The sequence below is a fragment of the Heterodontus francisci genome, chromosome 2, assembly GCF_036365525.1.
Source record: "Heterodontus francisci isolate sHetFra1 chromosome 2, sHetFra1.hap1, whole genome shotgun sequence".
NCBI lineage: Eukaryota > Metazoa > Chordata > Chondrichthyes > Heterodontiformes > Heterodontidae > Heterodontus > Heterodontus francisci.
In genome coordinates this window covers 225,242,246-225,384,609 of record NC_090372.1, presented here as the reverse complement: position 1 = coordinate 225,384,609, position 142,364 = coordinate 225,242,246, and the positions used below count along the sequence as shown (strand labels likewise).

The window sequence follows — 142,364 nt, the reverse complement described above, 5'->3', positions numbered from 1 at the left end:
CCACGTACAGACTCCGAACTCCCCACATACACAGTCCGAACTCTCCACATACAGACTCCGAACTCTCCATGTACACACTCCGAACTCTCCACATACAGACTCCGAACTCTCCACGGACAGACTCCGAACTCTCCACATACAGACTCCGAACTCTCCACATACAGACTCCGAACTCTCCACATACAGACTCCGAACTCTCCATGTACAGACTCCAAACTCTCCACATACAGACTCCGAACTCTCCACATACAGACTCCGAACTCTCCATGTACACACTCCGAACTCTCCACATACACACTCCGAATCTCCACATACAGACTCCGAACTCTCCATGTTCAGACTCCGAACTCTCCATGTACACACTCCGAACTCTCCACATACACACTCCGAATCTCCACATACAGACTCCGAACTCTCCATGTACAGACTCCGAACTCTCCATGTACAGACTCCGAACTCTCCACATGCAGACTCCGAACTCTCCATGTACAGACTCCGAACTCTCCACATACAGACTCCGAACTGTTCATGTACACACTCCGAACTCTCCACATACAGACTCCGAACTCTCCACATACACACTCAGAACTCTCCACATACAGACTCCGAACTCTCCATGTACAGACTCCAAACTCTCCACATACAGACTCCGAACTCTCCACATACAGACTCCGAACTCTCCATGTACAGACTCCGAACTCTCCACAGACACACTCCAAACTCTCCATGTACAGACTCCGAACTCTCCATGTACACACTCCGAACTCTCCACATACAGACTCCGAACTCTCCACAGACACACACCAAACTCTCCATGTACAGACTCCGAACTCTCCATGTACACACTCCGAACTCTCCATGTACACACTCCGAACTCTCCATGTACACACTCCGAACTCTCCATGTACAGACTCCGAACTCTTCACATACAGACTCCGAACTCTCCACATACAGACTCCGAACTCTCCATGTACACACTCCGAACTCTCCACATACACACTCCGAACCTCCACATACAGACTCCGAACTCTCCATGTACAGACTCCGAACTCTCCACATACAGACTCCGAACTCTCCATGTACACACTCCGAACTCTCCACATACAGACTCCGAACTCTCCACATACAGACTCCAAACTCTCCATGTACACACTCCGAACTCTCCACATACAGACTCCGAACTCTCCACATACAGACTCCAAACTCTTCACATACACACTCCGAACTCTCCACATACACACTCCGAACTCTCCACATACAGACTCCGACTCTCCACATACAGACTCCGAACTCTCCATGTACACCCTCCGAACTCTCCACATACACACTCCGAACTCTCCACATACAGACTCCGAACTCTCCACATACAGACTCCGAACTCTCCATGTACAGACTCCGAACTCTTCACATACAGACTCGGAGCTCTCCACGTACAAACTCCGAACTCTCCATGTACACAGTCCGAACTCTCCTCATACACACTCCGAACCTCCACATACAGACTCCGAACTCTCCATGTACAGACTCCGAACTCTCCACATGCAGACTCCGAACTCTCCACATACAGATTCCGAAGTCTCCACATGAAGGCTCCAAACTCTCCATGTACAGACTCCGAACTCTCCACATACACACTCCGAACCTCCACATACAGACTCCGAACTCTCCACATACAGACACCAAACTCTCCACATACAGACTCCGAAATCTCCACATGAAGGCTCCGAACTCTCCATGTACAGACTCCGAACTCTCCATGTACAGACTCCGAACTCTCCACATACACACTCCGAACCTCCACATACAGACTCCGAACTCTCCACATACAGACACCAAACTCTCCACATACAGACTCCGAAATCTCCACATGAAGGCTCCGAACTCTCCACATAAAGGCTCCGAACTCTCCATGTACACACTCCGAACTCTCCATGCACACACTCCGAATTCTCCACACACAGACTCCGAACTCTCCACGTACAGACTCCGAACTCTCCATGTACAGACTCCGAACTCTCCACATACAGACTCCGAACTCTCCACATACACACTCCGAACTCTCCATGTACACATTACGAACTCTCCACATACAGACTCCGAACTCTCCATGTACACACTCCGAACACTCCACGGACACACTCCGAACTTCCACATACAGACTCCGAACTCTCCACAAACAGACTCCAAACTCTCCACATACAGACTCCGAGCTCTCCACATACAGACTCCGAACCCTCCACATACAGACTCCGAACCCTCCACATACAGACTCCAAACTCTCCACATGCAGACTCTGAACTCTCCACATACACACTCCGAACTCTCCATGTACACACTCCGAACTCTCCATGTACAGACTCCGAAATCTCCACATATAGACACCGAACTCTCCATGTACACACTCCGAACTCTCCATGTACAGACTCCGAACTCTCCACATATAGACTCCGAACTCTTCACATACACACTCCGAACTCTCCACATACAGACTCCGAACTCTCCATGTACACACTCCGAACTCTCCACATACACACTCCGAACCTCCACATACAGACTCCGAACTCTCCATGTACAGACTCCGAACTCTCCACATACAGACTCCGAACTCTATATGGACACACTCCGAACTCTCCACATACAGACTCCGAACTCTCCACATACAGACTCCAAACTCTCCATGTACACACTCCGAAATCTCCACATACAGACTCCGAACTCTCCACATACAGACTCCAAACTCTTCACATACACACTCCGAACTCTCCACATACACACTCCGAACTCTCCACATACAGACTCCGAACTCTCCATGTACAGACTCCGAACTCTCCACATACAGACTCCGAACTCTCCATGTACACACACCGAACTCTCCACATGCAGACTCCGAACTCTCCACATACACACTCCGAACTCTCCACATACAGACTCCGAACTCTCCATGTACAGACTCCAAACTCTCCACATACAGACTCCGAACTCTCCACATACAGACTCCGAACTCTCCATGTACAGACTCCGAACTCTCCACAGACACACTCCAAACTCTCCATGTACAGACTCCGAACTCTCCATGTACACACTCCGAACTCTCCACATACAGACTCCGAACTCTCCACAGACACACTCCAAACTCTCCATGTACAGACTCCGAACTCTCCATGTACACACTCCGAACTCTCCACATACAGACTCCGAACTCTCCACATACACACTCCGAACTCTCCACATACAGACTCAGAACTCTCCATGTACAGACTCCAAACTCTCCACATACAGACTCCGAACTCTCCACATACAGACTCCGAACTCTCCATGTACAGACTCCGAACTCACCACATACAGACTCCGAACTCTCCACATACAGACTCCGAATTCTCCATGTACAGACTCCAAACTCTCCAGAGACGCACTCCAAACTCTCCATGTACAGACTCCGAACTCTCCACAGACACACTCCAAACTCTCCATGTACAGACTCCGAACTCTCCATGTGCACACTCCGAACTCTCCACATCAAGACTCCGAACTCTCCACAGACACACTCCAAACTCTCCATGTACAGACTCCGAACTCTCCTTGTACAGACTCCGAACTCTCCACATACAGACTTCGAACTCTCCATGTACAGACTCCAAACTCTCCACATACAGACTCCGAACTCTCCACATACAGACTTCGAACTCTCCAAGTACAGACTCCAAACTCTCCACATACAGACTCCGAACTCACCACATACAGACTTCGAACTCTCCATGTACAGACTCCAAACTCTCCACATAAAGACTCCGACCTCTCCACAGACACACTCCAAACTCTCCATGTGCAGACTCCGAACTCTCCTTGTACAGACTCCGAACTCTCCACATACAGACTCCGAACTCTCCACATACAGACTTCGAACTCTCCATGTACAGACTCCGAACTCTCCTTGTACAGACTCCAAACTCTCAACATACAGACTCCGAACTCTCCACATACAGACTCCGAACTCTCCATGTACACACTCCGAACTCTCCACATACAGACTCCGAACTCTCCACGGACAGACTCCGAACTCTCCACATACAGACTCCGAACTCACCACATACAGACTCCGAACTCTCCACATACAGACTCCGAACTCTCCATGTACAGACTCCAAACTCTCCACATACAGACTCCGAACTCTCCACATACAGACTCCGAACTCTCCATGTACACACTCCGAACTCTCCACATACACACTCCGAATCTCGACATACAGACTCCGAACTCTCCATGTTCAGACTCCGAACTCTCCATGTACACACTCCGAACTCTCCACATACACACTCCGAACTCTCCACATACAGATTCCGAACTCTCCATGTACAGACTCCAAACTCTCCACATACAGACTTGAACTCTCCATGTACACACACCGAACTCTCCACATGCAGACTCCGAACTCTCCACATACACACTCCGAACTCTCCACATACAGACTCCGAACTCTCCATGTACAGACTCCAAACTCTCCACATACAGACTCCGAACTCTCCACATACAGACTCCGAACTCTCCATGTACAGACTCCGAACTCTCCACAGACACACTCCAAACTCTCCATGTACAGACTCCGAACTCTCCATGTACACACTCCGAACTCTCCACATACAGACTCCGAACTCTCCACAGACACACTCCAAACTCTCCATGTACAGACTCCGAACTCTCCATGTACAGACTCCAAACTCTCCACATACAGACTCCGAACTCTCCACATACAGACTCCGAACTCTCCACATACAGACTCCGAACTCTCCATGTACAGACTCCAAACTCTCCAGAGACGCACTCCAAACTCTCCATGTACAGACTCCGAACTCTCCACAGACACACTCCAAACTCTCCATGTACAGACTCCGAACTCTCCATGTGCACACTCCGAACTCTCCACATCAAGACTCCGAACTCTCCACAGACACAATCCAAACTCTCCATGTACAGACTCCGAACTCTCCTTGTACAGACTCCGAACTCTCCTTGTACAGACTCCGAACTCTCCACATACAGACTTCGAACTCTCCATGTACAGACTCCAAACTCTCCACATACAGACTCCGAACTCTCCACATACAGACTTCGAACTCTCCATGTACAGACTCCAAACTCTCCACATACAGACTCCGAACTCACCACATACAGACTTCGAACTCTCCATGTACAGACTCCAAACTCTCCACATAAAGACTCCGACCTCTCCACAGACACACTCCAAACTCTCCATGTGCAGACTCCGAACTCTCCTTGTACAGACTCCGAACTCTCCACATACAGACTCCGAACTCTCCACATACAGACTTCGAACTCTCCATGTACAGACTCCGAACTCTCCTTGTACAGACTCCAAACTCTCAACATACAGACTCCGAACTCTCCACATATAGGCTTCGAACTCTCCATGTACATACTCCGAACTTTCCACATACAGACTCCGAACTCTCCATGTACAGACTCCGAAATCTCCACATACAGACTCCGAACTCTCCACATACAGACTCCGAACTCTCCATGTACACACTCCGAACTCTCCACATACAGACTCCGAACTCTCCATGTACACTCTCCGAACTCTCCACATACAGACTCCGAACTCTCCATGTACAGACTCCGAACTCTCCACATACATACTCCGAACTCTCCACATACAGACTCCGAACTCTCCATGTACACACTCCGAACTCTCCACATACAGACTCCGAACTCTCCTTGTACAGACTCCGAACTCTCCACATACAGACTCCGAACTCTCCATGTACACACTCCGAACTCTCCACGTACAGACTCCGAACTCTCCATGTACACACTCCGAACTCTCCACGTACAGACTCCGAACTCTCCATGTACACACTCCGAACTCTCCACATACAGACTCCGAACTCTCCACGTACAGACTCCGAACTCCCCACATACACAGTCCGAACTCTCCACATACAGACTCCGAACTCTCCATGTACACACTCCGAACTCTCCACATACAGACTCCGAACTCTCCACGGACAGACTCCGAACTCTCCACATACAGACTCCGAACTCTCCACATACAGACTCCGAACTCTCCACATACAGACTCCGAACTCTCCATGTACAGACTCCAAACTCTCCACATACAGACTCCGAACTCTCCACATACAGACTCCGAACTCTCCATGTACACACTCCGAACTCTCCACATACACACTCCGAATCTCCACATACAGACTCCGAACTCTCCATGTTCAGACTCCGAACTCTCCATGGACACACACTCCGAACTCTCCACATACACACTCCGAATCTCCACATACAGACTCCGAACTCTCCATGTACAGACTCCGAACTCTCCATGTACAGACTCCGAACTCTCCACATGCAGACTCCGAACTCTCCATGTACAGACTCCGAACTCTCCACATACAGACTCCGAACTGTTCATGTACACACTCCGAACTCTCCACATACAGACTCCGAACTCTCCACATACACACTCAGAACTCTCCACATACAGACTCCGAACTCTCCATGTACAGACTCCAAACTCTCCACATACAGACTCCGAACTCTCCACATACAGACTCCGAACTCTCCATGTACAGACTCCGAACTCTCCACAGACACACTCCAAACTCTCCATGTACAGACTCCGAACTCTCCATGTACACACTCCGAACTCTCCACATACAGACTCCGAACTCTCCACAGACACACACCAAACTCTCCATGTACAGACTCCGAACTCTCCATGTACACACTCCGAACTCTCCACATACAGACTCCGAACTCTCCACATACACACTCCGAACTCTCCACATACAGACTCCGAATTCTCCATGTACAGACTCCAAACTCTCCACATGCAGACTCCGAACTCTCCATGTACAGACTCCGAACTCTCCACATATAGACTCCGAACTCTCCAAGTACACACTCCGAACTCTCCATGTACACACTCCGAACTCTCCATGTACAGACTCCGAACTCTCCACATATAGACTCCGAACTCTCCAAGTACACACTCCGAACTCTCCATGTACACACTCCGAACTCTCCATGTACAGACTCCGAACTCTTCACATACAGACTCCGAACTCTCCACACACAGACTCCGAACTCTCCATGTACACACTCCGAACTCTCCACATACACACTCCGAACCTCCACATACAGACTCCGAACTCTCCATGTACAGACTCCGAACTCTCCACATACAGACTCCGAACTCTCCACATACAGACTCCAAACTCTCCATGTAGACACTCCGAACTCTCCACATACAGACTCCGAACTCTCCACATACAGACTCCAAACTCTTCACATACACACTCCGAACTCTCCACATACACACTCCGAACTCTCCACATACAGACTCCGAACTCTCCACATACAGACTCCGAACTCTCCATGTACAGACTCCGAACTCTTCACATACAGACTCGGAGCTCTCCACGTACAGACTCCGAACTCTCCATGTACACAGTCCGAACTCTCCTCATACACACTCCGAACCTCCACATCCAGACTCCGAACTCTCCATGTACAGACTCCGAACTCTCCACATGCAGACTCCGAACTCTCCACATACAGATTCCGAAGTCTCCACATGAAGGCTCCGAACTCTCCATGCACAGACTCCGAACTCTCCACATACACACTCCGAACCTCCACATACAGACTCCGAACTCTCCATGTACAGACTCCGAACTCTCCACATACAGACTCCGAACTCTCCATGTACACACTCCGAACTCTCCACATACAGACTCCGAACTCTCCACATACAGACTCCAAACTCTCCATGTAGACACTCCGAACTCTCCACATATAGACTCCGAACTCTCCAAGTACACACTCCGAACTCTCCATGTACACACTCCGAACTCTCCATGTACAGACTCCGAACTCTCCACATATAGACTCCGAACTCTCCAAGTACACACTCCGAACTCTCCATGTACACACTCCGAACTCTCCATGTACAGACTCCGAACTCTTCACAGACAGACTCCAAACTCTCCATGTAGACACTCCGAACTCTCCACATACAGACTCCGAACTCTCCACATACAGACTCCAAACTCTTCACATACACACTCCGAACTCTCCACATACACACTCCGAACTCTCCACATACAGACTCCGAACTCTCCACATACAGACTCCGAACTCTCCATGTACAGACTCCGAACTCTTCACATACAGACTCGGAGCTCTCCACGTACAGACTCCGAACTCTCCATGTACACAGTCCGAACTCTCCTCATACACACTCCGAACCTCCACATCCAGACTCCGAACTCTCCATGTACAGACTCCGAACTCTCCACATGCAGACTCCGAACTCTCCACATACAGATTCCGAAGTCTCCACATGAAGGCTCCAAACTCTCCATGCACAGACTCCGAACTCTCCACATACACACTCCGAACCTCCACATACAGACTCCGAACTCTCCACATACAGACACCAAACTCTCCACATACAGACTCCGAAATCTCCACATGAAGGCTCCGAACTCTCCATGTGCAGACTCCGAACTCTCCATGTACAGACTCCGAACTCTCCACATACACACTCCGAACCTCCACATACAGACTCCGAACTCTCCACATACAGACACCAAACTCTCCACATACAGACTCCGAAATCTCCACATGAAGGCTCCGAACTCTCCATGTGCACACTCCAAACTCTCCACATACACACTCCGAATTCTCCATATACAGACTCGGAACTCTCCACATACAGACTCCGAACTCTCCATGTACAGACTCCAAACTCTCCACATACAGACTCCGAACTCTCCACATACAGATTCCGAACTCTCCACATAAAGGCTCCGAACTCTCCATGTACACACTCCGAACTCTCCATGCACACACTCCGAATTCTCCACACACAGACTCCGAACGCTCCACGTACAGACTCCGAACTCGCCACATACACACTCCGAACTCTCCATGTACACATTACGAACTCTCCACATACAGACTCCGAACTCTCCATGTACACACTCCGAACACTCCACGGACACACTCCGAACTTCCACATACAGACTCCGAACTCTCCACAAACAGACTCCAAACTCTCCACATACAGACTCCGAGCTCTCCACATACAGACTCCGAACCCTCCACATACAGACTCCGAACCCTCCACATACAGACTCCAAACTCTCCACATGCAGACTCTGAACTCTCCACATACACACTCCGAACTCTCCACATGCAGACTCCGAACTCTCCATGTTCAGACTCCGAACTCTCCATGTACACACTCCGAACTCTCCACATACACACTCCGAATCTCCACATACAGACTCCGAACTCTCCATGTACAGACTCCGAACTCTCCATGTACAGACTCCGAAATCTCCACATGCAGACTCCGAACTCTCCATGTACAGACTCCGAACTCTCCACATACAGACTCCGAACTCTTCATGTACACACTCCGAACTCTCCACATACAGACTCCGAACTCTCCACATACACACTCCGAACTCTCCACATACAGACTCCGAACTCTCCATGTACAGACTCCAAACTCTCCACATACAGACTCCGAACTCTCCACATACAGACTCCGAACTCTCCATGTACAGACTCCGAACTCTCCACAGACACACTCCAAACTCTCCATGTACAGACTCCGAACTCTCCATGTACACACTCCGAACTCTCCACATACAGACTCCGAACTCTCCACAGACACACTCCCAACTCTCCATGTACAGACTCCGAACTCTCCATGTACACACTCCGAACTCTCCACATACAGACTCCGAACTCTCCACATACACACTCCGAACTCTCCACATACAGACTCCGAACTCTCCATGTACAGACTCCAAACTCTCCACATACACACTCCGAACTCTCCACATACAGACTCCGAACTCTCCATGTACAGACTCCGAACTCTCCATGTACAGACTCCGAACTCTCCACATACAGACTCCGAACTCTCCACATACAGACTCCGAACTCTCCAGAAACGCACTCCAAACTCTCCACATACAGACTCCAAACTCTCCAGAGACGCACTCCAAACTCTCCATGTACAGACTCCGAACTCTCCACAGACACACTCCAAACTCTCCATGTACAGACTCCGAACTCTCCATGTGCACACTCCGAACTCTCCACATAAAGACTCCGAACTCTCCACAGACACACTCCAAACTCTCCATGTACAGACTCCGAACTCTCCATGTGCACACTCCGAACTCTCCACATAAAGACTCCGAACTCTCCACAGACGATCTCCAAACTCTCCATGTACAGACTCCGAACTCTCCACAGACACACTCCAAACTCTTCATGTACACACTCCGAACTCTCCACATACAGACTCCGAACTCTCCACATACACACTCCGAACTCTCCACATACAGACTCCGAACTCTCCATGTACAGACTCCAAACTCTCCACATACAGACTCCGAACTCTCCACATACAGACTCCGAACTCTCCATGTACAGACTCCGAACTCTCCACAGACACACTCCAAACTCTCCATGTACAGACTCCGAACTCTCCATGTACACACTCCGAACTCTCCACATACAGACTCCGAACTCTCCACAGACACACTCCAAACTCTCCATGTACAGACTCCGAACTCTCCACACACAGACTCCGAACTCTCCTTATACACACTCCGAACTCTCCATGTACAGACTCCGAACTCTCCACAGACACACTCCGAACTCTCCATGTACAGACTCCGAACTCTCCACAGACACACTCCAAACTCTCCATGTACAGACTCCAAACTCTCCATGTACAGACTCCGAACTCTCCACACACAGACTCCGAACTCTCCACATACAGACTCCAAACTCTCCATGTACAGACTCCGAACTCTCCATGTACACACTCCGAACTCTCCACATACAGACTCCGAACTCTCCACATACACACTCCGAACTCTCCACATACAGACTCCGAACTCTCCATGTACAGACTCCAAACTCTCCACATGCAGACTCCGAACTCTGCACATACACACTCCGAACTCTCCACATACAGACTCCGAACTCTCCATGTACAGACTCCGAACTCTCCATGTACAGACTCCGAACTCTCCATGTACAGACTCCAAACTCTCCAGAGACACACTCCAAACTCTCCATGTGCAGACTCCGAACTCTCCATGTACACACTCCGAACTCTCCTTGTACAGACTCCGAACTCTCCACATACAGACTCCGAACTCTCCACATACAGACTCCGAACTCTCCACATACAGATTTCGAACTCTCCATGTACAGACTCCAAACTCTCCACATACAGACTCCGAACTCTCCACATCCAGACTTCGAACTCTCCATGTACAGACTCCAAACTCTCCACATACAGACTCCGAACTCTCCACATACAGACTTCGAACTCTCCATGTACAGACTCCAAACTCTCCATGTACACACTCCGAACTCTCCACAGACACACTCCAAACTCTCCATGTACAGACTCCGAACTCTCCTTGTACAGACTCCGAACTCTCCACATACAGACTCCGAATCTCCACATACAGAGTCCGAACTCTCCATGTTCAGACTCCGAACACTCCATGTACACACTCCGAACTCTCCACATACACACTCCGAATCTCCACATACAGACTCCGAACTCTTCATGTACAGACTCCGAACTCTCCATGTACAGACTCCGAACTCTCCACATGCAGACTCCGAACTCTCCATGTACACACTCCGAACTCTCCACATACAGACTCCGACCTCTCCACATACAGACTCCGAACTCTCCATGTACACACTCCGAACTCTCCACATACAGACTCCGAACTCTCCACATACAGACTCCGAACTCTCCGTGTACACACTCCGAACTCTCCACATACAGACTCCGAACTCTCCACATACACACTCCGAATCTCCACATACAGTCTCCGAACTCTCCATGTACAGACTCCGAACTCTCCACATGCAGACTCCGAACTCGCCATGTACACACTCCGAACTCTCCACATACAGTCTCCGAACTCTCCACATACAGACTCCGAACTCTCCATGTACAGACTCCGAACTCTCCACATACAGACACCGAACTCTCCACATACACACTCCGAATCTCCACATACAGACTCCGAACTCTCCATGTACAGACTCCGAACTCTCCACATGCAGACTCCGAACTCTCCATGTACAGACTCCGAACTCTCCACATACAGACTCCGAACTCTCCACATACACACTCCGAACTCTCCACATACAGACTCCGAACTCTCCACATACAGACTCCGAACGCTCCATGTACACACTCCGAACTCTCCACATACAGACTCCGAACTCTCCATGTAAACACTCCGAACTCTCCACATACAGACTCCGAACTCTCCATGTACAGACTCCGAACTCTCCATGTACAGACTCCGAACTCTCCTCATACAGACTCTGAACTCTCCATGTACACACTCCGAACTCTCCACGTACAGACTCCGAACTATCCATGTAGACACTCCGAACTCTCCACATACAGACTCCGACCTCTCCATGTACACACTCCGAACTCTCCACATACAGACTCCGAACTCTCCACATACAGACTTCGAACTCTCCATGTACAGACTCCAAACTCTCCACATACAGACTCCGAACTCTCCACATACAGACTTCGAACTCTCCATGTACAGACTCCAAACTCTCCACATACAGACTCCGAACTCTCCACATACAGACTTCGAACTCTCCATGTACAGACTCCGAACTCTCCATGTACACACTCCGAACTCTCCACAGACACACTCCAAACTCTCCATGTACAGACTCCGAACTCTCCTTGTACAGACTCCGAACTCTCCACATACAGACTCCGAATCTCCACATACAGAGTCCGAACTCTCCATGTTCAGACTCCGAACACTCCATGTACACACTCCGAACTCTCCACATACACACTCCGAAGCTCCACATACAGACTCCGAACTCTCCATGTACAGACTCCGAACTCTCCATGTACAGACTCCGAACTCTCCACATGCAGACTCCGAACTCTCCATGTACACACTCCGAACTCTCCACATACAGACTCCGACCTCTCCACATACAGACTCCGAACTCTCCATGTACACACTCCGAACTCTCCACATACAGACTCCGAACTCTCCACATACAGACTCCGAACTCTCCATGTACACACTCCGATCTCTCCACATACAGACTCCGAACTCTCCACATACACACTCCGAATCTCCACATACAGTCTCCGAACTCTCCATGTACAGACTCCGAACTCTCCACATGCAGACTCCGTACTCTCCATGTACACACTCCGAACTCTCCACATACAGTCTCCGAACTCTCCACATACAGACTCCGAACTCTCCATGTACAGACTCCGAACTCTCCACATACAGACACCGAACTCTCCACATACACACTCCGAATCTCCACATACAGGCTCCGAACTCTCCATGTACAGACTCCGAACTCTCCACATGCAGACTCCGAACTCTCCATGTACAGACTCCGAACTCTCCACATACAGACTCCGAACTCTCCACATACACACTCCGAACTCTCCACATACAGACTCCGAACTCTCCACATACAGACTCCGAACGCTCCATGTACACACTCCGAACTCTCCACATACAGACTCCGAACTCTCCATGTAAACACTCCGAACTCTCCACATACAGACTCCGAACTCTCCATGTACAGACTCCGAACTCTCCATGTACAGACTCCGAACTCTCCTCATACAGACTCTGAACTCTCCATGTACACACTCCGAACTCTCCACGTACAGACTCCGAACTATCCATGTAGACACTCCGAACTCTCCACATACAGACTCCGACCTCTCCATGTACACACTCCGAACTCTCCACATACAGACTCCGAACTCTCCATGTGCAGACTCCAAACTCTCCACATACAGACTCCGAAGTCTCCACATACAGACTCCGACCTCTCCATGTACACACTCCGAACTCTCCACATGCAGACTCCGAACTCTCCATGTACAGACTCCGAACTCTCCACATACACACTCCGAACTCTCCACATCCAGACTCCGACCTCTCCATGTACACACTCCGAACCTTCCACATACAGACTCCGAACTCTCCATGTACAGACTCCGAAATCTCCACATACAGACTCCGAACTCTCCACATACAGACTCCGAACTCTCCATGTACACACTCCGAACTCTCCACATATAGACTCCGAACTCTCCATGTACACACTCCGAACTCTCCACATACAGACGCCGAACGCTCCATGTACACTCTCCGAACTCTCCACATACAGACTCCGAACTCTCCATGTACAGACTCCGAACTCTCCACATACACACTCCGAACTCTCCACAGACAGACTCCGAACTCTCCATGTACACACTCCGAACTCTCCACATACAGACTCCGAACTCTCCATGTACAGACTCCGAACTCTCCACATACAGACTCCGAACTCTCCATGTACACACTCCGAACTCTCCACATACAGACTCCGAACTCTCCATGTACAGACTCCGAACTCTCCACATACAGACTCCGAACTCTCCATGTACAGACTCCGAACTCTCCACATGCAGACTCCGAACTCTCCATGTACAGACTCCGAACTCTCCACATACAGACTCCGAACTCTCCACATACAGACTCCAAACTCTCCATGTACACACTCCGAACTCTCCACATACAGACTCCGAACTCTCCACATACAGACTCCGAACGCTCCATGTACACACTCCGAACTCTCCACATACAGACACCGAACTCTCCACATACACACTCCGAATCTCCACATACAGACTCCGAACTCTCCATGTACAGACTCCGAACTCTCCACATGCAGACTCCGAACTCTCCATGTACAGACTCCGAACTCTCCACATACAGACTCCGAACTCTCCACATACACACTCCGAACTCTCCACATACAGACTCCGAACTCTCCACATACAGACTCCGAACGCTCCATGTACACACTCCGAACTCTCCACATACAGACTCCGAACTCTCCATGTAAACACTCCGAACTCTCCACATACAGACTCCGAACTCTCCATGTACAGACTCCGAACTCTCCATGTACAGACTCCGACCTCTCCTCATACAGACTCTGAACTCTCCATGTACGCACTCCGAACTCTCCACGTACAGACTCCGAACTATCCATGTCGACACTCCGAACTCTCCACATACAGACTCCGACCTCTCCATGTACACACTCCGAACTCTCCACATACAGACTCCGAACTCTCCATGTGCAGACTCCAGACTCTCCACATACAGACTCCGAAGTCTCCACATACAGACTCCGACCTCTCCATGTACACACTCCGAACTCTCCACATGCAGACTCCGAACTCTCCATGTACAGACTCCGAACTCTCCACATACACACTCCGAACTCTCCACATCCAGACTCCGACCTCTCCATGTACACACTCCGAACCTTCCACATACAGACTCCGAACTCTCCATGTACAGACTCCGAAATCTCCACATACAGACTCCGAACTCTCCACATACAGACTCCGAACTCTCCATGTACACACTCCGAACTCTCCACATATAGACTCCGAACTCTCCATGTACACACTCCGAACTCTCCACATACAGACGCCGAACGCTCCATGTACACTCTCCGAACTCTCCACATACAGACTCCGAACTCTCCATGTACAGACTCCGAACTCTCCACATACACACTCCGAACTCTCCACATACAGACTCCGAACTCTCCATGTACACACTCCGAACTCTCCACATACAGACTCCGAACTCTCCATGTACAGACTCCGAACTCTCCACATACAGACTCCGAACTCTCCATGTACACACTCCGAACTCTCCACATACAGACTCCGAACTCTCCACGTACAGACTCCGAACTCTCCACATACAGACTCCGAACTCTCCATGTACAGACTCCGAACTCTCCACATGCAGACTCCGAACTCTCCATGTACAGACTCCGAACTCTCCACATACAGACTCCGAACTCTCCACATACAGACTCCGAACTCTCCACATACAGACTCCAAACTCTCCATGTACACACTCCGAACTCTCCACATACAGACTCCGAACTCTCCACATACAGACTCCGAACGCTCCATGTACACACTCCGAACTCTCCACATACAGACTCCGAACTCTCCATGTAAACACTCCAAACTCTCCACATACAGACTCCGAACTCTCCATGTACAGACTCCGAACTCTCCATGTACAGACTCCGAACTCTCCACATACAGACTCTGAACTCTCCATGTATACACTCCGAACTCTCCACGTACAGACTCCGAACTCTCCATGTACACACTCCGAACTCTCCACATACAGACTCCGTCCTCTCCATGTACACACTCCGAACTCTCCACATACAGACTCCGAACTCTCCATGTGCAGACTCCAAACTCTCCACATACAGACTCCGAACTCTCCACATACAGACTCCGACCTCTCCATGTACACACTCCGAACTCTCCACATGCAGACTCCGAACTCTCCATGTACAGACTCCGAACTCTCCACATACACACTCCGAACTCTCCACATACAGACTCCGACCTCTCCATGTACACACTCCGAACTCTCCACATACACACTCCGAACTCTCCATGTACACACTCCGAACTCTCCACATACAGACTCCGAACTCTCCATGTACACACTCCGAACTCTCCACATACAGACTCCGAACTCTCCATGTACAGACTCCGAATTCTCCTCATACAGACTCTGAACTCTTCATGTACAGACTCCGACCTCTCCACATACAGACTCCGAACTCTCCACATACAGACTCGGAACTCTCCATGTACACACTCCGAACTCTCCATGTACAGACTCCAAACTCTCCACATACAGACTCCGAACTCTCCTCATACAGATTCCGAAGTCTCCACATAAAGGCTCCGAACTCTCCATGCACACACTCCGAACTCTCCACGTACAGACTCCGAACTCTCCATGTACAGACTCCAAACTCTCCACATACAGACTCCGAACTCTCCATGTACAGAATCCAAACTCTCCATGTACAGACTCCGAACTCTCCATGTACACACTCCGAACTCTCCACGTACAGACTCCGAACTCTCCATGTACACACTCCGAACTCTCCACATACAGACTCCGAACTCTCCATGTACACACTCCGAACTCTCCACATACAGATTCCGAACTCTCCACATACAGACTCCGAACTCTCCACATACAGATTCCGAAGTCTCCACATAAAGGCTCCGAACTCTCGATGTACACACTCCGAACTCTCCATGCACACACTCCGAATTCTCCACATGCAGACTCGGAACTCTCCACATACAGACTCCGAACTCTCCACATACAGACTCCGAACTCTCCATGTACAGACTCCGAACTCTCCACATACAGACTCCGAACTCTCCATGTACAGTCTCCGAACTCTCCACATACAGACTCCGAACTCTCCATGTACAGACTCCAAACTCTCCACATGCAGACTCCGAACTCTCCACATACAGACTCCGAACTCTCCACATACAGATTCCGAACTCTCCACATGCAGACTCGGAACTCTCCATGTACAGACTCCGAACTCTCCATGTACAGACTCCGAACTCTCCACATACAGACTCCGAACTCTCCATGTACACACTCCGAATTCTCCACATGCAGACTCGGAACTCTCCACATACAGACTCCGAACTCTCCACATACAGACTCCGAACTCTCCATGTACAGACTCCGAACTCTCCACATACAGACTCCGAACTCTCCATGTACAGACTCCGAACTTTCCACATACAGACTCCGAACTCTCCATGTACAGACTCCAAACTCTCCACATGCAGACTCCGAACTCTCCACATACAGACTCCGAACTCTCCACATACAGATTCCGAACTCTCCACATACAGACTCCGAACTCTCCATGCACACACTCCGAATTCTCCACATACAGACTCCGAACTCTCCATGTACACACTCCGAACTCTCCACATACAGACTCCGAACTCTCCACATACAGATTCCGAACTCTCCACATACACACTCCGAACTCTCCATGTACAGACTCCAAACTCTCCACATGCAGACTCCGAACTCTCCATGTACAGACTCCGAATTCACCTCATGCAGACTCGGAACTCTCCACATACAGACTCCGAACTCTCCATGCACACACTCCGAATTCTCCACATGCAGACTCCGAACTCTCCATGTACAGACTCTGAACTCTCCACATACAGACTCCGAACTCTCCATGTACACACTCCGAATTCTCCACATGCAGACTCGAAACTCTCCACATACAGACTCCGAACTCTCCACATACAGACTCCGAACTCTCCATGTACAGACTCCGAACTCTCCACATACAGACTCCGAACTCTCCATGTACAGACTCCGAACTCTCCACATACAGACTCCGAACTCTCCACATACAGATTCCGAACTCTCCACATACACACTCCGAACTCTCCACATACAGACTCCAAACTCTCCACATACAGACTCCGAACTCTCCATGTACAGACTCCAAACTCTCCACATGCAGACTCCGAACTCTCCACATACAGACTCCGAACTCTCCACATACAGATTCCGAACTCTCCACATACAGACTCCGAACTCTCCATGCACACACTCCGAATTCTCCACATACAGACTCCGAACTCTCCATGTACACACTCCGAACTCTCCACATACAGACTCCGAACTCTCCACATACAGATTCCGAACTCTCCACATACACACTCCGAACTCTCCATGTACAGACTCCAAACTCTCCACATGCAGACTCCGAACTCTCCATGTACAGACTCCGAATTCTCCTCATGCAGACTCGGAACTCTCCACATACAGACTCCGAACTCTCCATGCACACACTCCGAATTCTCCACATGCAGACTCCGAACTCTCCATGTACAGACTCTGAACTCTCCACATACAGACTCCGAACTCTCCATGTACACACTCCGAATTCTCCACATGCAGACTCGGAACTCTCCACATACAGACTCCGAACTCTCCACATACAGACTCCGAACTCTCCATGTACAGACTCCGAACTCTCCACATACAGACTCCGAACTCTCCAAGTACAGACTCCGAACTCTCCACATACAGACTCCAAACTCTCCACATACAGACTCCGAACTCTCCACATACAGATTCCGAACTCTCCATGTACACACTCCGAACTCTCCACATACAGACTCCGAACTCTCCACATACAGACTCCGAACTCTCCACATACAGATTCCGAACTCTCCACATACACACTCCGAACTCTCCACATACAGACTCCGAACTCTCCACATACAGACTCCGAACTCTCCACATACAGACTCCAAACTCTCCACATACAGACTCCGAACTCTCCACATACAGATTCCGAACTCTCCACATACAGACTCCGAACTCTCCACATACACACTCCGAACTCTCCACATACAGACTCCGAACTCTCCACATACAGACTCCAAACTCTCCACATACAGACTCCGAACTCTCCACATACAGATTCCGAACTCTCCACATACAGATTCCGAACTCTCCACATACAGATTCCGAACTCTCCACATACAGATTCCGAACTCTCCACATACAGATTCCGAACTCTCCACATACAGATTCCGAACTCTCCACATACAGATTCCGAACTCTCCACATACAGACTCCGAACTCTCCACATACACACTCCGAACTCTCCACATACAGACTCCGAACTCTCCACATACAGACTCCAAACTCTCCACATACAGACTCCGAACTCTCCACATACAGACTCCGAGATCTCCACTTGAAGAGGTTTCTCCAACTTCTTCTTCCAAATCTCTGACATTTAATTTTGTATCAATGGCCCTCATTCTTGATCCTTTCACCATTGTAACTCATCGGCTTCTTCCTGCTCTGTCCCATCCTTCCATCATTGTCAACCCTTCTATTATATTACTCTTTAATCCGTATTCTTCAAACCAAAACCAGCGATACTGTAGCCTCATAGAACAGCACCAATCACAGCCAGTACTACAGATGCTACAGCCTTATGTACAGCATGCGGCACAGCAAGATCCCACCACAGCATAGAGATAAATGAACAAATAATGTTTTGTAGTGATGTTAACTGAGTCAAGCTGACAAAAGGAGACTTGTGTCTGAATGCTGCCCAATAGCAGAGTGAAGCTGAATGAATGGGGATTCGTGGTAATGTCAGAAAGTGTGTGAATGACTCAGAGAAGTAAAATGGCAGGGACAGAGCCCAGAGGAGGAGCGGAAGAGTCTGGGGGAGGGACAGGGCTCTGGGGAAAGGGGCAGATTCAGTGAGAGGGATAGAACCTGGGCAAGTGGCAGAGCCTGTGGGAGAGGGAGAGAGCCAGGGGTGGGGGGAGAGAGGGAGGGACAGGGTGAAGGGGAGGGACAGAGCTCGGGGTGGAGTGAGGGAGGGACAGGGTGAAGGGGAGGGACAGAGCTCGGGGTGGAGTGAGGGAGGGACAGGGTGAAGGGGAGGGACAGAGCTCAGGGTGGAGTGAGGGAGGGACAGGGTGAAGGGGAGGGACAGAACTCGGGGAGTGGGGAGGGAGGAACAGGGTCAAGGGGAGGGACAGAGCTCTGGGTGGGGTGAGGGAGGGACAGGGTGAAGGGGAGGGACAGAGCTCTGGGTGGGGTGAGGGAGGGACAGGGTGAAGGGGAGGGACAAAGCTCGGGGTGGAGTGAGGGGGGGACAGGGTGAAGGGAAGGGACAGAGCTCGGGGTGGAGTGAGGGAGGGACAGGGTGAAGGGGAGGGACAGAGCTCGGGGTGGAGTGAGGGAGGGACAGGGTGAAGGGGAGGGACAGAGCTTGGGGTGGAGTGAGGGAGGGACAGGGTGAAGGGAAGGGACAGAGCTCGGGCTGGAGTGAGGGAGGGACAGGGTGAAGGGGAGTGACAGAGCTCGGGGTGGAGTGAGGGAGGGACAGGGTGAAGGGGAGGGACAGAGCTCGGGGTGGAGTGAGGGAGGGACAGGGTGTAGGGGAGTGACAGAGCTCGGGGTGGAGTGAGGGAGGGACAGGGTGAAGGGGAGGGACAGAGCTCGGGGTGGAGTGAGGGAGGGACAGGGTGAAGGGGAGTGACAGAGCTCGGGGTGGAGTGAGGGAGGGACAGGGTGAAGGGGAGGGACAGAGCTCGGGGTGGGTTGTGGGAGGGACAGGGTGAAGGGGAGGGACAGAGCTCGGGGTGGAGTGAAGGAGGGACAGGGTGAAGGGGAGGGACAGAGCTCGGGGTGGAGTGAGGGAGGGACAGGGTGAAGGGGAGGGACAGAGCTCGGGGTGGAGTGAGGGAGGGACAGGGTGAAGGGGAGGGACAGAGCCTGGGGTGGAGTGAGGGAGGGACAGGGTGAAGGGGAGGGACAGAGCTCGGGGTGGAGTGAGGGAGGGACAGGGTGTAGGGGAGGGACAGAGCTCGGGGTGGAGTGAGGGAGGGACAGGGTGAAGGGGAGGGACAGAGCCTGGGGTGGAGTGAGGGAGGGACAGGGTGAAGGGGAGGGACAGAGCTCGGGGTGGAGTGAAGGAGGGACAGGGTGAAGGGGAGGGACAGAGCCTGGGGTGGAGTGAGGGAGGGACAGGGTGAAGGGGAGGGACAGAGCTCGGGGTGGAGTGAGGGAGGGACAGGGTGAAGGGGAGGGACAGAGCTCGGGGTAGAGTGAGGGAGGGACAGGGTGAAGGGGAGTGACAGAGCTCGGGGTGGAGTGAGGGAGGGACAGGGTGAAGGGGAGGGACAGAGCTCGGGGTGGGTTGTGGGAGGGACAGGGTGAAGGGGAGGGACAGAGCTCGGGGTGGAGTGAAGGAGGGACAGGGTGAAGGGGAGGGACAGAGCTTGGGGTGGAGTGAGGGAGGGACAGGGTGAAGGGGAGGGACAGAGCTCGGGGTGGAGTGAGGGAGGGACAGGGTGAAGGGGAGGGACAGAGCCTGGGGTGGAGTGAGGGAGGGACAGGGTGAAGGGGAGGGACAGAGCTCGGGGTGGAGTGAGGGAGGGACAGGGTGTAGGGGAGGGACAGAGCTCGGGGTGGAGTGAGGGAGGGACAGGGTGAAGGGGATGGACAGAGCCTGGGGTGGAGTGAGGGAGGGACAGGGTGAAGGGGAGGGACAGAGCTCGGGGTGGAGTGAAGGAGGGACAGGGTGAAGGGGAGGGACAGAGCTCGGGGTGGAGTGAGGGAGGGACAGGGTGAAGGGGAGGGACAGAGCTCGGGGTGGAGTGAGGGAGGGACAGGGTGAAGGGGAGGGACAGAGCCTGGGGTGGAGTGAGGGAGGGACAGGGTGAAGGGGAGGGACAGAGCCTGGGCAGGGAGGTTTCTCTGTACAATGGGGAAACGGGAATGTGAAAAGGTGAACAATATTCCTCCTCGGGCAGTGAGTTTGCAGCAGTAAATAAAGGAGTGAGATTGTATGGAATGAGGTTCTGAGTGTACACTGGGTGACAGTATTAGTGAACAGAACAGACACAGCAACAAGGATGTGCAGTCAGCAATTTTATTGATGATTTTCAAACAGAAATGTCAGAAAGATTACAGATGTGGGCGGCACAGTGGCGCAGTGGTTAGCACCGCAGCCTCACAGCTCCAGGGACCCGGGTTCAATTCTGGGTACTGCCTGTGTGGAGTTTGCAAGTTCTCCCTGTGTCTGCGTGGGTTTCCTCCGGGTGCTCCGGTTTCCTCCCACATGCCAAAGACTTGCAGGTTGATAGGTAAATTGGCCATTGTAAATTGCCCCTAGTATAGGTAGGTGGCAGGGAAAATATAGGGACAGGTGGGGATGTGGTCGGAATATGGAATTAGTGTAGGATTAGTATAAATGGGTGGTTGATGGTCGGCACAGACTCGGTGGGCTGAAGGGCCTGTTTCAGTGCTGTATCTCTAAACTAAACTAAACTAAAAACATCCTCACAGAACAGTAACTAACTAATGCAGACAGTGAATGGTGAGTCAGTACATGGTCCTTATCAGACTGTTACTGACTGGGATAAACTTCACTGACTCCAGGATTTATCCGGCTCTCTTCAGAGCTGCTGATGTTAAACCAGAGCAGGAATTCCCGTTGATAGTCAGTGGGACAGGGATGGGACTGATCTGTCAGTGGGACAGGGATGGGACTGATCCAACATTGGGACTGGGATGGGACTGATCTGTCAGTGGGACAGGGATGGGACTGATCTATTGGTGGGACAGGGATGGGACTGATCTGACATTGGGACAGGGATGGGACTGATCTGTCAGTGGGACAGGGATGGGACTGATCTGTTGGTGGGACAGGGATGGGACTGATCCAACATTGGGACTGGGATGGGACTGATCTGTTGGTGGGACAGGGATGGGACTGATCTGTTGGTGGGACAGGGATGGGACTGATCCATCAGTGGGACAGGGATGGGACTGATCCATCAGTGGGACAGGGATGGGACTGATCTGTCAGTGGGACAGCGATGGGACTGATCTGACATTGGGACAGGGATGGGACTGATCTATCGGTGGGACAGAGTTGGGACTGATCTGTCGGTGGGACAGGGATGGGACTAATCCAACATTGGGACAGGGATGGGACTGATCCAACATTGGGACAGGGATGGGACTGATCTGTCAGTGGGACAGGGATGGGACTGATCCATCAGTGGGACAGGGATGGGACTGATCTGTCAGTGGGACAGGGATGGGACTGATCTGTCACTCTGTATTCCTGTATCCCAGACACAGTGTATTCCAGACTCTTTCCCTGGTCACTGCTTCTCTTTCACTGATTACTGTCACATTGCCTCTGATTTCTACATGAATGCTGTTTTACTCAGAGCTCCATCAACTGTTTGTTCTCCGATATTTTGCAGAAATGCTTAAAAGCAGACTCATTGTGTAAAATCATTGCTTAAAGCTGATTGGTGGGAGCTGGGCCCAGGATAAGAAGCTGTTAATGATCTGGATAATGATTGGTTGCAGAAGCTCGAAGCAGAAAGTGGATATTTCCAAACCAGCAGCAAGTTCAGTTTGGATTGTTCTGGAAAAACAAAATCACAATGTCAGTGAAAAAGCTTTTTATTTTCTCATTCACAAGACATGGGCATCGCTGGCAAAGTCAACATTTACTGCCCATCGCTAAGTTACCCTGAGAAGGGGCAGCTGAGCTGCCTTTTAAACCACTGGCTGGGATTTGGTACAACCTGTCTTGTTGGGTCACTTCAGAGGGCAGTTCAGAGTTTACCACATTACAGTGGGACTGGAGTCACATACAGAGCCCAGGCTGGGTAAGGAGGGCAGATTTCCTTACTTAAAGAACAAGAGAAAATTGGATATTCCCATTTTCATTCTGGGAATCATTTCATCAGGACCACCTGGAGCTCAGTCTGGGGGGATTGTACTGAGTGAATAGAGTCAGGTATTTTGAAATTGACTGATACTGCAATACATGGGGAAACACAGAGAGCTGCTCATTGTCAAGGGTATAAAGCAGCTTCATATCAATTCAGCATTGTTCAGGACCTTGGTCACAAGGGAAGGTGACCCCTGATTGTTGGAGGCCCATCCATAAACTGGTTGAAAGGTCATTGCGAGTCCGTGCTGACAGTGTGAACCTCGGTCAGTTCCAATGTGAGTTAGTGATTTGACCGCTCGAGGAAGACAGACTCGGATAATAATCCCCTGACTGTCAGTCTAGCTCATTCAGTGGGACACACTCCTCAGAGGGCAGTGGGATTAACCTCCACTGCTGGGCAGGAGCACAGAATCGATGTTGGCACTCGACTGCAGGGATTGTTACCCTGTAATATAGTCAATGTGATTGACAGTGTGAGGAGCTTGGACACTTTTCATTGTGATGAACTGCAATATATCAGTGTCAGGAGCAGGTCCTGTGAACTGTTTCATAATGTTCAACCCTATTCGGCCTAAGAGGCCTCTCCCTCTTTCATCAAAACATGGAAAAATTTATGTTATGAAGAGGGCCATTCAGCCCATCGTGTCTGTACCAGCCTAAGAAGAGCTATACAGTCTAATGCCACCTTCCAGCTCTTGGTCTGTAGCCCTGTAGGTTACAGCACCTCAAGTACCTATCCCAGTGTTTATCAATGTGATGATTGTTTCTGTCTCGACCACTCTTTCAGGCAGTGAGTTCCAGATTCCCAGCACCCTCTGGGTGAAAAACCTTCTCCTCAACTCCCCTCTAATCCTTCTACTAATTACTTTAAATCTCTGTCTCCTAGTTACTGACCTCTCTGCTAAGGGGAATAGGTCCTTCCTATCCACTCTATCTAGGCCTCTCAAAATGTTATACACCTCAATTAAATCTCCTCTCAGCCTTCTGTGTTCCAAAGAAAACAACCCCAGCCTATCCAGTCTTTCTTCATTGTTACAATTCTTCATTCTTGACAGAATCCTCGTAAATCTCTTCTGAATTGTCTCTCGTTTGATCACATCTTTCCTGTAATGTGGTGATCAGAACTGTGCGCAGTAGTCTAGCTGCCGTCTAATTAGTGCTTTGTACAGTTCTAGCAAAACCTTCTCTGCTCGTATACTCTATGCCTCAGCTAATGAAGGGAAGTATCCTGTTTGCGTTCTTAACCACCTTATCTACCTGTCCTGTTAACTTCAGGGATCTATGGACATGCTCTCCAAGGTCCTTCTATTCTTTACTTCCCTTCTCCCCCTATCTCAGTATTAATACCATCGCTCCCCAGACCTGCTGATATATAGAAAATCTCATCAATAAACTTTGTAATCTCACAATTCCAGGGAGAGTGTGAAGATGAACAGCTCTCAGCCACTTGCCCTCAGTCCCCTGAGCACTGACCTTTGACCCCTGAACTCTAAGTGGACGCTCAGGAGCTGGGAGAGTGAATGGATTGAGATAATGGTTTAGCTGCTTCCAGGGACAGAGCCTCAGGATTCATACTCACAGCCAGGAAGGAGAATTTAATGAGGATCGTATGTTCCAAACGCTTCCACCTCACACAGTTCCAGGGCCACTGTCCTGCCGGGAACGATGATGTTCAGAAAACGACCGTGCACTCCCCCTGGAGCACAGTTAAATACTGCAGTATTTCCCCGTGTTATGTTTTCGATTCTTGCACAGCTGAAAGAGACAGAGTGAGAATAGGGGGATTTGTACCTTACAGGGGATCTTTTCGTTACAGGGGCTTTGTGTGTCACAGAGGGTTTGTTCGTTACAGGGGGTTTGTTCGTTACAGGGGATTTGTACATTACAGGGGGTTTGTACGTTACAGGGGGTTTGTAGCGTGCAGGGGGTTTGTACGTTACAGAGGGTTTGTACATTATGGGGGGGGGGGGTTTGTACATTACAGGGGGTTTGTGCGTTACAGGGGGTTTGTACGTTACAAGGGGTTTGTACATTACAGGGGGTTTGTACATTACAGGGGGTTTGTACGTTACAAGGGGTTTGTACGTTACAGAGGGTTTGTACATTATGGGGGGGGGTTTGTACATTACAGGGGGTTTGTGCGTTACAGGAGGATTGTACATTACAAGGGGTTTGTACGTTGCAGGGGGTTTGTACCTTCTCGGGGGTTTGAATGTTATTGAGGTTTTGTACATTATGGGGTATGAAGTTACAGGGGTTTGTACGTTTCAGGGGGTTTGTACGTTGTACGGGGTTTGTACCAACTTGGGGGGTTGTACCTTCTCGGGGGTTTGTACATTACAGGGGGTTTGTATGTTCCAGGGGGTTTGTACGTTACAAGGGGTTTGTACGTTACAGAGGGTTTGTACATTATGGGGGGGGGTTTGTACATTACAGGGGGTTTGTGCGTTACAGGGGGTTTGTACATTACAGGGGGTTTGTACGTTACAAGGGGTTTGTACGTTACAAGGGGGTTTGTACCGTACAGGGGGTTTGTGCGTTACAGGAGGATTGTACATTACAAGGGGTTTGTACGTTGCAGGGGGTTTGTACATTATGTGGGGGGGGTTTGTACGTTACAGGTGGTTTGTGCGTTCCAGGGGGTTTGTACCGTACAGGGGGTTTGTGCGTTACAGGAGGATTGTACATTACAAGGGGTTTGTACGTTACAGGTGGTTTGTGCGTTACAGGGGGTTTGTACCGTACAGGGGGTTTGTGCGTTACAGGAGGATTGTACATTACAAGGGGTTTGTACGTTACAGGGGGTTTGTACATTATGGGGGGGGTTTGTACATTACAGGTGGTTTGTGCGTTACAGGGAGTTTGTAGCGTACAGGGGGTTTGTACATTACAGGAGGATTGTACATTCCAAGGGGTTTGTATGTTACAGGGAGTTTGTACATTATGGGGGGGGGGGGGTTTGTACATTACAGGTGGTTTGTGCGTTACAGGGGGTTTGTAGCGTACAGGGGGTTTGTACGTTACAGGGGGTTTGTACATTATGGGGGGGGGGGTTTGTACATTACAGGTGGTTTGTGCATTACAGGGGGTTTGTACATTACAGGGGGTTTGTACGTTACAGGTGGTTTGTGTGTTACAGGGGGTTTGTGCGTTACAGGGGGTTTGTTCGTTATGGGGGGTTTGTTCGTTATGGGGGGTTTGTTCGTTACAGGGGGTTTGTGCATTACAGGGGGTTTGCACCGTACAGGGTTTTATACGTTACAGGGGATTTGCACTTTGCAGGGGGTTTGTACGTTACAGGGGATTTGTACCGTACAGGGGGTTTGTACATTACAGGGGGTTTGTACGTTATGGGGGATTTTTTCGTTATGGGGGATTTGTTCGTTACAGGGGGTTTGTGCATTACAGGGGGTTTGCACTGTACAGGGTTTTATACGTTACAGGGGATTTGCACTTTGCAGGGGGTTTGTACGTTACATGCGCTTTGTACGTTACAGGGTTTTGTACATAACAGGGGTTTTGTACAGTATGGGTGTGTTAAGTTACAGGGGTTTGTACATTACAGGGTTTTTTTACGTTAAAGGGGTTTGTACATTTCTGGTGATTTGTACATTTCAGGGGGTTTTTATGTTACAGGGGCTTTTCAGGTTACAGGGGCTTTGTACGTTACACGGGTTTGTACGTTACACGGGTTTGTATGTTACACAGGGTTTGTACGTTACACAGGGGTTTGTACGTTACAGGAGGTTTGTACCTTCTCGGGGGTTTGAATGTTATTGAGGTTTTGTACATTATGGGGTATGAAGTTACAGGGGTTTGTACGTTTCAGGGGGTTTGTACGTTGTACGGGGTTTGTACCAACTTGGGGGGTTGTACCTTCTCGGGGGTTTGTACATTACAGGGGGTTTGTATGTTCCAGGGGGTTTGTACGTTACAAGGGGTTTGTACGTTACAGAGGGTTTGTACATTATGGGGGGGGGGTTTGTACATTACAGGGGGTTTGTGCGTTACAGGGGGTTTGTACATTACAGGGGGTTTGTACGTTACAAGGGGTTTGTACGTTACAAGGGGGTTTGTACCGTACAGGGGGTTTGTGCGTTACAGGAGGATTGTACATTACAAGGGGTTTGTACGTTACAGGGGGTTTGTACATTATGGGGGGGTTTGTACATTACAGGTGGTTTGTGCGTTACAGGGGGTTTGTAGCGTACAGGGGGTTTGTACATTACAGGAGGATTGTACATTCCAAGGGGTTTGTATGTTACAGGGAGTTTGTACATTATGGGGGGGGGGGTTTGTACATTACAGGTGGTTTGTGCGTTACAGGGGGTTTGTAGCGTACAGGGGGTTTGTACGTTACAGGGGGTTTGTACATTATGGGGGGGGTTTGTACATTACAGGTGGTTTGTGCATTACAGGGGATTTGTACATTACAGGGGGTTTGTACGTTACAGGTGGTTTGTGTGTTACAGGGGGTTTGTGCGTTACAGGGGGTTTGTTCGTTATGGGGGGTTTGTTCGTTACGGGGGGTTTGTACGTTATGGGGGGTTTGTTCGTTACAGGGGGTTTGTACATTACAGGGGGTTTGTACGTTACAGGTGGTTTGTGTGTTACAGGGGGTTTGTGCGTTACAGGGGGTTTGTTCGTTATGGGGGGTTTGTGCGTTACAGGGGGTTTGTTCGTTATGGGGGATTTGTTCGTTATGGGGGGTTTGTGCGTTACAGGGGGTTTGTTCGTTATGGGGGATTTGTTCGTTATGGGGGGTTTGTTCGTTACAGGGGGTTTGTGCATTACAGGGGGTTTGCACCGTACAGGGTTTTATACGTTACAGGGGATTTGCACTTTGCAGGGGGTTTGTACATTACAGGGGATTTGTACCGTACAGGGAGTTTGTACATTACAGGGGGTTTGTACATTACAGGGGGTTTGTACATTACAGGGGGTTTGTGCATTACAGGGGGTTTGTACCGTACAGGGGGTTTGTACATTACAGGGGATTTGTTCGTTATGGGGGATTTGTTCGTTATGGGGGATTTGTTCGTTACAGGGGGTTTGTGCATTACAGGGGGTTTGCACTGTACAGGGTTTTATACGTTACAGGGGATTTGCACTTTGCAGGGGGTTTGTACGTTACATGCGCTTTGTACGTTACAGGGTTTTGTACATAACAGGGGTTTTGTACAGTATGGGTGTGTGAAGTTACAGGGGTTTGTACATTACAGGGTTTTTTTACGTTAAAGGGGTTTGTACATTTCTGGTGATTTGTACATTTCAGGGGGTTTTTATGTTACAGGGGCTTTTCAGGTTACAGGGGCTTTGTACGTTACACGGGTTTGTATGTTACACAGGGTTTGTACGTTACAGGAGGTTTGTACCTTCTCGGGGGTTTGAATGTTATTGAGGTTTTGTACATTATGGGGTATGAAGTTACAGGGGTTTGTACATTACAGGGGGTTTGTACGTTGTACGGGGTTTGTACCAACTTGGGGGGTTGTACCTTCTCGGGGGTTTGTACATTACAGGGGGTTTGTACGTTGTACGGGGTTTGTACCAACTTGGGGGGTTGTACCTTCTCGGGGGTTTGTACATTACAGGGGGTTTGTACGTTGTACGGGGTTTGTACCAACTTGGGGGGTTGTACCTTCTCGGGGGTTTGTACATTACAGGGGGTTTGTACGTTGTACGGGGTTTGTACCAACTTGGGGGGTTGTACCTTCTCGGGGGTTTGTACATTACAGGGGGTTTGTACGTTGTACGGGGTTTGTACCAACTTGGGGGGTTGTACCTTCTCGGGGGTTTGTACATTACAGGGGGTTTGTACGTTGTACGGGGTTTGTACCAACTTGGGGGGTTGTACCTTCTCGGGGGTTTGTACCTTACAGGGGGTTTGTACGTGACAAGGGATTTGCACTTTGCAGGGGGTTTGTACATTACAGGGTTTGTACATTACACGGGGTTTGTACATGATGGGTGTATGAAGTTACAGTAGGTTTGTACGTTTCAGGGGATTTGTACGTTACAGAGTGTTTGCACGTTACAGGAGGTTTGTACCTTTTCGGGGGTTTGTACCTTCTAGAGAGTTTGTAACTTACGGGGGTTTGTATGTTACAGGGGCTTTGAACATTTTTAAGGTTTTGTACATTATGGGGGTATGACGTTACATGAGGTGAGCACGTTACAGGAGGTTTGTGCATTACAGAGTATTTGCACTTTGCAGGGGGTTTGTACATTACAGGGGTCTGAACGTTATAGAGGTTTTGCACATTATGCAGGTGTGTAGTTACGGGGGTTTGTACGTTGTAGGGGGTTTGTGCGTTACAGGGGGTTTGTGCATTACAGGGGGTTTGTGCGTTACAGGGGGTTTGTGCGTTACAGGGGGTTTGTGTGTTACAGAGGGTTTGTGCATTACAGGGGGTTTGTGCGTTACAGGGGGTTTGTGCATTACAGAGGGTTTGTGCGTTACAGAGGGTTTGTGCCTTACAGGGGGTTTGTGCATTACAGGGGGTTTATGCATTACAGGGGGTTTGTACCGTACAGAGTTTTGTACATTACAAGGGATTTGCACTTTGCAGGGGGTTTGTACTTTGCAGGGGGTTTGTACTTTACATGCGCTTTGTACGTTACAGGGTTTTGTACATTACAGGGTTTTGTACATCACACGGGGTTTGTACATAATGAGTGTATGGCGTTACAGGGGTTTGTACGTTACACTGGGTTTTGTACGTTTCGGAGGATATGTACGTTACACTGGGGTTTGTACGTTTCGGAGGATATGTACGTTACACTGGGGTTTGTACGTTACACTGGGGTTTGTACGTTACAGGGGGTTTGAACATTTTAGAGGTTTTGTACATTATGGGGGTATGTAGTTACAGGAGGTTTGTCCCTTTTCGGGGTTTGTACCTTCTAGGGAATTTGTAACTTACGGGGGTTTGTACGTTACAGGGGGTTTGTACATTACAGAGGTTTTGTACTTTACAGGGGATTTGTACATGAGTGGTTTGTACATTACACGGGGTTTGTACGTTACGGGGGATTTGTACATTACAGAGGTTTTGTACTTTACAGGGGATTTGTACATGAGTGGTTTGTACATTACAGGGTTTTTTTTACGTTACAGGGGATTGTGCATTTCAGGTGATTTGTACGTTACAGGGGGTTTGAACATTTTAGAGGTTTTGTACATTATGGGGGTATGAAGTTACAGGAGGTTTGTGCATTACAGGGTATTTGCACTTTGCAGGGGGTTTGTACGTTCTAGGGGTCTGAACGTTATAGAGGTTTTGCACATTATGCAGGTATGTAGTTACGGGGGTTTGTACGTTGTAGGGGGTTTGTGTATTACAGGAGGTTTGTACGTTACACGGGTATTTGTACGTTACACGGGGTTTTTGTGTTATAGGGGGTTTGTGCGTTACAGGGGGTTTGTACGTTACAGGGGGTTTGTGCGTTACAGGGGGTTTGTACGTTACAGGGGGTTTGTGCATTGCAGGAGATTTGTACGTTACACGGGGTTTGTGCGATACAGGGGGTTTGTGCGTTACAGGGGGTTTGTGCGTTACACGGGGTTTGTGCGATACAGGGGGTTTGTGCGTTACAGGGGGTTTGTGCGTTACAGGGGGTTTGTGCGTTACAGGGGGTTTTTGTGTTATAGGGGGTTTGTACGTTACAGGGGGTTTGTACGTTACAGGGGGTTTGTGCGATACAGGGGGTTTGTGCGTTACAGGGGGTTTGTGCGTTACAGGGGGTTTGTGCGTTACAGGGGGTATGTACCGTACAAAGTTTTGTACGTTACAAGGGATTTGCACTTTGCAGGGGCTTTGTACGTTACATGTGCTTTGTACGTTACAGGGTTTTGTACGTTACAGGGTTTTGTACGTTCCAGAGTTTTGTACGTTAAAAGGTTTTGTACGTTACATAGGGTTTGTACATGATGAGTGCATGGCGTTACAGGGGTTTGTACGTAACAGGACGTTTGTACCTTACGGGAGTTTGTACGTTTCAGGGGGTTTGTATGTTTTGGGGGATTTGTACGTTACGGGGGTTTGAACATTTTAGAGGTTTTGTACATTATGGGGGTATGTAGTTACAGGAGGTTTGTACGTTACACGGGGTTTGTATGTTACAGAGGTTTTGTCCTTTACAGGGGATTTGTACATTACAGGGTTTTTTTTACGTTACAGGGGATTGTGCATTTCAGGTGATTTGTACATTACAGGGGGCTTGTACATTCTAGGGGTCTGAACGTTATAGAGGTTTTGCACATTATGGGGGTATGTAGTTACAGGGGGTTTGTACGTTGTAGGGGGTTTGTACCGTACAGGGTTTTGTACGTTACAAGGGATTTGCACTTTGCAGGGGGTTTGTACGTTACATGCGCTTTGTACGTTAAAGGGTTTTGTACGTTACACGGGGTATGTACATGATGACTGTATGACATTACAGGGGTTTGTACATTACACGGGGTTTGTACGTAACAGGAGGTTTGTACGTTTCAGGGAGTTTGTACGTTTAGGGGGATTTGTACGTTACAGGGGGTTTGAACATTTTAGAAGTTTTGTACATGATGGTGGTATGTAGTTACAGGAAGTTTGTACGTTCTAGGGGTTTGTACGTTCTAGGGGGTTTATTCGTTACAGGAGGTTTGTGCGTTACAGGGCGTTTGTACGTTACACGGGGTTTGTATGTTACAGGTGATTTGTACGTTACAGGAGGTTTGTACGTTACAGGGCATTTGTACGTTACACGGGGTTTGTACGTTACAGGAGGTTTGTACATTACGGGGGTTTGTACGTTACGGGGGTTTGTACGTTACATGCGCTTTGTACGTTACACGGGGTTTGTACGTTACATGCGCTTTGTACGCTACAGGGTTTAGTACGTTAAAGGGTTTTGTATGTTACACGGGGTTTGTACATGATGGGTGTATGAAGTTACAGGGGTTTGTACGTAACAGGAGGTTTGTACATTCTAGGGGGTTTGTGCGTTACACGGGGTTTGTACGTTACACGGTGTTTGTACGTTTCAGGAGATTTGTACGTGACAAAGCGTTTGCACGTTTCAGGGGGTTTATACGTTTCAGTGGGTTTGCACGTAACACAGGGATTTGTATGTTACACGGGTTTGTGCGTTACAGGGGGTTTGTACCGTACAGGGTTTTGTACCGTACAGGGTTTTGTACGTTTTCAAGGGATTTGCACTTTGCAGGGGTTTTGTACATTACATGTGCTTTGTACGTTCTAGGGGTCTGAACGTTATAGAGGTTTTGCACATTATGGGGGTATGTAGTTACAGGGGGTTTGTACGTTACAGGGGGTTTGTGCATTGCAGGAGATTTGTACGTTACAGGAGATTTGTACGTTACAGGGGGTTTGTACCGTACAGGGTTTTGAACGTTACAAGGAATTTGCACTTTGCAGGGGGTTTGTACGTTACATGCGCTTTGTACGTTACAGGGTTTTGTACGTTACAGGGTTTTGTACGTTACACGGAGTTTGTACATGATGACTATATGACGTTACAGGGATTTGTACGTTACACGGGGGTTTGTACGTTACAGGGGGTTTGTACCTTACAAGGGGATTTGTACCTTACAGGGGATATTTTCGTTACAGGGAGTTTGTGTGTCACAGGGGGTTTGTTCGTTACAGATGGTTTGTTCGTTACAGAGGGTTTGTTCGTTACAGAGGGTTTGTTCGTTACAGGAGGTTTGTGCGTTACAGGGGATTTGTATGTTACGGGGATTTGTACGTTTCAGGAGGTTTGTGCGTTACAGGAGGTTTGTGCGTTACGGGGGACTTGTACCGTACCGGGGGTTTGTACCGTACAGGGGGTTTGTACGTTACAGGGGATTTGCACTTTGCAGGGGGTTTGTACGTTACATGCGCTTTGTACGCTACAGGGTTTTGTATGTTACAGGGTTTTGTATGTTGCAGGGTTTTGTACCTTCTAGGGGGTTTGAACCTTCGAGGCGGTTTGTACGTTACGGTGGGTTTGTACGTTATGGGGGTTTGTACGTTACATGGGGGTTTGTACGTTACACGGGCTTTGTCCGTAACAGGGGGTTGTACGTTACAGGAGGTTTGTACGTTACAGGGGGTTAGTAGGTTTCAGGGGGTTTATACGTTTCAGTGGGTTTGCACGTTACACAGGGATTTGTATGTTACACGGGTTTGAACATTTTGGAGGTTTTTTACATTATGGGGGCATGTAGTTACAGGAGGTTTGTGCGTTACAGGAGGTTTTGTACTTTACAGGGGATTTGTACATGAGAGGTTTGTACTTTACAGGGTTTTTTTACGTTACAGGGGATTGTGCATTTCAGGTGATTTGTACGATACAGGGGTTTGCACGTTACAGGGGGTTTGTACGTAACAGGGGGTTTGTACGTTACAGGGGGTTTGTACGTAACAGGGGGTTTGTACGTTACAGGGGGTTTGTACGTAACAGGGGGTTTGTACGTTACAGGGGTTTGCACGTTACAGGGGTTTGCACGTTACAGGGGGTTTGTACGTTTCAGGGGGTTTGTACATTACAGGGGTTTGCACGTTACAGGGGGTTTGTACGTTACAAAGCGTTTGCATGTTACAGGGGTTTGTACGTTACAGAGCGTTTGCACGTTACGGGGGTTTGTACGTTTCAGGGGGTTTGTATGTTACAGGGGTTTGCACGTTACGGGGGTTTGCACGTTACAGGGGGTTTGTACGTTTCAGGGGGTTTGTATGTTACAGGGGGTTTGTACGTTACAGAGCGTTTGCACGTTACAGGGGTTTGCACGTTACAGGGGGTTTGTACGTTACAAAGCGTTTGCACGTTACGGGGTTTTGTACGTTACAGAGCGTTTGCACGTTACGGGGGTTTGTACGTTACAGAGCGTTTGCACGTTACAGGGGGTTTGTACGTTACAGAGCGTTTGCACGTTACAGGGGGTTTGTACGTTACAGGGGTTTGCACGTTACAGGGGGTTTGTACGTTTCAGGGGGTTTGTACGTTACAGGGGTTTGCACGTTACGGGGGGTTTGTACGTTTCAGGGGGTTTGCACGTTATAGGGGTTTGTACGTTACAGGGGTTTTTACGTTACAGGGGTTTGTACATTGCAGGGGTTTGCATGTTACAGGCATTTGCACGTTACAGGGGTTTGCACGTTACAGGGGTTTGTACGTTACAGAGCGTTTGTACGTTACAGGGGTTTGCACGTTACAGGGGTTTGCATGTTACAGGGGTTTGCACGTTACAGAGCGTTTGCACGTTACAGGGGTTTGTACGTTACAGGGGTTTGTACGTTACAGAGCGTTTGCACGTTACAGGGGTTTGCACGTTACAGGGGATTTGTACGTTACAAAGCGTTTGCATGTTACAGGGGTTTGTACGTTACAGACCGTTTGCACGTTACAGGGGTTTGCACGTTACAGAGCGTTTGCACGTTACAGGGGTTTGTACGTTTCAGGGGGTTTTTACGTTACAGGGGTTTGTACATTACAGGGGTTTGTACATTACAGGGTTTTGCACGTTACAGGGGGTTTGTACGTTACAGAGTGTTTGCACGTTACAGGGGGTTTTCACGTTACAGGGGGTTTGCACGTTACAGGGGGTTTGTACGTTACAGAGCGTTTGCACATTACAGCGGTTTGCACGTTACAGGGGTTTGTACGATACAAAGCGTTTGCATGTTATAGGGGTTTATACATTTCAGTGGGTTTGCACATTACAGGGGGTGTACGTTACAGGGGGTTGTACGTTACAGGGTTTTTTTCGTTCCACGGAGTTTGTACCTTCTAGGGGGTTTGAACCTTCTTGGGGGTTTGTACATTACGGGGGGTTTGTACGTTACACGGGGGTTTGAACATTATAGATGTTTTGTACATTATGGGGGTATGTAGTTTCAGGGGGTTTGTATGTTACAGGGGGTTTGTACATTACAGGGGTTTGTACATTACAGCGGTTTGCACGTTACAGGGGGTTTGTACGTTACAGGGGTTTGTACATTACAGGGGTTTGTACGTTACAGGGGGTTTGTACGTTACAGGGGGTTTGTACATTACAGGGGTTTGCACGTTACAGGGGGTTTGTCCGTTACAGGGGTTTGTACATTACAGGGGTTTGTACGTTACAGGGGTTTGTACATTACAGGGGTTTGAACGTTACAGGGGATTTGTACGTTACAGGGGATTTGTACGTTACAGGGGGTTTGTACGTTACAGGGGGTTTGTACGTTACAGCGGTTTGCACGTTACAGGGGGTTTGTACGTTACAGGGGTTTGTACATTACAGGGGTTTGTACGTTACAGGGGATTTGTACATTCCAGGGGGTTTGTACGTTACAGCGGTTTGCACGTTACAGGGGATTTGTACGTTACAGGGGGTTTGTACGTTACAGGGGGTTTGTACGTTACAGCGGTTTGCACGTTACAGGGGGTTTGTACGTTACAGGGGTTTGTACATTACAGGGGTTTGTACGTTACAGGGGGTTTGTACGTTACAGGGGGTTTGTACATTACAGGGGTTTGCACGTTACAGGGGGTTTGCACGTTACAGGGGGTTTGTCCGTTACAGGGGTTTGTACATTACAGGGGTTTGTACGTTACAGGGGTTTGTACATTACAGGGGTTTGAACGTTACAGGGGATTTGTACATTACAGGGGATTTGTACGTTACAGGGGGTTTGTACGTTACAGGGGGTTTGTACGTTACAGCGGTTTGCACGTTACAGGGGGTTTGTACGTTACAGGGGTTTGTACATTACAGGGGTTTGTACGTTACAGGGGATTTGTACATTCCAGGGGGTTTGTATGTTACAGCGGTTTGCACGTTACAGGGGATTTGTACGTTACAGGGGGTTTGTACGTTACAGGGGGTTTGTACGTTACAGCGGTTTGCACGTTACAGGGGGTTTGTACGTTACAGGGGTTTGTACATTACAGGGGTTTGTACGTTACAGGGGATTTGTACGTTACAGGGGGTTTGTACGTTACAGCGGTTTGCACGTTACAGGGGGTTTGTACGTTACAGGGGTTTGTACATTACAGGGGTTTGTACGTTACAGGGGATTTGTACGTTACAGGGGGTTTGTACGTTACAGCGGTTTGCACGTTACAGGGGGTTTGTACGTTACAGGGGTTTGTACATTGCAGGGGTTTGTACATTACAGGGGTTTGTACGTTTCAGGGGGTTTATACATTTTAGTGGGTTTGCACGTTTCAGGGGATTTGTAAATTACAGACGTTTTGTACTTTGCAGGGGATTTGTCCATGAGAGGTTTGTACTTTACAGGTAGTTTTGTACATTACAGCGTTTTTTTTACGTATCAGGGGATTGTGCATTTCAGGTGATTTGTACGTTTCAGGGGGTTTGTACTTTACAGGGGGTTTGCACGTTACAGGGGGTTAGTACGTTACAGGGGGTTTGCATGTTACAGGGGGTTTGTAAATTACAGAGGTTTTGTACTTTACAGGGGATTTGTACATGAGTGGTTTGTACTTTACAGGTGGTTTTGTATATTACAGCGTTTTTTTACATTACAGGGGGTTTGCACATTACAGGGGATTTGTACGTTACAGGGGGTTAGTACGTTACAGGGGGTTTGCACATTACAGGGGGTCTGTACGTTACAGGGGGTTTGTACGCTACAGGGGTTTTGTACGTTACAAAGCATTTGCATGTTACAGTGGTTTGTACATTACAAGGGGTTTGCACGTTACAGGGGGTTTGAACGTTTCACAGGGTTTGTACATTACAAAGCATTTGCATGTTACAGGGGTTTGTACGTTACAGAGGTTTATATGTTTCAGTGGGATTGCACGTTACAGGGGGTTTGTACGTTACAAAGCGTTTGCACGTTACAGGGGGTTTGTACGTTCCACGGGGTTTGTACGTGACAAAGCATTTGCATGTTACAGGGGTTTGTACGTTACAGGGGTTTATACGTTACACGGGGGTTTGTACGTTTTCGGGGTTTGTATGTTCTCGGGTTCTGAATGTTATAGAGGTTTCGCACATTATGGGGGTAGGTAGTTACAGGGTGTTTGTATGTTGTAGGGGGTTTGTGCGTTACACGGGGTTTGTACGTTACACGGGCTTTGTGCGTTACAGGGGGTTTGTGCGTTACAGGGGGTTTGTGCGTTACAGGGGGTTTGTGCGTTACACAGGGGTTTGTACGTTACACAGGGGTTTGTACCTTACGGGGGTTTGTACCTTACAGGAGGTATGCACGGTACAGGAGGTTTGTACGTTACACGGGGTTTGTACGTTACAGGGGGTTTGTACATTAAAGGGTGTTTGTGTGTTACAGGGGGTTTGTACATTACAGGGGGTATGCACGTTACAGGGGGTTTGCGTGTTACAGGGGGTTTGCGTGTTACAGGGGGTTTGTACGTTACAGGGGGTTTGTACGTTACAGGGGGTATGCATGATATAGGAGGTTTGCGCGTTACAGGGGGTTTGTACGTTACAGGGGGTTTGTACGTTACACGGGGTTTGAACCTTCTAGGCGGTTTGTACATTACGGGGGGTTTGTATGTTACAGGGGTTTGAACATTATAGAGGTTTTGTACATTATGGGGGTATGTAGTTTCAGGGGGTTTGTACGTTACAGGGTTTTGTTCGTTACGTGGGGTTTGTACATTACACGGGGGTTTGTACGTTACACGGGGGTTTGTACGTTTCAGGGGGTTTGAACATTATTGAGGTTTTGTACATTATGGGGGTCTGAAGTTACAGGGGTTTGTGCGTTACAGGACGTTTGTACGCTACACGCGGGTTTGTACATTACACGGGGGTTTGTACGTAACAGGAGGTTTGTATCTTACGGGGGTTTGTACGTTTCAGGGGGTTTGTACGTTCCAGGAGGTTTGTACATTACGGGGGTTTGAACATTATGGGAGTATGTAGTTTCAGGGGGTTTTTACCTTTCAGGGGTTTGTACGTTTCAGGGGGTTTGAACATTATGGGAGTATGTAGTTACAGGGGGTTTGTACGTTACAGGGTTTTTTTTACGTTGCAGGGGTTTGTGCATTTCAGGTGATTTGTACGTTTCAGGGGGTTTGTACGTTACAGGGGGCTTTTATTTTACATTTAGTTTGTACGTTACGGGGGTTTGAACATTATGGGAGTATGTAGTTTCAGGGGGTTTTTACCTTTCAGGGGGTTTGTACATTACGGGGGTTTGAACATTATGGGAGTATGTAGTTTCAGGGGGTTTTTACCTTTCAGGGATTTGTACATTACGGGGGTTTGAACATTATGGGAGTATGTAGTTTCAGGGGGTTTTTACCTTTCAGGGGTTTGTACGTTTCAGGGGGTTTGAACATTATGGGAGTATGTAGTCTGAGGGGGTTTGTACGTTATAGGAGTTTTGACGTTACAGGAGGTTTGTATGTTACATGGGGTTTTCACCTAAAAGGGGGTTTGAACATTATTGAGGTTTTGTATATTACGGGAGTATGTAGTTACAGGAGGTTTCTGCATTACAGGAGATTTGCACTTTGCAGGGGGTTTGTACATTACATGCGCTTTGTACGTTACAGGGTTTTGTACGTTACAGGGTTTTGTACGTTTCACGGGGTTTGTACATTATGGGCGTATGAAGTTACAGGGGTTTGTACGTTACAAGGCTTTTGTACATTAAAGGGGGCTTGCACGTTACAGGGGGTTTGCACATTACAGGGGGCTTTTATTTTACAGGCGGTTTATACGTTACAGGGAGTGTGGACATTACATGGGTTTGTAAGTTACAGGAGTTTGTACATTACGGGAGTTTGTACGTTACGGGGGTTTGTACATTCCGGGGAGTTTGTACATTACAAGGGTTTGCACATTACAGGAGGTTTGTAAGTTACAGGAGTTTGTACATTCCGGGGAGTTTGTACATTACGGGGGGTTTGTACGTGAAAGGAGGTTTTGTACATTTGAGGGGGTTTGTCCCTAGCAGGGGTTTGTGTGTGAAAGGAGGTATGTATGTTGTAGGGGTTGTATGTTACAGGAGGTTTGTACGTTACATGGGTTTGTACATTACAGGCGGCTTGTACGTTACAGGAGGTTTGTACGTTACATGGGTTTGTACATTACAGGAGGTTTGTACGTTACAGGAGGTTTGTACGTTACAGGAGGTTTGTACGTTACATTGGATTGTCGTTGCTATTGTTGGTCTCTGAATCTCCAATGCGGATTTCTGCATTTTTCAAGCAACCTCCAGCGCTGCTGATGGTGATTCGTACAGTATAGACTTTATAATGGTAGAACAGGTCAACTTTGAACCAAGGGGAATTTTCCACTTTTGTGCGGCTGCATGATCCCACATTGCGATCCGTGTTGTTATTCCCATCAATGGCATTGGCAGCATCTCCGAGAAAATCACTGAGACTGGACTGGGTAGCGCGAATGGTCGCAGCCAGATTTCCTGAAATCAGCAAAGTTATTTAAAACTTTACTTTCTACTGAACTTTGACAAAAGCTTTCCTGTCTAACATTGAAGGTAATTGACTAAAGAACCAGAGACTAAATGAGGAAATCTGTTTTTACACAGTGAGTTGTTGTGATCTGGAACGTGCTGCCTGAAAGGGCAGTGGAAGCAGATTCAATAATAACTTTCAAAAGGGAATTGGATAAATACTGGAAAAGGAAACATTTTGAGATCAATGGGGAAAGAGCGGGGGGGTGGGGGGGGGGGGGTCATGTGACTAATTGCATAGCTCTTTCAAAGAACCAGCATTGTGATGATGGGCCAAATGGCCTCCTGCTGCACTGTATCATGATTCTATGAACATCAGTGGTGGGTAAGGTTTCGCAAAGAACAATCAGAGAAAAAAATGAAGAGACACTTGGAGAGATTTGAGTTAATTAAGGAGAGCCAGCAGGGATTTGTAAAAGGCAGATCATACTTGACTAATTGAATTGAAATCTTTGATGAAGTAACAGAGAAGGTTGATGAAGGGAATGCAGTGGATGTTGTTTATATGGATTTTCAGAAAGCATTTGAAAAGTAACACATAGAAGGCTGATAACAAAATAGAGGTCCATGGAATAGGAAGGTCTGTGTTAGAGCGAAGCTACCCACCCAGAACCCAACTGGACCCGATGACATGTATCGGGTTCGGGTCGGATCGCTCTTCCGGGTCCAGCATTTGGGCTCGGGTCAGTTTGGGACGGGTCGGACACACTCTATCACCACCTCCGGTAGTTGGCTCCAATGTTAACTTACTTTTTGGACTTGAAAGGTTCTTTTGTTACAATTCTTTTAAGCTTCTGCAGATAAGCAAAGAAGTGAAAAACAGAAGCGAGGTTAACTGATGGTTGGTCGGGCATGGGAAAAAGTGAAAGGAATCTGTCCGGATTGGGCTCAGGTCGGATGATGTTCTGTTGGGCTCGGGTTGGGTTTCATTTGCAGACCTGAGCCAGCCTTTAGTCAGGGTCCAATTAGAAAAACAATTGGCTTAAGGATAGAAAACATTCAGTCATGGTAAATGGTTACTTTTCAGACTGGAAGATGGTAGACAGTGGTGATCCCCAAGGGTCGGTGCTGGGACCACTGCTTTTTTTGCTAAATATAAATGATTTGGATCTTGGGATACAGAGTAGAATCTCAAAGTTTGCCAATGACAACAAACTTGGAGGTGTGGCAAATAGTGAGGATAATATAAACCTCCTGTAACAGGATAGGCTAACAGAATGGGCAGAGAGGTAGCAGATGGAATTTAATACTGACAAGTGTGAGGTGATGCATCTTGGTAGAAGGAATAGGGAGAGGCAATATATAATTAATGGCACAGTTGTAAAGAGTGTGGAGGAACAGAGGGATCTGGGGGTGCATGTGCATCGATCTTTGAAGGTGGCAGGACAAATTCAGAGAGTTTTTTTTATTCATTCACAGGGTGTGGGCATCGCTGGCCAGACCAGCATTTATTGCCCATCCCTAATTGCCCTTGAGAAGGTGGTGGTGAGCTGCCTTCTTGAACCGCTGCAATCCATGTGGGGTAGGTACACCCACAGTGCTGTTAGGAAGGGGGTTCCAGGATTTTGACCCAGCGACAGTGAAGGAACGGTGATATAGTTCCAAGTCAGGATGGTGTGTGACTTGGAGGGGAACTTGCAGGTGGTGGTGTTCCCATGTATCTGCTGCCCTTGTCCTTCTAGTTGGTAGAGGTCGCGGGTTTGGAAGGTGCTGTCTAAGGAGTCTTGGTGCATTGCTGCAGTGCATCTTGTAGATGGTACACACTGCTGCCACTGTGCGTCGGTGGTGGAGGGAGTTTGTAGATGGGGAGCCAATCAAGGCTGCTTTGTTCTGGATGGTGTTGAGCTTCTTGAGTGTTGTTGGAGCTGCACCCATCCAGGCAAGTAGAGAGTATTCCATCACACCCCTGACTTGTGCCTTATAGATGGTGGACAGGCTTTGGGGAGTCAGGTAGTGAGTTACTCACCTCAGGATTCCTAGCCTCTGACCTGCTCTTGTAGCCACGGTATTTATATGGCTACTCCAGTTCAATTTCTGGTCAATGGTAACCCCCAGAATGTTGATAGTGGGGGATTCAGCGATGGTAATGCCATTGAATGTCAAGGGGAGATGGTTAGATTCTCTCTTGTTGGAGACGGTCATTTCTTGGCACTTGTGTGGCATGAATCTTACTTGCCACATATCGTAAGGGGTGCAGATAGGTGTTTCTGTGGCCACAAACGAGACTCCAGGATGGTATGTTGCCTCCCTGGTGCTAGGGTCAAGGATGTCTCTGAGCGGCTGCAGGACATTCTGAAAGGGGAGGGTGAGCAGCCAGAGGTCGTGGTCCATATTGGTACTAACGGCATAGGCAGGAAGAGAGAGGAGGTCCAGCAAAGTGAATATAGGGAGTTAGGCAGAAGGTTAAAAAGCAGGACCTCCAGGGTTGTAATCTCAGGATTACTCCCTGTGCCATGTGCTAGTGGGGGTAGGAATAAGAGGATAAGGCAAATGAATGCGTGGCTGAAGAGCTGGTGTAGGGGGGAGGGCTTCAGCTATTTGGATCATTGGGATCTCTTCTGGTGCAGAGGTGACCTGTACAAGAAGGACGGGTTGCATCTAAACTGGAAGGGAACCAATATCCTTGCGGGGAGGTTTGCTAGTACTACTCGGGAGGGTTTAAACTAGTCTGGCAGGGGGGTGGGACCCAAAGTAGTAGTCTCTCCGATGAGATAGTTGAGGCAAATGTAGAGGTTAAAGCAAGCAAGTCCAGTAGGCAGGCCGTGCAGGGGCAGGACAGGGAGCGTGGAAGGTATGGTAGGCTAAACTGCATTGACTTTAATGCAAGAAGCCTTACAGGTAAGGCAGATGAACTCAGAGCATGGATCGATGCATGGGATTGTGATATTATAGCTATTACGGAAACGTGGTTGAGGGATGGGCAGGACTGGCAGCTCAATGTTCCGGGGTATCAATCCTTCCAGCGTGACAGAGGTGGAGGTAAGAGAGGAGGGGGAGTTGCACTATTGATTAGGGAGGACATCACAGCAGTACTTAGAGAGGATATCCCGGGGGGAATGTCCAGCGAGGCCATATGGGTAGAACTTAGAAATAAGAAAGGGGTGATCACTTTGATGGGATTATACTATAGGCCCCCCAATAGTCAGAGAGAAGTGGAGGAGCATATAGGTAGGGAAATCACAGATAGGTGTAGGAATTATAGGGTTGTAATAGTAGGTGATTTTAACTTCCCTAATATTGACTGGGACTGCCTTAGTGCTAAGGGATCAGATGGGGAAGAATTTGTTAAGTGTGTCCAGTGTAGTTTTCTGAAGCAGTATGCGGATGGCCCTACTAGAAAAGGGGCTACACTCGACCTCCTCTTAGGAAATGAGGCTGGGCAGGTGGTTGATGTTTCAGTGGGGGAGCACTTTGGGACCAGTAACCATAACTCTATTAGCTTCAAGATAGTTATGGAAAAGAATAGGACTGGTCTTCAGGTTGAAGTCCTAAATTGGGGGAAGGCTAATTTCGATGGCATCAGACAGGAACTCTCAAAAGTTGAATGGAAGAGGCTGTTTACAGGTAAAGGGACGTCTGGCAAGTGGGAGGCTTTTAAAAGTGAGATAGGAAGAGTTCGGGGCCGGCATGTTCCTGTTAGATGGAAGGGCAAGGCTGGCAAGTTTAGGGAACCTTGGTTGACGAGGGATATTGAGGGTCTGGTCAGGACAAAGAAGGAAGCATATGTCAGGTATAGGCAGCTGGGATCGAACGAGTCCCTCGAGGAGTATAGGGGATGTAGGAGTACACTTAAGAAGGAAATTAGGAGGGCGAAAAGGGGCCATGAGATTTCCCTGGCAGATAAGATAAAGGAGAATCCTAAAAGATTCTATAAGTATATTAAGAGTAAAAGGGTAGCTAAGGAGAGAGTAGGTCCCCTTAAGGATCAGCGTGGTAATCTATGTGTGGAGCCACGGGAAATGGGCGAGGTCTTAAATGAATACTTCTCGTCTGTATTTACCGTGGAGAAGGTCATGGAAGCTAGTGAGTTCAAGGGAGGGAACAGCGATATCCTGGAGCATATCAACATTACAAAGGAGGAGGTGTTGGAGGTTTTGAAGCGCATTAAGGTGAATAAATCCCCAGGGCCTGACCAGGTGTATCCTAGGATGCTATGGGAAGCAAGGGAGGAGATTGCTGGGGCCCTGGCAGAGATTGTTGCATCATTGTTAGCCACGGGTGAGGTACCGGAAGACTGGAGGATAGCTAATGTTGTGCCTTTATTTAAGAAGGGCAGCAGGGATAAGCCAGGGAACTACAGGCCGGTGAGCCTTACATCAGTGGTGGGAAAGTTATTGGAAGGGATTCTGAGAGACAGGATTTATATGCATTTGGAAAGGCAAGGTCTGATTAGGGATAGTCAGCATGGCTTTGTGCGTGGGAAATCATGTGTCACGAATTTGATTGAGTTTTTTGAGGAGGTGACCAAGAGGATTGACGAGGGCAGGGCGATGGACGTTGTCTGCATGGACTTTAGCAAGACCTTTGACAAGGTCCCGCATGGTAGGCTGGTCCAGAAGGTTCGAACACATGGGATCCAGGGTGAGCTGGCAAATTGGATACAAAATTGGCTTGGTGATAGGAGGCAGAGGGTGGTCGTGGAGGGTTGTTTTTCAGATCGGAGGCCAGTGACCAGTGGGCCCTCTGTTGTTTGTCATATATATTAATAACTTGGATGTGAATGTAAGGGGCATGATTACTAAGTTTGCAGATGACACCAAAATTGGTGGTATAGTGGACAGTGAAGAAGGTTGTCTAAGGTTACAACAGGATATAGATCAACTGGGAAAGTGGGCAAGGGAGTGACAAATGGAATTTAACGCAAACAAGTGTGAAGTGATGCATTTTGGGAAGCTAAACCAGGGCAGGACATATACAGTGAATGGCAGGGCCCTGGGGAGTGTTGTTGAGCAGAGAGACCTTGGGGTGCAAGTACATAGTTCCCTGAAAGTGGCAACACAGGTAGACAGGGTGGTGAAGAAGGCGTATGGCATGCTTGCCTTCATCAGCCGAGGCATTGAGTACAAGAGTTGGGACGTCATGTTGCAGTTATACATAACGTTGGTTAGGTCGCATTTGGAGTACTGTGTGCAGTTCTGGTCGCTGCACTACAGGAAAGATGTGATTAAGCGAGGGAGGGTGCAGAAAAGATTCACAAGGATGTTGCCTGGTTTGGAGGGCTTGAGTTATAAAGAGAGATTGGATAGGCTGGGTCTGTTTTCCCTGGTGCGAAGGAGGCTGAGAGGGGACATGATAAAGGTATATAAAATTATGAGGCATAGATAGGGTAGACAGCCAGAGTCTGTTTCCCATGGTCGGGGTGACTAAAACTAGAGGGCATTGATTTAAGGTGAGAGGGAGGAGGTTTAAAGGGGATCAAAGGGGTAAATTTTTCACACAAAGGATAGTGGGTATCTGGAATGAGCTGCCTGAGGAGGTGGTGGAGGCAGGAACAGTAGCGACATTTAAGAGGCATCTGGACAGGTACTTGAATGAGCAAGGCATAGAGGGATATGGAATTAATGCAGGCAGGTGGGTTTAGTATAGATAGGCATTATGGTCGGCATGGACGCGGTGGGCCAAAGGGCCTGTTTCTATGCTGTACAACTCTATGACTGTATATCAACCCAAGCCTGGATATTGTCTAGGTCTTGCTGCATTTCTACACGGACTGCTTCAGTATCTGAGGAGTCACAAATGGTAGTGAATCTTGTGCAATCATCAGTGAACATCCCCATTTCTGACCTTATGATTGAAGGAAGGCCATTGATGAATCAGCTGAAGATGGCTGGGCCTAGGACACTACCCTGAGGAACTCCTGCAGTGATGTCCTGGATCTCAGGGGATTGATCTCCAACGACCACAACCACCTTCCTTTGCGCTAAGTATGACTGCAATCACCAGAGAGTTTTCCCCCTGATTCCCATTGACCTCAGTTTTGCTGGGGCTCCTTGACGCCATATTCGGTCAAATGCTGCCTTGATGTCAAGGGCAGTAACTCTCACCTCACCTCTTGAGTTCAGCACTTCTGTCCATATTTGAACCAAGGCTGTAATGAGGTCAGGAGCTGAGTGGCCCTGGCGGAACCCAAACTGAACATCACTGAGCAGGTTATTGCTCAGCAAGTGCCGCTTGATGGCACTGTTGATGACACATTCCATCACTTTACTGATGATTGAGAGGAGACTGATGGGGTGGTAATTGGGCGGGTTGGACTTGTCCTGCTTTTTGTGTACAGGACATACCTGGGCAATTTTCCACATTGCAGGGTAGATGCCAGTGTTGTAGCTGTACTGGAACAGCTTGACTAGGGACGCAGCTAGTTCTGGAGCACAGGTCTTCAGTACTATTTGTTCATAAAATGTATGTTGTCTTTGGCTTTATAAATAGAGGCATTGAATACAAAAGCAGGGAGGTTATGCTGAACCTTTATAAAGCTCTGGTTAGGCCCCAACTGGAGTATTGTGTCCCGTTCTGGTCACCACATTCAGGAAGGATGTGAGGGTGCTTGAGAGAATACAGAGGAGATTTACCAGAATGGTTCAGGGATGAGGGATTTTCGTTCCAAGGTTAGGTTGGAAAAGCTTGGGTTGTTCTGCTCAGAGCAAAAGAGACTGAAGGGAAATTTACTCGAAGTATACAAGATTATGACAGGCTTAGATAAGTTAGAGAAGGAAAAACAGTTCCCATTAACACATGGTACAAGGACTAGGCAGCACAGATAGAAAGTTCTGGGCAAGAGATGCAGAAGGAATATGAGGAAGCACTTTTTACACAGTGGGTGGTAATGATCTGGAACAGACTGCCCACGAGGATGGTGGAAGTGGAGACGATCAATGACTTCAAGAGGATGTTGGATGGTCACCTGAGAGAAATCGTGTCTTTAATGCATCGGTGCAGACTCGATGGGCCGAAGGGCCTCTTCTGCACAGTATTATTCCGTGATTCTGAAATTGACTTCCAGAACTATTGGAATTGAACCAGGGAGTGACAGCATAGCTCTGCAGAGAGCTGGCATGCACTTGATGGGCCGAAAAGCCATTTTCTGTGCCTGAAATGACTAAGAATTTATGATTCCGAATTTTTGCCAACACCCCGATGTCAGGTTTCGTGGGGTGGTGGTGGTTGCTGTGGAGAGAACCACAACTCACCGTGACCCTGGGAGGGCCCGACCTGTTAGTACCAGTAGTGGCGAGGACTCATGGTTGCCCCCTGCTGCTCGGTGATGGGACCACAATTTAAATACCAAAATAAATTAAAATGTGAATGAATTAAGATAACATTGCCTCCTGATGTCATTCCACAATCTCCAGCCTCGCCTTCGGATCACCATCAGGGAAATGTATCGGCACACTTGTGAGCGGGAGAGGTAAGATTATGAGTGTGGGAGTGGGGAGGAATGGGGTCAGTGCGGGAGTGGGGGGAATGGGGTTAGAGAGGGGGAGGTAAGATTATGAGTGTGGGAGTGGGGGGAATGGGGTTAGAGAGGGGGAGGTAAGATTGTCAGTATGGGAGTGGGGGGAATGGGGTTAGAGAGGGGGAGGTAAGATTGTCAGTATGGGAGTGGGGGGAATGGGGTTAGAGAGGGGGAGGTAAGATTGTCAGTATGGGAGTGGGGGGAATGGGGTTAGAGAGGGGGAGGTAAGATTGTCAGTATGGGAGTGGGGGGAATGGGGTTAGAGAGGGGGAGGTAAGATTGTCAGTATGGGAGTGGGGGGAATGGGTTTAGAGAGGGGAAGGTAAGATTATCAGTGTGGGAGTGGGGGGGATGCGGTCGGTGCGGCAGTAGGGAGAATGGGGTTAGAGAGGGGCAGGTAAGATTATCAGTATGGGAGTGGGGGGAATGGGGTCAGTGCGGGGGAGGTAAGATTATCAGTGTGGGAGTGGGAGGAATGGGGTCAGAGCGTGAGTGTGTGGAATGGGGTCAGTGCGGGAGTGGGGGGCATGGGGTTAGAGCGGGGCAGGTAAGATTATCAGTGTGGGAGTGGGGGGAATGGGGTTAGAGAGGGGGAGATAAGATTATCAGTGTGGGAGTGGGGGGCATAGTGGGAGTGGGGGAAATGGGGTCAGTGCGGGGGAGGTAAGATTATCAGTGTGGGAGTGGGGGGAATGGGGTTAGAGAGGGGGAAGTACGATTATCAGTGTGGGAGTGGGGGAAATGGGGTCAGTGCGGGGGAGGTAGGATTATCAGTGTGGGAGTGGGGGGAATGGGGTTAGAGAGGGGGAGGTAAGATTATCAGTGTGGGAGTGGGGGGAATGGGGTTAGAGAGGGGGAGGTAAGATTATCAGTGTGGGAGTGGGGGGGGAATGGGGTTAGAGAGGGGGAGGTAAGATTATCAGTGTGGGAGTGGGGGGAATGGGGTTAGAGAGGGGGAGGTAAGATTATCAGTGTGGGAGTGGGGGGAATGGGGTTAGAGAGGGGGAGGTAAGATTATGAGTGTGGGAGTGGGGAGGAATGGGGTTAGAGAGGGGGAGGTAAGATTGTCAGTATGGGAGTGGGGGGAATGGGGTTAGAGAGGGGGAGGTAAGATTGTCAGTATGGGAGTGGGGGGAATGGGGTTAGAGAGGGGGAGGTAAGATTGTCAGTATGGGAGTGGGGGGAATGGGGTTAGAGAGGGGGAGGTAAGATTGTCAGTATGGGAGTGGGGGGAATGGGGTTAGAGAGGGGGAGGTAAGATTGTCAGTATGGGAGTGGGGGGAATGGGTTTAGAGAGGGGAAGGTAAGATTATCAGTGTGGGAGTGGGGGGGATGCGGTCGGTGCGGCAGTAGGGAGAATGGGGTTAGAGAGGGGCAGGTAAGATTATCAGTATGGGAGTGGGGGGAATGGGGTCAGTGCGGGGGAGGTAAGATTATCAGTGTGGGAGTGGGAGGAATGGGGTCAGAGCGTGAGTGTGTGGAATGGGGTCAGTGCGGGAGTGGGGGGCATGGGGTTAGAGCGGGGCAGGTAAGATTATCAGTGTGGGAGTGGGGGGAATGGGGTTAGAGAGGGGGAGATAAGATTATCAGTGTGGGAGTGGGGGGCATAGTGGGAGTGGGGGAAATGGGGTCAGTGCGGGGGAGGTAAGATTATCAGTGTGGGAGTGGGGGGAATGGGGTTAGAGAGGGGGAAGTACGATTATCAGTGTGGGAGTGGGGGAAATGGGGTCAGTGCGGGGGAGGTAGGATTATCAGTGTGGGAGTGGGGGGAATGGGGTTAGAGAGGGGGAGGTAAGATTATCAGTGTGGGAGTGGGGGGAATGGGGTTAGAGAGGGGGAGGTAAGATTATCAGTGTGGGAGTGGGGGGGGAATGGGGTTAGAGAGGGGGAGGTAAGATTATCAGTGTGGGAGTGGGGGGAATGGGGTTAGAGAGGGGGAGGTAAGATTATCAGTGTGGGAGTGGGGGGAATGGGGTTAGAGAGGGGGAGGTAGGATTATCAGTGCGGCAGTGGGGGGAATGGGGTAAGAGCTGGGGAGGTGAGATTATCAGTGTGGGAGTGGGGGGAATGGTGGGAGTGGGGGAAATGGGGTCAGTGCGGGGGAGGTAAGATTATCAGTGTGGGAGTGGGGGGAATGGGGTTAGAGAGGGGGAGGTAAGATTATCAGTGTGGGAGTGGGGCGAATGGGGTCAGTGCGGGGGAAGTAAGATTATCAGTGTGGGAGTGGGGGGAATGGGGTTAGAGAGGGGGAGGTAAGATTATCAGTGTGGGAGTGGGGGGAATGGGGTCAGTGCGGGAGTGGGGGGAATGGGGTCAGTGCGGGAGTGGGGGGAATGGGGTCAGTGCGGGAGTGGGGGGAATGGGGTTACAGAGGGGCAGGTAAGATTATCAGTGTGGGAGTGGGGGAAATGGGGTCAGTGCGGCAGTGGGGGGAATGGGGTTAGAGAGGGGCAGGTAAGATTATCAGTGTGGGAGTGGGGGGAATGGGGTCAGTGCGGGGGAGGTAAGATTATCAGTGTGGGAGTGGGGGGAATAGGGTTAGAGAGGGGGAGGTAAGATTATCAATGTGGGAGTAGGGGGAATGGGGTTAGAGAGGGGGAGCTAAGCTTATCAGTATGGGAGTGGGGGGAATGGGGTAAGAGAGGGGGAGGTAAGATTATCAGTGTGGGAGTGGGGGGAATGGGGTTAGACAGGGGGAGGTAAGATTATCAGTGTGGGAGTGGGGGGAATGGGGTTAGAAAGGGGGAGGGAGGCTTATCTGTATGGGAGTGGGGGGATTGGGGTTAGAGAGGGGGAGGTAAGATTGTCAGTATGGGAGTGGGGGGAATGGGGTTAGAGAGGGGGAGGTAAGATTGTCAGTATGGGAGTGGGGAGAATGGGGTCTGTGCGGGGGAGGTAAGATTATCTGTTTGGGCGTGGGGGGAATGGGGATAGAGAGGGGGAGGTAAGATTGTCAGTGTGGGAGTGGGGGGAATGGGGTTAAAGAGGGGGAGGTAAGATTGTTAGTATGGGAGCGGGGGGAATGGGGTTAGAGAGGGGGAGGTAAGATTATCAGTATGGCGGTGGGGGGAATGGGGTCTGTGCGGGGGAGGTAAGATTATCAGTGTGGGAGTGGGGGAATGGGGTTAGAGAGGGGGAGGTAAGATTGTCAGTGCGGGAGTGGGGGGAATGGGGTCAGTGCGGGAGTGGGGGGAATGGGGTTAGAGAGGGGGAGGTCAGAGTATGAGTGTGGGAGTGGGGAGGAATGGGGTTAGAGAGGGGGAGGTAAGATTGTCAGTATGGGAGTGGGGGGAATGGGGTTAGAGAGGGGGAGGTAAGATTGTCAGTATGGGAGTGGGGGGAATGGGGTTAGAGAGGGGGAGGTAAGATTATCAGTATGGGAGTGGGGGGAATGAGGTCAGTGCGGGGGAGGTAAGATTATCAGTGTGGGAGTGGGGGGAATGGGGTCAGAGCGTGAGTGTGTGGAATGGGGTCAGTGCGGGAGTGGGGGGAATGGGTTTAGAGAGGGGAAGGTAAGATTATCAGTGTGGGAGTGGGGGGGATGCGGTCTGTGCGGCAGTAGGGAGAATGGGGTTAGAGAGGGGGAGGTAAGATTATCAGTGCGGGAGTGGGGGGAATGGGGTTAGAGCGGGGGAGGTAAGATTATCAGTGTGGGAGTGGGGGGAATGGGGTTAGAGCGGGGCAGGTAAGATTATCAGTGTGGGAGTGGGGGGAATGGGGTTAGAGAGGGGGAGATAAGATTATCAGTGTGGGAGTGGGGGGCATAGTGGGAGTGGGGGAAATGGGGTCAGTGCGGGGGAGGTAAGATTATCAGTGTGGGAGTGGGGGGAATGGGGTTAGAGAGGGGGAAGTACGATTATCAGTGTGGGAGTGGGGGAAATGGGGTCAGTGCGGGGGAGGTAGGATTATCAGTGTGGGAGTGGGGGGAATGGGGTTAGAGAGGGGGAGGTAAGATTATCAGTGTGGGAGTGGGGGGAATGGGGTTAGAGAGGGGGAGGTAAGATTATCAGTGTGGGAGTGGGGGGGGAATGGGGTTAGAGAGGGGGAGGTAAGATTATCAGTGTGGGAGTGGGGGGAATGGGGTTAGAGAGGGGGAGGTAAGATTATCAGTGTGGGAGTGGGGGGAATGGGGTTAGAGAGGGGGAGGTAGGATTATCAGTGCGGCAGTGGGGGGAATGGGGTAAGAGCTGGGGAGGTGAGATTATCAGTGTGGGAGTGGGGGGAATGGTGGGAGTGGGGGGAAATGGGGTCAGTGCGGGGGAGGTAAGATTATCAGTGTGGGAGTGGGGGGAATGGGGTTAGAGAGGGGGAGGTAAGATTATCAGTGTGGGAGTGGGGCGAATGGGGTCAGTGCGGGGGAAGTAAGATTATCAGTGTGGGAGTGGGGGGAATGGGGTTAGAGAGGGGGAGGTAAGATTATCAGTGTGGGAGTGGGGGGAATGGGGTCAGTGCGGGAGTGGGGGGAATGGGGTCAGTGCGGGAGTGGGGGGAATGGGGTCAGTGCGGGAGTGGGGGGAATGGGGTTACAGAGGGGCAGGTCAGATTATCAGTGTGGGAGTGGGGGTAATGGGGTCAGTGCGGCAGTGGGGGGAATGGGGTTAGAGAGGGGCAGGTAAGATTATCAGTGTGGGAGTGGGGGGAATGGGGTCAGTGCGGGGGAGGTAAGATTATCAGTGTGGGAGTGGGGGGAATAGGGTTAGAGAGGGGGAGGTAAGATTATCAATGTGGGAGTAGGGGGAATGGGGTTAGAGAGGGGGAGCTAAGCTTATCAGTATGGGAGTGGGGGGAATGGGGTAAGAGAGGGGGAGGTAAGATTATCAGTGTGGGAGTGGGGGGAATGGGGTTAGACAGGGGGAGGTAAGATTATCAGTGTGGGACTGGGGGGAATGGGGTTAGAAAGGGGGAGGTAGGCTTATCTGTATGGGAGTGGGGGGATTGGGGTTAGAGAGGGGGAGGTAAGATTGTCAGTATGGGAGTGGGGGGAATGGGGTTAGAGAGGGGGAGGTAAGATTGTCAGTATGGGAGTGGGGAGAATGGGGTCTGTGCGGGGGAGGTAAGATTATCTGTTTGGGCGTGGGGGGAATGGGGATAGAGAGGGGGAGGTAAGATTGTCAGTGTGGGAGTGGGGGGAATGGGGTTAAAGAGGGGGAGGTAAGATTGTTAGTATGGGAGCGGGGGGAATGCGGTTAGAGAGGGGGAGGTAAGATTATCAGTATGGGAGTGGGGGGAATGGGGTCTGTGCGGGGGAGGTAAGATTATCAGTGTGGGAGTGGGGGAATGGGGTTAGAGAGGGGGAGGTAAGATTGTCAGTGCGGGTGTGGGGGGAATGGGGTCAGTGCGGGAGTGGGGGGAATGGGGTTAGAGAGGGGGAGGTAAGATTATGAGTGTGGGAGTGGGGAGGAATGGGGTTAGAGAGGGGGAGGTAAGATTGTCAGTATGGGAGTGGGGGGAATGGGGTTAGAGAGGGGGAGGTAAGATTGTCAGTATGGGAGTGGGGGGAATGGGGTTAGAGAGGGGGAGGTAAGATTATCAGTATGGGAGTGGGGGGAATGAGGTCAGTGCGGGGGAGGTAAGATTATCAGTGTGGGAGTGGGGGGAATGGGGTCAGAGCGTGAGTGTGTGGAATGGGGTCAGTGCGGGAGTGGGGGGAATGGGTTTAGAGAGGGGAAGGTAAGATTATCAGTGTGGGAGTGGGGGGGATGCGGTCTGTGCGGCAGTAGGGAGAATGGGGTTAGAGAGGGGGAGGTAAGATTATCAGTGCGGGAGTGGGGGGAATGGGGTTAGAGCGGGGGAGGTAAGATTATCAGTGTGGGAGTGGGGGGAATGGGGTTAGAGAGGGGGAGGTAAGATTATCAGTGTGGGAGTGGGGGGAATGGTGGGAGTGGGGGAAATGGGGTCAGTGCGGGGGAGGTAAGATTATCAGTGTGGGAGTGGGGGGAATGGGGTTAGAGAGGGGGAAGTACGATTATCAGTGTGGGAGTGGGGGAAATGGGGTCAGTGCGGGGGAGGTAGGATTATCAGTGTGGGAGTGGGGGGAATGGGGTTAGAGAGGGGGAGGTAAGATTATCAGTGTGGATGTGGGGGGAATGGGGTTAGAGAGGGGGAGGTAAGATTATCAGTGTGGGAGTGGGGGGAATGCGGTCAGTGCGGAAGTGGGGAAAATGGGGTTAGAGAGGGGCAGGTAAGATTATCAGTGTGGGAGTGGGGGGAATGGGTTAGAGCTGGGGAGGTAAGATTATCAGTGTGGGAGTGGGGGGAATGGTGGGAGTGGGGGAAATGGGGTCAGTGCGGGGGAGCTAAGATTATCAGTGTGGGAGTGGGGGGAATGGGGTTAGAGAGGGGGAGGTAGGATTATCAGTGCGGCAGTGGGGGGAATGGGTTAGAGCTGGGGAGCTAAGATTATCAGTGTGGGAGTGGGGGGAATGGTGGGAGTGGGGGAAATGGGGTCAGTGCGGGGGAGCTAAGATTATCAGTGTGGGAGTGGGGGGAATGGGGTTAGAGAGGAGGAGGTAAGATTATCAGTGTGGGAGTGGGGGGAATGGGGTCAGTGCGGGGGAAGTAAGATTATCAGTGTGGGAGTGGGGGGAATGGGGTCAGTGCGGGGGAACTAAGATTATCAGTGTGGGAGTGGGGGGAATAGGGTAAAAGAGGGGGAGGTAAGATTGTTAGTATGGGAGCGGGGGGAATGGGGTTAGAGAGGGGGAGGTAAGATTATCAGTATGGGAGTGGGGGGAATGGGGTCTGTGCGGGGGAGGTAAGATTATCAGTGTGGGAGTGGGGGAATGGGGTTAGAGAGGGGGAGGTAAGATTGTCAGTCTGGGAGTGGGGGGAATGGGGTTAGAGAGGGGGAGGTAAGATTATCAGTGTGAGAGTGGCGGGTATGGGGTTAGAAAAGGGGAGGTAGGCTTATCAGTATGGCAGTGGGGGGATTGGGGTTAGAGAGGGGGAGGTAAGATTATCAGTATGGGAGTGGGGGGAATGGGGTTCGAGAGGGGGAGGTAAGATTATCAGTGTGGGAGTGGGGGGAATGGGGTTCGAGAGGGGGAGGTAAGATTGTCAGTGCGGGAGTGGGGGGAATGGGGTGAGTGTGGGAGTGGGGAGGAATGGGGTTAGAGAGGGGGAGGTAAGATTGTCAGTATGGGAGTGGGGGGAATGGGGTTAGAGAGGGGGAGGTAAGATTGTCAGTTTGGGAGTGGGGGGAATGGGGTTAGAGAGGGGGAGGTAAGATTATCAGTATGGGAGTGGGGGGAATGCGGTCAGTGCGGGGGAGGTAAGATTATCAGTGTGGGAGTGGGGGGAATGGGGTCAGAGCGTGAGTGTGTGGAATGGGGTCAGTGCGGGAGTGGGGGGAATGGGTTTAGAGAGGGGAAGGTAAGATTATCAGTGTGGGAGTGGGGGGGATGCGGTCTGTGCGGCAGTAGGGAGAATGGGGTTAGAGAGGGGGAGGTAAGATTATCAGTGCGGGAGTGGGGGGAATGGGGTTAGAGCGGGGGAGGTAAGATTATCAGTGTGGGAGTGGGGGGAATGGGGTTAGAGAGGGGGAGGTAAGATTATCAGTGTGGGAGTGGGGGGCATGGTGGGAGTGGGGGAAATGGGGTCAGTGCTGGGGAGGTAAGATTATCAGTGTTGGAGTGGGGGGAATGGGGTTAGAGAGGGGGAAGTACGATTATCAGTGTGGGAGTGGGGGAAATGGGGTCAGTGCGGGGGAGGTAGGATTATCAGTGTGGGAGTGGGGGGAATGGGGTTAGAGAGGGGGAGGTAAGATTATCAGTGTGGGAGTGGGGGGAATGGGGTTAGAGAGGGGGAGGTAAGATTATCAGTGTGGGAGTGGGGGGAATGGGGTTAGAGAGGGGGAGGTAAGATTATCAGTGTGGGAGTGGGGGAATGCGGTCAGTGCGGAAGTGGGGAAAATGGGGTTAGAGAGGGGCAGGTAAGATTATCAGTGTGGGAGTGGGGGGAATGGTGGGAGTGGGGGAAATGGGGTCAGTGCGGGGGAGCTAAGATTATCAGTGTGGGAGTGGGGGGAATGGGGTTAGAGAGGGGGAGGTAGGATTATCAGTGCGGTAGTGGGGGGAATGGGTTAGAGCTGGGGAGGTAAGATTATCAGTGTGGGAGTTTGGGGAATGGTGGGAGTGGGGGGAATGGGGTTAGAGAGGGGGAGGTAAGATTGTCAGTGTGGGAGTGGGGGGAATGGGGTTAAAGAGGGGGAGGTAAGATTGTTAGTATGGGAGCGGGGGGAATGGGGTTAGAGAGGGGGAGGTAAGATTATCAGTATGGGAGTGGGGGGAATGGGGTCTGTGCGGGGGAGGTAAGATTGTCAGTCTGGGAGTGGGGGGAATGGGGTTAGAGAGGGGGAGGTAAGTTTATGAGTGTGAGAGTGGCGGGTATGTGGTTAGAAAAGGGGAGGTAGGCTTATCAGTATGGGAGTGGGGGGATTGGGGTTAGAGAGGGGGAGGTAAGATTATCAGTATGGGAGTGGGGGGAATGGGGTTAGAGAGGGGGAGGTAAGATTATCAGTGTGGGAGTGGGGGGAATGGGGTTCGAGAGGGGGAGGTACGATTGTCAGTGCGGGAGTGGGGGGAATGGGGTCAGTGCGGGAGTGGGGGGAATGGGGTTAGAGAGGGGGAGGTAAGATTATGAGTGTGGGAGTGGGGAGGAATGGGGTTAGAGAGGGGGAGGTAAGATTGTCAGTATGGGAGTGGGGGGAATGGGGTTAGAGAGGGGGAGGTAAGATTGTCAGTATGGGAGTGGGGGGAATGGGGTTAGAGAGGGGGCGGTAAGATTATCAGTATGGGAGTGGGGGGAATGAGGTCACTGCGGGGGAGGTAAGATTATCAGTGTGGGAGTGGGGGGAATGGGGTCAGAGCGTGAGTGTGTGGAATGGGGTCAGTGCGGGAGTGGGGGGAATGGGTTTAGAGAGGGGAAGGTAAGATTATCAGTGTGGGAGTGGGGGGGATGCGGTCTGTGCGGCAGTAGGGAGAATGGGGTTAGAGAGGGGGAGGTAAGATTATCAGTGCGGGAGTGGGGGGAATGGGGTTAGAGCGGGGGAGGTAAGATTATCAGTGTGGGAGTGGGGGGAATGGGGTTAGAGAGGGGGAGGTAAGATTATCAGTGTGGGAGTGGGGGGAATGGTGGGAGTGGGGGAAATGGGGTCAGTGCGGGGGAGGTACGATTATCAGAGTGGGAGTGGGGGGAATGGGGTTAGAGAGGGGGAAGTACGATTATCAGTGTGGGAGTGGGGGAAATGGGGTCAGTGCGGGGGAGGTAGGATTATCAGTGTGGGAGTGGGGGGAATGGGGTTAGAGAGGGGGAGGTAAGATTATCAGTGTGGGAGTGGGGGGAATGGGGTTAGAGAGGGGGAGGTAAGATTATCAGTGTGGGAGTGGGGGGAATGGGGTTAGAGAGGAGGACGTAAGATTATCAGTGTGGGAGTGGGGCGAATGGGGTCAGTGCGGGGGGAGGTAAGATTATCAGTGTGGGAGTGGGGGGAATGGTGGGAGTGGGGGAAATGGGGTCAGTGCGGGGGAGGTAAGATTATCAGTGTGGGAGTGGGGGGAATGGGGTTAGAGAGGGGGAGGTAAGATTATCAGTGTGGGAGTGGGGGGAATGGGGTTAGAGAGGGGGAGGTAAGATTGTCAGCATGGGAGTGGGGAGAATGGGGTCTGTGCGGGGGAGGTAAGATTATCTGTTTGGGCGTGGGGGGAATGGGGATCGAGAGGGGGAGGTAAGATTGTCAGTGTGGGAGTGGGGGGAATGGGGTTAGAAAGGGGGTGGTCAGATTGTCAGCATGGGAGTGGGGGGAATGGGGTTACAGAGGGGGAGGTAAGATTGTCAGTGTGGGCGTGGGGGGAATGGGGTTAAAGAGGGGGAGGTAAGATTGTTAGTATGGGAGCGGGGGGAATGGGGTTAGAGAGGGGGAGGTAAGATTATCAGTATGGGAGTGGGGGGAATGGGGTCTGTGCGGGGGAGGTAAGATTATCAGTGTGGGAGTGGGGGAATGGGGTTAGAGAGGGGGAGGTAAGATTGTCAGTCTGGGAGTGGGGGGAATGGGGTTAGAGAGGGGGATGTAAGATTGTCAGTGTGGGAGTGGGGGGAATGGGGTTAAAGAGGGGGAGGTAAGATTGTTAGTATGGGAGCGGGGGGAATGGGGTTAGAGAGGGGGAGGAAAGATTATCAGTATGGGAGTGGGGGGAATGGGGTCTGTGCGGAGGAGGTAAGATTATCAGTGTGGGAGTGGGGGGAATGGGGTCAGAAAAGGAGTGGGGGGAATGGGGTCAGTGCGGGAGTGGGGGGAATGGGGTCAGTGCCGGAGTGGGGGGAATGGGGTTGCAGAGGGGCAGGTAAGATTATCAGTGTGGGAGTGGGGGAAATGGGGTCAGTGCGGCAGTGGGGGGAATGGGGTTAGAGAGGGGCAGGTAAGATTATCAGTGTGGGAGTGGGGGGAATGGGGTCAGTGCGGGGGAGGTAAGATTATCAGTGTGGGAGTGGGGGGAATAGGGTTAGAGAGGGGGAGGTAAGATTATCAATGTGGGAGTAGGGGGAATGGGGTTAGAGAGGGGGAGCTAAGTTTATCAGTATGGGAGTGGGGGGAATGGGGTAAGAGAGGGGTAGATAAGATTATCAGTGTGGGAGTGGGGGGAATGGGGTTAGACAGGGGGAGGTAAGATTATCAGTGTGGGAGTGGGGGGAATGGGGTTAGAGAGGGGGAGGTAAGATTGTCAGTATGGGAGTGGGGGGAATGGGGTCAGAGAGGGGGAGGTAAGATTATCAGTGTGGGAGTGGGGGGAATGGGGTTAGAGAGGGGGAGGTAAGATTGTCAGTATGGGAGTGGGGAGAATGGGGTCTGTGCGGGGGAGGTAAGATTATCTGTTTGGGCGTGGGGGGAATGGGGATCGAGAGGGGGAGGTAAGATTGTCAGTGTGGGAGTGGGGGGAATGGGGTTAGAAAGGGGGTGGTCAGATTGTCAGCATGGGAGTGGGGGGAATGGGGTTACAGAGGGGGTGGTAAGATTGTCAGTGTGGGAGTGGGGGGAATGGGGTTAAAGAGGGGGAGGTAAGATTGTTAGTATGGGAGCGGGGGGAATGGGGTTAGAGAGGGGGAGGTAAGATTATCAGTATGGGAGTGGGGGGAATGGGGTCTGTGCGGGGGAGGTAAGATTATCAGTGTGGGAGTGGGGGAATGGGGTTAGAGAGGGGGAGGTAAGATTGTCAGTCTGGGAGTGGGGGGAATGGGGTTAGAGAGGGGGAGGTAAGTTTATCAGTGTGAGAGTGGCGGGTATGGGGTTAGAAAAGGGGAGGTAGGCTTATCAGTATGGGAGTGGGGGGATTGGGGTTAGAGAGGGGGAGGTAAGATTATCAGTATGGGAGTGGGGGGAATGGGGTTAGAGAGGGGGAGGTAAGATTATCAGTGTGGGAGTGGGGGGAATGGGGTTAGAGAGGGGGAGGTAAGATTGTCAGTGCGGGAGTGGGGGGAATGGGGTCAGTGCGGGAGTGGGGGGAATGGGGTTAGAGAGGGGGAGGTAAGATTGTCAGTATGGGAGTGGGGGGAATGGGGTTAGAGTGGGGGAGGTAAGATTATCAGTGTGGGAGTGGGGGGAATGGGGTTAGACAGGGGGAGGTAAGATTATCAGTGTGGGAGTGGGGGGAATGGGGTTAGAAAGGGGGAGGTAGGCTTATCTGTATGGGAGTGGGGGGATTGGGGTTAGAGAGGGGGAGGTAAGATTGTCAGTATGGGAGTGGGGGGAATGGGGTTAGAGAGGGGGAGGTAAGATTATCAGTGTGGGAGTGGGGGGAATGGGGTTAGAGAGGGGGAGGTAAGATTGTCAGTATGGGAGTGGGGAGAATGGGGTCTGTGCGGGGGAGGTAAGATTATCTGTTTGGGCGTGGGGGGAATGGGGATAGAGAGGGGGAGGTAAGATTGTTAGTGTGGGAGTGGGGGGAATGGGGTTAGAAAGGGGGTGGTCAGATTGTCAGCATGGGAGTGGGGGGAATGGGGTTAGAGAAGGGGAGGTAAGATTGTCAGTGTGGGAGTGGGGGAATGGGGTTAAAGAGGGGGAGGTAAGATTGTTAGTATGGGAGCGGGGGGAATGGGGTTAGAGAGGGGGAGGAAAGATTATCAGTATGGGAGTGGGGGGAATGGGGTCTGTGCGGAGGAGGTAAGATTATCAGTGTGGGAGTGGGGGGAATGGGGTCAGAAAAGGAGTGGGGGGAATGGGGTCAGTGCGGGAGTGGGGGGAATGGGGTCAGTGCCGGAGTGCGGGGAATGGGGTTAGAGAGGGGGAGGTAGGATTATCAGTGCGGTAGTGGGGGGAATGGGTTAGAGCTGGGGAGGTAAGATTATCAGTGTGGGAGTTTGGGGAATGGTGGGAGTGGGGGGAATGGGGTTAGAGAGGGGGAGGTAAGATTGTCAGTGTGGGAGTGGGGGGAATGGGGTTAAAGAGGGGGAGGTAAGATTGTTAGTATGGGAGCGGGGGGAATGGGGTTAGAGAGGGGGAGGTAAGATTATCAGTATGGGAGTGGGGGGAATGGGGTCTGTGCGGGGGAGGTAAGATTGTCAGTCTGGGAGTGGGGGGAATGGGGTTAGAGAGGGGGAGGTAAGTTTATGAGTGTGAGAGTGGCGGGTATGTGGTTAGAAAAGGGGAGGTAGGCTTATCAGTATGGGAGTGGGGGGATTGGGGTTAGAGAGGGGGAGGTAAGATTATCAGTATGGGAGTGGGGGGAATGGGGTTAGAGAGGGGGAGGTAAGATTATCAGTGTGGGAGTGGGGGGAATGGGGTTCGAGAGGGGGAGGTACGATTGTCAGTGCGGGAGTGGGGGGAATGGGGTCAGTGCGGGAGTGGGGGGAATGGGGTTAGAGAGGGGGAGGTAAGATTATGAGTGTGGGAGTGGGGAGGAATGGGGTTAGAGAGGGGGAGGTAAGATTGTCAGTATGGGAGTGGGGGGAATGGGGTTAGAGAGGGGGAGGTAAGATTGTCAGTATGGGAGTGGGGGGAATGGGGTTAGAGAGGGGGCGGTAAGATTATCAGTATGGGAGTGGGGGGAATGAGGTCACTGCGGGGGAGGTAAGATTATCAGTGTGGGAGTGGGGGGAATGGGGTCAGAGCGTGAGTGTGTGGAATGGGGTCAGTGCGGGAGTGGGGGGAATGGGTTTAGAGAGGGGAAGGTAAGATTATCAGTGTGGGAGTGGGGGGGATGCGGTCTGTGCGGCAGTAGGGAGAATGGGGTTAGAGAGGGGGAGGTAAGATTATCAGTGCGGGAGTGGGGGGAATGGGGTTAGAGCGGGGGAGGTAAGATTATCAGTGTGGGAGTGGGGGGAATGGGGTTAGAGAGGGGGAGGTAAGATTATCAGTGTGGGAGTGGGGGGAATGGTGGGAGTGGGGGAAATGGGGTCAGTGCGGGGGAGGTACGATTATCAGAGTGGGAGTGGGGGGAATGGGGTTAGAGAGGGGGAAGTACGATTATCAGTGTGGGAGTGGGGGAAATGGGGTCAGTGCGGGGGAGGTAGGATTATCAGTGTGGGAGTGGGGGGAATGGGGTTAGAGAGGGGGAGGTAAGATTATCAGTGTGGGAGTGGGGGGAATGGGGTTAGAGAGGGGGAGGTAAGATTATCAGTGTGGGAGTGGGGGGAATGGGGTTAGAGAGGAGGACGTAAGATTATCAGTGTGGGAGTGGGGCGAATGGGGTCAGTGCGGGGGGAGGTAAGATTATCAGTGTGGGAGTGGGGGGAATGGTGGGAGTGGGGGAAATGGGGTCAGTGCGGGGGAGGTAAGATTATCAGTGTGGGAGTGGGGGGAATGGGGTTAGAGAGGGGGAGGTAAGATTATCAGTGTGGGAGTGGGGGGAATGGGGTTAGAGAGGGGGAGGTAAGATTGTCAGCATGGGAGTGGGGAGAATGGGGTCTGTGCGGGGGAGGTAAGATTATCTGTTTGGGCGTGGGGGGAATGGGGATCGAGAGGGGGAGGTAAGATTGTCAGTGTGGGAGTGGGGGGAATGGGGTTAGAAAGGGGGTGGTCAGATTGTCAGCATGGGAGTGGGGGGAATGGGGTTACAGAGGGGGAGGTAAGATTGTCAGTGTGGGCGTGGGGGGAATGGGGTTAAAGAGGGGGAGGTAAGATTGTTAGTATGGGAGCGGGGGGAATGGGGTTAGAGAGGGGGAGGTAAGATTATCAGTATGGGAGTGGGGGGAATGGGGTCTGTGCGGGGGAGGTAAGATTATCAGTGTGGGAGTGGGGGAATGGGGTTAGAGAGGGGGAGGTAAGATTGTCAGTCTGGGAGTGGGGGGAATGGGGTTAGAGAGGGGGATGTAAGATTGTCAGTGTGGGAGTGGGGGGAATGGGGTTAAAGAGGGGGAGGTAAGATTGTTAGTATGGGAGCGGGGGGAATGGGGTTAGAGAGGGGGAGGAAAGATTATCAGTATGGGAGTGGGGGGAATGGGGTCTGTGCGGAGGAGGTAAGATTATCAGTGTGGGAGTGGGGGGAATGGGGTCAGAAAAGGAGTGGGGGGAATGGGGTCAGTGCGGGAGTGGGGGGAATGGGGTCAGTGCCGGAGTGGGGGGAATGGGGTTGCAGAGGGGCAGGTAAGATTATCAGTGTGGGAGTGGGGGAAATGGGGTCAGTGCGGCAGTGGGGGGAATGGGGTTAGAGAGGGGCAGGTAAGATTATCAGTGTGGGAGTGGGGGGAATGGGGTCAGTGCGGGGGAGGTAAGATTATCAGTGTGGGAGTGGGGGGAATAGGGTTAGAGAGGGGGAGGTAAGATTATCAATGTGGGAGTAGGGGGAATGGGGTTAGAGAGGGGGAGCTAAGTTTATCAGTATGGGAGTGGGGGGAATGGGGTAAGAGAGGGGTAGATAAGATTATCAGTGTGGGAGTGGGGGGAATGGGGTTAGACAGGGGGAGGTAAGATTATCAGTGTGGGAGTGGGGGGAATGGGGTTAGAGAGGGGGAGGTAAGATTGTCAGTATGGGAGTGGGGGGAATGGGGTCAGAGAGGGGGAGGTAAGATTATCAGTGTGGGAGTGGGGGGAATGGGGTTAGAGAGGGGGAGGTAAGATTGTCAGTATGGGAGTGGGGAGAATGGGGTCTGTGCGGGGGAGGTAAGATTATCTGTTTGGGCGTGGGGGGAATGGGGATCGAGAGGGGGAGGTAAGATTGTCAGTGTGGGAGTGGGGGGAATGGGGTTAGAAAGGGGGTGGTCAGATTGTCAGCATGGGAGTGGGGGGAATGGGGTTACAGAGGGGGTGGTAAGATTGTCAGTGTGGGAGTGGGGGGAATGGGGTTAAAGAGGGGGAGGTAAGATTGTTAGTATGGGAGCGGGGGGAATGGGGTTAGAGAGGGGGAGGTAAGATTATCAGTATGGGAGTGGGGGGAATGGGGTCTGTGCGGGGGAGGTAAGATTATCAGTGTGGGAGTGGGGGAATGGGGTTAGAGAGGGGGAGGTAAGATTGTCAGTCTGGGAGTGGGGGGAATGGGGTTAGAGAGGGGGAGGTAAGTTTATCAGTGTGAGAGTGGCGGGTATGGGGTTAGAAAAGGGGAGGTAGGCTTATCAGTATGGGAGTGGGGGGATTGGGGTTAGAGAGGGGGAGGTAAGATTATCAGTATGGGAGTGGGGGGAATGGGGTTAGAGAGGGGGAGGTAAGATTATCAGTGTGGGAGTGGGGGGAATGGGGTTAGAGAGGGGGAGGTAAGATTGTCAGTGCGGGAGTGGGGGGAATGGGGTCAGTGCGGGAGTGGGGGGAATGGGGTTAGAGAGGGGGAGGTAAGATTGTCAGTATGGGAGTGGGGGGAATGGGGTTAGAGTGGGGGAGGTAAGATTATCAGTGTGGGAGTGGGGGGAATGGGGTTAGACAGGGGGAGGTAAGATTATCAGTGTGGGAGTGGGGGGAATGGGGTTAGAAAGGGGGAGGTAGGCTTATCTGTATGGGAGTGGGGGGATTGGGGTTAGAGAGGGGGAGGTAAGATTGTCAGTATGGGAGTGGGGGGAATGGGGTTAGAGAGGGGGAGGTAAGATTATCAGTGTGGGAGTGGGGGGAATGGGGTTAGAGAGGGGGAGGTAAGATTGTCAGTATGGGAGTGGGGAGAATGGGGTCTGTGCGGGGGAGGTAAGATTATCTGTTTGGGCGTGGGGGGAATGGGGATAGAGAGGGGGAGGTAAGATTGTTAGTGTGGGAGTGGGGGGAATGGGGTTAGAAAGGGGGTGGTCAGATTGTCAGCATGGGAGTGGGGGGAATGGGGTTAGAGAAGGGGAGGTAAGATTGTCAGTGTGGGAGTGGGGGGAATGGGGTTAAAGAGGGGGAGGTAAGATTGTTAGTATGGGAGCGGGGGGAATGGGGTTAGAGAGGGGGAGGAAAGATTATCAGTATGGGAGTGGGGGGAATGGGGTCTGTGCGGAGGAGGTAAGATTATCAGTGTGGGAGTGGGGGGAATGGGGTCAGAAAAGGAGTGGGGGGAATGGGGTCAGTGCGGGAGTGGGGGGAATGGGGTCAGTGCCGGAGTGCGGGGAATGGGGTTACAGAGGGGCAGGTAAGATTATCAGTGTGGGAGTGGGGGAAATGGGGTCAGTGCGGCAGTGGGGGGAATGGGGTTAGAGAGGGGCAGGTAAGATTATCAGTGTGGGAGTGGGGGGAATGGGGTCAGTGCGGGGGAGGTAAGATTATCAGTGTGGGAGTGGGGGGAATAGGGTTAGAGAGGGGGAGGGAAGATTATCAATGTGGGAGTAGGGGGAATGGGGTTAGAGAGGGGGAGCTAAGTTTATCAGTATGGGAGTGGGGGGAATGGGGTAAGAGAGGGGGAGATAAGATTATCAGTGTGGGAGTGGGGGGAATGGGGTTAGACAGGGGGAGGTAAGATTATCAGTGTGGGAGTGGGGGGAATGGGGTTAGAAAGGGGGAGGTAGGCTTATCTGTATGGGAGTGGGGGGATTGGGGTTAGAGTGGGGGAGGTAAGATTGTCAGTATGGGAGTGGGGGGAATGGGGTCAGAGAGGGGGAGGTAAGATTATCAGTGTGGGAGTGGGGGGAATGGGGTTAGAGAGGGGGAGGTAAGATTGTCAGTATGGGAGTGGGGAGAATGGGGTCTGTGCGGGGGAGGTAAGATTATCTGTTTGGGCGTGGGGGGAATGGGGATAGAGAGGGGGAGGTAAGATTGTCAGTGTGGGAGTGGGGGGAATGGGGTTAGAAAGGGGGTGGTCAGATTGTCAGCATGGGAGTGGGGGGAATGGGGTTAGAGAGGGGGAGGTAAGATTGTCAGTGTGGGAGTGGGGGGAATGGGGTTAAAGAGGGGGAGGTAAGATTGTTAGTATGGGAGCGGGGGGGCATGGGGTTAGAGAGGGGGAGGTAAGATTATCAGTATGGGAGTGGGGGGAATGGGGTCTGTGCGGGGGAGGTAAGATTATCAGTGTGGGAGTGGGGGAATGGGGTTAGAGAGGGGGAGGTAAGATTGTCAGTCTGGGAGTGGGGGGAATGGGGTTAGAGAGGGGGAGGTAAGTTTATCAGTGTGAGAGTGGCGGGTATGGGGTTAGAAAAGGGGAGGTAGGCTTATCAGTATGGGAGTGGGGGGATTGGGGTTAGAGAGGGGGAGGTAAGATTATCAGTATGGGAGTGGGGGGAATGGGGTTAGAGAGGGGGAGGTAAGATTATCAGTGTGGGAGTGGGGGGAAAGGGGTTCGAGAGGGGGAGGTAAGATTGTCAGTGCGGGAGTGGGGGGAATGGGGTCAGTGCGGGAGTGGGGGGAATGGGGTTAGAGAGGGGGAGGTAAGATTATGAGTGTGGGAGTGGGGAGGAATGGGGTTAGAGAGGGGGAGGTAAGATTGTCAGTATGGGAGTGGGGGGAATGGGGTTAGAGAGGGGGAAGTAAGATTGTCAGTATGGGAGTGGGGGGAATGGGGTTAGAGAGGGGGAGGTAAGATTATCAGTATGGGAGTGGGGGGAATGAGGTCAGTGCGGGGGAGGTAAGATTATCAGTGTGGGAGTCGGGGGAATGGGGTCAGAGCGTGAGTGTGTGGAATGGGGTCAGTGCGGGTGTGGGGGGCATGGGTTTAGAGAGGGGAAGGTAAGATTATCAGTGTGGGAGTGGGGGGGATGCGGTCTGTGCGGCAGTAGGGAGAATGGGGTTAGAGAGGGGGAGGTAAGATTATCAGTGCGGGAGTGGGGGGAATGGGGTTAGAGCGGGGGAGGTAAGATTATCAGTGTGGGAGTGGGGGGAATGGGGTTAGAGAGGGGAGGTAAGATTATCAGTGTGGGAGTGGGGGGAATGGTGGGAGTGGGGGAAATGGGGTCAGTGCGGGCGAGGTAAGATTATCAGTGTGGGAGTGGGGGGAATGGGGTTAGAGAGGGGGAAGTACGATTATCAGTGTGCGAGTGGGGGAAATGGGGTCAGTGCGGATGAGGTATGATTATCAGTGTGGGAGTGGGGGGAATGGGGTTAGAGAGGGGGAGGTAAGATTATCAGTGTGGGAGTGGGGGGAATGGGGTTAGAGAGGGGGAGGTAAGATTATCAGTGTGGGAGTGAGGGGAATGGTGTTAGAGAGGGGGATGTAAGATTATCAGTGTGGGAGTGGGGGGAATTGGGTTAGAGAGGGGGAGGTAAGATTATCAGTGTGGGAGTGGGGGGAATGCGGTCAGTGCGGAAGTGGGGAAAATGGGGTTAGAGAGGGGCAGGTAAGATTATCAGTGTGGGAGTGGGGGGAATGGGGTTCGAGAGGGGGAGGTAGGATTATCGGTGCGGCAGTAGGGGGAATGGGGTTAGAGCTGGGGAGGTAAGATTATCAGTGTGGGAGTGGGGGGAATGGTGGGAGTGGGGGAAATGGGGTCAGTGCGGGGGAGTTAAGATTATCAGTGTGGGAGTGGGGGGAATAGGGGTTAGAGAGGGGGAGGTAAGATTATCAGTGTGGGAGTGGGGCGAATGGGGTCAGTGCGGGGGAAGTAAGATTATCAGTGTGGGAGTGGTGGGAATGGGGTCAGAAAAGGAGTGGGGGGAATGGGGTTAGAGAGGGGCAGGTAAGATTATCAGTGTGGGAGTGGGGGGAAAGGGGTTAGAGAGGGGGAGGTAAGATTGTCAGTATGGGAGTGGGGAGAATGGGGTCTGTGCGGGGGAGGTAAGATTATCTGTTTGGGCGCGGGGGGAATGGGGATAGAGAGGGGGAGGTAAGATTGTCAGTGTGGGAGTGGGGGTAATAGGGTTAAAGAGGGGGAGGTAAGATTGTTAGTATGGGAGCGGGGGGAATGGGGTTAGAGAGGGGGAGGTAAGATTATCAGTATGGGAGTGGGGGGAATGGGGTCTGTGCAGGGGAAGTAAGATTATCAGTGTGGGAGTGGGGGAATGGGGTTCGAGAGGGGGAGGTAAGATTTTCAGTCTGGGAGTGGGGGGAATGGGGTTCGAGAGGGGGAGGTAAGATTATCAGTGTGAGAGCGGCGGGTATGGGGTTAGAAAAGGGGAGGTAGGCTTATCAGTATGGCAGTGGGGGGATTGGGGTTAGAGAGGGGGAGGTAAGATTATCAGTATGGGAGTTGGGGGAATGGGGTTAGAGAGGGGGAGGTAAGATTATCAGTGTGGGAGTGGGGGGAATGGGGTTCGAGAGGGGGAGGTAAGATTGTCAGTGCGGGAGTGGGGGGAATGGGGTCAGTGCGGGAGTGGGGGGAACGGGGTTAGAGAGGGGGAGGTAAGATTATGAGTGTGGGAGTGGGGAGGAATGGGGTTAGAGAGGGGGAGGTAAGATTGTCAGTATGGGAGTGGGGGGAATGGGGTTCGAGAGGAGGAGTTAAGATTATCAGTGTGGGAGTGGGGGGAATGGGGTCAGAGCGTGAGTGTGTGGAATGGGGTCAGTGCGGGAGTGGGGGGAATGGGTTTAGAAAGCGGAAGGTAAGATTATCAGTGTGGGAGTGGGGGGGATGCGGTCTGTGCGGCAGTAGGGAGAATGGGGTTAGAGAGGGGGAGGTAAGATTATCAGTGCGGGAGGGGGTGGGAATGGGGTTAGAGCGGGGGAGGTAAGATTATCAGTGTGGGAGTGGGGGGAATGGGGTTAGAGAGGGGGGAGGTAAGATTATCAGTGTGGGAGTGGGGGGAATGGTGGGAGTGGGGGAAATGGGGTCAGTGCGGGGGAGGCAAGATTATCAGTGTGGGAGTGGGGGGAATGGGGTTAGAGAGGGGGATGTACGATTATCAGTGTGGGAGTGGGGGAAATGGGGTCAGTGCGGGGGAGGTAGGATTATCAGTGTGGGAGTGGGGGGAATGGGGTTCGAGAGGGGGAGGTAAGATTATCAGTGTGGGAGTGGGGGGAATGGGGTTAGAGAGGGGGAGGTAAGATTATCAGTGTGGGAGTGGGGGGAATGCGGTCAGTGCGGAAGTGGGGAAAATGGGGTGAGAGAGGGGCAGGTAAGATTATCAGTGTGGGAGTGGGGGGAATGGGGTTAGAGAGGGGAGGTAGGATTATCAGTGCGGCAGTGGGGGGAATGGGGTTAGAGCTGGGGAGGTACGATTATCAGTGTGGGAGTGGGGGGAATGATGGGAGTGGGGGAAATGGGGTCAGTGCGGGGGAGTTAAGATTATCAGTGTGGGAGTGGGGGGAATGGGGTTAGAGAGGGGGAGGTAAGATTATCAGTGTGGGAGTGGGGCGAATGGGGTCAGTGCGGGGGAAGTAAGATTATCAGTGTGGGAGTGGGGGGAATGGGGTCAGCGCGGGGGAGGTAAGATTATCAGTGTGGGAGTGGGGGGAATGGGGTCAGAAAAGGAGTGGGGGGAATGGGGTCAGTGCGGGAGTGGGGGCAATGGGGTTAGAGAGGGGCAGGTAAGATTATCAGTGTGGGAGTGGGGGGAATGGGGTCAGAAAAGGAGTGGGGGGAATGGGGTCAGTGCGGGAGTGGGGGGAATGGGGTCAGTGCGGGAGTGGGGGGAATGGGGTTAGAGAGGGGCAGGTAAGATTATCAGTGTGGGAGTGGGGGAAATGGGGTCACTGCGGCAGTGGGGGGGAATGGGGTTAGAGAGGGGCAGGTAAGATTATCAGTGTGGTAGTGGGGGGAATGGGGTTAAAGAGGGTGAGGTAAGATTGTCAGTTTGGGAGTGGGGGGAATGGGGTTAGAGAGGGGGAGGTAAGATTATCAGTATGGGAGTGGGGGGAATGCGGTCAGTGCGGGGGAGGTAAGATTATCAGTGTGGGAGTGGGGGGAATGGGGTTAAAGAGGGTGAGGTAAGATTGTCAGTTTGGGAGTGGGGGGAATGGGGTTAGAGAGGGGGAGGTAAGATTATCAGTATGGGAGTGGGGGGAATGCGGTCAGTGCGGGGGAGGTAAGATTATCAGTGTGGGAGTGGGGGGAATGGGGTCAGAGCGTGAGTGTGTGGAATGGGGTCAGTGCGGGAGTGGGGGGAATGGGTTTAGAAAGCGGAAGGTAAGATTATCAGTGTGGGAGTGGGGGGGATGCGGTCTGTGCGGCAGTAGGGAGAATGGGGTTAGAGAGGGGGAGGTAAGATTATCAGTGCGGGAGGGGGTGGGAATGGGGTTAGAGCGGGGGAGGTAAGATTATCAGTGTGGGAGTGGGGGGAATGGGGTTAGAGAGGGGGAGGTAAGATTATCAGTGTGGGAGTGGGGGGAATGGTGGGAGTGGGGGAAATGGGGTCAGTGCGGGGGAGGCAAGATTATCAGTGTGGGAGTGGGGGGAATGGGGTTAGAGAGGGGGATGTACGATTATCAGTGTGGGAGTGGGGGGAATGCGGTCAGTGCGGAAGTGGGGAAAATGGGGTCAGTGCGGGGGAGGTAGGATTATCAGTGTGGGAGTGGGGGGAATGGGGTTCGAGAGGGGGAGGTAAGATTATCAGTGTGGGAGTGGGGGGAATGGGGTTAGAGAGGGGGAGGTAAGATTATCAGTGTGGGAGTGGGGGGAATGCGGTCAGTGCGGAAGTGGGGAAAATGGGGTGAGAGAGGGGCAGGTAAGATTATCAGTGTGGGAGTGGGGGGAATGGGGTTAGAGAGGGGAGGTAGGATTATCAGTGCGGCAGTGGGGGGAATGGGGTTAGAGCTGGGGAGGTACGATTATCAGTGTGGGAGTGGGGGGAATGATGGGAGTGGGGGAAATGGGGTCAGTGCGGGGGAGTTAAGATTATCAGTGTGGGAGTGGGGGGAATGGGGTTAGAGAGGGGCAGGTAAGATTATCAGTGTGGGAGTGGGGGAAATGGGGTCACTGCGGCAGTGGGGGGGAATGGGGTTAGAGAGGGGCAGGTAAGATTATCAGTGTGGGAGTGGGGGGAATGGGGTTAAAGAGGGTGAGGTAAGATTGTCAGTTTGGGAGTGGGGGGAATGGGGTTAGAGAGGGGGAGGTAAGATTATCAGTATGGGAGTGGGGGGAATGCGGTCAGTGCGGGGGAGGTAAGATTATCAGTGTGGGAGTGGGGGGAATGGGGTCAGAGCGTGAGTGTGTGGAATGGGGTCAGTGCGGGAGTGGGGGGAATGGGTTTAGAAAGCGGAAGGTAAGATTATCAGTGTGGGAGTGGGGGGGATGCGGTCTGTGCGGCAGTAGGGAGAATGGGGTTAGAGAGGGGGAGGTAAGATTATCAGTGCGGGAGGGGGTGGGAATGGGGTTAGAGCGGGGGAGGTAAGATTATCAGTGTGGGAGTGGGGGGAATGGGGTTAGAGAGGGGGAGGTAAGATTATCAGTGTGGGAGTGGGGGGAATGGTGGGAGTGGGGGAAATGGGGTCAGTGCGGGGGAGGCAAGATTATCAGTGTGGGAGTGGGGGGAATGGGGTTAGAGAGGGGGATGTACGATTATCAGTGTGGGAGTGGGGGGAATGCGGTCAGTGCGGAAGTGGGGAAAATGGGGTCAGTGCGGGGGAGGTAGGATTATCAGTGTGGGAGTGGGGGGAATGGGGTTCGAGAGGGGGAGGTAAGATTATCAGTGTGGGAGTGGGGGGAATGGGGTTAGAGAGGGGGAGGTAAGATTATCAGTGTGGGAGTGGGGGGAATGCGGTCAGTGCGGAAGTGGGGAAAATGGGGTGAGAGAGGGGCAGGTAAGATTATCAGTGTGGGAGTGGGGGGAATGGGGTTAGAGAGGGGAGGTAGGATTATCAGTGCGGCAGTGGGGGGAATGGGGTTAGAGCTGGGGAGGTACGATTATCAGTGTGGGAGTGGGGGGAATGATGGGAGTGGGGGAAATGGGGTCAGTGCGGGGGAGTTAAGATTATCAGTGTGGGAGTGGGGGGAATGGGGTTAGAGAGGGGGAGGTAAGATTATCAGTGTGGGAGTGGGGCGAATGGGGTCAGTGCGGGGGAAGTAAGATTATCAGTGTGGGAGTGGGGGGAATGGGGTCAGCGCGGGGGAGGTAAGATTATCAGTGTGGGAGTGGGGGGAATGGGGTCAGAAAAGGAGTGGGGGGAATGGCGTCAGTGCGGGTGTGGGGGCAATGGGGTTAGAGAGGGGCAGGTAAGATTATCAGTGTGGGAGTGGGGGGAATGGGGTCAGAAAAGGAGTGGGGGGAATGGGGTCAGTGCGGGAGTGGGGGGAATGGGGTCAGTGCGGGAGTGGGGGGAATGGGGTTAGAGAGGGGCAGGTAAGATTATCAGTGTGGGAGTGGGGGGAATGAGGTCTGTGCGGGGGAGGTAAGATTATCAATGTGGGAGTAGGGGGAATGGGGTTAGAGAGGGGGAGCTAAGCTTATCAGTATGGGAGTGGGGGGAATGGGGTAAGAGAGGGGGAGGTAAGATTATCAGTGTGGGAGTGGGGGGAATGGGGTTAGACAGGGGGAGGTAAGATTATCAGTGTGGGAGTGGGGGGAATGGGGTTAGAAGGGGGGAGGTAGGCTTATCTGTATGGGAGTGGGGGGATTGGGGTTAGAGAGGGGGAGGTAAGATTGTCAGTATGGGAGTGGGGGGAATGGGGTTAGAGAGGGGGAGGTAAGATTATCTGTATGGGAGTGGGGGGAATGGGGTTAGAGAGGGGGAGGTAAGATTGTCAGTGTGGGAGTGGGGGGAATGGGGTTAGAAAGGGGGTGGTCAGATTGTCAGCATGGGAGTGGGGGGTATGGGGTTAGAGAGGGGGAGGTAAGATTGTCAGTGTGGGAGTGGGGGGAATGGGCATAGAGAGGGGGAGGTAAGATTGTTAGTATGGGAGCGGGGGGAATGGGGTTAGAGAGGGGGAGGTAAGATTATCAGTATGGGAGTGGGGGGAATGGGGTCTGTGCGGGGGAGGTAAGATTATCAGTTTGGGAGTGGGGGAATGGGGTTAGAGAGGGGGAGGTAAGATTGTCATTCTGGGAGTGGGGGGAATGGGGTTTGAGAGGGGGAGGTAAGATTATCAGTATGGGAGTGGGAGGATTGGGGTTAGAGAGGGGGAGGTAAGATTATCAGTATGGGAGTGGGGAGAATTGGGTCTGTGCGGGGAGGTAAGATTATCAGTATGGGAGTGGCAGGATTGGGGTGAGAGAGGGGGAGGTAAGATTATCAGGATGGGAGTGGGGAGAATGGGGTCTGTGCGGGGGAGGTAAGATTATCAGTGTGGGAGTGGGAGGATTGGGGTTAGAGAGGGGGAGGTAAGATTGTCAGTATGGGAGTGGGGGGAATGGGGTTATTGCGGGGGAGGTAAGATTATCAGTGTGGGAGTGGGGGGAATGGGGTCAGTGCGGGGGAGGTAAGATTGTTAGTATGGAAGCGGGGGGAATGGGGTTAGAGAGGGGGAGGTAAGATTATCAGTGTGAGAGTGGGGGGTATGGGGTTAGAGAGGGGGAGGTAAGCTTATCAGTATGGGAGTGGGGGGTATGGGGTTAGAGAGGGGGAGGTAAGATTATCAGTGTGGGAGTTGGGGGTATGGGGTTAGAAAAGGGGAGGTAGGCATATCAGTATGGGAGAGGGGGGAATGGGGTTAGAGAGGGGGAGGTAAGATTGTCAGTATGGGAGTGAGGGGAATGGGGTTAGAGAGGGGGAGGTAAGATTATCAGTATGTGAGTGGGGAGAATTGGGTCTGTGCGGGGGAGGTAAGATTATCAGTGTGGGAGTGGAGGGAATGGGGTTAGAGAGGGGGAGGTAAGATTATCAATGTGGGAGAGGGGGGAATGGGGTTCGAGAGGGGGAGGTAAGATTATCAGTATGGGAGTGGGGGGAATGGGGTTAGAGAGGGGGAGGTAAGATTATCAATGTGGGAGTGGGGGGAATGGGGTTAGAGAGGGGCAGGTAAGATTGTCAGTATGGGAGTGAGGGGATTGGGGTCAGTGCGGGGGAGGTAAGATTATCAGTATGGGAGTGGGGGGAATGGGGTTAGAGAGGGGGAGGTAAGATTGTCAGTGTGGGAGTGGGGGGAATGGGGTTAGAGAGGGGGAGGTAAGATTGTCAGTATGGGAGTGGGGAGAATGGGGTCTGTGCGGGGGAGGTAAGATTATCTGTTTGGGCGCGGGGGGAATGGGGATAGAGAGGGGGAGGTAAGATTGTCAGTGTGGGAGTGGGGGTAATAGGGTTAAAGAGGGGGAGGTAAGATTGTTAGTATGGGAGCGGGGGGAATGGGGTTAGAGAGGGGGAGGTAAGATTATCAGTATGGGAGTGGGGGGAATGGGGTCTGTGCAGGGGAAGTAAGATTATCAGTGTGGGAGTGGGGGAATGGGGTTAGAGAGGGGGAGGTAAGATTTTCAGTCTGGGAGTGGGGGGAATGGGGTTCGAGAGGGGGAGGTAAGATTATCAGTGTGAGAGCGGAGGGTATGGGGTTAGAAAAGGGGAGGTAGGCTTATCAGTATGGCAGTGGGGGGATTGGGGTTAGAGAGGGGGAGGTAAGATTATCAGTATGGGAGTTGGGGGAATGGGGTTAGAGAGGGGGAGGTAAGATTATCAGTGTGGGAGTGGGGGGAATGGGGTTCGAGAGGGGGAGGTAAGATTGTCAGTGCGGGAGTGGGGGGAATGGGGTCAGTGCGGGAGTGGGGGGTATGGGGTTAGAGAGGGGGAGGTAAGATTATGAGTGTGGGAGTGGGGAGGAATGGGGTTAGAGAGGGGGAGGTAAGATTGTCAGTATGGGAGTGGGGGGAATGGGGTTAAAGAGGGGGAGGTAAGATTGTCAGTTTGGGAGTGGGGGGAATGGGGTTAGAGAGGGGGAGGTAAGATTATCAGTATGGGAGTGGGGGGAATGCGGTCAGTGCGGGGGAGGTATGATTATCAGTGTGGGAGTGGGGGGAATGGGGTCAGAGCGTGAGTGTGTGGAATGGGGTCAGTGCGGGAGTGGGGGGAATGGGTTTAGAAAGCGGAAGGTAAGATTATCAGTGTGGGAGTGGGGGGGATGCGGTCTGTGCGGCAGTAGGGAGAATGGGGTTAGAGAGGGGGAGGTAAGATTATCAGTGCGGGAGTGGGGGGAATGGGGTTAGAGCGGGGGAGGTAAGATTATCAGTGTGGGAGTGGGGGGAATGGGGTTAGAGAGGGGGAGGTAAGATTATCAGTGTGGGAGTGGGGGGAATGGTGGGAGTGGGGGAAATGGGGTCAGTGCGGGGGAGGTAGGATTATCAGTGTGGGAGTGGGGGGAATGGGGTTCGAGAGGGGGAGGTAAGATTATCAGTGTGGGAGTGGGGGGAATGGGGTTAGAGAAGGGGAGGTAAGATTATCAGTGTGGGAGTGGGGGGAATGCGGTCAGTGCGGAAGTGGGGAAAATGGGGTGAGAGAGGGGCAGGTAAGATTATCAGTGTGGGAGTGGAGGGAATGGGGTTAGAGAGGGGGAGGTAAGATTATCAATGTGGGAGAGGGGGGAATGGGGTTCGAGAGGGGGAGGTAAGATTGTCAGTATGGGAGTGGGGGGAATGGGGTTAGAGAGGGGGAGGTAAGATTATCAATATGGGAGTGGGGGGAATGGGGTTAGAGAGGGGCAGGTAAGATTGTCAGTATGGGAGTGAGGGGATTGGGGTCAGTGCGGGGGAGGTAAGATTATCAGTATGGGAGTGGGGGGAATGGGGTTAGAGAGGGGGAGGTAAGATTATCAGTGTGGGAGTGGGGGGAATGGGGTCAGTGCGGGAGTGGGGGGAATGGGGTCAGTGCGGGAGTGGGGGGAATGGGGTTAGAGAGGGGCAGGTAAGATTATCAGTGTGGGAGTGGGGGAAATGGGGTCAGTGCGGCAGTGGGGGGGAATGGGGTTAGAGAGGGGCAGGTAAGATTATCAGTGTGGTAGTGGGGGGAATGGGGTCTGTGCGGGGGTGGTAAGATTATCAGTGTGGGAGTGGGGGGAATGGGGTTAGAGAGGGGGAGGTAAGATTATCAATGTGGGAGTAGGGGGAATGGGGTTAGAGAGGGGGAGCTAAGCTTATCAGTATGGGAGTGGGGGGAATGGGGTAAGAGAGGGGGAGTTAAGATTATCAGTGTGGGAGTGGGGGGAATGGGGTTCGACAGGGGGAGGTAAGATTATCAGTGTGGGAGTGGGGGGAATGGGGTTAGAAAGGGGGAGGTAGGCTTATCTGTATGGGAGTGGGGGGATTGGGGTTAGAGAGGGGGAGGTAAGATTGTCAGTATGGGAGTGGGGGGAATGGGGTTAGAGAGGGGGAGGTAAGATTATCAGTATGGGAGTGGGGGGAATGGGGTTAGAGAGGGGGAGGTAAGATTATCAGTGTGGGAGTTGGGGGAATGGGGTTAGAGAGGGGGAGGTAAGATTGTCAGTATGGGAGTGGGGAGAATGGGGTCTGTGCGGGGGAGGTAAGATTATCTGTTTGGGCGTGGGGGGAATGGGGATAGAGAGGGGGAGGTAAGATTGTCAGCATGGGAGTGGGGGGAATGGGGTTAGAGAGGGGGAGGTAAGATTGTCAGTGTGGGAGTGGGGGGAATGGGCATAGAGAGGTGGAGGTAAGATTGTTAGTATGGGAGCGGGGGGAATGGGGTTAGAGAGGGGGAGGTAAGATTATCAGTATGTGAGTGGGGGGAATGGGGTCTGTGCGGGGGATGTAAGATTATCAGTTTGGGAGTGGGGGAATGGGGTTAGAGAGGGGGAGGTAAGATTGTCATTCTGGGAGTGGGGGGAATGGGGTTAGAGAGGGGGAGGTAAGATTATTAGTATGGGAGTGGGGAGAATTGGGTCTGTGCGGGGAGGTAAGATTATCAGTATGGGAGTGGCAGGATTGGGGTGAGAGAGGGGGAGGTAAGATTATCAGTATGGGAGTGGGGAGAATTGGGTCTGTGCGGGGAGGTAAGATTATCAGTATGGGAGTTCCAGGATTGGGGTGAGAGAGGGGGAGGTAAGATTATCAGTATGGGAGTGGGGAGAATGGGGTCTGTGCGGGGGAGGTAAGATTATCAGTGTGGGAGTGGGGGGAATGGGGTCAGTGCGGGGAGGTAAGATTGTTAGTATGGAAGCGGGGGGAATGGGGTTTGAGAGGGGGAGGTAAGATTATCAGTATGGGAGTGGGGGGAATGGGGTCTGTGCGGGGGAGGTAAGATTATGAGGATGGGAGTGGGCGGAACGGGGTTAGAGAGCGGGAGGTAAGATTATCAGTGTGGGAGTGGGGGGAATGGGGTTAGAGAGGGGGAGGTAAGACTGTCAGTCTGGGAGTGGGGGGAATGGGGTTAGAGAGGGGGAGGTAAGATTATCAGTGTGAGAGTGGCGGGAATCGGGTTAGAGAGGGGGAGGTAAGCTTATCAGTATGGGAGTGGGGGGTATGGGGTTAGAGAGGGGGAGGTAAGATTATCAGTGTGGGAGTTGGGGGTATGGGGTTAGAAAAGGGGAGGTAGGCATATCAGTTTGGGAGTGGGGGGAATGGGGTTAGAGAGGGGGAGGTAAGATTGTCAGTATGGGAGTGAGGGGAATGGGGTTAGAGAGGGGGAGGTAAGATTATCAGTATGGGAGTGGGGAGAATTGGGTCTGTGCGGGGGAGGTAAGATTATCAGTGTGGGAGTGGGGGGAATGGGGTTAGAGAGGGGGAGGTAAGATTATCAATGTGGGAGAGGGGGGAATGGGGTTCGAGAGGGGGAGGTAAGATTATCAGTATGGGAGTGGGGGGAATGGGGTTAGAGAGGGGGAGGTAAGATTATCAATGTGGGAGTGGGGGGAACGGGGTTAGAGAGGGGGAGGTAAGATTGTCAGTATGGGAGTGAGGGGATTGGGGTCAGTGCGGGGGAGGTAAGATTATCAGTATGGGAGTGGGGGGAATGGTGTCAGTGCGGGGGAGGTAAGATTATCAGTGTGGGAGTGGGGGGAATGGGGTTAGAGAGGGGGAGGTAAGATTATCAGTGTGGGAGTGGGGGGAATGGGGTTAGAGAGGGGGAGGTAAGCTTATCAGTATGGGAGTGGGGGGTATGGGGTTAGAGAGGGGGAGGTAAGATTATCAGTGTGGGAGTTGGGGGTATGGGGTTAGAAAAGGGGAGGTAGGCATATCAGTATGGGAGAGGGGGGAATGGGGTTAGAGAGGGGGAGGTAAGATTGTCAGTATGGGAGTGAGGGGAATGGGGTTAGAGAGGGGGAGGTAAGATTATCAGTATGTGAGTGGGGAGAATTGGGTCTGTGCGGGGGAGGTAAGATTATCAGTGTGGGAGTGGAGGGAATGGGGTTAGAGAGGGGGAGGTAAGATTATCAATGTGGGAGAGGGGGGAATGGGGTTCGAGAGGGGGAGGTAAGATTATCAGTATGGGAGTGGGGGGAATGGGGTTAGAGAGGGGGAGGTAAGATTATCAATGTGGGAGTGGGGGGAATGGGGTTAGAGAGGGGCAGGTAAGATTGTCAGTATGGGAGTGAGGGGATTGGGGTCAGTGCGGGGGAGGTAAGATTATCAGTATGGGAGTGGGGGGAATGGGGTTAGAGAGGGGGAGGTAAGATTGTCAGTGTGGGAGTGGGGGGAATGGGGTTAGAGAGGGGGAGGTAAGATTGTCAGTATGGGAGTGGGGAGAATGGGGTCTGTGCGGGGGAGGTAAGATTATCTGTTTGGGCGCGGGGGGAATGGGGATAGAGAGGGGGAGGTAAGATTGTCAGTGTGGGAGTGGGGGTAATAGGGTTAAAGAGGGGGAGGTAAGATTGTTAGTATGGGAGCGGGGGGAATGGGGTTAGAGAGGGGGAGGTAAGATTATCAGTATGGGAGTGGGGGGAATGGGGTCTGTGCAGGGGAAGTAAGATTATCAGTGTGGGAGTGGGGGAATGGGGTTAGAGAGGGGGAGGTAAGATTTTCAGTCTGGGAGTGGGGGGAATGGGGTTCGAGAGGGGGAGGTAAGATTATCAGTGTGAGAGCGGAGGGTATGGGGTTAGAAAAGGGGAGGTAGGCTTATCAGTATGGCAGTGGGGGGATTGGGGTTAGAGAGGGGGAGGTAAGATTATCAGTATGGGAGTTGGGGGAATGGGGTTAGAGAGGGGGAGGTAAGATTATCAGTGTGGGAGTGGGGGGAATGGGGTTCGAGAGGGGGAGGTAAGATTGTCAGTGCGGGAGTGGGGGGAATGGGGTCAGTGCGGGAGTGGGGGGTATGGGGTTAGAGAGGGGGAGGTAAGATTATGAGTGTGGGAGTGGGGAGGAATGGGGTTAGAGAGGGGGAGGTAAGATTGTCAGTATGGGAGTGGGGGGAATGGGGTTAAAGAGGGGGAGGTAAGATTGTCAGTTTGGGAGTGGGGGGAATGGGGTTAGAGAGGGGGAGGTAAGATTATCAGTATGGGAGTGGGGGGAATGCGGTCAGTGCGGGGGAGGTATGATTATCAGTGTGGGAGTGGGGGGAATGGGGTCAGAGCGTGAGTGTGTGGAATGGGGTCAGTGCGGGAGTGGGGGGAATGGGTTTAGAAAGCGGAAGGTAAGATTATCAGTGTGGGAGTGGGGGGGATGCGGTCTGTGCGGCAGTAGGGAGAATGGGGTTAGAGAGGGGGAGGTAAGATTATCAGTGCGGGAGTGGGGGGAATGGGGTTAGAGCGGGGGAGGTAAGATTATCAGTGTGGGAGTGGGGGGAATGGGGTTAGAGAGGGGGAGGTAAGATTATCAGTGTGGGAGTGGGGGGAATGGTGGGAGTGGGGGAAATGGGGTCAGTGCGGGGGAGGTAGGATTATCAGTGTGGGAGTGGGGGGAATGGGGTTCGAGAGGGGGAGGTAAGATTATCAGTGTGGGAGTGGGGGGAATGGGGTTAGAGAAGGGGAGGTAAGATTATCAGTGTGGGAGTGGGGGGAATGCGGTCAGTGCGGAAGTGGGGAAAATGGGGTGAGAGAGGGGCAGGTAAGATTATCAGTGTGGGAGTGGAGGGAATGGGGTTAGAGAGGGGGAGGTAAGATTATCAATGTGGGAGAGGGGGGAATGGGGTTCGAGAGGGGGAGGTAAGATTGTCAGTATGGGAGTGGGGGGAATGGGGTTAGAGAGGGGGAGGTAAGATTATCAATGTGGGAGTGGGGGGAATGGGGTTAGAGAGGGGCAGGTAAGATTGTCAGTATGGGAGTGAGGGGATTGGGGTCAGTGCGGGGGAGGTAAGATTATCAGTATGGGAGTGGGGGGAATGGGGTTAGAGAGGGGGAGGTAAGATTATCAGTGTGGGAGTGGGGGGAATGGGGTCAGTGCGGGAGTGGGGGGAATGGGGTCAGTGCGGGAGTGGGGGGAATGGGGTTAGAGAGGGGCAGGTAAGATTATCAGTGTGGGAGTGGGGGAAATGGGGTCAGTGCGGCAGTGGGGGGGAATGGGGTTAGAGAGGGGCAGGTAAGATTATCAGTGTGGTAGTGGGGGGAATGGGGTCTGTGCGGGGGTGGTAAGATTATCAGTGTGGGAGTGGGGGGAATGGGGTTAGAGAGGGGGAGGTAAGATTATCAATGTGGGAGTAGGGGGAATGGGGTTAGAGAGGGGGAGCTAAGCTTATCAGTATGGGAGTGGGGGGAATGGGGTAAGAGAGGGGGAGTTAAGATTATCAGTGTGGGAGTGGGGGGAATGGGGTTCGACAGGGGGAGGTAAGATTATCAGTGTGGGAGTGGGGGGAATGGGGTTAGAAAGGGGGAGGTAGGCTTATCTGTATGGGAGTGGGGGGATTGGGGTTAGAGAGGGGGAGGTAAGATTGTCAGTATGGGAGTGGGGGGAATGGGGTTAGAGAGGGGGAGGTAAGATTATCAGTATGGGAGTGGGGGGAATGGGGTTAGAGAGGGGGAGGTAAGATTATCAGTGTGGGAGTTGGGGGAATGGGGTTAGAGAGGGGGAGGTAAGATTGTCAGTATGGGAGTGGGGAGAATGGGGTCTGTGCGGGGGAGGTAAGATTATCTGTTTGGGCGTGGGGGGAATGGGGATAGAGAGGGGGAGGTAAGATTGTCAGCATGGGAGTGGGGGGAATGGGGTTAGAGAGGGGGAGGTAAGATTGTCAGTGTGGGAGTGGGGGGAATGGGCATAGAGAGGTGGAGGTAAGATTGTTAGTATGGGAGCGGGGGGAATGGGGTTAGAGAGGGGGAGGTAAGATTATCAGTATGTGAGTGGGGGGAATGGGGTCTGTGCGGGGGATGTAAGATTATCAGTTTGGGAGTGGGGGAATGGGGTTAGAGAGGGGGAGGTAAGATTGTCATTCTGGGAGTGGGGGGAATGGGGTTAGAGAGGGGGAGGTAAGATTATTAGTATGGGAGTGGGGAGAATTGGGTCTGTGCGGGGAGGTAAGATTATCAGTATGGGAGTGGCAGGATTGGGGTGAGAGAGGGGGAGGTAAGATTATCAGTATGGGAGTGGGGAGAATTGGGTCTGTGCGGGGAGGTAAGATTATCAGTATGGGAGTTCCAGGATTGGGGTGAGAGAGGGGGAGGTAAGATTATCAGTATGGGAGTGGGGAGAATGGGGTCTGTGCGGGGGAGGTAAGATTATCAGTGTGGGAGTGGGGGGAATGGGGTCAGTGCGGGGAGGTAAGATTGTTAGTATGGAAGCGGGGGGAATGGGGTTTGAGAGGGGGAGGTAAGATTATCAGTATGGGAGTGGGGGGAATGGGGTCTGTGCGGGGGAGGTAAGATTATGAGGATGGGAGTGGGCGGAACGGGGTTAGAGAGCGGGAGGTAAGATTATCAGTGTGGGAGTGGGGGGAATGGGGTTAGAGAGGGGGAGGTAAGACTGTCAGTCTGGGAGTGGGGGGAATGGGGTTAGAGAGGGGGAGGTAAGATTATCAGTGTGAGAGTGGCGGGAATCGGGTTAGAGAGGGGGAGGTAAGCTTATCAGTATGGGAGTGGGGGGTATGGGGTTAGAGAGGGGGAGGTAAGATTATCAGTGTGGGAGTTGGGGGTATGGGGTTAGAAAAGGGGAGGTAGGCATATCAGTTTGGGAGTGGGGGGAATGGGGTTAGAGAGGGGGAGGTAAGATTGTCAGTATGGGAGTGAGGGGAATGGGGTTAGAGAGGGGGAGGTAAGATTATCAGTATGGGAGTGGGGAGAATTGGGTCTGTGCGGGGGAGGTAAGATTATCAGTGTGGGAGTGGGGGGAATGGGGTTAGAGAGGGGGAGGTAAGATTATCAATGTGGGAGAGGGGGGAATGGGGTTCGAGAGGGGGAGGTAAGATTATCAGTATGGGAGTGGGGGGAATGGGGTTAGAGAGGGGGAGGTAAGATTATCAATGTGGGAGTGGGGGGAACGGGGTTAGAGAGGGGGAGGTAAGATTGTCAGTATGGGAGTGAGGGGATTGGGGTCAGTGCGGGGGAGGTAAGATTATCAGTATGGGAGTGGGGGGAATGGTGTCAGTGCGGGGGAGGTAAGATTATCAGTGTGGGAGTGGGGGGAATGGGGTTAGAGAGGGGGAGGTAAGATTATCAGTGTGGGAGTGGGGGGAATGGGGTTAGAGAGGGGGAGGTAAGATTGTCAGTGTGGGAGTGGGGGGAATGGGGTCAGTGCGGGGGAGGTAAGATTCTCAGTATGGGAGTGGGGGGCATGGGGTTCGAGAGGGGGAGGTAAGATTGTCAGTGTGGGAGTGGGGGGAATGGGGTTAGAGAGGGGGAGGTAAGATTATCAGTGTGGGAGTGGGGGGAATGGGGTGAGAGAGGGGGAGGTAAGATTGTCAGTGTGGGAGTGGGGGGAATGGGGTCAGTGCGGGGGAGGTAAGATTCTCAGTATGGGAGTGGGGGGCATGGGGTTCGAGAGGGGGAGGTAAGATTGTCAGTGTGGGAGTGGGCCAAATGGGGTCATTGCGGGGGAGGTAAGATTCTTAGTATGGGAGTGGGGGGAATGGGGTTCGAGAGGGGGAGGTAAGATTATCAGTATGGGAGTTGGGGGAATGGGGTCTGTGCGGGGGAGGTAAGATTATCAGTATGGGAGTGGGGGGAATGGGGTTCGCGAGGGGGAGGTAAAATTGTCAGTGTGGGAGTGGGGGGAATGGGGTCATTGCGGGGGAGGCAAGATTATCAGTATGGGAGTGGGGGGAGTGGGGTTCGAGAGGGGGAGGTAAGATTGTCAGTGTGGGAGTGGGGGGAATGGGGTGAGAGAGGGGGAGGTAAGATTGTCAGTATGGGAGTGGGGAGAATGGGGTTAGAGAGGGGGAGGTAAGATTATCTGTTTGGGCGTGGGGGGAATGGGGATAGAGAGGGGGAGGTAAGATTGTCAGTGCGGGAGTGCAGGGAATGGGGTTAGAAAGTGGGTGGTCAGATTGTCAGCATGGGAGTGGGGGGAATGGGGTTAGAGAGGGGGAGGTAAGATTGTCAGTGTGGGAGTGGGGGGAATGGGGTTAGAGAGGGGGAGGTAAGATTGTTAGTATGGAAGAGGGGGGAATGGGGTTAGAGAGGGGGAGGTAAGGTTATCAGTGTGGGAGTGGGGGGAATGGGGTTCGAGAGGGGGAGGTAAGATTGTCAGTGCGGGAGTGGGGGGAATGGGGTTAGAGAGGGGGAGGTAAGATTATCAGTATGGGAGTGGGGGGATTGAGGTTAGAGAGGGGGATTTAAGATTATCAGTGTGGGAGTGGGGGGAATGGGGTTAGAGAGGGGGAGGTAAGATTATCAGTATGGGAGTGGGGGGAATGGTGTCAGTGCGGGGGAGGTAAGATTATCAGTGTGGGAGTGGGGGGAATGGGGTTAGAGAGGGGGAGGTAAGACTTTCAGTGTGGGAGTGGGGGGAATGGGCTTTGAGAGGGGGAGGTAAGATTGTCAGTATGGGAGTGGGGGGAATGGGGTTAGAGAGGGGGAGGTATGATTGTCAGTGTGGGAGTGGGGGGAATGGGGTCAGTGCGGGGGAGGTAAGATTCTCAGTATGGGAGTGGGGGGAATGGGGTTCGAGAGGGGGAGGTAAGATTGTCAGTGTGGGAGTGGGGGGAATGGGGTCATTGCGGGGGAGGTATGATTCTCAGTATGGGAGTGGGGGGAATGGGGTTCGAGAGGGGGAGGTAAGATTATCAGTATGGGAGTTGGGGGAATGGGGTCTGTGCGGGGGAGGTAAGATTATCAGTATGGGAGTGGGGGGAATGGGGTTCGAGAGGGGGAGGTAAAATTGTCAGTGTGGGAGTGGGGGGAATGGGGTCATTGCGGGGGAGGTAAGATTATCAGTATGGGAGTGGGGGGAATGGGTTTCGAGAGGGGGAGGTAAGATTGTCAGTGTGGGAGTGGGGGGAATGGGGTTAGAGAGGGGGAGGTAAGATTGTCAGTGTGGGAGTGGGGGGAATGGGGTTAGAAAGGAGGTGGTCAGATTGTCAGCATGGGAGTGGGTAGAATGGGGTTAGAGAGGGGGAGGTAAGATTGTCAGTGTGGGAGTGGGGGGAATGGGGTTAGAGAGGGGGAGGTAAGATTGTTAGTATGGGATCGGGGGGAATGGGGTTAGAGAGGGGGAGGTAAGATTATCAGTGTGGGAGTGGGGGGAATGGGGTTCGAGAGGGGGAGGTAAGATTGTCAGTGCGGGAGTGGGGGGAATGGGGTTAGAGAGGGGGAGGTAAGATTATCAGTATGGGAGTGGGGGGATTGAGGTTAGAGAGGGGGAGGTAAGATTATCAGTGTGGGAGTGGGGGGAATGGGGTTCGAGAGGGGGAGGTAAGATTATCAGTATGGGAGTGGGGAGAATGGGGTCTGTGCGGGGGAGGTAAGATTATCAGTATGGGAGTGGGAGGATTGGGGTTAGAGAAGGGGAGGTAAGATTATCAGTGTGGGAGTGGGCAGAATGGTGTTACAGAGGGGGAGGTAAGATTATCAGTATGGGAGTGGGGGGAATGGGGTCATTGCGGGGGAGGTAAGATTATCAGTGTGGGAGTGGGGGGAATGGTGTTACAGAGGGGGAGGTAAGATTATCAGTATGGGAGTGGGGGGAATGGGGTCAGTGCGGGGGAGGTAAGATTGTTAGTATGGGGGCGGGGGGAATGGGGTTTGAGAGGGGGAGGTAAGATCATCAGTATGGGAGTGGGGGGAATGGGGTCTGTGCGGGGGAGGTAAGATTATGAGTATGGGAGTGGGGGGAACGGGGTTCGAGAGCGGGAGGTAAGATTATCAGTGTGGGAGTGGGGGGAATCGGGTTAGAGAGGGGGAGGTAAGCTTATCAGTATGGGATTGGGGGGATTGAGGTTCGAGACGGGGAGGTAAGATTATCAGTATGGGAGTGGGGGGAATGCGGTTAGAGAGGGGGAGGTAAGATTGTCAGTCTGGGCGTGGGGGGAATGGGGTTAGAGAGGGGGAGGTAAGATTATCAGTGTGAGAGTGGCGGGAATCGGGTTAGAGAGGGGGAGGTAAGCTTATCAGTATGGGAGTGGGGGGATTGAGGTTAGAGAGGGGGAGGTAAGATTATCAGTATGGGAGTGGGGGGAATGGGGTAAGAGAGGGGGAGGTAAGATTATCAGAGTGGGAGTGGGGGGAATGGGGTCTGTGCGGGGGAGGTAAGATTATGAGTATGGGAGTGGGGGGAACGGGGTTAGAGAGCGAGAGGTAAGATTATCAGTGTGGGAGTGGGGGGAATGGGGTTAGAGAGGGGGAGGTAAGATTGTCAGTGTGGGAGTGGAGGGAATGGGGTTAGAGAGGGGGAGGTAAGATTATCAGTGTGAGAGTGGGGGGAATGGGGTTAGAGAGGGGGAGGTAAGCTTGTCAGTTTGGGAGTGGGGGGTATGGGGTTAGAGAGGGGGAGGTAAGATTATCAGTGTGGGAGTGGGGGGTATGGGGTTAGAGAGGGGGAGGTAAGATTGTCAGTGTGGGAGTGGGGGGAATGGGGTCAGTGCGGGGGAGGTAAGATTCTCAGTATGGGAGTGGGGGGCATGGGGTTCGAGAGGGGGAGGTAAGATTGTCAGTGTGGGAGTGGGCCAAATGGGGTCATTGCGGGGGAGGTAAGATTCTTAGTATGGGAGTGGGGGGAATGGGGTTCGAGAGGGGGAGGTAAGATTATCAGTATGGGAGTTGGGGGAATGGGGTCTGTGCGGGGGAGGTAAGATTATCAGTATGGGAGTGGGGGGAATGGGGTTCGCGAGGGGGAGGTAAAATTGTCAGTGTGGGAGTGGGGGGAATGGGGTCATTGCGGGGGAGGCAAGATTATCAGTATGGGAGTGGGGGGAGTGGGGTTCGAGAGGGGGAGGTAAGATTGTCAGTGTGGGAGTGGGGGGAATGGGGTGAGAGAGGGGGAGGTAAGATTGTCAGTATGGGAGTGGGGAGAATGGGGTTAGAGAGGGGGAGGTAAGATTATCTGTTTGGGCGTGGGGGGAATGGGGATAGAGAGGGGGAGGTAAGATTGTCAGTGCGGGAGTGCAGGGAATGGGGTTAGAAAGTGGGTGGTCAGATTGTCAGCATGGGAGTGGGGGGAATGGGGTTAGAGAGGGGGAGGTAAGATTGTTAGTATGGAAGAGGGGGGAATGGGGTTAGAGAGGGGGAGGTAAGATTATCAGTGTGGGGGTGGGGGGAATGGGGTTCGAGAGGGGGAGGTAAGATTGTCAGTGTGGGAGTGGGGGGAATGGGGTGAGAGAGGGGGAGGTAAGATTGTCAGTATGGGAGTGGGGAGAATGGGGTTAGAGAGGGGGAGGTAAGATTATCTGTTTGGGCGTGGGGGGAATGGGGATAGAGAGGGGGAGGTAAGATTGTCAGTGCGGGAGTGCAGGGAATGGGGTTAGAAAGTGGGTGGTCAGATTGTCAGCATGGGAGTGGGGGGAATGGGGTTAGAGAGGGGGAGGTAAGATTGTTAGTATGGAAGAGGGGGGAATGGGGTTAGAGAGGGGGAGGTAAGATTATCAGTGTGGGAGTGGGGGGAATGGGGTTCGAGAGGGGGAGGTAAGATTGTCAGTGCGGGAGTGGGGGGAATGGGGTTAGAGAGGGGGAGGTAAGATTATCAGTATGGGAGTGGGGGGATTGAGGTTAGAGAGGGGGATTTAAGATTATCAGTGTGGGAGTGGGGGGAATGGGGTTAGAGAGGGGGAGGTAAGATTATCAGTATGGGAGTGGGGGGAATGGTGTCAGTGCGGGGGAGGTAAGATTATCAGTGTGGGAGTGGGGGGAATGGGGTTAGAGAGGGGGAGGTAAGACTTTCAGTGTGGGAGTGGGGGGAATGGGCTTTGAGAGGGGGAGGTAAGATTGTCAGTATGGGAGTGGGGGGAATGGGGTTAGAGAGGGGGAGGTATGATTGTCAGTGTGGGAGTGGGGGGAATGGGGTCAGTGCGGGGGAGGTAAGATTCTCAGTATGGGAGTGGGGGGAATGGGGTTCGAGAGGGGGAGGTAAGATTGTCAGTGTGGGAGTGGGGGGAATGGGGTCATTGCGGGGGAGGTATGATTCTCAGTATGGGAGTGGGGGGAATGGGGTTCGAGAGGGGGAGGTAAGATTATCAGTATGGAAGTTGGGGGAATGGGGTCTGTGCGGGGGAGGTAAGATTATCAGTATGGGAGTGGGGGGAATGGGGTTCGAGAGGGGGAGGTAAAATTGTCAGTGTGGGAGTGGGGGGAATGGGGTCATTGCGGGGGAGGTAAGATTATCAGTATGGGAGTGGGGGGAATGGGTTTCGAGAGGGGGAGGTAAGATTGTCAGTGTGGGAGTGGGGGGAATGGGGTTAGAGAGGGGGAGGTAAGATTGTCAGTGTGGGAGTGGGGGGAATGGGGTTAGAAAGGAGGTGGTCAGATTGTCAGCATGGGAGTGGGTAGAATGGGGTTAGAGAGGGGGAGGTAAGATTGTCAGTGTGGGAGTGGGGGGAATGGGGTTAGAGAGGGGGAGGTAAGATTGTTAGTATGGGATCGGGGGGAATGGGGTTAGAGAGGGGGAGGTAAGATTATCAGTGTGGGAGTGGGGGGAATGGGGTTCGAGAGGGGGAGGTAAGATTGTCAGTGCGGGAGTGGGGGGAATGGGGTTAGAGAGGGGGAGGTATGATTATCAGTATGGGAGTGGGGGGATTGAGGTTAGAGAGGGGGAGGTAAGATTATCAGTGTGGGAGTGGGGGGAATGGGGTTCGAGAGGGGGAGGTAAGATTATCAGTATGGGAGTGGGGAGAATGGGGTCTGTGCGGGGGAGGTAAGATTATCAGTATGGGAGTGGGAGGATTGGGGTTAGAGAAGGGGAGGTAAGATTATCAGTGTGGGAGTGGGGGGAATGGTGTTACAGAGGGGGAGGTAAGATTATCAGTATGGGAGTGGGGGGAATGGGGTCATTGCGGGGGAGGTAAGATTATCAGTGTGGGAGTGGGGGGAATGGTGTTACAGAGGGGGAGGTAAGATTATCAGTATGGGAGTGGGGGGAATGGGGTCAGTGCGGGGGAGGTAAGATTGTTAGTATGGGGGCGGGGGGAATGGGGTTTGAGAGGGGGAGGTAAGATCATCAGTATGGGAGTGGGGGGAATGGGGTCTGTGCGGGGGAGGTAAGATTATGAGTATGGGAGTGGGGGGAACGGGGTTCGAGAGCGGGAGGTAAGATTATCAGTGTGGGAGTGGGGGGAATCGGGTTAGAGAGGGGGAGGTAAGCTTATCAGTATGGGATTGGGGGGATTGAGGTTCGAGACGGGGAGGTAAGATTATCAGTATGGGAGTGGGGGGAATGCGGTTAGAGAGGGGGAGGTAAGATTGTCAGTCTGGGCGTGGGGGGAATGGGGTTAGAGAGGGGGAGGTAAGATTATCAGTGTGAGAGTGGCGGGAATCGGGTTAGAGAGGGGGAGGTAAGCTTATCAGTATGGGAGTGGGGGGATTGAGGTTAGAGAGGGGGAGGTAAGATTATCAGTATGGGAGTGGGGGGAATGGGGTAAGAGAGGGGGAGGTAAGATTATCAGTGTGGGAGTGGGGGGAATGGGGTCTGTGCGGGGGAGGTAAGATTATGAGTATGGGAGTGGGGGGAACGGGGTTAGAGAGCGAGAGGTAAGATTATCAGTGTGGGAGTGGGGGGAATGGGGTTAGAGAGGGGGAGGTAAGATTGTCAGTGTGGGAGTGGAGGGAATGGGGTTAGAGAGGGGGAGGTAAGATTATCAGTGTGAGAGTGGGGGGAATGGGGTTAGAGAGGGGGAGGTAAGCTTGTCAGTTTGGGAGTGGGGGGTATGGGGTTAGAGAGGGGGAGGTAAGATTATCAGTGTGGGAGTGGGGGGTATGGGGTTAGAGAGGGGGAGGTAAGATTATCAGTGTGGGAGTTGGGGGTATGGGGTTAGAAAAGGGGAGGAAGGCATATCAGTATGGGAGTGGTGGGAATGGGGTTAGAGAGGGGGAGGTAAGATTATCAGTATGGGAGTGGGGGGAAAGGGGTTAGAGAGGGGGAGGTAAGATTGTCAGTGTGGGAGTGAGGGGAATGGGGTTAGAGAGGGGGAGGTAAGATTATCAGAATGGGAGTGAGGAGAATGGGGTCTGTGCGGGGGAGGAAAGATTATCAGTGTGGGAGTGGGGGAAATGGGGTTAGAGAGGGGGAGGTAAGATTATCAATGTGGGAGTGGTGGGAATGGGGTTCGAGAGGGGGAGGTAAGATTATCAGTATGGGAGTGGGGAGAATGGGGTCTGTGCGGGGGAGGTAAGATTATCAGTGTGGGAGTGGGAGGATTGGGGTTAGAGAGGGGGAGGTAAGATTGTCAGTTTGGGAGCGGGGGGAATGGGGTTTGTGCGGGGGAGGTAAGATTGTTATTATCGAGCAGGGGGAATGGGGTTTGAGAGGGGGAGGTAAGATTATCAGTATGGGAGTGGGGGGAATGGGGTCTGTGCGGGGGAGGTAAGATTATGAGTATGGGAGTGGGGGGAACGGGGTTAGAGAGCGGGAGGTAAGATTATCAGTGCGGGAGTGGGGGGAATGGGGTTAGAGAGGGGGAGGTAAGTTTATCAGTGTGAGAGTGGGGGGAATGGGGTTAGAGAGGGGGAGGTAACCTTATCAGTATGGGAGTGGGGGGTATGGGGTTAGAGAGGGGGAGGTAAGATTATCAGTGTGGGAGTGGGGGGTATGGGGTCAGAGAGGGGGAGGTAAGATTATCAGTGTCGGAGTTGGGGGTATGGGGTTAGAAAAGGGGAGGAAGGCATATCAGTATGGGAGTGGGGGGAATGGGGTTAGAGAGCGGGAGGTAAGATTATCAGTATGGGAGTGGGGGGAAAGGGGTTAGAGAGGGGGAGGTAAGATTGTCAGTGTGGGAGTGAGGGGAATGGGGTTAGAGAGGGGGAGGTAAGATTATCAGTATGGGAGTGAGGAGAATGGGGTCTCTGCGGGGGAGGTAAGATTATCAGTGTGGGAGTGGGGGGAATGGGGTTAGAGAGGGGGAGGTAAGATTATCAATGTGGGAGTGGTTGGAATGGGGTTCGAGAGGGGGAGGTAAGATTATCAGTATGGGAGTGGGGAGAATGGGGTCTGTGCTGGGGAGGTAAGATTATCAGTGTGGGAGTGGGGGGAATGGGGTTAGAGAGGGGGAGGTAAGATTCTCAGTGTGGGAGTGGGGGGAATGGGGTTCGAGAGGGGGAGGTAAGATTATCAGTGCGGAAGTGGGGGGAATGGGGTTCGAGAGGGGGAGGTAAGATTATCAGTATGGGAGTGGGGGGAATGGGGTTCGAGAGGGGGAGGTAAGATTATCAGTGTGGGAGTGGGGGGAATGGGGTTAGAGAGGGGGAGGTAAGATTATCATTATGGGAGTGAGGGGATTGGGGTCAGTGCGGGGGAGGTAAGATTATCAGTGTGGGAGTGCGGGGAATGGGTTTTTAGAGGGGGAGGTAAGATTGTCAGTATGGGAGTGGGGGGAATGGGGTTCGAGAGGGGGAGGTAAGATTATCAGTGTGGGAGTGGGGGGAATGGGGTTAGAGAGGGGGTGGTAAGATTATCAGTATGGGAGTGAGGGGATTGGGGTCAGTGCGGGGGAGGTAAGATTATCAGTATGGGAGTGGGGGGAATGGTGTCAGTGCGGGGGAGGTAAGATTATCAGTGTGGGAGTGGGGGGAATGGGGTTAGAGAGGGGGATGTAAGATTATCAGTGTGGGAGTGGGGGGAATGGGTTTTGAGAGGGGGAGGTAAGTTTGTTAGTGTGGGAGTGGGGGGAATGGGGTCAGTGCGGGGGAGGTTAGATTCTCAGTACGGGAGTGGGGGCAATGGGGTTCGAGAGGGGGAGGTAAGATTGTCAGTGTGGGAGTGGGGGGAATGGAGTCATTGCGGGGGAGGTAGGATTCTCAGTATGGGAGTGGGGGGAATGTGGTTCGAGAGGGGGAGGTAAGATTATCAGTATGGGAGTTGGGGGAATGGGGTCTCTGCGGGGGAGGTAAGAATATCAGTATGGGAGTGGGGGGAATGGGGTTCGAGAGGGGGAGGTAAAATTGTCAGTGTGGGAGTGGTGAGAATGGGGTCTGTGCGGGGGAGGTAAGATTATCAGTATGGGAGTGGGGGGAATGGGGTTCGAGAGGGGGAGGGAAGATTGTCAGTGTGGGAGTGGGGGAAAGGGGTTAGAGAGGGGGATGTAAGATTACCATTGTGGGAGTTGAGGGAATGGGATCATTGCGGGGGAGGTAAGATTATCAGTATGGGAGTGGGGGGAATGGGGTTCGAGATGGGGAGGTAAGAATACCATTGTGGGAGTGGGGGGAATGGGGTCATTGCGGGGGAGGTATGATTATCAGTATGGGAGTGGGGGGAATGGGGTTCGAGAGGGGGAGGTAAGATTATCAGTATGGGAGTGGGGGGAATGGGGTTCGAGAGGGGGAGGTAAAATTGTCAGTGTGGGAGTGGGGGGAATGGGGTTAGAGAGGGGGAGAGGTAAGATTATCAGTATGGGATTGGGGGGAATGGGGTTGGAGAGGGGGAGGTAAGATTATCAGTGTGGGTGTGGGGGGAATGGGGTTAGAGAGGGGGAGGTACGATTATCAGTATGGGAGTGGGGGGAAAGGGGTTAGAGAGGGGGAGGTACGATTATCAGTGTGGGAGTGAGGGGAATGGGGTTAGAGAGGGGGAGGTAAGATTATCAGTATGGGAGTGAGGAGAATGGGGTCTGTGCGAGGGAGGTAAGATTGTCAGTGTGGGAGTGGGGGGAATGGGGTTAGAGAGGGGGAGGTAAGATTATCAATGTGGGAGTGGTGGGAATGCGGTTCGAGAGGGGGAGGTAAGATTATCAGTATGGGAGTGGGGAGAATGGGGTCTGTGCGGGGGAGGTAAGATTATCAGTGTGGGAGTGGGGGGAATGGGGTTCGAGAGGGGGAGGTAAGATTATCAGTGCGGGAGTGGGGGGAATGGGGTTAGAGAGGGGGAGGTAAGATTATCAGTATGGGAGTGGGGGGAATGGGGTTCGAGAGGGGGAGGTAAGATTATCAGTGTGGGAGTGGGAGGAATGGGGTTAGAGAGGGGGAGGTAAGATTATCAGTGTCGGAGTGGGGGGAATGGGGTTAGAGAGGGGGAGGTAAGATTATCATTATGGGAGTGAGGGGATTGGGGTCAGTGCGGGGGAGGTAAGATTATCAGTGTGGGAGTGGGGGGAATGGGTTTTTAGAGGGGGAGGTAAGATTGTCAGTATGGGAGTGGGGGGAATGGGGTTCGAGAGGGGGAGGTAAGATTATCAGTGTGGGAGTGGGGGGAATGGGGTTAGAGAGGGGGTGGTAAGATTATCAGTATGGGAGTGAGGGGATTGGGGTCAGTGCGGGGGAGGTAAGATTATCAGTATGGGAGTGGGGGGAATGGTGTCAGTGCGGGGGAGGTAAGATTATCAGTGTGGGAGTGGGGGGAATGGGGTTAGAGAGGGGGAGGTAAGATTATCAGTGTGGGAGTGGGGGGAAAGGGTTTTGAGAGGGGGAGGTAAGATTGTTAGTGTGGGAGTGGGGGGAATGGGGTTAGAGAGGGGGAGGTAAGATTATCAGTGTGAGAGTGGGGGGAATGGGGTTAGAGAGGGGGAGGTAAGCTTATCAGTGTGGGAGTGGGGGGTATGGGGTTAGAGAGGGGGAGGTAAGATTATCAGTGTCGGAGATGGGGGTATGGGGTTAGAAAAGGGGAGGAAGGCATATCAGTATGGGAGTGGGGGGAATGGGGTTAGAGAGCGGGAGGTAAGATTATCAGTATGGGAGTGGGGGGAAAGGGGTTAGAGAGGGGGAGGTAAGATTGTCAGTGTGGGAGTGAGGGGAATGGGGTTAGAGAGGGGGAGGTAAGATTATCAGTATGGGAGTGAGGAGAATGGGGTCTCTGCGGGGGAGGTAAGATTATCAGTGTGGGAGTGGGGGGAATGGGGTTAGAGAGGGGGAGGTAAGATTATCAATGTGAGAGTGGTTGGAATGGGGTTCGAGAGGGGGAGGTAAGATTATCAGTATGGGAGTGGGGAGAATGGGGTCTGTGCGGGGGAGGTAAGATTATCAGTGTGGGAGTGGGGGGAATGGGGTTAGAGAGGGGGAGGTAAGATTATCAGTGTGGGAGTGGGGGGAATGGGGTAAGAGAGGGGGAGGTAAGATTATCAGTGTGGGAGTGGGGGGAATGGGGTCTGTGCGGGGGAGGTAAGATTATGAGTATGGGAGTGGGGGGAACGGGGTTAGAGGGCGGGAGGTAAGATTATCAGTGTGGGAGTGGGGGGATTGGGGTTAGAGAGGGGGAGGTAAGATTGTCAGTGTGGGAGTGGAGGGAATGGGGTTAGAGAGGGGGAGGTAAGATTATCAGTGTGAGAGTGGGGGGAATGGGGTTAGAGAGGGGGAGGTAAGCTTATCAGTTTGGGAGTGGGGGGTATGGGGTTAGAAAAGGGGAGGAAGGCATATCAGTATGGGAGTGGGGGGAAAGGGGTTAGAGAGGGGGAGGTAAGATTGTCAGTGTGGGAGTGAGGGGAATGGGGTTAGAGAGGGGGAGGTAAGATTATCAGTATGGGAGTGGGGAGAATTGGGTCTGTGCGGGGGAGGTAAGATTATCAGTGTGGGAGTGGGGGAAATGGGGTTAGAGAGGGGGAGGTAAGATTATCAGTATGGGAGTGGGGAGAATGGGGTCTGTGCGGGGGAGGTAAGATTATCAGTGTGGGAGTGGGGGAAATGGGGTTAGAGAGGGGGAGGTAAGATTATCAATGTGGGAGTGGTGGGAATGGGGTTCGAGAGGGGGAGGTAAGATTATCAGTATGGGAGTGGGGGGAATGGGGTCTGTGCGGGGGAGGTAAGATTATCAGTGTGGGAGTGGGAGGATTGGGGTTAGAGAGGGGGAGGTAAGATTGTCAGTTTGGGAGCGGGGGGAATGGCGTTTGTGCGGGGGAGGTAAGATTGTTATTATCGAGCAGGGGGAATGGGATTTGAGAGGGGGAGGTAAGATTATCAGTATGGGCGTGGGGGGAATGGGGTCTGTGCGGGGGAGGTAAGATTATGAGTATGGGAGTGGGGGGAACGGGGTTAGAGAGCGGGAGGTAAGATTATCAGAGCGGGAGTGGGGGGAATGGGGTTAGAGAGGGGGAGGTAAGATTATCAGTGTGAGAGTGGGGGGAATAGGGTTAGAGAGGGGGAGGTAAGCTTATCAGTATGGGAGTGGGGGGTATGGGGTTAGAGAGGGGGAGGTAAGATTATCAGTGTGGGAGTGGGGGGTATGGGGTTAGAGAGGGGGAGGTAAGATTATCAGTGTCGGAGTTGGGGGTATGGGGTTAGAAAAGGGGAGGAAGGCATATCAGTATGGGAGTGGGGGGAATGGGGTTAGAGAGGGGGAGGTAAGATTATCAGTGTCGGAGTTGGGGGTATGGGGTTAGAAAAGGGGAGGAAGGCATATCAGTATGGGAGTGGGGGGAATGGGGTTAGAGAGCGGGAGGTAAGATTATCAGTATGGGAGTGGGGGGAAAGGGGTTAGAGAGGGGGAGGTAAGATTGTCAGTGTGGGAGTGAGGGGAATGGGGTTAGAGAGGGGGAGGTAAGATTATCAGTATGGGAGTGAGGAGAATGGGGTCTCTGCGGGGGAGGTAAGATTATCAGTGTGGGAGTGGGGGGAATGGGGTTAGAGAGGGGGAGGTAGGATTATCAATGTGGGAGTGGTTGGAATGGGGTTCGAGAGGGGGAGGTAAGATTATCAGTATGGGAGTGGGGAGAATGGGGTCTGTGCGGGGCAGGTAAGATTATCAGTGTGGGAGTGGGGGGAATGGGGTTAGAGAGGGGGAGGTAAGATTATCAGTGTGGGAGTGGGGGGAATGGGGTTCGAGAGGGGGAGGTAAGATTATCAGTGCGGAGGTGGGGGGAATGGGGTTAGAGAGGGGGAGGTAAGATTATCAGTATGGGAGTGGGGGGAATGGGGTTCGAGAGGGGGAGGTAAGATTATCAGTGTGGGAGTGGGGGGAATGGGGTTAGAGAGGGGGAGGTAAGATTATCATTATGGGAGTGAGGGGATTGGGGTCAGTGCGGGGGAGGTAAGATTATCAGTGTGGGAGTGGGGGGAATGGGTTTTTAGAGGGGGAGGTAAGATTGTCAGTATGGGAGTGGGGGGAATGGGGTTCGAGAGGGGGAGGTAAGATTATCAGTGTGGGAGTGGGGGGAATGGGGTTAGAGAGGGGGTGGTAAGATTATCAGTATGGGAGTGAGGGGATTGGGGTCAGTGCGGGGGAGGTAAGATTATCAGTATGGGAGTGGGGGGAATGGTGTCAGTGCGGGGGAGGTAAGATTATCAGTGTGGGAGTGGGGGGAATTGGGTTAGAGAGGGGGAGGTAAGATTATCAGTGTGGGAGTGGGGGGAATGGGTTTTGAGAGGGGAGGTAAGTTTGTTAGTGTGGGAGTGGGGGGAATGGGGTCAGTGCGGGGGAGGTTAGATTCTCAGTACGGGAGTGGGGGCAATGGGGTTCGAGAGGGGGAGGTAAGATTGTCAGTGTGGGAGTGGGGGGAATGGGGTCATTGCGGGGGAGGTAGGATTCTCAGTATGGGAGTGGGGGGAATGTGGTTCGAGAGGGGGAGGTAAGATTATCAGTATGGGAGTTGGGGGAATGGGGTCTGTGCGGGGGAGGTAAGAATATCAGTATGGGAGTGGGGGGAATGGGGTTCGAGAGGGGGAGGTAAAATTGTCAGTGTGGGAGTGGTGAGAATGGGGTCTGTGCGGGGGAGGTAAGATTATCAGTATGGGAGTGGGGGGAATGGGGTTCGAGAGGGGGAGGGAAGATTGTCAGTGTGGGAGTGGGGGAAAGGGGTTAGAGAGGGGGATGTAAGATTACCATTGTGGGAGTGGAGGGAATGGGATCATTGCGGGGGAGGTAAGATTATCAGTATGGGAGTGGGGGGAATGGGGTTCGAGAGGGGGAGGTAAGAATACCATTGTGGGAGTGGGGGGAATGGGGTCATTGCGGGGGAGGTATGATTATCAGTATGGGAGTGGGGGGAATGGGGTTCGAGAGGGGGAGGTAAGATTATCAGTATGGGAGTGGGGGGAATGGGGTTCGAGAGGGGGAGGTAAAATTGTCAGTGTGGGAGTGGGGGGAATGGGGTTCGAGAGGGGGAGCTAAGATTATCAGTGTGGGAGTGGGGGGAATGGGGTTAGAGAGGGGGAGGTAAGATTATCAGTGTGGGTGTGGGGGGAATGGGGTTAGAGAGGGGGAGGTACGATTATCAGTATGGGAGTGGGGGGAAAGGGGTTAGAGAGGGGGAGGTAAGATTGTCAGTGTGGGAGTGAGGGGAATGGGGTTAGAGAGGGGGAGGTAAGATTATCAGTATGGGAGTGAGGAGAATGGGGTCTGTGCGAGGGAGGTAAGATTGTCAGTGTGGGAGTGGGGGGAATGGGGTTAGAGAGGGGGAGGTAAGATTATCAATGTGGGAGTGGTGGGAATGCGGTTCGAGAGGGGGAGGTAAGATTATCAGTATGGGAGTGGGGAGAATGGGGTCTGTGCGGGGGAGGTAAGATTATCAGTGTGGGAGTGGGGGGAATGGGGTTCGAGAGGGGGAGGTAAGATTATCAGTGCGGGAGTGGGGGGAATGGGGTTAGAGAGGGGGAGGTAAGATTATCAGTATGGGAGTGGGGGGAATGGAGTTCGAGAGGGGGAGGTAAGATTATCAGTGTGGGAGTGGGGGGAATGGGGTTAGAGAGGGGGAGGTAAGATTATCAGTGTGGGAGTGGGGGGAATGGGGTTAGAGAGGGGGAGGTAAGATTATCATTATGGGAGTGAGGGGATTGGGGTCAGTGCGGGGGAGGTAAGATTATCAGTGTGGGAGTGGGGTGAATGGGTTTTTAGAGGGGGAGGTAAGATTGTCAGTATGGGAGTGGGGGGAATGGGGTTCGAGAGGGGGAGGTAGGATTATCAGTGTGGGAGTGGGGGGAATGGGGTTAGAGAGTGGGTGGTAAGATTATCAGTATGGGAGTGAGGGGATTGGGGTCAGTGCGGGGGAGGTAAGATTATCAGTATGGGAGTGGGGGGAATGGTGTCAGTGCGGGGGAGGTAAGATTATCAGTGTGGGAGTGGGGGGAATGGGGTTAGAGAGGGGGAGGTAAGATTATCAGTGTGGGTGTGGGGGGAATGGGGTTCGAGAGGGGGAGGTAAGATTATCAGTATGGGAGTGGGGGGAATGGGGTTAGAGAGGGGGAGGTAAGATTATCAGTGTGGGTGTGGGGGGAATGGGGTTAGAGAGGGGGAGGTACGATTATCAGTATGGGAGTGGGGGGAAAGGGGTTAGAGAGGGGGAGGTAAGATTGTCAGTGTGGGAGTGGGGGGAATGGGGTTCGAGAGGGGGAGGTAAAATTGTCAGTGTGGGAGTGGGGGGAATGGGGTTCGAGAGGGGGAGGTAAGATTATCAGTGTGGGAGTGGGGGGAATGGGGTTAGAGAGGGGGAGGTAAGATTATCAGTGTGGGTGTGGGGGGAATGGGGTTAGAGAGGGGGAGGTACGATTGTCAGTGTGGGAGTCAGGGGAATGGGGTTAGAGAGGGGGAGGTAAGATTATCAGTATGGGAGTGAGGAGAATGGGGTCTGTGCGAGGGAGGTAAGATTGTCAGTGTGGGAGTGGGGGGAATGGGGTTAGAGAGGGGGAGGTAAGATTATCAATGTGGGAGTGGTGGGAATGCGGTTCGAGAGGGGGAGGTAAGATTATCAGTATGGGAGTGGGGAGAATGGGGTCTGTGCGGGGGAGGTAAGATTATCAGTGTGGGAGTGGGGGGAATGGGGTTCGAGAGGGGGAGGTAAGATTATCAGTGCGGGAGTGGGGGGAATGGGGTTAGAGAGGGGGAGGTAAGATTATCAGTATGGGAGTGGGGGGAATGGGGTTCGAGAGGGGGAGGTAAGATTATCAGTGTGGGAGTGGGGGGAATGGGGTTAGAGAGGGGGAGGTAAGATTATCAGTGTGGGAGTGGGGGGAATGGGGTTAGAGAGGGGGAGGTAAGATTATCATTATGGGAGTGAGGGGATTGGGGTCAGTGCGGGGGAGGTAAGATTATCAGTGTGGGAGTGGGGTGAATGGGTTTTTAGAGGGGGAGGTAAGATTGTCAGTATGGGAGTGGGTGGAATGGGGTTCGAGAGGGGGAGGTAAGATTATCAGTGTGGGAGTGGGGGGAATGGGGTTAGAGAGGGGGTGGTAAGATTATCAGTATGGGAGTGAGGGGATTGGGGTCAGTGCGGGGGAGGTAAGATTATCAGTATGGGAGTGGGGGGAATGGTGTCAGTGCGGGGGAGGTAAGATTATCAGTGTGGGAGTGGGGGGAATGGGGTTCGAGAGGGGGAGGTAAGATTATCAGTATGGGAGTGGGGGGAATGGGGTTCGAGAGGGGGAGGTAAAATTGTCAGTGTGGGAGTGGGGGGAATGGGGTTCGAGAGGGGGAGGTAAGATTATCAGTGTGGGTGTGGGGGGAATGGGGTTAGAGAGGGGGAGGTACGATTATCAGTATGGGAGTGGGGGGAATGGGGTTAGAGAGGGGGAGGTAAGATTATCAATGTGGGAGTGGTGGGAATGCGGTTCGAGAGGGGGAGGTAAGATTATCAGTATGGGAGTGGGGAGAATGGGGTCTGTGCGGGGGAGGTAAGATTATCAGTGTGGGAGTGGGGGGAATGGGGTTCGAGAGGGGGAGGTAAGATTATCAGTGCGGGAGTGGGGGGAATGGTGTTAGAGAGGGGGAGGTAAGATTATCAGTATGGGAGTGGGGGGAATGGTGTCAGTGCGGGGGAGGTAAGATTATCAGTGTGGGAGTGGGGGGAATGGGGTTAGAGAGGGGGAGGTAAGATTATCAGTGTGGGAGTGGGGGGAATGGGTTTTGAGAGGGGGAGGTAAGTTTGTTAGTGTGGGAGTGGGGGGAATGGGGTCAGTGCGGGGGAGGTTAGATTCTCAGTACGGGAGTGGGGGCAATGGGGTTCGAGAGGGGGAGGTAAGATTGTCAGTGTGGGAGTGGGGGGAATGGGGTCATTGCGGGGGAGGTAGGATTCTCAGTATGGGAGTGGGGGGAATGTGGTTCGAGAGGGGGAGGTAAGATTATCAGTATGGGAGTTGGGGGAATGGGGTCTGTGCGGGGTAGGTAAGAATATCAGTATGGGAGTGGGGGGAATGGGGTTCGAGAGGGGGAGGTAAAATTGTCAGTGTGGGAGTGGTGAGAATGGGGTCTGTGCGGGGGAGGTAAGATTATCAGTATGGGAGTGGGGGGAATGGGGTTCGAGAGGGGGAGGGAAGATTGTCAGTGTGGGAGTGGGGGAAAGGGGTTAGAGAGGGGGATGTAAGATTACCATTGTGGGAGTGGAGGGAATGGGATCATTGCGGGGGAGGTAAGATTATCAGTATGGGAGTGGGGGGAATGGGGTTCGAGAGGGGGAGGTAAGAATACCATTGTGGGAGTGGGGGGAATGGGGTCATTGCGGGGGAGGTATGATTATCAGTATGGGAGTGGGGGGAATGGGGTTCGAGAGGGGGAGGTAAGATTATCAGTATGGGAGTGGGGGGAATGGGGTTCGAGAGGGGGAGGTAAAATTGTCAGTGTGGGAGTGGGGGGAATGGGGTTCGAGAGGGGGAGGTAAGATTATCAGTGTGGGAGTGGGGGGAATGGGGTTCGAGAGGGGGAGGTAAGATTATCAGTGTGGGAGTGGGGGGAATGGGGTTAGAGAGGGGGAGGTAAGATTATCAGTGTGGGTGTGGGGGGAATGGGGTTAGAGAGGGGGAGGTACGATTATCAGTATGGGAGTGGGGGGAAAGGGGTTAGAGAGGGGGAGGTAAGATTGTCAGTGTGGGAGTGAGGGGAATGGGGTTAGAGAGGGGGAGGTAAGATTATCAGTATGGGAGTGAGGAGAATGGGGTCTGTGCGAGGGAGGTAAGATTGTCAGTGTGGGAGTGGGGGGAATGGGGTTCGAGAGGGGGAGGTAAGATTATCAGTATGGGAGTGGGGGGAATGGGGTTCGAGAGGGGGAGGCAAGATTATCAGTGTGGGAGTGGGGGGAATGGGGTTAGAGAGGGGGAGGTAAGATTATCAGTGTGGGAGTGGGGCGAATGGGGTTAGAGAGGGGGAGGTAAGATTATCAGTGTGGGAGTGGGGTGAATGGGTTTTTAGAGGGGGAGGTAAGATTGTCTGTATGGGAGTGGGGGGAATGGGGTTCGAGAGGGGGAGGTAAGATTATCAGTGTGGGAGTGGGGGGAATGGGGTTAGAGAGGGTTGGTAAAATTATCAGTATGGGAGTGAGGGGATTGGGGTCAGTGCGGGGGAGGTAAGATTATCAGTATGGGAGTGGGGGGAATGGTGTCAGTGCGGGGGAGGTAAGATTATGAGTGTGGGAGTGGGGGGAATGGGGTTCGAGAGGGGGAGGTAAGATTATCAGTGTGGGAGTGGGGGGAATGGGGTTCGAGAGGGGGAGGTAAAATTATCAGTGTGGGAGTGGGGGGAATGGGGTTCGAGAGGGGGAGGTAAAATTGTCAGTGTGGGAGTGGGGGGAATGGTGTTCGAGAGGGGGAGGTAAGATTATCAGTGTGGGAGTGGGGGGAATGGGGTTAGAGAGGGGGAGGTAAGATTATCAGTGTGGGAGTGGGGCGAATGGGGTTAGAGAGGTGGAGGTACGATTATCAGTATGGGAGTGGGGGGAAAGGGTTTAGAGAGGGGGAGGTAAGATTGTCAGTGTGGGAGTGAGGGGAATGGGGTTAGAGAGGGGGAGGTAAGATTATCAGTATGGGAGTGAGGAGAATGGGGTCTGTGCGAGGGAGGTAAGATTGTCAGTGTGGGAGTGGGGGGAATGGGGTTAGAGAGGGGGAGGTAAGATTATCAATGTGGGAGTGGTGGGAATGCGGTTCGAGAGGGGGAGGTAAGATTATCAGTATGGGAGTGGGGAGAATGGGGTCTGTGCGGGGGAGGTAAGATTATCAGTGTGGGAGTGGGGGGAATGGGGTTCGAGAGGGGGAGGTAAGATTATCAGTGCGGGAGTGGGGGGAATGGGGTTAGAGAGGGGGAGGTAAGATTATCAGTATGGGAGTGGGGGGAATGGGGTTCGAGAGGGGGAGGTAAGATTATCAGTGTGGGAGTGGGGGGAATGGGGTTAGAGAGGGGGAGGTAAGATTATCAGTGTGGGAGTGGGGGGAATGGGGTTAGAGAGGGGGAGGTAAGATTATCATTATGGGAGTGAGGGGATTGGGGTCAGTGCGGGGGAGGTAAGATTATCAGTGTGGGAGTGGGGTGAATGGGTTTTTAGAGGGGGAGGTAAGATTGTCAGTATGGGAGTGGGGGGAATGGGGTTCGAGAGGGGGAGGTAAGATTATCAGTGTGGGAGTGGGGGGAATGGGGTTAGAGAGGGGGTGGTAAGATTATCAGTATGGGAGTGAGGGGATTGGGGTCAGTGCGGGGGAGGTAAGATTATCAGTATGGGAGTGGGGGGAATGATGTCAGTGCGGGGGAGGTAAGATTATCAGTGTGGGAGTGGGGGGAATGGGGTTAGAGAGGGGGAGGTAAGATTATCAGTGTGGGAGTGGGGGGAATGGGTTTTGAGAGGGGGAGGTAAGATTGTTAGTGTGGGAGTGGGGGGAATGGGGTTAGAGAGGGGGAGGTAAGATTATCAGTGTGAGAGTGGGGGGAATGGGGTTAGAGAGGGGGAGGTAAGCTTATCAGTATGGGAGCGGGGGGTATGGGGTTAGAGAGGGGGAGGTAAGATTATCAGTGTGGGAGTGGGGGGTATGGGGTTAGAGAGGGGGAGGTAAGATTATCAGTGTCGGAGTTGGGGGTATGGGGTTAGAAAAGGGGAGGAAGGCATATCAGTATGGGAGTGGGGGGAATGGGGTTAGAGAGCGGGAGGTAAGATTATCAGTATGGGAGTGGGGGGAAAGGGGTTAGAGAGGGGGAGGTAAGATTGTCAGTGTGGGAGTGAGGGGAATGGGGTTCGAGAGGGGGAGCTAAGATTATCAGTATGGGAGTGAGGAGAATGGGGTCTCTGCGGGGGAGGTAAGATTATCAGTGTGGGAGTGGGGGGAATGGGGTTAGAGAGGGGGAGGTAAGATTATCAATGTGGGAGTGGTTTGAATGGGGTTCGAGAGGGGGAGGTAAGATTATCAGTATGGGAGTGGGGAGAATGGGGTCTGTGCGGGGGAGGTAAGATTATCAGTGTGGGAGTGGGGGGAATGGGGTTAGAGAGGGGGAGGTAAGATTATCAGTGTGGGAGTGGGGGGAATGGGGTTCGAGAGGGGGAGGTAAGATTATCAGTGCGGGAGTGGGGGGAATGGGGTTAGAGAGGGGGAGGTAAGAATATCAGTATGGGAGTGGGGGGAATGGGGTTCGAGAGGGGGAGGTAAGATTATCAGTGTGGGAGTGGGGGGAATGGGGTTAGAGAGGGGGAGGTAAGATTATCAGTGTGGGAGTGGGGGGAATGGGGTTAGAGAGGGGGAGGTAAGATTATCATTATGTGAGTGAGGGGATTGGGGTCAGTGCGGGGGAGGTAAGATTATCAGTGTGGGAGTGGGGGGAATGGGTTTTTAGAGGGGGAGGTAAGATTGTCAGTATGGGAGTGGGGGGAATGGGGTTCGAGAGGGGGAGGTAAGATTATCAGTGTGGGAGTGGGGGGAATGGGGTTAGAGAGGGGGTGGTAAGATTATCAGTATGGGAGTGAGGGGATTGGGGTCAGTGCGGGGGAGGTAAGATTATCAGTATGGGAGTGGGGGGAATGGTGTCAGTGCGGGGGAGGTAAGATTATCAGTGTGGGAGTGGGGGGAATGGGGTTAGAGAGGGGGAGGTAAGATTATCAGTGTGGGAGTGGGGGGAATGGGTTTTGAGAGGGGGAGGTAAGTTTGTTAGTGTGGGAGTGGGGGGAATGGGGTCAGTGCGGGGGAGGTTAGATTCTCAGTACGGGAGTGGGGGCAATGGGGTTCGAGAGGGGGAGGTAAGATTGTCAGTGTGGGAGTGGGGGGAATGGGGTCATTGCGGGGGAGGTAGGATTCTCAGTATGGGAGTGGGGGGAATGTGGTTCGAGAGGGGGAGGTAAGATTATCAGTATGGGAGTTGGGGGAATGGGGTCTGTGCGGGGGAGGTAAGAATATCAGTATGGGAGTGGGGGGAATGGGGTTCGAGAGGGGGAGGTAAAATTGTCAGTGTGGGAGTGGTGAGAATGGGGTCTGTGCGGGGGAGGTAAGATTATCAGTATGGGAGTGGGGGGAATGGGGTTCGAGAGGTGGAGGGAAGATTGTCAGTGTGGGAGTGGGGGAAAGGGGTTAGAGAGGGGGATGTAAGATTACCATTGTGGGAGTGGAGGGAATGGGATCATTGCGGGGGAGGTAAGATTATCAGTATGGGAGTGGGGGGAATGGGGTTCGAGAGGGGGAGGTAAGAATACCATTGTGGGAGTGGGGGGAATGGGGTCATTGCGGGGGAGGTATGATTATCAGTATGGGAGTGGGGGGAATGGGGTTCGAGAGGGGGAGGTAAGATTATCAGTATGGGAGTGGGGGGAATAGGGTTCGAGAGGGGGAGGTAAAATTCTCAGTGTGGGAGTGGGGGGAATGGGGTTAGAGAGGGGGAGAGGTAAGATTATCAGTATGGGATTGGGGGGAATGGGGTTGGAGAGGGGGAGGTAAGATTATCAGTGTGGGTGTGGGGGGAATGGGGTTAGAGAGGGGGAGGTACGATTGTCAGTGTGGGAGTGAGGGGAATGGGGTCTGTGCGAGGGAGGTAAGATTGTCAGTGTGGGAGTGGGGGGAATGGGGTTAGAGAGGGGGAGGTAAGATTATCAGTATGGGAGTGAGGAGAATGGGGTCTGTGCGAGGGAGGTAAGATTGTCAGTGTGGGAGTGGGGGGAATGGGGTTAGAGAGGGGGAGGTAAGATTATCAATGTGGGAGTGGTGGGAATGCGGTTCGAGAGGGGGAGGTAAGATTATCAGTATGGGAGTGGGGAGAATGGGGTCTGTGCGGGGGAGGTAAGATTATCAGTGTGGGAGTGGGGGGAATGGTGTTCGAGAGGGGGAGGTAAGATTATCAGTGCGGGAGTGGGGGGAATGGGGTTAGAGAGGGGGAGGTAAGATTATCAGTATGGGAGTGGGGGGAATGGGGTTCGAGAGGGGGAGGTAAGATTATCAGTGTGGGAGTGGGGGGAATGGGGTTAGAGAGGGGGAGGTAAGATTATCAGTGTGGGAGTGGGGGGAATGGGGTTAGAGAGGGGGAGGTAAGATTATCATTATGGGAGTGAGGGGATTGGGGTCAGTGCGGGGGAGGTAAGATTATCAGTGTGGGAGTGGGATGAATGGGTTTTTAGAGGGGGAGGTAAGATTGTCAGTATGGGAGTGGGTGGAATGGGGTTCGAGAGGGGGAGGTAAGATTATCAGTGTGGGAGTGGGGGGAATGGGGTTAGAGAGGGGGTGGTAAGATTATCAGTATGGGAGTGAGGGGATTGGGGTCAGTGCGGGGGAGGTAAGATTATCAGTATGGGAGTGGGGGGAATGGTGTCAGTGCGGGGGAGGTAAGATTATCAGTGTGGGAGTGGGGGGAATGGGGTTCGAGAGGGGGAGGTAAGATTATCAGTATGGGAGTGGGGGGAATGGGGTTCGAGAGGGGGAGGTAAAATTGTCAGTGTGGGAGTGGGGGGAATGGGGTTCGAGAGGGGGAGGTAAGATTATCAGTATGGGAGTGGGGGGAATGGGGTTAGAGAGGGGGAGGTAAGATTATCAGTGTGGGTGTGGGGGGAATGGGGTTAGAGAGGGGGAGGTAAGATTGTCAGTGTGGGAGTGAGGGGAATGGGGTTAGAGAGGGGGAGGTAAGATTATCAGTATGGGAGTGAGGAGAATGGGGTCTGTGCGAGGGAGGTAAGATTGTCAGTGTGGGAGTGGGGGGAATGGGGTTAGAGAGGGGGAGGTAAGATTATCAATGTGGGAGTGGTGGGAATGCGGTTCGAGAGGGGGAGGTAAGATTATCAGTATGGGAGTGGGGAGAATGGGGTCTGTGCGGGGGAGGTAAGATTATCAGTGTGGGAGTGGGGGGAATGGGGTTCGAGAGGGGGAGGTAAGATTATCAGTGCGGGAGTGGGGGGAATGGGGTTAGAGAGGGGGAGGTAAGATTATCAGTATGGGAGTGGGGGGAATGGTGTCAGTGCGGGGGAGGTAAGATTATCAGTGTGGGAGTGGGGGGAATGGGGTTAGAGAGGGGGAGGTAAGATTATCAGTGTGGGAGTGGGGGGAATGGGTTTTGAGAGGGGGAGGTAAGTTTGTTAGTGTGGGAGTGGGGGGAATGGGGTCAGTGCGGGGGAGGTTAGATTCTCAGTACGGGAGTGGGGGCAATGGGGTTCGAGAGGGGGAGGTAAGATTGTCAGTGTGGGAGTGGGGGGAATGGGGTCATTGCGGGGGAGGTAGGATTCTCAGTATGGGAGTGGGGGGAATGTGGTTCGAGAGGGGGAGGTAAGATTATCAGTATGGGAGTTGGGGGAATGGGGTCTGTGCGGGGTAGGTAAGAATATCAGTATGGGAGTGGGGGGAATGGGGTTCGAGAGGGGGAGGTAAAATTGTCAGTGTGGGAGTGGTGAGAATGGGGTCTGTGCGGGGGAGGTAAGATTATCAGTATGGGAGTGGGGGGAATGGGGTTCGAGAGGGGGAGGGAAGATTGTCAGTGTGGGAGTGGGGGAAAGGGGTTAGAGAGGGGGATGTAAGATTACCATTGTGGGAGTGGAGGGAATGGGATCATTGCGGGGGAGGTAAGATTATCAGTATGGGAGTGGGGGGAATGGGGTTCGAGAGGGGGAGGTAAGAATACCATTGTGGGAGTGGGGGGAATGGGGTCATTGCGGGGGAGGTATGATTATCAGTATGGGAGTGGGGGGAATGGGGTTCGAGAGGGGGAGGTAAGATTATCAGTATGGGAGTGGGGGGAATGGGGTTCGAGAGGGGGAGGTAAAATTGTCAGTGTGGGAGTGGGGGGAATGGGGTTCGAGAGGGGGAGGTAAGATTATCAGTGTGGGAGTGGGGGGAATGGGGTTCGAGAGGGGGAGGTAAGATTATCAGTGTGGGAGTGGGGGGAATGGGGTTAGAGAGGGGGAGGTAAGATTATCAGTGTGGGTGTGGGGGGAATGGGGTTAGAGAGGGGGAGGTACGATTATCAGTATGGGAGTGGGGGGAAAGGGGTTAGAGAGGGGGAGGTAAGATTGTCAGTGTGGGAGTGAGGGGAATGGGGTTAGAGAGGGGGAGGTAAGATTATCAGTATGGGAGTGAGGAGAATGGGGTCTGTGCGAGGGAGGTAAGATTGTCAGTGTGGGAGTGGGGGGAATGGGGTTCGAGAGGGGGAGGTAAGATTATCAGTATGGGAGTGGGGGGAATGGGGTTCGAGAGGGGGAGGCAAGATTATCAGTGTGGGAGTGGGGGGAATGGGGTTAGAGAGGGGGAGGTAAGATTATCAGTGTGGGAGTGGGGCGAATGGGGTTAGAGAGGGGGAGGTAAGATTATCATTATGGGAGTGAGGGGATTGGGGTCAGTGCGGGGGAGGTAAGATTATCAGTGTGGGAGTGGGGGGAATGGGGTTCGAGAGGGGGAGGTAAGATTATCAGTGTGGGAGTGGGGGGAATGGGGTTAGAGAGGGTTGGTAAGATTATCAGTATGGGAGTGAGGGGATTGGGGTCAGTGCGGGGGAGGTAAGATTATCAGTATGGGAGTGGGGGGAATGGTGTCAGTGCGGGGGAGGTAAGATTATGAGTGTGGGAGTGGGGGGAATGGGGTTCGAGAGGGGGAGGTAAGATTGTCAGTATGGGAGTGGGGGGAATGGGGTTCGAGAGGGGGAGGTAAGATTATCAGTGTGGGAGTGGGGGGAATGGGGTTAGAGAGGGTTGGTAAGATTATCAGTATGGGAGTGAGGGGATTGGGGTCAGTGCGGGGGAGGTAAGATTATCAGTATGGGAGTGGGGGGAATGGTGTCAGTGCGGGGGAGGTAAGATTATGAGTGTGGGAGTGGGGGGAATGGGGTTTGAGAGGGGGAGGTAAGATTATCAGTGTGGGAGTGGGGGGAATGGGGTTCGAGAGGGGGAGGTAAAATTATCAGTGTGGGAGTGGGGGGAATGGGGTTCGAGAGGGGGAGGTAAAATTGTCAGTGTGGGAGTGGGGGGAATGGTGTTCGAGAGGGGGAGGTAAGATTATCAGTGTGGGAGTGGGGGGAATGGGGTTAGAGAGGTGGAGGTACGATTATCAGTATGGGAGTGGGGGGAAAGGGGTTAGAGAGGGGGAGGTAAGATTGTCAGTGTGGGAGTGAGGGGAATGGGGTTAGAGAGGGGGAGGTAAGATTATCAGTATGGGAGTGAGGAGAATGGGGTCTGTGCGAGGGAGGTAAGATTGTCAGTGTGGGAGTGGGGGGAATGGGGTTCGAGAGGGGGAGGTAAGATTATCAGTATGGGAGTGGGGGGAATGGGGTTCGAGAGGGGGAGGCAAGATTATCAGTGTGGGAGTGGGGGGAATGGGGTTAGAGAGGGGGAGGTAAGATTATCAGTGTGGGAGTGGGGCGAATGGGGTTAGAGAGGGGGAGGTAAGATTATCATTATGGGAGTGAGGGGATTGGGGTCAGTGCGGGGGAGGTAAGATTATCAGTGTGGGAGTGGGGGGAATGGGGTTCGAGAGGGGGAGGTAAGATTATCAGTGTGGGAGTGGGGGGAATGGGGTTAGAGAGGGTTGGTAAGATTATCAGTATGGGAGTGAGGGGATTGGGGTCAGTGCGGGGGAGGTAAGATTATCAGTATGGGAGTGGGGGGAATGGTGTCAGTGCGGGGGAGGTAAGATTATGAGTGTGGGAGTGGGGGGAATGGGGTTCGAGAGGGGGAGGTAAGATTGTCAGTATGGGAGTGGGGGGAATGGGGTTCGAGAGGGGGAGGTAAGATTATCAGTGTGGGAGTGGGGGGAATGGGGTTAGAGAGGGTTGGTAAGATTATCAGTATGGGAGTGAGGGGATTGGGGTCAGTGCGGGGGAGGTAAGATTATCAGTATGGGAGTGGGGGGAATGGTGTCAGTGCGGGGGAGGTAAGATTATGAGTGTGGGAGTGGGGGGAATGGGGTTTGAGAGGGGGAGGTAAGATTATCAGTGTGGGAGTGGGGGGAATGGGGTTCGAGAGGGGGAGGTAAAATTATCAGTGTGGGAGTGGGGGGAATGGGGTTCGAGAGGGGGAGGTAAAATTGTCAGTGTGGGAGTGGGGGGAATGGTGTTCGAGAGGGGGAGGTAAGATTATCAGTGTGGGAGTGGGGGGAATGGGGTTAGAGAGGTGGAGGTACGATTATCAGTATGGGAGTGGGGGGAAAGGGGTTAGAGAGGGGGAGGTAAGATTGTCAGTGTGGGAGTGAGGGGAATGGGGTTAGAGAGGGGGAGGTAAGATTATCAGTATGGGAGTGAGGAGAATGGGGTCTGTGCGAGGGAGGTAAGATTGTCAGTGTGGGAGTGGGGGGAATGGGGTTAGAGAGGGGGAGGTAAGATTATCAATGTGGGAGTGGTGGGAATGCGGTTCGAGAGGGGGAGGTAAGATTATCAGTATGGGAGTGGGGAGAATGGGGTCTGTGCGGGGGAGGTAAGATTATCAGTGTGGGAGTGGGGGGAATGGGGTTCGAGAGGGGGAGGTAAGATTATCAGTGCGGGAGTGGGGGGAATGGGGTTAGAGAGGGGGAGGTAAGATTATCAGTATGGGAGTGGGGGGAATGGGGTTCGAGAGGGGGAGGTAAGATTATCAGTGTGGGAGTGGGGGGAATGGGGTTAGAGAGGGGGAGGTAAGATTATCAGTGTGGGAGTGGGGGGAATGGGGTTAGAGAGGGGGAGGTAAGATTATCATTATGGGAGTGAGGGGATTGGGGTCAGTGCGGGGGAGGTAAGATTATCAGTGTGGGAGTGGGGTGAATGGGTTTTTAGAGGGGGAGGTAAGATTGTCAGTATGGGAGTGGGGGGAATGGGGTTCGAGAGGGGGAGGTAAGATTATCAGTGTGGGAGTGGGGGGAATGGGGTTAGAGAGGGGGTGGTAAGATTATCAGTATGGGAGTGAGGGGATTGGGGTCAGTGCGGGGGAGGTAAGATTATCAGTATGGGAGTGGGGGGAATGATGTCAGTGCGGGGGAGGTAAGATTATCAGTGTGGGAGTGGGGGGAATGGGGTTAGAGAGGGGGAGGTAAGATTATCAGTGTGGGAGTGGGGGGAATGGGTTTTGAGAGGGGGAGGTAAGATTGTTAGTGTGGGAGTGGGGGGAATGGGGTTAGAGAAGGGGAGGTAAGATTATCAGTGTGAGAGTGGGGGGAATGGGGTTAGAGAGGGGGAGGTAAGCTTATCAGTATGGGAGCGGGGGGTATGGGGTTAGAGAGGGGGAGGTAAGATTATCAGTGTGGGAGTGGGGGGTATGGGGTTAGAGAGGGGGAGGTAAGATTATCAGTGTCGGAGTTGGGGGTATGGGGTTAGAAAAGGGGAGGAAGGCATATCAGTATGGGAGTGGGGGGAATGGGGTTAGAGAGCGGGAGGTAAGATTATCAGTATGGGAGTGGGGGGAAAGGGGTTAGAGAGGGGGAGGTAAGATTGTCAGTGTGGGAGTGAGGGGAATGGGGTTCGAGAGGGGGAGCTAAGATTATCAGTATGGGAGTGAGGAGAATGGGGTCTCTGCGGGGGAGGTAAGATTATCAGTGTGGGAGTGGGGGGAATGGGGTTAGAGAGGGGGAGGTAAGATTATCAATGTGGGAGTGGTTTGAATGGGGTTCGAGAGGGGGAGGTAAGATTATCAGTATGGGAGTGGGGAGAATGGGGTCTGTGCGGGGGAGGTAAGATTATCAGTGTGGGAGTGGGGGGAATGGGGTTAGAGAGGGGGAGGTAAGATTATCAGTGTGGGAGTGGGGGGAATGGGGTTCGAGAGGGGGAGGTAAGATTATCAGTGCGGGAGTGGGGGGAATGGGGTTAGAGAGGGGGAGGTAAGAATATCAGTATGGGAGTGGGGGGAATGGGGTTCGAGAGGGGGAGGTAAGATTATCAGTGTGGGAGTGGGGGGAATGGGGTTAGAGAGGGGGAGGTAAGATTATCAGTGTGGGAGTGGGGGGAATGGGGTTAGAGAGGGGGAGGTAAGATTATCATTATGTGAGTGAGGGGATTGGGGTCAGTGCGGGGGAGGTAAGATTATCAGTGTGGGAGTGGGGGGAATGGGTTTTTAGAGGGGGAGGTAAGATTGTCAGTATGGGAGTGGGGGGAATGGGGTTCGAGAGGGGGAGGTAAGATTATCAGTGTGGGAGTGGGGGGAATGGGGTTAGAGAGGGGGTGGTAAGATTATCAGTATGGGAGTGAGGGGATTGGGGTCAGTGCGGGGGAGGTAAGATTATCAGTATGGGAGTGGGGGGAATGGTGTCAGTGCGGGGGAGGTAAGATTATCAGTGTGGGAGTGGGGGGAATGGGGTTAGAGAGGGGGAGGTAAGATTATCAGTGTGGGAGTGGGGGGAATGGGTTTTGAGAGGGGGAGGTAAGTTTGTTAGTGTGGGAGTGGGGGGAATGGGGTCAGTGCGGGGGAGGTTAGATTCTCAGTACGGGAGTGGGGGCAATGGGGTTCGAGAGGGGGAGGTAAGATTGTCAGTGTGGGAGTGGGGGGAATGGGGTCATTGCGGGGGAGGTAGGATTCTCAGTATGGGAGTGGGGGGAATGTGGTTCGAGAGGGGGAGGTAAGATTATCAGTATGGGAGTTGGGGGAATGGGGTCTGTGCGAGGGAGGTAAGAATATCAGTATGGGAGTGGGGGGAATGGGGTTCGAGAGGGGGAGGTAAAATTGTCAGTGTGGGAGTGGTGAGAATGGGGTCTGTGCGGGGGAGGTAAGATTATCAGTATGGGAGTGGGGGGAATGGGGTTCGAGAGGTGGAGGGAAGATTGTCAGTGTGGGAGTGGGGGAAAGGGGTTAGAGAGGGGGATGTAAGATTACCATTGTGGGAGTGGAGGGAATGGGATCATTGCGGGGGAGGTAAGATTATCAGTATGGGAGTGGGGGGAATGGGGTTCGAGAGGGGGAGGTAAGAATACCATTGTGGGAGTGGGGGGAATGGGGTCATTGCGGGGGAGGTATGATTATCAGTATGGGAGTGGGGGGAATGGGGTTCGAGAGGGGGAGGTAAGATTATCAGTATGGGAGTGGGGGGAATGGGGTTCGAGAGGGGGAGGTAAAATTCTCAGTGTGGGAGTGGGGGGAATGGGGTTAGAGAGGGGGAGAGGTAAGATTATCAGTATGGGATTGGGGGGAATGGGGTTGGAGAGGGGGAGGTAAGATTATCAGTATGGGAGTGGGGGGAAAGGGGTTAGAGAGGGGGAGGTAAGATTGTCAGTGTGGGAGTGAGGGGAATGGGGTTAGAGAGGGGGAGGTAAGATTATCAGTATGGGAGTGAGGAGAATGGGGTCTGTGCGAGGGAGGTAAGATTGTCAGTGTGGGAGTGGGGGGAATGGGGTTAGAGAGGGGGAGGTAAGATTATCAATGTGGGAGTGGTGGGAATGCGGTTCGAGAGGGGGAGGTAAGATTATCAGTATGGGAGTGGGGAGAATGGGGTCTGTGCGGGGGAGGTAAGATTATCAGTGTGGGAGTGGGGGGAATGGGGTTCGAGAGGGGGAGGTAAGATTATCAGTGCGGGAGTGGGGGGAATGGGGTTAGAGAGGGGGAGGTAAGATTATCAGTATGGGAGTGGGGGGAATGGGGTTCGAGAGGGGGAGGTAAGATTATCAGTGTGGGAGTGGGGGGAATGGGTTTTTAGAGGGGGAGGTAAGATTGTCAGTATGGGAGTGGGGGGAATGGGGTTCGAGAGGGGGAGGTAAGATTATCAGTGTGGGAGTGGGGGGAATGGGGTTAGAGAGGGGGTGGTAAGATTATCAGTATGGGAGTGAGGGGATTGGGGTCAGTGCGGGGGAGGTAAGATTATCAGTATGGGAGTGGGGGGAATGGTGTCAGTGCGAGGGAGGTAAGATTATCAGTGTGGGAGTGGGGGGAATGGGGTTAGAGAGGGGGAGGTAAAATTATCAGTGTGGGAGTGGGGGGAATGGGTTTTGAGAGGGGGAGGTAAGATTGTTAGTGTGGGAGTGGGGGGAATGGGGTCAGTGCGGGGGAGGTTAGATTCTCAGTACGGGAGTGGGGGGAATGGGGTTCGAGAGGGGTAGGTAAGATTGACAGTGTGGGAGATGGGGGAATGGGGTCATTGCGGGGGAGGTAAGATTCTCAGTATGGGAGTGGGGGGAATGGGGTTCGAGAGGGGGAGGTAAGATTATCAGTATGGGAGTTGGGGGAATGGGGTCTGTGCGGGGGAGGTAAGAATATCAGTATGGGAGTGGGGGGAATGGGGTTCGAGAGGGGGAGGTAAAATTGTCAGTGTGGGAGTGGTGAGAATGGGGTCTGTGCGGGGGAGGTAAGATTATCAGTATGGGAGTGGGGGGAATGGGGTTCGAGAGGGGGAGGGAAGATTGTCAGTGTGGGAGTGGGGGGAATGGGGTTAGAGAGGGGGAGGTAAGATTACCATTGTGGGAGTGGGAGGAATGGGATCATTGCGGGGGCGGTAAGATTATCAGTATGGGATTGGGGGGAATGGGGTTCGAGAGGGGGAGGTAAGATTACCATTGTGGGAGTGGGGGGAATGGGGTCATTGCGGGGGAGGTATGATTATCAGTATGGGAGTGGGGGGAATGGGGTTCGAGTGGGGGAGGTAAGATTATCAGTATGGGAGTGGGGGGAATGGGGTTTGAGAGGGGGAGGTAAAATTGTCAGTGTGGGAGTGGGGGGAATGGGGTTAGAGAGGGGGAGAGGTAAGATTTTCAGTATGGGAGTGGGGGGAATGGGGTTGGAGAGGGGGAGGTAAGATTATCAGTGTGGGTGTGGGGGGAATGGGGTTAGAGAGGGGGAGGTACGATTATCAGTATGGGAGTGGGGGGAATTTGGTTAGAGAGGGGGAGGTAAGATTATCAGTATGGGAGTGGGGGGAATGGGGTCAGAGAGGGGGAGGTAAGATTATCAGTGTGGGAGTGGGGGGATTAGAGTGAGAGAGGGGGCGGGAAGATTATCAGTATGGGAGTGGGGGTAATGGGGTTAGAGAGGGGGACGTAAGATTGTCAGTGTGGGAGTTGGGGGAATGGGGTCAGTGCGGGGGAGGTAAGATTATCAGTGTGGGAGTGGGGGGATTGGGGTGGGAGAGGGGGAGGTAAAATTATCAGTGTGGGAGTGGGGGGAATGGGGTCAGTGCGGGGGAGGTAAGATTATCAGTGTGGGAGTGGGGGGATTGGGGTCAGAGAGGGGGAGGTAAGATTGTCAGTGTGGGAGTGGGGGGAATGGGGTTAGAGAGGGGCAGGTAAGATTGTCAGTATGGGAGTGGGGAGAATGGGGTCTGTGCGGGGGAGGTAAGATTATCTGTTTGGGCGTGGGGGGAATGGGGATAGAGAGGCGGAGGTACGATTGTCAGTGTGGGAGTGGGGGGAATGTGGTTAGAAAGGGGTGGTCAGATTGTCAGCATGGGTGTGGGGGGAATGGGGTTAGAGAGGGGGAGGTAAGATTGTCAGTGTGGGAGTGGGGGGAATGGGGTTACAGAGGGGGAGGTAAGATTGTTAGTATGGGAGCGGGGGGAATGGGGTTAGAGAGGGGGAGGTAAGATTATCAGTGTGGGAGTGGGGGGAATGGGGTTCGAGAGGGGGAGGTAAGATTGTCAGTGCGCGAGTGGGGGGAATGGGGTTAGAGAGGGGGAGTTAAGATTATCAGTATGGGAGTGGGGGGATTGAGGTTAGAGAGGGGGAGGTAAGATTATCAATGTGGGAGTGGGGGGAATGGGGTTCGAGAGGGGGAGGTAAGATTCTCATTGCGGGAGTGGGGGGAATGGGGTTAGAGAGGGGGAGGTAAGATTATCAGTATGGGAGTGGGGAGAATGGGGTCTGTGCGGGGGAGGTAAGATTATCAGTATGGGAGTGGGAGGATTGGGGTTAGAGAGGGGGATGTAAGATTGACAGTATGGGAGTGGGGGGAATGGGGTCATTGCGGGGGAGGTAAGATTATCAGTCTGTGAGTGGGGGGAATGGTGTTACAGAGGGGGAGGTAAGATTATCAGTATGGGAGTGGGGGGAATGGGGTCAGTGCGGGGGAGGTAAGATTGTTAGTATGGGAGCGGGGGGAATGGGGTTTGAGAGGGGGAGGTTAGATTATCAGTATGGGAGTGGGGGGAATGGGGTCTGTGCGGGGGAGGTAAGATTATGAGTATGGGAGTGGTGGGAACGGGGTTAGAGAGCGGGAGTTATGATTATCAGTGTGGGAGTGGGGGGAATCGGGTTAGAGAGGGGGTGGTAAGCTTATCAGTATGGGAGTGGGGGGATTGAGGTTAGAGAGGGGGAGGTAAGCTTATCAGTATGGGAGTGGGGGGAATGGGGTTCGAGAGGGGGAGGTAAGAATACCATTGTGGGAGTGGGGGGAATGGGGTCATTGCGGGGGAGGTATGATTATCAGTATGGGAGTGGGGGGAATGGGGTTCGAGAGGGGGAGGTAAGATTATCAGTATGGGAGTGGGGGGAATGGGGTTCGAGAGGGGGAGGTAAAATTCTCAGTGTGGGAGTGGGGGGAATGGGGTTAGAGAGGGGGAGAGGTAAGATTATCAGTATGGGATTGGGGGGAATGGGGTTGGAGAGGGGGAGGTAAGATTATCAGTATGGGAGTGGGGGGAAAGGGGTTAGAGAGGGGGAGGTAAGATTGTCAGTGTGGGAGTGAGGGGAATGGGGTTAGAGAGGGGGAGGTAAGATTATCAGTATGGGAGTGAGGAGAATGGGGTCTGTGCGAGGGAGGTAAGATTGTCAGTGTGGGAGTGGGGGGAATGGGGTTAGAGAGGGGGAGGTAAGATTATCAATGTGGGAGTGGTGGGAATGCGGTTCGAGAGGGGGAGGTAAGATTATCAGTATGGGAGTGGGGAGAATGGGGTCTGTGCGGGGGAGGTAAGATTATCAGTGTGGGAGTGGGGGGAATGGGGTTCGAGAGGGGGAGGTAAGATTATCAGTGCGGGAGTGGGGGGAATGGGGTTAGAGAGGGGGAGGTAAGATTATCAGTATGGGAGTGGGGGGAATGGGGTTCGAGAGGGGGAGGTAAGATTATCAGTGTGGGAGTGGGGGGAATGGGTTTTTAGAGGGGGAGGTAAGATTGTCAGTATGGGAGTGGGGGGAATGGGGTTCGAGAGGGGGAGGTAAGATTATCAGTGTGGGAGTGGGGGGAATGGGGTTAGAGAGGGGGTGGTAAGATTATCAGTATGGGAGTGAGGGGATTGGGGTCAGTGCGGGGGAGGTAAGATTATCAGTATGGGAGTGGGGGGAATGGTGTCAGTGCGAGGGAGGTAAGATTATCAGTGTGGGAGTGGGGGGAATGGGGTTAGAGAGGGGGAGGTAAAATTATCAGTGTGGGAGTGGGGGGAATGGGTTTTGAGAGGGGGAGGTAAGATTGTTAGTGTGGGAGTGGGGGGAATGGGGTCAGTGCGGGGGAGGTTAGATTCTCAGTACGGGAGTGGGGGGAATGGGGTTCGAGAGGGGTAGGTAAGATTGACAGTGTGGGAGATGGGGGAATGGGGTCATTGCGGGGGAGGTAAGATTCTCAGTATGGGAGTGGGGGGAATGGGGTTCGAGAGGGGGAGGTAAGATTATCAGTATGGGAGTTGGGGGAATGGGGTCTGTGCGGGGGAGGTAAGAATATCAGTATGGGAGTGGGGGGAATGGGGTTCGAGAGGGGGAGGTAAAATTGTCAGTGTGGGAGTGGTGAGAATGGGGTCTGTGCGGGGGAGGTAAGATTATCAGTATGGGAGTGGGGGGAATGGGGTTCGAGAGGGGGAGGGAAGATTGTCAGTGTGGGAGTGGGGGGAATGGGGTTAGAGAGGGGGAGGTAAGATTACCATTGTGGGAGTGGGAGGAATGGGATCATTGCGGGGGCGGTAAGATTATCAGTATGGGATTGGGGGGAATGGGGTTCGAGAGGGGGAGGTAAGATTACCATTGTGGGAGTGGGGGGAATGGGGTCATTGCGGGGGAGGTATGATTATCAGTATGGGAGTGGGGGGAATGGGGTTCGAGTGGGGGAGGTAAGATTATCAGTATGGGAGTGGGGGGAATGGGGTTTGAGAGGGGGAGGTAAAATTGTCAGTGTGGGAGTGGGGGGAATGGGGTTAGAGAGGGGGAGAGGTAAGATTTTCAGTATGGGAGTGGGGGGAATGGGGTTGGAGAGGGGGAGGTAAGATTATCAGTGTGGGTGTGGGGGGAATGGGGTTAGAGAGGGGGAGGTACGATTATCAGTATGGGAGTGGGGGGAATTTGGTTAGAGAGGGGGAGGTAAGATTATCAGTATGGGAGTGGGGGGAATGGGGTCAGAGAGGGGGAGGTAAGATTATCAGTGTGGGAGTGGGGGGATTAGAGTGAGAGAGGGGGCGGGAAGATTATCAGTATGGGAGTGGGGGTAATGGGGTTAGAGAGGGGGACGTAAGATTGTCAGTGTGGGAGTTGGGGGAATGGGGTCAGTGCGGGGGAGGTAAGATTATCAGTGTGGGAGTGGGGGGATTGGGGTGGGAGAGGGGGAGGTAAAATTATCAGTGTGGGAGTGGGGGGAATGGGGTCAGTGCGGGGGAGGTAAGATTAACAGTGTGGGAGTGGGGGGATTGGGGTCAGAGAGGGGGAGGTAAGATTGTCAGTGTGGGAGTGGGGGGAATGGGGTTAGAGAGGGGCAGGTAAGATTGTCAGTATGGGAGTGGGGAGAATGGGGTCTGTGCGGGGGAGGTAAGATTATCTGTTTGGGCGTGGGGGGAATGGGGATAGAGAGGCGGAGGTACGATTGTCAGTGTGGGAGTGGGGGGAATGTGGTTAGAAAGGGGTGGTCAGATTGTCAGCATGGGTGTGGGGGGAATGGGGTTAGAGAGGGGGAGGTAAGATTGTCAGTGTGGGAGTGGGGGGAATGGGGTTACAGAGGGGGAGGTAAGATTGTTAGTATGGGAGCGGGGGGAATGGGGTTAGAGAGGGGGAGGTAAGATTATCAGTGTGGGAGTGGGGGGAATGGGGTTCGAGAGGGGGAGGTAAGATTGTCAGTGCGCGAGTGGGGGGAATGGGGTTAGAGAGGGGGAGTTAAGATTATCAGTATGGGAGTGGGGGGATTGAGGTTAGAGAGGGGGAGGTAAGATTATCAATGTGGGAGTGGGGGGAATGGGGTTCGAGAGGGGGAGGTAAGATTCTCATTGCGGGAGTGGGGGGAATGGGGTTAGAGAGGGGGAGGTAAGATTATCAGTATGGGAGTGGGGAGAATGGGGTCTGTGCGGGGGAGGTAAGATTATCAGTATGGGAGTGGGAGGATTGGGGTTAGAGAGGGGGATGTAAGATTGACAGTATGGGAGTGGGGGGAATGGGGTCATTGCGGGGGAGGTAAGATTATCAGTCTGTGAGTGGGGGGAATGGTGTTACAGAGGGGGAGGTAAGATTATCAGTATGGGAGTGGGGGGAATGGGGTCAGTGCGGGGGAGGTAAGATTGTTAGTATGGGAGCGGGGGGAATGGGGTTTGAGAGGGGGAGGTTAGATTATCAGTATGGGAGTGGGGGGAATGGGGTCTGTGCGGGGGAGGTAAGATTATGAGTATGGGAGTGGTGGGAACGGGGTTAGAGAGCGGGAGTTATGATTATCAGTGTGGGAGTGGGGGGAATCGGGTTAGAGAGGGGGTGGTAAGCTTATCAGTATGGGAGTGGGGGGATTGAGGTTAGAGAGGGGGAGGTAAGCTTATCAGTATGGGAGTGGGGGGAATCGGGTTAGAGAGGGGGAGGTAAGATTATCAGTATGGGAGTGGGGGGAATGTTGTTAGAGAGGGGGAGGTAAGCTTATCAGTATGGGAGTGGGGGGATTGAGGTTAGAGACTGGGAGGTAAGATTATCAGTATGGGAGTGGGGGGAATGGGGTTAGAGAGGGGGAGGTAAGATTGTCAGTCTGGGCGTGGGGGGAATGGGGTTAGAGAGGGGGAGGTAAGATTATCAGTGTGAGAGTGGCGGAACTCGGGTTAGAGAGGGGGAGGTAAGCTTATCAGTATGGGAGTGGGTGGATTGAGGTTAGAGAGGGGGAGGTAAGATTATCAGTATGGGAGTGGGGGGAATGGTGTTCGAGAGGGGGAGGTAAGATTGTCAGTGCGGGAGTGGGGGGAATGGGGTTAGAGAGGGGGAGGTAAGATTATCAGTATGGGAGTGGGGAGAATGGGGTATGTGCGGGGGAGGTAAGATTATCAGTATGGGAGTGGGAGGATTGGGGTTAGAGAGGGGGAGGTAAGATTGTCAGTAAGGGAGTGGGGGGAATGGGGTCATTGCGGGGGAGGTAAGATTATCAGTGTGGGAGTGGGGGGAATGGTGTTACAGAGGGGGAGGTAGGATTATCAGTATGGGAGTGGGGGGAATGGGGTCAGTGCGGGGGAGGTAAGATTGTTAGTATGGGAGCGGGGGGAATGGGGTTTGAGAGGGGGAGGTAAGATTATCAGTGTGGGAGTGGGGGGAATGGAGTCTGTGCGGGGGAGGTAAGATTATGAGTATGGGAGTGGGGGGAACGGGGTTAGAGAGCGGGAGGTAAGATTGTCAGTCTGGGAGTGGGGGGAATGGGGTTAGAGAGGGGGAGGTAAGATTATCAGTGTGAGAGTGGCGGGAATCGGGTTAGAGAGGGGGTGGTAAGCTTATCAGTATGGGAGTGGGGGGTATGGGGTTAGAGAGGGGGAGGTAAGATTATCAGTGTGGGAGTTGGGGGTATGGGGTTAGAAAAGGGGAGGTAGGCATATCAGTATGGGAGTGGGGGGAATGGGGTTAGAGAGGGGGAGGTAAGATTATCAGTATGGGAGTGGGGGGAATGGGGTTAGAGAGGGGGAGGTAAGATTGTCAGTATGGGAGTGAGGAGAATGGGGTCTGTGCGGGGGAGGTAAGATTATCAGTGTGGGAGTGGGGGGAATGGGGTTAGAGATGGGGAGGTAAGATTATCAGTATGGGAGTGAGGAGAATGGGGTCTGTGCGGGGGAGGTAAGATTATCAGTGTGGGAGTGGGGGGAATGGGGTTAGAGAGGGGGAGGTAAGATTATCAATGTGGGAGCGGGGGGAATGGGGTTCGAGAGGGGGAGGTAAGATTATCAGTATGGGAGTGGGGAGAATGGGGTCTGAGCGGGGGGGGGAAGATTATCAGTGCGGGAGTGGGGGGAATGGGGTTAGAGAGGGGGAGGTAAGATTATCAGTATGGGAGTGGGGGGAATGGGGTTCGAGAGGGGGAGGTAAGATTATCAGTGTGGGAGTGGGGGGAATGGGGTTAGAGAGGGGGAGGTAAGATTATCAGTGTGGGAGTGGCGGGAATGGGGTTAGAGAGGGGGATGTAAGATTATCAGTATGGGAGTGGGGGGAATGGGGTTCGAGAGGGGGAGGTAAGATTATCAGTGTGGGAGTGGGGGGAATGGGGTTAGAGAGGGGGAGGTAAGATTATCAGTGTGGGAGTGGGGGGAATGGAGTTAGAGAGGGGGAGGTAAGATTATCAGTATGGGAGTGAGGGGATTGGGGTCAGTGCTGGGGAGGTAAGATTATCAGTGTGGGAGTGGGGGGAATGGGGTTAGAGAGGGGGAGGTAAGATTGTTAGTGTGGGAGTGGGGGGAATGGGGTTCGAGAGGGGGAGGCAAGATTGTCAGTCTGGGAGTGGGGGGAATGGGGTCATTGCGGGGGAGGTAAGATTCTCAGTATGGGAGTGGGGGGAATGGGGTTCGAGAGGGGGAGGTAAGATTATCAGTATGGGAGTTGGGGGAATGGGGTCTGTGTGGGGGAGGTAAGATTATCAGTATGGGAGTGGGGGGAATGGGGTTCGAGAGGGAGAGGTAAGATTACCATTGTGGGAGTGGGGGTAATGGGATCATTGCGGGGGAGGTAAGATTATCAGTATGGGAGTGGGGGGAATGGGGTTCGAGAGGGGGAGGTAAGATTACCATTGTGGGAGTGGGGGGAATGGGGTCATTGCGGCGGAGGTAAGATTATCAGTATGGTAGTGGGGGGAATGGGGTTCGAGAGGGGGAGGTAAGATTATTAGTATGGGAGTGGGGGGAATGGGGTTCGAGAGGGGGAGGTAAAATTGTCAGTGTGTGAGTGGGGGGAATGGGGTTAGAGAGGGGGAGAGGTAAGATTATCAGTATGGGATTGGGGGGAATGGGGTTGGAGAGGGGGAGGTAAGATTATTAGTGTGGGTGTGGGGGGAATGGGGTTAGAGAGGGGGAGATAAGATTATCAGTATGGGAGTGGGGGGAATTTGGTTAGAGAGGGGGAGGTAAGATTATCAGTATGGGAGTGGGGGGAATTTGGTTAGAGAGGGGGAGGTAAGATTATCAGTTTGGGAGTGGGGGGAATTTGGTTAGAGAGGGGGAGGTAAGATTATCAGTATGGGAGTGGGGGGAATGGGGTTAGAGAGGGGGAGGTAAGATTATCAGTGTGGGAGTGGGGGATTAGAGTGAGAGAGGGGGCGGTAAGATTATCAGTATGGGAGTGGGGGGAATGGGGTTAGAGAGGGGGAGGTAAGATTGTCAGTGTGGGAGTGGGGGGATTGGGGTGGGAGAGGGGGAGGTAAAATTATCAGTGTGGGAGTGGGGGGAATGGGGTCAGTGCGGGGGAGGTAAGATTATCAGTGTGGGAGTGGGGGGATTGGGGTTAGAGAGGGGGAAGTAAGATTATCATTGTGGGAGTGGGGGGAATGGGGTTAGAGAGGGGGAGGTAAGATTATCAATGTGGGAGTGGGGAGAATGGGGTCTGTGCGGGGGAGGTAAGATTATCAGTGCGGGAGTGGGGGGAATGGCGTTAGAGAGGGGGAGGTAAGATTATCAGTATGGGAGTGGGGGGAATGGGGTTCGAGAGGGGGAGGTAAGATTAACAGTGTGGGAGTGGGGGGAATGGGGTTAGAGAGGGGGAGGTAAGATTATCAGTGTGGGAGTGGGGGGAATGGGGTTAGAGAGGGGGAGGTAAGATTATCAGTATGGGAGTGGGGGGAATGGGGTTCGAGAGGGGGAGGTAAGATTATCAGTGTGGGAGTGGGGGGAATGGGGTTAGAGAGGGGGAGGTATGATTATCAGTGTGGGAGTGGGGGGAATCGGGTTAGAGAGGGGGAGGTAAGATTGTCAGTCTGGGCGTGGGGGGAATGGGGTTAGAGAGGGGGAGGTAAGATTATCAGTGTGAGAGTGGCGGAACTCGGGTTAGAGAGGGGGAGGTAAGCTTATCAGTATGGGAGTGGGGGGAATGGTGTTCGAGAGGGGGAGGTAAGATTGTCAGTGCGGGAGTGGGGGGAATGGGGTTAGAGAGGGGGAGGTAAGATTATCAGTATGGGAGTGGGGAGAATGGGGTATGTGCGGGGGAGGTAAGATTATCAGTATGGGAGTGGGAGGATTGGGGTTAGAGAGGGGGAGGTAAGATTGTCAGTAAGGGAGTGGGGGGAATGGGGTCATTGCGGGGGAGGTAAGATTATCAGTGTGGGAGTGGGGGGAATGGTGTTACAGAGGGGGAGGTAGGATTATCAGTATGGGAGTGGGGGGAATGGGGTCAGTGCGGGGGAGGTAAGATTGTTAGTATGGGAGCGGGGGGAATGGGGTTTGAGAGGGGGAGGTAAGATTATCAGTGTGGGAGTGGGGGGAATGGAGTCTGTGCGGGGGAGGTAAGATTATGAGTATGGGAGTGGGGGGAACGGGGTTAGAGAGCGGGAGGTAAGATTGTCAGTCTGGGAGTGGGGGGAATGGGGTTAGAGAGGGGGAGGTAAGATTATCAGTGTGAGAGTGGCGGGAATCGGGTTAGAGAGGGGGTGGTAAGCTTATCAGTATGGGAGTGGGGGGTATGGGGTTAGAGAGGGGGAGGTAAGATTATCAGTGTGGGAGTTGGGGGTATGGGGTTAGAAAAGGGGAGGTAGGCATATCAGTATGGGAGTGGGGGGAATGGGGTTAGAGAGGGGGAGGTAAGATTATCAGTATGGGAGTGGGGGGAATGGGGTTAGAGAGGGGGAGGTAAGATTGTCAGTATGGGATTGAGGAGAATGGGGTCTGTGCGGGGGAGGTAAGATTATCAGTGTGGGAGTGGGGGGAATGGGGTTAGAGAGGGGGAGGTAAGATTATCAGTATGGGAGTGAGGAGAATGGGGTCTGTGCGGGGGAGGTAAGATTATCAGTGTGGGAGTGGGGGGAATGGGGTTAGAGAGGGGGAGGTAAGATTATCAATGTGGGAGCGGGGGGAATGGGGTTCGAGAGGGGGAGGTAAGATTATCAGTATGGGAGTGGGGAGAATGGGGTCTGAGCGGGGGGGGGAAGATTATCAGTGCGGGAGTGGGGGGAATGGGGTTAGAGAGGGGGAGGTAAGATTATCAGTATGGGAGTGGGGGGAATGGGGTTCGAGAGGGGGAGGTAAGATTATCAGTGTGGGAGTGGGGGGAATGGGGTTAGAGAGGGGGAGGTAAGATTATCAGTGTGGGAGTGGCGGGAATGGGGTTAGAGAGGGGGATGTAAGATTATCAGTATGGGAGTGGGGGGAATGGGGTTCGAGAGGGGGAGGTAAGATTATCAGTGTGGGAGTGGGGGGAATGGGGTTAGAGAGGGGGAGGTAAGATTATCAGTGTGGGAGTGGGGGGAATGGGGTTAGAGAGGGGGAGGTAAGATTATCAGTATGGGAGTGAGGGGATTGGGGTCAGTGCTGGGGAGGTAAGATTATCAGTGTGGGAGTGGGGGGAATGGGGTTAGAGAGGGGGAGGTAAGATTGTTAGTGTGGGAGTGGGGGGAATGGGGTTCGAGAGGGGGAGGCAAGATTGTCAGTCTGGGAGTGGGGGGAATGGGGTCATTGCGGGGGAGGTAAGATTCTCAGTATGGGAGTGGGGGGAATGGGGTTCGAGAGGGGGAGGTAAGATTATCAGTATGGGAGTTGGGGGAATGGGGTCTGTGTGGGGGAGGTAAGATTATCAGTATGGGAGTGGGGGGAATGGGGTTCGAGAGGGAGAGGTAAGATTACCATTGTGGGAGTGGGGGTAATGGGATCATTGCGGGGGAGGTAAGATTATCAGTATGGGAGTGGGGGGAATGGGGTTCGAGAGGGGGAGGTAAGATTACCATTGTGGGAGTGGGGGGAATGGGGTCATTGCGGCGGAGGTAAGATTATCAGTATGGTAGTGGGGGGAATGGGGTTCGAGAGGGGGAGGTAAGATTATTAGTATGGGAGTGGGGGGAATGGGGTTCGAGAGGGGGAGGTAAAATTGTCAGTGTGGGAGTGGGGGGAATGGGGTTAGAGAGGGGGAGAGGTAAGATTATCAGTATGGGATTGGGGGGAATGGGGTTGGAGAGGGGGAGGTAAGATTATTAGTGTGGGTGTGGGGGGAATGGGGTTAGAGAGGGGGAGATAAGATTATCAGTATGGGAGTGGGGGGAATTTGGTTAGAGAGGGGGAGGTAAGATTATCAGTATGGGAGTGGGGGGAATTTGGTTAGAGAGGGGGAGGTAAGATTATCAGTTTGGGAGTGGGGGGAATTTGGTTAGAGAGGGGGAGGTAAGATTATCAGTATGGGAGTGGGGGGAATGGGGTTAGAGAGGGGGAGGTAAGATTATCAGTGTGGGAGTGGGGGATTAGAGTGAGAGAGGGGGCGGTAAGATTATCAGTATGGGAGTGGGGGGAATGGGGTTAGAGAGGGGGAGGTAAGATTGTCAGTGTGGGAGTGGGGGGATTGGGGGGGGAGAGGGGGAGGTAAAATTATCAGTGTGGGAGTGGGGGGAATGGGGTCAGTGCGGGGGAGGTAAGATTATCAGTGTGGGAGTGGGGGGATTGGGGTTAGAGAGGGGGAGGTAAGATTATCATTGTGGGAGTGGGGGGAATGGGGTTAGAGAGGGGGAGGTAAGATTATCAATGTGGGAGTGGGGAGAATGGGGTCTGTGCGGGGGAGGTAAGATTATCAGTGCGGGAGTGGGGGGAATGGCGTTAGAGAGGGGGAGGTAAGATTATCAGTATGGGAGTGGGGGGAATGGGGTTCGAGAGGGGGAGGTAAGATTATCAGTGTGGGAGTGGGGGGAATGGGGTTAGAGAGGGGGAGGTAAGATTATCAGTGTGGGAGTGGGGGGAATGGGGTTAGAGAGGGGGAGGTAAGATTATCAGTATGGGAGTGGGGGGAATGGGGTTCGAGAGGGGGAGGTAAGATTATCAGTGTGGGAGTGGGGGGAATGGGGTTAGAGAGGGGGAGGTATGATTATCAGTGTGGGAGTGGGGGGAATCGGGTTAGAGAGGGGGTGGTAAGCTTATCAGTATGGGAGTGGGGGGATTGAGGTTAGAGAGGTGGAGGTAAGCTTATCAGTATGGGAGTGGGGGGATTGAGGTTAGAGAGGGGGAGGTAAGCTTATCAGTATGGGAGTGGGGGGAATCGGGTTAGAGAGGGGGAGGTAAGATTATCAGTATGGGAGTGGGGGGAATGTTGTTACAGAGGGGGAGGTAATCTTATCAGTATGGGAGTGGGGGGATTGAGCTTAGAGACTGGGAGGTAAGATTATCAGTATGGGAGTGGGGGGAATGGGGTTAGAGAGGGGGAGGTAAGATTGTCAGTCTGGGCGTGGGGGGAATGGGGTTAGAGAGGGGGAGGTAAGATTATCAGTATGGGAGTGGGGGGAATGGTGTTCGAGAGGGGGAGGTAAGATTGTCAGTGCGGGAGTGGGGGGAATGGGGTTAGAGAGGGGGAGGTAAGATTATCAGTATGGGAGTGGGGAGAATGGGGTCTGTGCGGGGGAGGTAAGATTATCAGTATGGGAGTGGGAGGATTGGGGTTAGAGAGGGGGAGGTAAGATTGTCAGTAAGGGAGTGGGGGGAATGGGGTCATTGCGGGGGAGGTAAGATTATCAGTGTGGGAGTGGGGGGAATGGTGTTACAGAGGGGGAGGTAGGATTATCAGTATGGGAGTGGGGGGAATGGGGTCAGTGCGGGGGAGGTAAGATTGTTAGTATGGGAGCGGGGGGAATGGGGTTTGAGAGGGGGAGGTAAGATTATCAGTGTGGGAGTGGGGGGAATGGAGTCTGTGCGGGGGAGGTAAGATTATGAGTATGGGAGTGGGGGGAACGGGGTTAGAGAGCGGGAGGTAAGATTGTCAGTCTGGGAGTGGGGGGAATGGGGTTAGAGAGGGGGAGGTAAGATTATCAGTGTGAGAGTGGCGGGAATCGGGTTAGAGAGGGGGTGGTAAGCTTATCAGTATGGGAGTGGGGGGTATGGGGTTAGAGAGGGGGAGGTAAGATTATCAGTGTGGGAGTTGGGGGTATGGGGTTAGAAAAGGGGAGGTAGGCATATCAGTATGGGAGTGGGGGGAATGGGGTTAGAGAGGGGGAGGTAAGATTATCAGTATGGGAGTGGGGGGAATGGGGTTAGAGAGGGGGAGGTAAGATTGTCAGTATGGGAGTGAGGAGAATGGGGTCTGTGCGGGGGAGGTAAGATTATCAGTGTGGGAGTGGGGGGAATGGGGTTAGAGAGGGGGAGGTAAGATTATCAGTATGGGAGTGAGGAGAATGGGGTCTGTGCGGGGGAGGTAAGATTATCAGTGTGGGAGTGGGGGGAATGGGGTTAGAGAGGGGGAGGTAAGATTATCAATGTGGGAGCGGGGGGAATGGGGTTCGAGAGGGGGAGGTAAGATTATCAGTATGGGAGTGGGGAGAATGGGGTCTGAGCCGGGGGGGGGAAGATTATCAGTGCGGGAGTGGGGGGAATGGGGTTAGAGAGGGGGAGGTAAGATTATCAGTATGGGAGTGGGGGGAATGGGGTTCGAGAGGGGGAGGTAAGATTATCAGTGTGGGAGTGGGGGGAATGGGGTTAGAGAGGGGGAGGTAAGATTATCAGTGTGGGAGTGGCGGGAATGGGGTTAGAGAGGGGGATGTAAGATTATCAGTATGGGAGTGGGGGGAATGGGGTTCGAGAGGGGGAGGTAAGATTATCAGTGTGGGAGTGGGGGGAATGGGGTTAGAGAGGGGGAGGTAAGATTATCAGTGTGGGAGTGGGGGGAATGGGGTTAGAGAGGGGGAGGTAAGATTATCAGTATGGGAGTGAGGGGATTGGGGTCAGTGCTGGGGAGGTAAGATTATCAGTGTGGGAGTGGGGGGAATGGGGTTAGAGAGGGGGAGGTAAGATTGTTAGTGTGGGAGTGGGGGGAATGGGGTTCGAGAGGGGGAGGCAAGATTGTCAGTCTGGGAGTGGGGGGAATGGGGTCATTGCGGGGGAGGTAAGATTCTCAGTATGGGAGTGGGGGGAATGGGGTTCGAGAGGGGGAGGTAAGATTATCAGTATGGGAGTTGGGGGAATGGGGTCTGTGTGGGGAAGGTAAGATTATCAGTATGGGAGTGGGGGGAATGGGGTTCGAGAGGGAGAGGTAAGATTACCATTGTGGGAGTGGGGGTAATGGGATCATTGCGGGGGAGGTAAGATTATCAGTATGGGAGTGGGGGGAATGGGGTTCGAGAGGGGGAGGTAAGATTACCATTGTGGGAGTGGGGGGAATGGGGTCATTGCGGCGGAGGTAAGATTATCAGTATGGTAGTGGGGGGAATGGGGTTCGAGAGGGGGAGGTAAGATTATTAGTATGGGAGTGGGGGGAATGGGGTTCGAGAGGGGGAGGTAAAATTGTCAGTGTGGGAGTGGGGGGAATGGGGTTAGAGAGGGGGAGAGGTAAGATTATCAGTATGGGATTGGGGGGAATGGGGTTGGAGAGGGGGAGGTAAGATTATTAGTGTGGGTGTGGGGGGAATGGGGTTAGAGAGGGGGAGATAAGATTATCAGTATGGGAGTGGGGGGAATTTGGTTAGAGAGGGGGAGGTAAGATTATCAGTATGGGAGTGGGGGGAATTTGGTTAGAGAGGGGGAGGTAAGATTATCAGTTTGGGAGTGGGGGGAATTTGGTTAGAGAGGGGGAGGTAAGATTATCAGTATGGGAGTGGGGGGAATGGGGTTAGAGAGGGGGAGGTAAGATTATCAGTGTGGGAGTGGGGGATTAGAGTGAGAGAGGGGGCGGTAAGATTATCAGTATGGGAGTGGGGGGAATGGGGTTAGAGAGGGGGAGGTAAGATTGTCAGTGTGGGAGTTGGGGGAATGGGGTCAGTGCGGGGGAGGTAAGATTATCAGTGTGGGAGTGGGGGGATTGGGGTGGGAGAGGGGGAGGTAAAATTATCAGTGTGGGAGTGGGGGGAATGGGGTCAGTGCGGGGGAGGTAAGATTATCAGTGTGGGAGTGGGGGGATTGGGGTTAGAGAGGGGGAGGTAAGATTATCATTGTGGGAGTGGGGGGAATGGGGTTAGAGAGGGGGAGGTAAGATTATCAATGTGGGAGTGGGGAGAATGGGGTCTGTGCGGGGGAGGTAAGATTATCAGTGCGGGAGTGGGGGGAATGGCGTTAGAGAGGGGGAGGTAAGATTATCAGTATGGGAGTGGGGGGAATGGGGTTCGAGAGGGGGAGGTAAGATTATCAGTGTGGGAGTGGGGGGAATGGGGTTAGAGAGGGGGAGGTAAGATTATCAGTGTGGGAGTGGGGGGAATGGGGTTAGAGAGGGGGAGGTAAGATTATCAGTATGGGAGTGGGGGGAATGGGGTTCGAGAGGGGGAGGTAAGATTATCAGTGTGGGAGTGGGGGGAATGGGGTTAGAGAGGGGGAGGTAAGATTATCAATGTGGGAGTGGGGGGAATGGGGTTAGAGAGGGGGCGGTAAGATTATCAGTATGGGAGTGGGGGGAATTTGGTTAGAGAGGGGGAGGTAAGTTTATCAGTATGGGAGTGGGGGGAATTTGGTTAGAGAGGGGGAGGTAAGATTATCAGTTTGGGAGTGGGGGGAATGGTGTTAGAGAGGGGGAGGTAAGATTATCAGTATGGGAGTGGGGGGAATGGGGTTAGAGAGGGGGAGGTAAGATTATCAGTGTGGGAGTGGGGGGATTAGAGTGAGAGAGGGGGCGGTAAGATTATCAGTATGGGAGTGGGGGGAATGGGGTTAGAGAGGGGGAGGTAAGATTGTCAGTGTGGGAGTTGGGGGAATGGGGTCAGTGCGGGGGAGGTAAGATTATCAGTGTGGGAGTGGGGGGATTGGAGTGGGAGAGGGGGAGGTAAAATTATCAGTGTGGGAGTGGGGGGAATGGGGTCAGTGCGGGGGAGGTAAGATTATCAGTATGGGAGTGGGGGGAATGGGGTTCGAGAGGGAGAGGTAAGATTGTCAGTGTGGGATTGGGGGGAATGGGGCTAGAGAGGGGGAGGTAAGATTACCATTGTGGGAGTGGGGGGAATGGGATCATTGCGGGGGAGGTAAGATTATCAGTATGGGAGTGGGGGGAATGGGGTTCGAGAGGGGGAGGTAAGATTACCATTGTGGGAGTGGGGGGAATGGGGTCATTGCGGCGGAGGTAAGATTATCAGTATGGGAGTGGGGGGAATGGGGTTCGAGAGGGGGAGGTAAGATTATTAGTATGGGAGTGGGGGGAATGGGGTTCGAGAGGGGGAGGTAAAATTGTCAGTGTGGGAGTGGGGGGAATGGGGTTAGAGAGGGGGAGAGGTAAGATTATCAGTATGGGATTGGGGGGAATGGGGTTGGAGAGGGGGAGGTAAGATTATTAGTGTGGGTGTGGGGGGAATGGGGTTAGAGAGGGGGAGATAAGATTATCAGTATGGGAGTGGGGGGAATTTGGTTAGAGAGGGGGAGGTAAGATTATCAGTATGGGAGTGGGGGGAATTTGGTTAGAGAGGGGGAGGTAAGATTATCAGTTTGGGAGTGGGGGGAATTTGGTTAGAGAGGGGGAGGTAAGATTATCAGTATGGGAGTGGGGGGAATGGGGTTAGAGAGGGGGAGGTAAGATTATCAGTGTGGGAGTGGGGGATTAGAGTGAGAGAGGGGGCGGTAAGATTATCAGTATGGGAGTGGGGGGAATGGGGTTAGAGAGGGGGAGGTAAGATTGTCAGTGTGGGAGTTGGGGGAATGGGGTCAGTGCGGGGGAGGTAAGATTATCAGTGTGGGATTGTGGGCTTGGGGTGGGAGAGGGGGAGGTAAAATTATCAGTGTGGGAGTGGGGGGAATGGGGTCAGTGCGGGGGAGGTAAGATTATCAGTGTGGGAGTGGGGGGATTGGGGTTAGAGAGGGGGAGGTAAGATTATCATTGTGGGAGTGGGGGGAATGGGGTTAGAGAGGGGGAGGTAAGATTATCAATGTGGGAGTGGGGAGAATGGGGTCTGTGCGGGGGAGGTAAGATTATCAGTGCGGGAGTGGGGGGAATGGCGTTAGAGAGGGGGAGGTAAGATTATCAGTATGGGAGTGGGGGGAATGGGGTTCGAGAGGGGGAGGTAAGATTATCAGTGTGGGAGTGGGGGGAATGGGGTTAGAGAGGGGGAGGTAAGATTATCAGTGTGGGAGTAGGGGGAATGGGGTTAGAGAGGGGGAGGTAAGATTATCAGTATGGGAGTGGGGGGAATGGGGTTCGAGAGGGGGAGGTAAGATTATCAGTGTGGGAGTGGGGGGAATGGGGTTAGAGAGGGGGAGGTAAGATTATCAATGTGGGAGTGGGGGGAATGGGGTTAGAGAGGGGGAGGTAAGATTATCAGTATGGGAGTGGGGGGAATTTGGTTGGAGAGGGGGAGGTAAGTTTATCAGTATGGGAGTGGGGGGAATTTGGTTAGAGAGGGGGAGGTAAGATTATCAGTTTGGGAGTGGGGGGAATGGTGTTAGAGAGGGGGAGGTAAGATTATCAGTATGGGAGTGGGGGGAATGGGGTTAGAGAGGGGGAGGTAAGATTATCAGTGTGGGAGTGGGGGGATTAGAGTGAGAGAGGGGGCGGTAAGATTATCAGTATGGGAGTGGGGGGAATGGGGTTAGAGAGGGGGAGGTAAGATTGTCAGTGTGGGAGTTGGGGGAATGGGGTCAGTGCGGGGGAGGTAAGATTATCAGTGTGGGAGTGGGGGGATTGGAGTGGGAGAGGGGGAGGTAAAATTATCAGTGTGGGAGTGGGGGAAATGGGGTCAGTGCGGGGGAGGTAAGATTATCAGTGTGGGAGTGGGGGGATTGGGGTTAGAGAGGGGGAGGTAAGATTATCAGTGTGGGAGTGGGGGGAATGGGGTTAGAGAGGGGGAGGTAAGATTATCAATGTGGGAGCGGGGGGAATGGGGTTCGAGAGGGGGAGGTAAGATTATCAGTATGGGAGTGGGGAGAATGGGGTCTGTGTGGGGGAGGTAAGATTATCAGTGCGGGAGTGGGGGGAATGGGGTTAGCGAGGGGGAGGTAAGATTATCAGTATGGGAGTGGGGGGAATGGGGTTCGAGAGGGGGAGGTAAGATTATCAGTGTGGGAGTGGGGGGAATGGGGTTAGAGAGGGGGAGGTAAGATTATCAGTGTGGGAGTGGGGGGAATGGGGTTAGAGAGGGGGAGGTAAGATTATCAGTATGGGAGTGGGGGGAATGGGGTTCGAGAGGGGGAGGTAAGATTATCAGTGTGGGAGTGGGGGGAATGGGGTTAGAGAGGGGGAGGTAGGATTATCAGTGTGGGAGTGGGGGGAATGGGGTTAGAGAGGGGGAGGTAAGATTATCAGTATGGGAGTGAGGGGATTGGGGTCAGTGCGTGGGAGGTAAGATTATCAGTGTGGGAGTGGGGGGAATGGGGTTAGAGAGGGGGAGGAAAGATTATCAGTGTGGGAGTGGAGGGAATGGGTTTTGAGAGGGGGAGGTAAGATTGTTAGTGTGGGAGTGGGGGGAATGGGGTTCGAGAGGGAGAGGTAAGATTGTCAGTGTGGGATTGGGGGGAATGGGGCTAGAGAGGGGGAGGTAAGATTACCATTGTGGGAGTGGGGGGAATGGGATCATTGCGGGGGAGGTAAGATTCTCAGTATGGGAGTGGGGCGAATGGGGTTCGAGAGGGGGAGGTAAAATTATCAGTATGGGAGTTGGGGGAATGGGGTCTGTGTGGGGGAGGTAAGATTATCAGTATGGGAGTGGGGGGAATGGGGTTCGAGAGGGGGAGGTAAAATTGTCAGTGTGGGAGTGGGGAGAATGGGGTCTGTGCGGGGGAGGTAAGATTATCAGTATGGGAGTGGGGGGAATGGGGTTCGAGAGGGGGAGGTAAGATTGTCAGTGTGGGATTGGGGGGAATGGGGCTAGAGAGGGGGAGGTAAGATTACCATTGTGGGAGTGGGGGGAATGGGATCATTGCGGGGGAGGTTAGATTATCAGTATGGGAGTGGGGGGAATGGGGTTCGAGAGGGGGAGGTAAGATTACCATTGTGGGAGTGGGGGAATGGGGTCATTGCGGCGGAGGTAAGATTATCAGTATGGGAGTGGGGGGAATGGGGTTCGAGAGGGGGAGGTAAGATTATCAGTATGGGAGTGGGGGGAATGGGGTTCGAGAGGGGGAGGTAAAATTGTCAGTGTGGGAGTGGGGGGAATGGGGTTAGAGAGGGGGAGAGGTAAGATTATCAGTATGGGATTGGGGGGAATGGGGTTGGAGAGGGGGAGGTAAGATTATTAGTGTGGGTGTGGGGGGAATGGGGTTAGAGAGGGGGAGGTAAGATTATCAGTATGGGAGTGGGGGGAATTTGGTTAGAGAGGGGGAGGTAAGATTATCAGTATGGGAGTGGGGGGAATTTGGTTAGAGAGGGGGAGGTAAGATTATCAGTTTGGGAGTGGGGGGAATGGGGTTAGAGAGGGGGAGGTAAGATTATCAGTATGGGAGTGGGGGGAATGGGGTTAGAGAGGGGGAGGTAAGATTATCAGTGTGGGAGTGGGGGGATTAGAGTGAGAGAGGGGGCGGTAAGTTTATCAGTATGGGAGTGGGGGGAATGGGGTTAGAGAGGGGGAGGTAAGATTGTCAGTGTGGGAGTTGTGGGAATGGGGTCAGTGCGGGGGAGGTAAGATTATCAGTGTGGGAGTGGGGGGATTGGGGTGGGAGAGGGGGAGGTAAAATTATCAGTGTGGGAGTGGGGGGAATGGGGTCAGTGCGGGGGAGGTACGATTATCAGTGTGGGAGTGGGGGGATTGGGGTTAGAGAGGGGGAGGTAAGATTATCAGTGTGGGAGTGGGGGGAATGGGGTTAGAGACGGGGAGATCAAATTGTCAGTATGGGAGTGGGGGGAATGGGGTTGGAGAGGGGGAGGTCAGATTGTCAGTATGGGAGTGGGGGGAATGGGGTTAGAGAGGGGGAGGTAAGATTATCAGTGTGGGAGTGGCGGGAATGGGGTTAGAGAGGGGGAGGTCAGATTGTCAGTATGGGAGTGGGGGGAATGGGGTCAGTGCGGGGGAGGTAAGATTGTCAGGGTGGGAGTGGGGGGAATGGGGTTCGAGTGGGAGTGGGGGGGAATGGGGTCAGTGCGGGTTCGGTAAGATTGTCAGTGTGGGAGTGGGGGGATTGGAGTGAGAGAGGGGGAGGTAAGATTATCAGTATGGGAGTGGGGGGATTGGGGTGAGAGAGGGGGAGGTAAGATTATCAGTGTGGGAGTGGGGGGAATGGAGTGAGAGAGGGGGAGGTATGATTGTCAGTGTGGGAGTGGGGGGAATGGGGTCAGTGCGGGGGAGGTAAGATTGTCAGTGTGGGAGTGGGGGGAATGGGGTCAGTGCGGGGGAGGTAAGATTGTCAGGGTGGGAGTGGGGGGGAATGGGGTCAGTGCGGGGGAGGTAAGATTGTCAGTGTGGGAGTGGGGGGTAATGGGGTCAGTGCGGGGGAGGTAAGATTGTCAGTGTGGGAGTGGGGGGAATGGGGTTCGAGTGGGAGTGGGGGGGAATGGGGTCAGTGCGGGGGAGGTAAGATTGTCAGTGTGGGAGTGGGGGAATGGGGTCAGTGCGGGGGAGGTAAGATTGTCAGGGTTCGAGTGGGAGTGGGGGGGAATGGGAAGGGTTGGAGTTGAACATTTGTGTTTTTTTGGGGGGAAGATTCCAGTGTGGTAAAAGTAAATGTTTTTGGTAGAAAGGGCAAAGAGTTAATTTCATTGTTGTTGAGGGGTGAGAGCGGGACAAAAGAGATGTATTTATTTATTTTAATTCCATTTCTCTTTAAATATTTAAGTTCCCCTGTCGGGCAGACAATCTTTTAAAAATGGAGTCAGTGTTTGTACAGGCAGCTGATGACATTGCATGGGATGGACAATCCACCCCCTTCTTGTGATCAAGGTGAGGGGGGGGTCGGGACCGCCCTGGCTATTTAAATGAGCCGACATGTGGAAGATTGCTCTTTTGATATTTTGTTGTTTGCCCCCTGCCGATCACATCAAATTCATTGCTGTGACTCAGAGACACAGACACACACTACACACCATCCCCCGGCTGTGCCCATGTTCCGCTGACCCCTATCAGAGTTGTGACTGTTTGTGCTCAGGTAGCTGTCAGTCAGGGACAGTACCATCCATCACAGACTGAACCTGGTCTCAGTCACCGCAGTCAGATCCTTCTTAGTTTTCCTGCCCGTGTTTGTAACTAGTGGTAACTGACACACACATTAATGTCTTACCTATTGCAGGATGAGTATCAGCAATTCCCCAGAGACAGGCAAACACCAGCAGGTACTGAGGTGACATCCTGTACAATAGACACAGACAGGGAAATGTTACTCACAATGAAAAAGAAACTTGCTGTTGTTAAGGGGGGAATTTCTGTGTCTCTGTCAGACATTAATCAGACTTTGATTCATATTTATTGTGGGATTTATCTCCTTTGATCATCCAGAAGCTTTGAGAAGACATTTGTCTTTTCTCATATTGACAGCTGACTTTTACTGGGATGGTTCAGTCTTTCTGGGAAATGATTGTATCCATTGACTGTACAGCACAGAAATAGGCCATTCAGCCCAACTGATCAATGCTTGTCTTTAAGTTCCACACAAGCCTCTTCACAGCCTCTTCACCTCACTCACTCCCTGTGGTAGTGAGTTCCACATTCTCACCACTCTCTGGGTAAAGATGTTTCTCCTGAATTCTCTGTTGGATTTATTAATGACTATTTATAATAATGGCCCCGAATTGTGGACTCCCCCACAAGTGGAAACATCTTCTCTATGTCTCCTCCCCTATCGGAAGGAGCTTTACTTTGCCTGGAAGTTATGTTGTACCGGATTCGGGAATGCTGATAAGATGATGTAGAGGGAAACATGCTCTGCTGACAGAGTTCAGACATTACTGCTAAACTATCCCGGATCATCCTTCTGAATCTGTCTGCATCCTTAGACAATGCGGACCACACCATCCTCCTCCAACACCTTTCCACTGTCGTCCAGCTGGGTGGGACTGCATTCACCTGGTTCCAGACTTATCTATCTAATCATAGTCAGAGAATGAACTGAAATACCTTCTCTTCCTAATCCCACACTATTACCACCGTAAACTCCTATTTCTCATCCACATGTTCCCCTCAATGAAATCATCCAAATCTTGACTCTGGGATTAGGTATGATGAGGTATTCAAAATTATGAGGGTTCTGGATGGAGTAGATGAACAGAAACTGTTCCCACTCGTGAAAGGATTGAGAACGAGAGGGCACAGATTTAAAATAAATGGCAAAAGAAGCAATGGAGACATGAGGAAAATATTTTTCACGCAGCAGGTGAGTGTTTAGGATCTGGAATGCACTGTCTGGGAGTGTGGTGGAGGCAGGTTCAGTGAGTGTTTAGGATCTGGAATGCACTGTCTGAGAGTGTGGTGGAGGCAGGTTCAGTGAGTGTTTAGGATCTGGAATGCACTGTCTGAGAGCGTGGTGGAGGCAGGTTCAGTGAGTGTTTAGGATCTGGAATGCACTGTCTGAGAGTGTGGTGGAGGCAGGTTCAGTGAGTGTTTAGGATCTGGAATGCACTGTCTGAGAGCGTGGTGGAGGCAGGTTCAGTGAGTGTTTAGGATCTGGAATGCACTGTCTGAGAGTGTGGTGGAGGCAGGTTCAGTGAGTGTTTAGGATCTGGAATGCACTGTCTGAGAGTGTGGTGGAGGCAGGTTCAGTGAGTGTTTAGGATCTGGAATGCACTGTCTGAGAGTGTGGTGGAGGCAGGTTCAGTGAGTGTTTAGGATCTGGAATGCACTGTCTGAGAGTGTGGTGGAGGCAGGTTCAGTGATTGTTTAGGATCTGGAATGCACTGCCTGAGAGTGTGGTGGAGGCAGGTTCAGTGAGTGTTCAGGATCCGGAATGCACTGTCTGAGAGTGTGGTGGAGGCAGGTTCAGTGTGTGTTTAGGATCAGGAATGCACTGTCTGAGAGTGTGGTGGAGGCAGGTTCAGTGAGTGTTTAGGATCTGGAATACACTGTCTGAGAGTGTGGTGGAGGCAGGTTCAGTGAGTGTTTAGGATCTGGAATGTTCTGCCTGAGAGTGTGGTGGAGGCAGGTTCAGTGAGTGTTTATTTTCAGGAACGCACTGTCTGAGAGTTGGTTGGTGGCAGGTTCAGTGAGTGTTTAGGATCTGGAATGCACTGTCTGAGAGTGTGGTAGAGGCAGGTTCAGTGAGTGTTTAGGATCTGGAATGCACTGTCTGAGAGTGTGGCGGAGGCAGGTTCAGTGAGTGTTTAGGATCTGGAATGCACTGTCTGAGAGTGTGGCGGAGGCAGGTTCAGTGAGTGTTTAGGATCTGGAATGCACTGTCTGAGAGTGTGGTGGAGGCAGGTTCAGTGAGTGTTTAGGATCTGGAATGCACTGTCTGAGAGTGCGCTGGAGGCAGGTTCAGTGAGTGTTTAGGATCTGGAATGCACTGTCTGAGAGTGTGGTGGAGGCAGGTTCAGTGAGTGTTTAGGATCTGGAATGCACTGTCTGAGAGTGTGGTGGAGGCAGGTTCAGTGAGTGTTTAGGATCTGGAATACACTGTCTGAGAGTGCGGTGGAGGCAGGTTCAGTGAGTGTTTAGGATCTGGAATGCACTGTCTGAGAGTGTGGTGGAGGCAGGTTCAGTGAGTGTTTAGGATCTGGAATGCACTGTCTGAGAGTGTGGTGGGGGCAGGTTCAGTGAGTGTTTAGGATCTGGAATGCACTGTCTGAGAGTGCGGAGGAGGCAGGTTCAGTGAGTGTTTTGGATCTGGAATGCACTGTCTGAGAGTGTGGTGGAGGCAGGTTCAGTGAGTGTTTAGGATCTGGAATGCACTGTGTTGAGTGTGTGGTGGAGGCAGGTTCAGTGAGTGTTTAAGATCTGGAATGCACTGTCTGAGAGTGTGGTGGAGGCAGGTTCAGTGAGTGTTTAAGATCTGGAATGCACTGTCTGAGAGTGTGGTGGAGGCAGGTTCAGTGAGTGTTTAGGATCTGGAATGCACTGCCTGAGAGTGTGGTGGAGGCAGGTTCAGTGAGTGTTTAGGATCTGGAATGCACTGTCTGAGAGTGTGGTGGAGGCAGGTTCAGTGAGTGTTTAGGATCTGGAATGCACTGTCTGAGAGTGTGGCGGAGGCAGGTTCAGTGAGTGTTTAGGATCTGGAATGCACTATCTGAGAGTGCGCTGGAGGCAGGTTCAGTGAGTGTTTAGGATCTGGAATGCACTGTCTGAGAGTGTGGTAGAGGCAGGTTCAGTGAGTGTTTATGATCTGGAATGCACTGTCTGAGAGTGTGGCATAGGCAGGTTCAGTGAGTGTTTATGATCTGGAATGCACTGTCTGAGAGTGTGGTGGAGGCAGGTTCAGTGAGTGTTTAGGATCTGGAATGCACTGTCTGAGAGTGTGGTAGAGGCAGGTTCAGTGAGTGTTTAGGATCTGGAATACACTGCCTGAGAGTGTGGTGGAGGCAGGTTCAGTGAGTGTTTGGGATCTGGAATGCCTTGTCTGAGAGTGCGGTGGAGGCACTTTCAGTGAGTGTTTCGGATCTGGAATGCACTGCCTGAGAGTGTGGTGGAGGCAGGTTCAGTGAGTCATTGGGATCTGGAATGCACTGTCTGAGAGTGTGGGGGAGGCAGGTTCAGTGAGTGTTTAGGGTCTGGAATGCACTGTCTGAGAGTGTGGTGGAGGCAGGTTCAGTGAGTGTTTAGGATCTGGAATGCACTGTCTGAGAGTGTGGTGGAGGCAGGTTCAGTGAGTGTTTAGGATCTGGAATGCACTGTCTGACAGTGCGGTGGAGGCAGGTTCAGTGAGTGTTTAGGATCTGGAATGCAGTGTCTGAGAGTGTGGTGGAGGCAGGTTCACTGAGTGTTTAGGATCTGGAATGCACTGTCTGAGAGTGCGGTGGAGGCAGGTTCAGTGCGTGTTTGGGATCTTGAATGCACTGTCTGAGAGTGTGGTGGAGGCAGGTTCAGTGAGTCATTGGGATCTGGAATGCACTGTCTGAGAGTGTGGGGGAGGCAGGTTCAGTGAGTGTTTAGGATCTGGAATGCACTGTCTGAGAGTGTGGTGGAGGCAGGTTCAGTGAGTGTTTAGGATCTGGAATGCACTGTCTGAGAGTGTGGTGGAGGCAGGTTCAGTGAGTGTTTAGGATCTGGAATGCACTGTCTGAGAGTGTGGTGGAGGCAGGTTCAGTGAGTGTTTAGGATCTGGAATGCACTGTCTGAGAGTGTGGTGGAGGCAGGTTCAGTGAGTCATTGGGATCTGGAATGCACTGTCTGAGAGTGTGGGGGAGGCAGGTTCAGTGAGTGTTTAGGATCTGGAATGCACTGTCTGAGAGTGTGGTGGAGGCAGGTTCAGTGAGTGTTTAGGATCTGGAATGCACTGTCTGAGAGTGCGGTGGAGGCAGGTTCAGTGCGTGTTTGGGATCTGGAATGCACTGTCTGAGAGTGTGGTGGAGGCAGGTTCAGTGAGTGTTTAGGATCTGGAATGCACTGTCTGAGAGTGTGGTGGAGGCAGGTTCAGTGAGTGTTTAGGATCTGGAATGCACTGTCTGAGAGTGTGGTGGAGGCAGGTTCAGTGAGTGTTTAGGATCTGGAATGCCTTGTCTGAGAGTGTGGTGGAGGCAGGTTCAGTGAGTGTTTAGGATCTGGAATGCACTGTCTGAGAGTGTGGTGGAGGCAGGTTCAGTGAGTGTTTAGGATCTGGAATGCACTGTCTGAGAGTGTGGTGGAGGCAGGTTCAGTGAGTGTTTAGGATCTGGAATGCACTGTCTGAGAGTGTGGTGGAGGCAGGTTCAGTGAGTGTTTAGGATCTGGAATGCCTTGTCTGAGAGTGTGGTGGAGGCAGGTTCAGTGAGTGTTTAGGATCTGGAATGCACTGTCTGAGAGTGTGGTGGAGGCAGGTTCAGTGTGTGTTTAGGATCTGGAATGCACTGTCTGAGAGTGTGGTGGAGGCAGGTTCAGTGAGTGTTTAGGATCTGGAATGCACTGTCTGAGAGTGTGGTGGAGGCAGGTTCAGTGTGTGTTTAGGATCTGGAATGCACTGTCTGAGAGTGTGGTGGAGGCAGGTTCAGTGAGTGTTTAGGATCTGGAATGCACTGTCTGAGAGTGCGGTGGAGGCAGGTTCAGTGCGTGTTTAGGATCTGGAATGCACTGTCTGAGAGTGTTGTGGAGGCAGGTTCAGTGAGTGTTTAGGATCTGGAATGCACTGTCTGAGAGTGTGGTGGAGGCAGGTTCAGTGAGTGTTTAGGATCTGGAATGCACTGTCTGAGAGTGTGGTGGAGGCAGGTTCAGTGAGTGTTTAGGATCTGGAATGCACTGTCTGAGAGTGTGGTGGAGGCAGGTTCAGTGAGTGTTTAGGATCTGGAATGCACTGTCTGAGAGTGTGGTGGAGGCAGGTTCAGTGCGTGTTTGGGATCTTGAATGCACTGTCTGAGAGTGTGGTGGAGGCAGGTTCAGTGCGTGTTTGGGATCTTGAATGCACTGTCTGAGAGTGTGGTGGAGGCAGGTTCAGTGAGTGTTTAGGATCTGGAATGCACTGTCTGAGAGTGTGGTGGAGGCAGGTTCAGTGAGTCATTGGGATCTGGAATGCATTGTCTGAGAGTGTGGGGGAGGCAGGTTCAGTGAGTGTTTAGGATCTGGAATGCACTGTCTGAGAGTGTGGTGGAGGCAGGTTCAGTGAGTGTTTAGGATCTGGAATGCACTGTCTGAGAGTGTGGTGGAGGCAGGTTCAGTGAGTGTTTAGGATCTGGAATGCACTGTCTGAGAGTGTGGTGGAGGCAGGTTCAGTGAGTGTTTAGGATCTGGAATGCACTGTCTGAGAGTGTGGTGGAGGCAGGTTCAGTGAGTGTTTAGGATCTGGAATGCACTGTCTGAGAGTGTGGTGGAGGCAGGTTCAGTGAGTGTTTAGGATCTGGAATGCACTGTCTGAGAGTGCGGTGGAGGCAGGTTCAGTGCGTGTTTGGGATCTTGAATGCACTGTCTGACAGTGTTGTGGAGGCAGGTTCAGTGAGTGTTTAGGATCTGGAATGCAGTGTCTGAGAGTGTGGTGGAGGCAGGTTCAGTGAGTGTTTAGGATCTGGAATGCACTGTCTGAGAGTGCGGTGGAGGCAGGTTCAGTGAGTGTTTAGGATCTGGAATGCACTGTCTGAGAGTGTTGTGGAGGCAGGTTCAGTGAGTGTTTAGGATCTGGAGTGCACTGTCCGAGAGTGTGGTGGAGGCAGGTTCAGTGAGTGTTTATGATCTGGAATGCACTGTCTGAGAGTGTGGTGGAGGCAGGTTCAGTGCGTGTTTGGGATCTTGAATGCACTGTCTGAGAGTGTGGTGGAGGCAGGTTCAGTGAGTGTTTAGGATCTGGAATGCACTGTCTGAGAGTGCGGTGGAGGCAGGTTCAGTGAGTGTTTAGGATCTGGAATGCACTGTCTGAGAGTGTGGTGGAGGCAGGTTCAGTGATTGTTTAGGATCTGGAATGCACTGTCTGAGAGTGCGGTGGAGGCAGGTTCAGTGAGTGTTTATTTTCTGGAATGCACTGTCTGAGAGTGCGGTGGAGGCAGGTTCAGTGAGTGTTTAGGATCAGAATGCACTGTCTGAGAGTGTGGTGGAGGCAGGTTCAGTGAGTGTTTATTTTCTGGAATGCACTGTCTGAGAGTGCGGTGGAGGCAGGTTCAGTGAGTGTTTAGGATCTGGAATGCACTGTCTGAGAGTGTGGTGGAGGCAGGTTCAGTGAGTGTTTAGGATCAGAATGCACTGTCTGAGAGTGTGGTGGAGGCAGGTTCAGTGAGTGTTTAGGATCAGAATGCACTGTCTGAGAGTGTGGTGGAGGCAGGTTCAGTGAGTGTTTATTTTCTGGAATGCACTGTCTGAGAGTGCGGTGGAGGCAGGTTCAGTGAGTGTTTAGGATCAGAATGCAGTGTCTGAGAGTGTGGTGGAGGCAGGTTCAGTGAGTGTTTAGGATCTGGAATGCACTGTCTGAGAGTGCGGTGGAGGCAGGTTCAGTGAGTGTTTAGGATCTGGAATGCACTGTCTGAGAGTGTTGTGGAGGCAGGTTCAGTGAGTGTTTAGGATCTGGAGTGCACTGTCCGAGAGTGTGGTGGAGGCAGGTTCAGTGAGTGTTTATGATCTGGAATGCACTGTCTGAGAGTGTGGTGGAGGCAGGTTCAGTGCGTGTTTGGGATCTTGAATGCACTGTCTGAGAGTGTGGTGGAGGCAGGTTCAGTGAGTGTTTAGGATCTGGAATGCACTGTCTGAGAGTGCGGTGGAGGCAGGTTCAGTGAGTGTTTAGGATCTGGAATGCACTGTCTGAGAGTGTGGTGGAGGCAGGTTCAGTGATTGTTTAGGATCTGGAATGCACTGTCTGAGAGTGCGGTGGAGGCAGGTTCAGTGAGTGTTTATTTTCTGGAATGCACTGTCTGAGAGTGCGGTGGAGGCAGGTTCAGTGAGTGTTTAGGATCAGAATGCACTGTCTGAGAGTGTGGTGGAGGCAGGTTCAGTGAGTGTTTATTTTCTGGAATGCACTGTCTGAGAGTGCGGTGGAGGCAGGTTCAGTGAGTGTTTAGGATCTGGAATGCACTGTCTGAGAGTGTGGTGGAGGCAGGTTCAGTGAGTGTTTAGGATCAGAATGCACTGTCTGAGAGTGTGGTGGAGGCAGGTTCAGTGAGTGTTTAGGATCAGAATGCACTGTCTGAGAGTGTGGTGGAGGCAGGTTCAGTGAGTGTTTATTTTCTGGAATGCACTGTCTGAGAGTGCGGTGGAGGCAGGTTCAGTGAGTGTTTAGGATCAGAATGCACTGTCTGAGAGTGTGGTGGAGGCAGGTTCAGTGAGTGTTTATTTTCTGGAATGCACTGTCTGAGAGTGCGGTGGAGGCAGGTTCAGTGAGTGTTTAGGATCTGGAATGCACTGTCTGAGAGTGCGGTGGAGGCAGGTTCAGTGAGTGTTTAGGATCTGGAATGCTCTGTCTGAGAGTGTGGTGGAGGCAGGTTCAGTGAGTGTTTAGGATCAGAATGCACTGTCTGAGAGTGTGGTGGAGGCAGGTTCAGTGAGTGTTTATTTTCTGGAATGCACTGTCTGAGAGTGCGGTGGAGGCAGGTTCAGTGAGTGTTTAGGATCTGGAATGCACTGTCTGAGAGTGCGGTGGAGGCAGGTTCAGTGAGTGTTTAGGATCTGGAATGCACTGTCTGAGAGTGTTGTGGAGGCAGTTTCAGTGAGTGTTTAGGATCTGGAATGCACTGTCTGAGAGTGCGGTGGAGGCAGGTTCAGTGCGTGTTTGGGATCTTGAATGCACTGTCTGAGAGTGTGGTGGAGGCAGGTTCAGTGAGTGTTTAGGATCTGGAATGCACTGTCTGAGAGTGTGGTGGAGGCAGGTTCAGTGAGTGTTTAGGATCTGGAATGCACTGTCTGAGAGTGTGGTGGAGGCAGGTTCAGTGAGTGTTTAGGATCTGGAATGCACTGTCTGAGAGTGTGGTGGAGGCAGGTTCAGTGAGTGTTTAGGATCTGGAATGCACTGTCTGAGAGTGCGGTGGAGGCAGGTTCAGTGAGTGTTTAGGATCTGGAATGCACTGTCTGAGAGTGTGGTGGAGGCAGGTTCAGTGAGTGTTTAGGATCTGGAATGTACTGTCTGAGAGTGTGGTGGAGGCAGGTTCAGTGAGTGTTTAGGATCTGGAATGCACTGTCTGAGAGTGTGGTGGAGGCAGGTTCAGTGAGTGTTTAGGATCTGGAATGTACTGTCTGAGAGTGTGGTGGAGGCAGGTTCAGTGAGTGTTTAGGCTCTGGAATGCACTGTCTGAGAGTGTGGTGGGGGCAGGTTCAGTGAGTGTTTAGGATCTGGAATGCACTGTCTGAGAGTGTGGTGGAGGCAGGTTCAGTGAGTGTTTAGGATCTGGAATGCACTGTCTGAGAGTGTGGTGGAGGCAGGTTCAGTGAGTGTTTAGGATCTGGAATGCACTGTCTGAGAGTGCGGTGGAGGCAGGTTCAGTGCGTGTTTGGGATCTTGAATGCACTGTCTGAGAGTGTGGTGGAGGCAGGTTCAGTGAGTGTTTAGGATCTGGAATGCACTGTCTGAGAGTGTGGTGGAGGCAGGTTCAGTGAGTGTTTAGGATCTGGAATGCACTGTCTGAGAGTGTGGTGGAGGCAGGTTCAGTGAGTCATTGGGATCTGGAATGCACTGTCTGAGAGTGTGGGGGAGGCAGGTTCAGTGAGTGTTTAGGATCTGGAATGCACTGTCTGAGAGTGTGGTGGAGGCAGGTTCAGTGAGTGTTTAGGATCTGGAATGCACTGTCTGAGAGTGTGGTGGAGGCAGGTTCAGTGTGTGTTTAGGATCTGGAATGCACTGTCTGAGAGTGTGGTGGAGGCAGGTTCAGTGAGTGTTTAGGATCTGGAATGCACTGTCTGAGAGTGCGGTGGAGTCAGGTTCAATGAGTGTTTAGGATCTGGAATGCACTGTCTGAGAGTGTGGTGGAGGCGGGTTCAGTGAGCGCTTAGGATCTGGACTGCACTGTCTGA

At 52.8% G+C, this 142,364-nt stretch overlaps 1 protein-coding gene across 1 annotated transcript; it reads right to left on the bottom strand.

The window, feature by feature from the left end:
• Nucleotides 1-22,465: 22,465 nt before the first annotated feature.
• On the bottom strand, nucleotides 22,466-133,178 carry LOC137351761 (fucolectin-1-like). Its single transcript, XM_068016569.1, has 4 exons — nucleotides 133,111-133,178; nucleotides 40,424-40,700; nucleotides 25,886-26,061; nucleotides 22,466-23,991 (listed from the first exon to the last, which is right to left on the bottom strand). Exons 1-3 carry the CDS (start codon nucleotides 133,175-133,177, stop codon nucleotides 25,902-25,904), a joined length of 504 nt encoding a protein of 167 aa, XP_067872670.1. The 5' UTR covers nucleotide 133,178; the 3' UTR covers nucleotides 22,466-23,991; nucleotides 25,886-25,901.
• Nucleotides 133,179-142,364: the final 9,186 nt, after the last annotated feature.

What these genes read in the sequence shown, in the direction of transcription:
- LOC137351761 (XM_068016569.1), bottom strand. Translation starts at nt 133,177, where the DNA reads ATGTCACCTCAGTACCTGCTGGTGTTTGCCTGTCTCTGGGGAATTGCT. An exon ending in TGATACTCATCCTGCAATAG is followed by an intron (nt 40,701 to 133,110) that starts GTAAGACATTAA and finishes TGCTGATTTCAG; the next exon opens with GAAATCTGGCTGCGACCATT. An exon ending in AATAGCAACGACAATCCAAT is followed by an intron (nt 26,062 to 40,423) that starts GTAACGTACAAA and finishes TGTCTCTTTCAG; the next exon opens with CTGTGCAAGAATCGAAAACA.